This window comes from Talpa occidentalis, unplaced genomic scaffold (assembly GCF_014898055.3).
Source record: "Talpa occidentalis isolate TD23 unplaced genomic scaffold, MPIMG_talOcc4v2.1 talOcc4.4, whole genome shotgun sequence".
NCBI classification, from domain to species: Eukaryota; Metazoa; Chordata; class Mammalia; order Eulipotyphla; family Talpidae; genus Talpa; species Talpa occidentalis.
In genome coordinates this window covers 126646200-126784787 of record NW_023604295.1, presented here as the reverse complement: position 1 = coordinate 126784787, position 138588 = coordinate 126646200, and the positions used below count along the sequence as shown (strand labels likewise).

The window sequence follows — 138588 nt, the reverse complement described above, 5'->3', positions numbered from 1 at the left end:
CAAACCTTGTCTAGGCGCTCTGTGATAGTACTATCGTCTCCTACCACTAGATGGCAGACTCACACCAAGCAGTGCCTCTTGAGGCCTTTGCATAGATTTCAATGGCATCAACCCTTACCTTAACCAAACCAATTATATATTATGAGTTATAGCTTTATGAACAATTATACATAATTATAATGAATTATAATTATATTAAAACAATACAATTTATGTTAAAATTTGGTGGCTAATGATTAATAAAACCATATTCAGAAAATTTTAAAAATTAAGAGAAATTTTTTATCTGGCAAATCACTGTTTCCATTCTTTATAGGCTTTACTAAGGTTAATCTCTTGAGAAATAAAGTTGGGACTCTTTTTTAAAGTAATGTTTTTCCTACATCAACCCCATCCCTTGCCCCTAAATGGAGAGACTGTGAACCCAAAAAGAAGGAAGATATTTACTCCCCATGGACTGACAGGATCTTTAAAAGGTGACACAATGGTACAAGTTGATCTCAGATTATTAGAAGTGGCCATTGTGGGGCTGAGAGTTTAATGGTCAGCAGATAGTGACCAAAGGTAACAAATCCTGCAGTATGGTAGCAAGTGTCCAGTGGTGTCAGGGTCAGCAGTGGCATCCTGTGTGGACCATCCTTGGTGGCAGGATCTTAGCAATGCATCTACTCTACTCCAGCTCAAGCTAGATTCTACAGGCTTTCTGTTGATTCTGTGAGTGCCTTATATACTTACAAATACATTTTTTGATGTAAGTCAAGTAGTGTTGACTTGCATGTGCAACCAAGACCTTTGACTGGAATATAGCATACCATTTAATTCAGGATACCATTTCCTGAAGGGTTAGTTTCTGCTCATGGAAACAGAGGATTCTGCTGCTAGCCACTTGTGGTTATTTAAATAGAAAATAAAATAAAATAAAATAAAATAAAATAAAATAAAATCTTCTACTTCAATATTTGCAGTACACACATTTCAAAAGCCTGCAGTCACATTTAGCTAGTGGCTACTGTATTGGACAGTTAAGATCCAGAACAGGTCCTCTCTGGTGGTGCAGGGGTTAAGTCTCAGCACTGTTAAGCTACCACCAGCCACTGCGGCTTGAGCCAACCACTGCAGCATGAGTTTGATCCCTGGCCAGGGAGCTGACCCACATGGCACAACAAACCTCTTCTGTTTCGCCCGCTGCCTGCCTCAACAGTGTATTTCAGTAGATCTGCCTGTTCTGCTCCCCACTCCTCTCACCCTGCTCCCTGTACCTCTGGCCTGCACCCCAGTTCTTGTATGCCTAAATAAATAGAAACAAATCTTTTTTAAAAAAAGATCTAGAATGTTTTCATCATCATGGGAAGTTCTGTTGGAAAGAACTGACTAGATAGTTTATCTTGTTTGAATATTAATAAGGTAAGCTTTATATTTATAAATACAAGAAACAGAAAATCTCTAATTATATTTCTACTATTTTGAAGAAACAAATAATGAGAGGTAATTGGAAGTTGAAGACACTTTTAGGTTTATAGTATTAGGAGCTTTCTTCCTTTGAAGATGTGAGTCTAACAAGTAAGGAGCCAGTTGGATAGAGGGATAAGAAGTAATACTATAGATTCTACAACCTGAGACTTGTGTACAAATGATCATTTTCAAAGGCTGTGCAGGGAGAAACTTACCAGAATATTATACTCAAATTCCTTTAATCTTGGATTTAGCGTTTCAACCAGCAGTGCTGGAAGATGTAGCCTTATTGCTGAATAACTCCAACCTTAAAGCACAGATCTGTCTTTTTTACTCCAGTGGTCATCAGGATTCTTCCTGTTCTGTTGATTGAGCGGATAATCATTGGGACATGCAAAGAGTAATTGCTTATATTCAGTTCTGTCTCTGTCAAGCTGTAGGCAAGATTAGTCATGCTGGATTTTCTGTATGGCAGGTGTGGGAGGAATTGTCATGCCCAGTGGTCTGTACATAAACTCACATTGGTTCTGGTTCAAAAAATTCTGTTATATATAAAAAAATTAATATACATTTAATGTTTAATGTTAAATAAAATTCATTATAGAATATTAATGAATATTAACTCTAAAAATATTTCCAAATGTCAAAAATTTTAAATATAACTTGGAGATCAAGTTCAAATTGCAATATCTAATTGCAGAAGGAAAAAAATCTAACCAATGTTTTCTCAGACCTTCAAAAAGATCAGGGAAAACGAATAATGAATATTTAATGATGATAAACAAAAAGCCCCATTGGCTTCAGATTTGAAAAATTTTGATCATTAGGGATTCTTCCATCAGCTAGAATCTGTCCAGTGTAAATTATGTCTTAAGCCTTAGAGTCTTTGAGTCTATAACTATTTTCAAATGATACTTGGAAACTCCAAATTGTAAATTTCCTTGGATTATTCACTGGTTGATAAAACCTTTCTCCATTTGCTCATATTTCAGTCTCTTTGGTAATGGGTCATGCAATGAAATGCTAGGGTGGCAGTGGAATATCAATAACCTTTATATCTGGAATATGAGACAATGTGGGCTTTTGTTTTCAAATGCTCAATATAGTGGTTGAGGGTTCAGAACCCAAATGATTAGAGGTTTTGGATTTTTGCTTATTATTACCCAAATAATAGGTCTGGTCAATACATTCCCATTCTTTTAAGCTTTCTCTTGAGTTCATTAAAATATTAAAGACAAATTTCCAAAAAGTAGGAAAGACTTGACAACTTGCATAGTCACCTTGTGCATTGTGGAAAATGTGCTAATTTATTTCATATGCTAATTTCATTATAATGTAGAAAGTAAGCAGTTTTGGACTATTTTTAATGGATATAAAAGGTAACTTGGACTTTATTTATACAGAATGTGATAATGAACCTTTTCCAGGGGTAAAGGTTACATATAGATATGTATAATTGCTCCTTAATTAGCAGCATTTTGACACAGGAATACACATATTTGGAGGCAAATTTCAGTGACTGCAACTAACATTAAAAAGTCAACATTCCAGTATCCTATTAAATACAGTAAACACTGTGATAACTTATACTGCCTCCAACACTGAAGGCTTGATGTTCAGGATCCTCTTGCATTTCCTTCATAACTTCCAGTTTCCACTTGACTATAGTCAGCTGGGGAAGAATAGATTTCTGACTGCCACAGCTCTCGTTAACCATAACTTCTGTGAAAATATCACTTGAAAGTAAGGTGCATGAAAGTATAAGCACTATAAAAGTGGAATGATTGTTTCTGCTTCAGAGGAGTTTACACATACCCATTTCATTTGGAAGATAACTTAGGTCATATCTTAAGTTTTCTTTGCAGATTTAACTCTACAATTATTCCTTTATGAGTATTAATTCTCACTCTTTGATTTTGTTTTGTTTTGGTCTGATACTTATACATGGAAAGTGTGACAGCTTTTGAAAAAAAATCACTTCCTTGTCCAAACTCTTTATGGTATAGATAAGAAAGCAGGAATACAGCAAGGTTAGGTGACTTCCCCAAGGTCATACTGCTATTGGGTAACTTGGTCCTTCCAGCTCTCAGCCTGCTGTTCTTGGCTCTATTGTGAGCACAGAAGTCAGCTAAGGCCTTTTCTTTTCTCTTATGTTTTATTTTAGACTCCAAGCATGACTTTAAGACCCTATTTAAGACCCTAAGCCCAAGAACTTAGAAGTTCATGGTAGGAAAAAAAAAGTAAAATGTCTTTTTAAACTATAAGAATATTAAATATATAAAGAATATTAAATATACTTGGGATAGTACAATATACTCAGGTAAAAGATCTAACTTAGAAAAAGCAGAAGAATCACTTAGGGGCTCAGAGGATGTTGACATTTTGGCCAAAACCATTTATTATGTGAAAAATATATATATATATAAATGCCCACTGAGTCCTTATTTAGAAGGTCACTATTATCTTTAATTATATCTTTTAAGATAAAAAATCATAACAGAATAGACACTACAGAATAATACATTACAAAAATTTTGGAAATAGCCATGTAACAGAAAATTTGGAATAGAGACAGACAAAAACCTCCCATGACTTCAGCAACTAGCACAACCATTGTTGTTATTTTAGAATGTCCCCATATGGTCTCTTTTTTGTGTATTTTTTAAATATGCTATTTTGGGTTCTTGCATCAATATCTCAGCACAAATGTTTTTCACATTACTATCAGGTCAGAATAATTTTTTTAAAGATTTCATTTATTTCATGCATACAAGAACTGGGTTGTAGACCAGAGGTATGGAGGGTGAGAGAATTCACCAAAGACAGCGTGGGGAGCAGAACAGGCAGATCCACTGGAATACGCTGCTGAGAGAAGCAGTGGGAGAGACAGGAGAGGTCTGTTGTGCCATGTGGGTTAGCTCCTTGGCCAGGGATAGAACTTGTGCTGCAGTGACTGCCGATAGCTTCATAGTGCTGAGATTTAACCCCTTGGACCACCAGTGAGGCCCACAGGTCAGAATAATTTTGAACATTTGTACAATATTCTATTGAACCGATCCTCTATTGTTAGTATTTAGGAGCATTTTCTAATATTTTACTGCTGTAACATAACATAAATAGCATAGTTCACATAGCATTTCCTTATTTTGTTTTCTTTGTCTAGAGTCCCAGTGGTAAAATTAAATCAAAGAGTCAAAGTTTGAAAAGATTATGAGTTGTAGTGTTTTATTATGTCCACAATTTGATTCTCTATTCAAAAGTGGAGGCTAATTCTCCTCCCCTTGAGTGCAAACTGGACTTAGTGACTCACATGATGAATGGAGTAAAGCAGACTGATGGTGGTTGACCTCAAAAACTTGGTATCAAAGACAAGTTTGTGACTTGTGACTTCACAAGACTGTGACTTCCTCCTCTCAAATCACTTTCTTGGGGCAAAGTTAGCTGTCGTGTCATGTGTAGCCTTATGGAGAGGTAAGATAGCAATGGACAAAGGCATCCAGTCAACAGCCATGTGAATGAGACTTTTTTTTGGAAGGGGATACTCTTGTTCCAGTCAAGCACACAGTGTCTCAGCAGATGCCCAAGGCAAAAAAGAAATTTGTAAGTATTGTGTTTGTCTAATAGAAAGAAACTCAGTAAGATACATAGGAGAGCCACAAAGTTTTAAAGAGTATTACATACTTCATTAAAACACTGGCAGGTTGGACTGTGAGGGGCAGAGACAGTACCTAGTGAAAAGAAGCCTTTAAACTTCCAAACTTCAACAAGTGGTAAACCACTGAGGAAATCACACGGTGGCAAACGTGCTACTTTTCATGGAAAAGGAAGGTTGATTAAAGTGGCAGAACCAGGATTCAGGAACTTCCAAAATTTCAGCATGGTTTTCAGAATTGCTATGAATCACTGACTCCTTTATTCTTCCCAGCTTTCTCTTTTTGAAACAAGAATGTCTGTAGTGGTTATTACCTGATTCACCATTGCACGGTGTGTGTGTGTGTGTGTGCATGTGCCCACCCTCGTGCATGCAGGACAAGTACTTTGTCTCTAGTTCACTTATCTTTAGGTTGAGATGGACTGTACTGAAGGAGCTGTACTTAAGGCTATCCTCAAGGAACCTCAGCCACACCAGGAACTGATTTAGATGAGATTCTGAAGTTTGAGTTGATGAGTTAGAGTTTGTGGATTTTGTTTGGAGTACAGTACAGTACAGTACCTATGGGAAGAATGTAAATATTCTGTGGGTAGAGAATAGACTACATTGATTCTGTGTCCACAATTTTCTTATATTCCTCCCTTCAAAGAGGTAGACTACAATTTCCCTTCTTGTGAGTGTGGTTGGACTTAATGACTAATTTCTAATGAACATAATAAAATAGAGAGAGAAACCTTAGAAACTAGGTCACAAAAGACACTGTGCTTCTCTCCTCTATTCTGAGAGAAGGTAGCTGCCTTGCCATGAGCAGTCCTACTGAGTGGACCATGTGGTGAGGAACAGAGGCTTCCAACCAAAAGCCACATGAGTGTGCTTTCTTGGAAGGTGATTCTCCAGTTCCAGGTGTACCTTCATATGACCCTGTTGTCCTAGCTGACACATCTTGATTGTATCCTCATGAGAGGCCTGGAGCCAGAATCACCCAACATCCAAAATGGTGTGAAACAATAAGTGTTTTCTTTGGCAGCTACAGTTTGGAGGTAATTTGTTATATAGCAAGAAATAACTAATGCAGCCACAAAGGAACTATTGTTTTGTAGCATATGTCTTAATAAGTTAAAAGATGAAGCACTGAGTAAACATCCCAGCTCCAGATAATTATGTCAAATTATTTGCATTTAAGGTACATGGAAAAAGCCAGTGAGAGACAGAGAGAGAAGAGAGAGGGAGGGAGACAGGGAGAGAAAAGAAGGGAGAAAATAAGAGAGGGGAAAAGGAATGAAAAAGAAAAAGTGAGAGGGACAAGGGAAAGGTGACCAGTTTGTGGCTATGTCCCAATGTAATTGTGAATAGAATATTCTTTCACTATCAAAAGTGTTCTGATATAGATAATATGTTTGAATGATAAATTATATGACCCCAGATATAGGCCAATATCTTAGCTTCCCTTCTACTCAGTTTTCTAACTTAATATTCTATCTTTCCCCCATGTCTGGTTGATCACAGCATCTCTTCGATCTGCCAGTAAGTCTAAGTTTCTCACCAAGTCATAGCCTGATATTAACACCTCTTCCAGGAGTTAGAAGCCACCTCTGCTCTTATAGCACAGTAAGCAATTTATCATAGCAGTAAAGAGATTGGCTCAGGAAGTAGGCAGACCTGGAACTGAATCTTGGATGTTTGTGTGTATTATACATATATACATACATACATATGTTAGGAACTTTACTATGTGTATAGTATGTTAGCTACTATCGGTATTTACTATCATGGCAGGCAGAGTCACCTCAATAAGGTTGAAGCTCCTTAGTTGTTGCAACATGTATTGGACTAGGGAACTCTCAACTGTATGAGGAATTGTATTTATTATTTTTACTATTAGAAGGCAAAGTTAAAGAAATGTGTTACGTAAAGTAAAAGTTAAGCAAATGCTATGTTTGGTCCTCAGAAGTGATATACCTTCCTTTTGTAGTCATTCATTCATTCTTTCATTCATGTATTCACCCACTAATCCATTCATTCTGTCCATAAATATGTATTTAGCTACTAGATCCTAGGCACTATGCTAAACACAAAATTGAATCATACTTTTCAACCAGAATAAAACTTTATTCCCTTTTTTAAATTGCAGTAACATTGGTTTACATGACTGTTTTAAAAGTATAGGATCCCTTCCGTCAGATATTGTTACCAGACCCACACCCACTAACAAAACACCCATAGTCGATTATGCCCCATCACCACCTTGCACTCAACCCCTCCCCCTTTGACAGCCTCAGTTCTATAGTCAGCTTTCTGAGGTTAGTTTTTAGTTTGGCTTTAGCTGATCCTTTGTTTGTTTTCTCTATATTTCACATATAAGTGACACCATCGGTATTTTGTCTGTTTCCTTCCGACTTATTTTACTTAGCATAATCCCTTCTAGTTCCATCCATGTTGCCACAATGTCATGAGTGTATCTCTGATAGCTGAGTAGTATTCCATTGTGTATATATACCCCCCTCTTCCTGATCCACTCATCTATTTTTGGGCACCTAAGCTGTTTCAGTAGCTTGGCTATTGTAAATAGTGCTGTAATGAACATAGAGTGCAAGTTTCCCTTCAAATTAGTGTTTCTGTACTCTTCAGATAGATACCTAGGAGTGGAATTGGTGTATTCCCATTTCTTAAAAGAAAGTATTACATTAAAAAAAGGTGTTGTGTGGGAATATAACTAGCAATTTTGAGGATGTCCAGATTTTATTTTAAATTAGCTATGAGCAACAGAAGTAATTTTCTGCTATAAAAAGAAATGTATTTTAGCTTTTTACTTGATTTTTTTAGGAGTGGGAAATGCAAATTATGTGAATATATAATTAGGGATCCTTGAGATATCAGCAGAAGGAACTGACAGGAAGATAGATTTTTTTTTCTATTAGCCGTAGGCATTCTTTTCTGTTTTTAGGAAAAAGGAAAACTAGTAGACAGAAATAGTCCTAGGTACATGGAATATATATTTCACATATACTGCATAAAAATATTCAACAAAGATAGGTAGGTGTGTGAAAACCAGGATTAAAAATATGAAGATAGTAATGACAATTTAGAATAGGAAATACATATAGGCTGAGTTAAAATTATTTGACTATATTTACAATAGAAAAAATTTAAAAATATTTTCCCTATTTTTATTCTACTTTAATAATAATCAATATTCCACTAAAATAGTAACCATTTTATATTTTTAATAGCCCATTTTAATTACCTTTGTGTGAATCTTCATGGAAGTTTATGAACATGATTATAAATAAATAGATTCTAAATGAATAGGTTATTAACTTTTATTAAGTATTTACTTCAGGCAATTTCCCATTTAATTCTCACAACATTTAGCTAAAATTTAGCTGTTACCATTATTTCATCTTACACATGATAAAACTGAGGTGTAGATAGTGTAAAAATCTTGCTTAACTATGAAGATAGACACTAAGAGAGTCCGGATTTGAACTCAGGAATTTTGATTTTAGAGGCTGTCTTAACTATGCTGCTTGAATGGGCTAAATGCATTGCACCTGTTTATGCCTATTTTCAATTTGTCTTTTTTGAAATAGCTATGTCTGTTTGGATTCCACTTTTAGTCCTTGCCTATTTTCTCCATTCTACTCAAGGATGACGTAAATATGTAATTATGCAAGTCCACACACATCAGTTGAATGATACAATAACTCATTCATTCATTTGAAAGGTAGAAACCAAATTCATTTTTAAAGATACCATAGAAACCTAATTGAAAAATTTCATGAGTCACCTAGGTACCAGAATCTCAAGTAAGGAGAACCTCAGACAATTGCTTTTAGAAAAGTGCTAATCAACTTTCCATTCATCTTGCACGAAAAATGCCTCTTTAGCAAGACTTGTATGACAACAGTAATCGTTGAAGTGCGGATGTGAGAACCCTTTCAGTGGCTTCTAAAGAACTGTTCCTTATTCTTCTGTTTGAAAATGACAATATGATGAAGTAAGATGACTGGTATTATCCTGGATTTGGATAAACTGAAGACAAAGTTGACATCATTATTTGCTAGTCATAGAGTTTTTTTTTTTGTAACTGTCATTCATCATTTCCTCCTCTAATGTATCCCAAGACTAGGTTTTCTGTGACAGTCATATGTCATGGCCCTTAGCACTGCCCTAACAGTTGAGGGATTGACTGTGTATCCTGCAAACCCCCATTTTTACCTGATAGCTTTTGCCCATGTAAAATAAAAATGTTACAATATCTTACTATTATTTGTTTATAAATTTGCATTCTGTTGAAGGTATCAACTTAATTTTATACCTTTTAAAAAATTTAACCTAACTGAAATTTGGTTGATAGAGTCCTAAGTGATATTGATGAAAGTCAAGGAATCAATTCAGAGACATCAACCTCTCCTACAACTTAATGCTATGCTGTTGCCATGCACTTTGGGTGTCATGAGCAAAATATTTAACGTCTTAATATTCTCTTCCTTTTATCTAATACAAAAATCCATTTTTTCCTTTATAATTTTGAGAAAATCAATATCCACTTCCAAATAGCTTAAAAAATTACTCTGTTTCTACATCTCATCAAACCCACAGTCACCCCTGTACAATGACCCAAATTTTCATCTCCCAGGGAAAGGCTGGCTACATAATTTTTGGAACCTAATCAATAATGAAAATGTAGGGTTCTTTCTTTAAAAAGCAGGAAAGAATACTAAGGTTTAAAGTGTATTTTTTTTCTTTTTTCTCTCTCAACTTGTGGTGTTTTTTGCTACTTAATGTCATTTTAAATAAGTAAAAATGAAACATTTAAAATTATAGTGGCACAACCTTCACCATTCATCTTTATATTGTGCAATGCCAGTTTTAAGTGCAAATATCAGAGCACTTACATCCTATGTGGAATCACCAAAATTACTTACTATGCATTTGATGATAACAGCTTCCTAGAGTGCTTCTAGTTGGCCAGAAGATGCATACACAAGTCAGATTCAGGAGGTTGGAAAGAGGAAGGGAAGGTTCATCTAGCATGAAGCAAGTCCAGGGTATGCTCCTTTAGACTTGGAGATACTTGCAAGTTGAATATAGACCTTCACCGGTATCCTGGGACCCCACCCCATGATTCTGGAGGTCTGTTCTGTTGCATAGGTCTAGTGTCTGCCAGGTTCTCTATCATGCCAGCTGTTGGATGGATGTACCGTCCTTCAGATGGGAAAGCACCAGGGAAGTCCAGACAGATACCTCCCCTTTCTGCTGGCCTGGTAGGCCAACCCACAGTGACTGGGCCACCCAGCAGGGTATTGCAGTCTCTGGGTTAGCATGCTCTAAATACTTGGACTAGGAGCAGGAGGAAGGCTTGTCTCCACTGAACTGTGGCCTTTGGTTGGCTGCTAACTGATGTACCATGGCCCTGCTGTCCTAGGCAGGATGGTCGCCTCCAAATTCTGCCCCAGACTCTGTGGTGCATGACTACCCTCCTCTATTCCTACCCAAACCAGCACCTACTCCCCTGCCAAAGGGTTAGAGGGTAGAGGCAGTTACTGGGCAGAAGTAATGTTATTAAGATAACAATATTTTGTGATACAAATTATAAGAATTTCAAGATGGTGACTGCAAAGCATAAAACCTCATACGTGGGGGCCTCCCTGGTGGTGCAAGGGGTTAAGACACAACCTATGAAGCTATCTGCAGCCACTGTGGTGCAAGTTCGATCCTTGGCCAAGGAGCTACCTACATGGCACATCAGATCTCTCCTGGCTCGCCTGCTGCGCCCCTCAGCAGCGTTTTCAGTCAATCTCTCTGTTCTGCAACCCACTCTGTCTCTGGTGAATCCTCTTACCCTCCAAACCTCTGGCCTGTACCCCAGTTCTTGTATGCATAAATAAATAAATCTTAAAAAAAAAAAAACCTCAAACGTGGGACTGTCCTGTCACGAGGCTTTGGGCAACTGTGCTGGTCACATGGCCTGAAGCTAGCCTTGCCCAAGAACATTGTGGAAGAATTGAAAGAGGGGAGGTTTAAATAACATATTTATTTAAAAAGAAATAACTCGTTTTGTTGTTCTTTCTCATGATTCATATGTGAAAAAATTTAAATGCCTATTTTAAGAATATGAGAAACATCATACCTAAATATAAAAAATCCTACAGGAAATGTAATTTTCCACACTCAAACCATACTCTAGCCTCCTGGTTAATAAAAATGGTAATATTAGCTAAACATACCCTATGTGCCAGACCTTGTGCTAGGCACTGAATATGAAATTATGTGAATTATCTAATCCTCACAACATGGGACAGATACAATTTTTAGGCCCAATTTAGAAATAAGGAACCTGATATAGGGAAGTTAATTTGTCTGAGACGAGGAAACAAAAAGGAATAATCTATGATAATCAGAGTTTATCAATAATATAGAAGAATATCTTAGAAAGCTTTGAAAGCACACATATTACAGTTGGAGGTGAAACTGGAAAAAAATGGTATAATCACATCAGTGGAAGCTAAAAAATCATTTGAGATGAGTCAACACTCATTACTTTTTCCAGACTCTTCCAAATCCAGGAAGGATGCCTTCTTAACAAGATAAAATATTTGTATTAAATCAACAGCAAAATATGATGTTAATTTGAAACATTAGTGATAATGCTATTAAAACAGGAAATCAAGTGATATCTATTACTGTTAGTATTTTACATTGTTCTGGAATCTATGATAAATGCAATAATACAGGAAATAGAAATAAGTGCATTATGGGAATAGCAAAGACATTTACCATCATTTGCATATAATATGGCTATCTGCCAGAAAACTCAAAAGAATCAGTCAGTACTACTAAGAGTTCAGTTAAGTGACTGAATGCAATCAACTGCATTTCTGTGTAATTAATCAGAAAATCAAATGGGAATGTTTCCCATTCTTAAAAGCAACAGTAAGTATGTACGAGCTAAGAAAGACCTTATGAGAAATAGTATGACCAGACAATAAAAGCTGTAACTCTTGAGAATAAATAATTGGAATAATTGTCTTTGGATGGGAAGAAACTATTACAAAGGTCTTATGATGGCTAATTTTATGTGTCATCTTGACTGGGCTATGTAGTCCCAGATTTTTGACCAAACATTCTGGGTGTTTCTGTGAGAGTGTTTTGAATGAGATTAACCTTCAAATCAGTGGTCTGGATAAAGCAGATTGACCTCCCTAATGTGCGTGGGCCTTTCCTACCAGTGAAAGGCCTGAACAGAACAAAAGGAATGCTTAAGTAAGAGAGAACTCCACCCACTCCATTGCTTTGGAATTGAAACTGGCTATTCCTGGGTCTTGAACCTACTTGTCTTCAGACTGGAAACAAGTCATCAGCTCTCCTGGTTCTCAGAACTTCACACTCAGATAGAAACTTCACCATCAGCTCTCCTGGGTTTCCAATTTATTGACACAGTCTGTGAATCTTGGGACTTGTCAGATTCCATAATTTTGTGAGCCAATTCCATATAATAAATCTTTTTCTACACATACGTATATTCTATTGGCTCAGTTTCTGTGGAGAGCTTTGACTCACACAGGTGTGAGTTCTTTCCAAATTTATTTTAAAGTGGTCCCAATAAAAATCCCACTTGCAGGAATAAGATACAATAACTTGAGTTCATCCAAAAGAATAAACAAGAATAGTTAAGAAATTTTTTGAAAAGAGGAATCTAATGTGGATATTGAAGGAGACAGAATCTCACAAAATATAAAAAATCAAAGCTAAAATAAAACAATGTGGTTGCAAAGATAGCCAATCTAAAGGGAGAAAATAGTATCTTCAAGCAGATTCGAGTATGTAAAGATGCTTAAAATATAGTTTGTATTATATTAGGTGGCAAAAAGGAATAATTATTCTGTAAATATGCTGGGTAAACAGGTTAGATATTTATAGGGAAGTCTAGACATAAGTTCTCTTTTTTTCATTTTACAAAATTAATCGCAGGTGGATATTTTCAGTTAAATACAAAGAAAACATAAACCATACAAAGAATATTTATTAAATCAGGAGAGGAACTTCTAAATTTAAAAGCAATGGGAGAAATGAGGAATAAAGACATCACATCCAAATGCATGAAAATTAAAACCTTTGCTATACACACACACACACACAATATACACAGAATATTGCAGCTTACATGACAAATGGTCTATATATTTAATACATTAAGATATCAAATGAATAGATTTAAAAACTAAGGCCTCACTATGTGTGGCAAAGGATATGGAAAGTTACTCTATAAATGATAAAAAAATATCAATGATAAGCAAACAAAATGTCAAGGCAGGAATTTCTAGCTTCTGGTAGTGGTGGAGCAGCTTGACTGGACTACCTCTCCCACAGAAAAATATATGGTGCTGTGCCCCTGATAGCCAGAATACATGGCAGGAATCAAGGTGTGGAAGTGAGAATGGCTTCTCTCACTGTTACACACCTCATCCACCTCACAGAGTATTTGCTTTTTATTCTGGTATCTTTTGATCTCTACCAGTTTGAACAATTTAGTCCTCAAGGAGGGCATGGTTCCTCCAGGAGACTTAGCAGTGACTCCGTGGAATTAAGAAGGAGGAGACTGGTGTCTGGCATTTTGGACTATTTATCCCCATTCTTGTCCCATTCTGGGTTAGTATTTTTTCATTATTGCTTTATTTTAACTATGCTTCCGTGGGTGGAATATGCATTAATTGAATATACCACTGCACCTATAATGTAAGACTCTTACAACAGTATACTTTCATTGACCCCTTTCTATTCTTTATATTATCATCAAATATTTTAACAATAAACTCCACATTGCATTATTATGATTTTATCACTCTTGCCTTTTATACATTTAAGTGAAAAAAATTTAGGGAAGTCTAGACATAAGCTCTCTTTTTTTCATTTTACAAAATTATTCAATTGGTACATTAAAAATATACCAATTATAGCAAACTGCATGCTTTTGTATAGGTCAGTTTCTGGATGGTTTCATTGCCTGTCAACCTGCAGACCTTTTAGCTTTGCTTTTATATATATAGATACAGATTATAGATATAGATGTTTTTCACCGAGTTAACACTGGTTTACATTGTTGTTTGTATTTCAGAAGTGTAGGATCCCACCCCCACCCCCTCAGGTATTGCTATAGTGCACCCACCACAAAAGCACCCATAATCCACCACCATAGTCCATTGCTTTTTAGTTTTCTTATAGTGAAATTCTGTCCGTTGTATTCTCTGATAATCTTTACCTGAAAGGGTCTCAGTTCCACTGTTACTTTTAAAGACTATTTGCTAGATATATATTTCAGGCCGACATTTTTTTTCTTTCTGTACTTTAAAGATGTTATACCACTATCTTCTATTCTTCATTGTGATTGATGAGAAGTTTGCAATTATTCTTTTCACTAGTTTTGTGTTAATCTTTCTGACTGCTTTCAGGGTTAAAAAAAATTTTTTTTTTCACTTTTCAGCAATTTGAGTAAGATATAATCAGGTGTAGGTTTCTTTATTTAGGGTTTGTTGAATTTCTGAAGATTCTAGTTTGTATATTTTTTCAAATGTCAAATTTTTTTTGCCATTATCTCTTTAAATATTTTTACGCCTCTCCTTGCTACTTCCTGCCCTTCTCCTTCTAACTTCTGGATCTAGAGTTACACCATGGTTGGCTGCTTTATATGGTCACTGAGGCATTGCATTTTTTTTTTCTCAGTAACTTTTCACTTTGCTCTTCATGTTGGAGCTTATATTTTTCTGCCTTTAAATTTATTTGTTTTGATAGGTAGTTCTATACTGGCAGATCAACTTGATTCTACTGAGGATTAATTTTGGGTTTTATTAGGATGGATCTTGATTCATCCTTAATCTAGAGTAGACTTATTTTTAAGGTATGGCCTTAGTTTAATTCTTAGGTTGTTCAGTGATGCCTTTACTTTATGGCTTATTTTTTAAAGATTTATTTATTTATGCATATAAGAACTGGGGTACAGGCCAGAGATGCAGGGGGTCAGAGGACTCACCAAAGACAGAGTAGGTTGCAGAACAGGCAGATTGACTGAAATACACTGCTGAGGGGAGCAGCAGGTGAATCAGGAGAGGTCTGCTGCGCCATGTGGGTAGCTCCCTGGCTGGGGATTGAACTCGTGCTGCAGAGGCTATGGCTAGCCTCATCGTGCTGTACTTAACCCCTTGCACAACCAGGGAGGCCCACTTTCTGGCTTATTGAGTAATGATGTCTCCGAGCACTGTGTGGCCTCCCATCACTATTTTTTACTGTGCCTTTTGGTGTCTCACCATGCACTTGCAGCTTAGTGTTCAGTCAAAGACACAAGAGTATGCCTAAGCAGATTCCTGGTTCCCCTTGCTTGCAAAGTGCTCCCTTCTCTGGAACTCTGTCCCCACAAATTCCAGCAATCTGAGTTATCCTTAACTCTTGTCTCATTTCTTCCATTCCACGAAACTTTTGTTTTCTATTTGAGCTCTACTTTTCTCTGCTGCAGTTTAGAAAATGCTCCCAAATAGAAAGACAGAGTGACTGTAGAGATCACCATATGTTTCCTTTTTCTCAGGAAATCAAAGTGTGTTTGTTATACAATGTTGTAGTTGTTTATGATAGAAGAGTGAGTCTAATACCACCTACTCAGTCATAGCTTGCCCTCAGACTCTCTGTTGAGGTTCTGATTTCAGCAATTATGTTTTTTTATTTCTAGAAGTTTTATCTGATAAGCGTATCTGTTTAGTTCCTATAGTTCTAATAGTTTTCTTTTTTCTTGAAACTCATTTTTGTAATTTCATAGTTTATACATAGCTCTTTCACAGTTCTTACATAGCTCTTGTGTGTCCTGTATTCAGTTCCAACATCTGCTTCCTTTGGGGTCCAAATTTATTCTGTTGATTCATTCTCTATGAGAGTTTTGTGGAATGGTTTCTTCTGCTTCAGCCTCTCTGTATGTGTGTGTGTATGTGTGTGTGTGTGTGTGTGTGTGTGTGTGTATACACACTTGTCCCAGGACCTTTCTGAACCTCCTTAAAGGGTTTAACTCAGAGGAGGGAGGTCTCAAATTCAGGTTCTCCTCCTCATTGTTGTTTTCAAGGCTCAACATGTTCACCTACTACCTGTATGGAAATTTGGCCTCAGGTTAATCCTACTCCCAGAAAGCCTGCAGACTCCTTGTCATTCTAGTTCCAACTACTTGTATACCCTGTAGCTCTGGTCTGGGATATTCACCTATATTTTTTAATATTTCCAATCAGGCTCCAAGCTACCTAGACTTTAACCCTGACTACTTGGGGCTCAGTTTTGAGATTTTTACATTATTTTTACCTTTCTTTTTAATTTTTGATGAAGAAATCCCTGAAGAATAGAAATGTTCCAGTGTATGTTATATTTGGAGTTATAGCTACTTTAGAGAAGCTGTTAACCTCAAGTAACAGGGGGAAAAACATGTATTAATCTTAAAACCAGAAAAATAATAAAAAGGTAACAAATGTCTCTATCTGGATTACTAATGTACATCTTTATGGAGTAATTACTCACTATGAGAAATTGACATACTAATATCTGTTTAGCATTTTGTGTTGCATAATTTATTTCTCATGTACAAATAATGGCTAATGGATACTTTCCATAGTCTGAATCTTTGTAAATTTTGGAAAAACATATCTAAGTTGACAAATGAGGGCTGACATTTGGCTATGCTTTAATAGGCTAAACACCAAGCAAATCCTATTCCTTTATTTGTTCATTTTGCAATAAGTCTTGACATCACCTTCTCCTCTTTCTTAAATTTGCTTACTTAGGGCACAAAGCAGTTTTGATGTGCAATCTGATTTCAAAAGAATCTTTGAGACAGCTAATCTTCTGTACACTCACTGTAATTAAATATTACAGCACAAATGGTACATAAGATACTCACTTTCTTGAGAACCTCTTAGCACCAAAGTGCAATGACATAAAAAAGTATAGATTTTCAGAGTGGTTTTTTGTAGATTTTTCAGCTTGAACTTTTAACTCTTATAGCACCTACAGCTTGCACAGAGTAAAGCATTATATGTAATAGAGTGGAAATATCTTTATTAATTGTCTTCCATTCTGTCCTAAACTCTCATTTTACCTCAGTTTAAAATCTGCTAGTAGACTAATCCTCCTTACCTTCAAGCAGTTTGTTCCATCCATGAACATGTGCAATAGGAAATGCCATATTGAATTAGATTAATAACCAAGTACAGGTCTTTGTCTCTTGGGTACCAAAATATGTTTATAAGAGGGTTCACTGCTATCTTTAACTCTTTAAACCCAGTAACTGATAGCTACTAATATCCCTTTATCAATTAATCCCTTCGCCATCCTTACCTTCCAACCTTAAATCATGTGATAGTTCCATAAATACACTATAACCATTAATACTTTTATTTTTCTTGAAACCAGTTTTAAGAAGACATAACCAAACTCGGAATTTGGAGAATAAATCCATCGAACAGATGACCTTCATGATTTATTTCCACTTTTTCCAGACTGAGAGCCCAAGTTTTTAAAATGTGTTTCTTGAAAAAGCAAACAAACACACAGCAACAACAGCCAAACAATTCAATAACAGTTCACTATATATAAAAGTTTATGGTCTCCTTCATTATATGTACCTATGACTTCATCTCCAAAGATAACCATGGTTAAGTTCCTTATGGGCACTTGCAGAGAGATTCTAAGTGTGAAGGTTAAATATGATGTTTTCGACATACATCTTTTTCACTCCCCTTTGAAATTATACTAAAATGACAAAACATACTAAAATTATACTGAAATGACAGAAAAGCATGGTTTGCTTTCTCAGGAAAAGAAAACTAGAACAGAGTGTACAGGCACAAAATTTTTAAACCTCAGAAACAGATGGTGATTAACTTCTACACCAAGAGAACTTAAATGCCTGCAACAGAGACGCACTGGGAAAGGCAGATTTACCATTGCAGTTACTGAAAGGTTTAGAATTTGAAAGATCCAAATACCTCTGAAGGTTACATTGTAAATAGTATTGACTGAAATTCTGGTTAGGAAGCATTTCAAGCTCAGCCTCCCTACTACCCCTCCCCCAAATGACATGCTTTTACCAGCAGAAAACTCTTCAGAGGTCAAACTATAGGTATTCTATGTATAGGGGGAATAGCACAGTTGAAGATGGGAGCTAGCATATGGAAGAGAAAAGTATTAAAGATCTTCCTATACTCAGCTCTGAACAAAATAGCAGTGAAAGACCAGAGAGAAAAGATGGGTAAAAGAGAGAAAAGATGGGTAGTCAAGTCCCACCCTATGAAATAGTCCAGCCGGAGTTTTAGCAAAATGAGTGAAATTCATCAGTCAAGAGTTCATCATGCACACCGAGCTTCCTATTTGTCTTTAAATATGAACACACAACAAAAGATTACCAGATATTTGTCTGTTATGAGACATTGAAAACACAACTAAAACAAAAGGAATGAAGCAACAAAGGAAGAAAATCTGACATTCAATAATCAGTGCAAATAAAAGTTACTGAATATGCAAGGAGACAATAAAAACAAGAATAAGAGAAAACAAAAAGGGAAGTCCAGGGGGAAAAATCTTAAATACTATGGAACAAATAAAAAGCTCAAGAGAATGGACAGGTGATAAGAAGTTTCCCAAATTATTTAAAATAGTACAAAAAAGAATGATATAAGAAAGGGAGGGGAAAGTATAGACTGAATATAGGAGATTTAATAGCTGAATAATAGAAAATCCAGAAAAAACTAGACAAAGAAAACAAGAGGAGAGAAAGTTCTCAAAGAAATAATTACATTATTTTTTCAGAAATTAATGCTATAAAGTTTTATATTGAAAGGACCAATGTGTTATGTGTAGCACAACCAATAAGTAAAATACCTTTGCCAAGTTACATCAATACAACATTTTAGAACAGTAGGGACAAAAAGAAGATTCTATTAATTTACAGAGAAGAAAAAGCCCAGGTCAGGAATCGAAATAGCATCTGATTTTTCTTGAAAACAACCTTGAAAGCGGAAAGACAATGGGCCGATGCTTTCAAAGTTCTGAGGGGAGAGGTGTGGTATTCTAGATTTCCACCTCCAGGCAAATTTGTTACCCCAACTTGAGGGTAGAATCAAACATTTATTTATGATGCAGCCTTTCACAGGATATATGGAGGATTATGTTCCACTCTAAAATATGAAAGAAAAGAAAGATCTTAGCGCTGGAAAGTTAAAATACAACCTTCAACAGATGGAGAAGGGAGATCCCAGAATGACAGTTCTGCAGCAGAAGTAGAACACCATTTAAGACAGAATAGTAATTTGGAGATTTCCAAGAAACATTTCTAAAATTATCATAAAAAAAGTCCACACTACCTGATGTGTTAGAATGTATTAACAACATATGTTTAGTTCTGGAGATGAGTCTGGGGAGGATTTAATGACTGGCAAATGACAGGTATGCAAAAAATGAACCAAACCAAGGAGAAAATTAACTAAAGGGAGAGTAATAAAATGTATAAGAGAGGATATAAAAGAATGATGTGACAGCTGATTTAATGAAAATTATGCTCTAGCTAAACTGAAAAGATGGGGGAAGGGGAATTATTTCTCTGTGTTTTGGAGGGGGCATATGCAGAAAGCCAAATCTTCATCTCATACTGTAAGAAGATAATAGTCACTCTAAAAATTAAATCAATCATGAAATATTGATATAGGCATATTATCTTGAAAAATGAAGGTAGGTGCCAAAAGAAACTAAAAGACTTGAAAGTAATTGTTCCTGAACAACATAAATAAGGATAGATGTGATGGGCATACTGGTTTTTATTTTACTCCTGTAGAACTCTTTGACTTAATGTATTTTAAGTACAATCCGTAACATTATACAGTATTCTGTACCTTGCTTTGCTCCTATGAAAATATCTTGCAGATCATCTAATATGAGCATGATAATGGATTTTATTATTTTTTCATAGTGATATACTATTTCATTGTATAGATATCTGTGTTGACATGCAATCTTATATGTTTTTGGATATTAAAATCCTGGAAGTAAAACAGTAGGTCAAAACTTTGAGATATTTCTTTATTGTCCTTCAAAGGTATTGCACCCAAATTTATAGCCTCACAAACTTTTCACCATACATTTATCAATACTATACACTATAAAACATTTCTATTTTTTAATCTGACATGTGAAAAGATGTATTATCATTATTGATTTAACTTGCATTTATTTAAATGTTTTTCTAAAAACTTTATTCAATCCCAATTTTTGAAATTTATGCCCTTAAAATTTCTTTCCATTTCCTTATTTTTTTCTATTCTATTTCTCAAAAACATTTGTTCTTTTCATTTACAGTACCAGACAGCATTTATCTTTTCTAGAAAACTTTTACAATATGCTTTTTACTTCCTGTGAGCATTGTATATGTATATACATAGTCATAATTACAAGGTACATTACTCAGTTTTTAAGATGTGTGCCAAGAATGATAGTGATATAAAGAAAATTATAAAGATAAAATGAGGATTATAACTTCATGCTGATTTTCATCATAATATTTTACAGAATTTAAGATGTGATTGATTGCATGATGCATTATTTCATGAGACATTAAGTAAAAATGTCGCCAATTAAAAGATGAAAACAATGCTTTGAGGCTGCTTTAATGTTGGTTTAATCATTTTAAGCTATTTAAACAATCAGTTCTGTAATGTAAAATTGATATTCCATTAAGTCTCATTTAAAGTTTCTGAAAAGCTCTTCAATAACTATGACCACAGTTCTATAATGTATGAATTCCTATTAATTACTATGAGAGGTTTTATGGCTGTGACTTATTTACTTAAAGTATTGATGAAGTTAATTTTATTGGCATGTATTATATGGTTATAAGATACATGAAGGTTTAGTAACCAGCAAAGATTTCCACAGACTGGAGGTAACATTTTTCAAAGATGCTAGTCCACAGATACACATAAAAGTAAAGCACTAAGCTTCTTGATTCAAGAGTCAGTATATTTATTTTAAGATAATATAAGAATGTAAGACAGGTTGTTTTACAGTTATATTTTATAATAAGAACAATAAAGTTAATTTCTAATATGAAATGATTCTAATAAATACCATAGACCTTTTATCATGCAGACTTTCTGCATAGAGTATACTAAAATTTAATGTATAGCTTCATCTTTCCAAAGATTAGGTTGCAGAAGGAAATAGAGAATAATAGCATACATGTATTTAGTACATTGCTATTTTCAAAACATTTAATTAAAAGCAATTATGTAAACAAAAATCTAGTGAGATATTTTTACCTCCCATTTTATAGATGGTGAAGTTCAAGAGTGATAAAATGTAGGGGAATCGCTGTGATTTACTATTTTTTCCATTTTAATTGTATAGGATATTTTATTTATTCCCACTTAGTATAATGGCAGAATTATAAAGAACTTGAGTCAATTCAGTTTTTATCCACATTTGTATGACTGTTATAAAGAGCAGCTTTTCCATGTATGCAACATGATACAAAATATAGTCAAAGGCAAAGCAAATTCCATATTTTTAATTATTTTAGATAGCAAATTATAATATTGAGAACATTCAGTATGAGGTAAAATAGACTTGGTGCATGTTAGATGAGCGGGTAGGCATTTTCATTTAGTCAACCAATTGTATTTATCAGTGAAATAAATAACATCAGAAAAAGAATGTAAAAAGTCTAACAAATACATGGTCAATACTAATAATAACATTTTCTTGGAAATAACATTACTTTTATAAATAGGCTGATGCAAACTACCAATTTCACATTTAATAACTTAGAAAACAAAGTCAGTATTTCCTATTTTCATATGCAAAAGCAAGGCAATAGTTGGAGTGTGTGCAATTTACATTAAATATATATTAGAAAAGAAGATAAAGAACTTATCTTTAACATAAAATATAGAAATATATTAATTTAAATCCACTGATTTATTTTTATATAGTGTTTTTAATAACCTATACTTTTCTGATTGAACAGATTTCCATTAAGTACTATCAGTTTTCTCCATGTGAAAATCTAATTTTATTGTGTTTAGTAGTTTTTCCATTCTCTTTTAAGACTTTATTTTGAAATAACAAGTTATATTTAAATCATTCATTATTGCTAGCTGTTTGGCATCACTTTTGCATGTGGTCCTTTTGACAGAAACAAAATATTAACGTCTACCTAATATATACATCAGTCTTCTACACCATTTTATATTAGTATTTTATAGTATTCATTTTGACACAACAGACATGTACTAACAATATGCAATATGTTACAAAGCTAAAAGATTATTTTTACAAGTGTTACTGGCATATGCCATCTGCAATCAGGAGCAGCAGCATGTTAAGATGATGACAGTGACTACTACTGCAACTACCACTGTTTCTACCATCAATATATAACTTTTTTGATAAAGAAAAATCTACATTTAAAATTTCTTTATACATAAAAGAATACCAGACAATCTGTCGACTTTGGTAAGTGAACAAAAACTTTTAAAAAAATGTTTTATGATTCAAACAATATAAATTAAGTATTTTTAAAAGTGAAAGGTACAGTGTAAACCATAATGTTATAGTAGCTTAATTTCTACTTGTTTCTCAAAATTATCTCAATGTAATTATAAAATGGGCAAAGAATGAGGAGTTATTAACAATTCTAAGGGCCCTAAAACAAATAAATCTCAAGGATTTTCTGAAAATAAGTTCACAGTTTGAAACCAAAGAAAACCTGTTTTTAGCAAATCTACAGTCTAGGATTCACACATTATCTTGAAGTGAGGCAAACTGTTAACAAATAAAAAATATATTTAAAATACATTTTTACATAGTCATTGGAAGTATCTATATACTTCTGAAGGGAATGAAAAAGTGCAAAGTTCAGTAAATCAAGACAAAAGCTCTACTTGAAAACACGTAACATTTGTAGTTAGTAAAAAGATAAATTTTATGTACTACATTCAAGAATTCAGTTCAAGAAAAAGTCATGATTCATAGCATTTCACCTTTTCCTTCATTTCTACATGTTCAGATCTCAGAACTGCTTCAGATCTCTGAAATTTTTGCTTCTTGCATTCATCATGTAGATAATAATCATTTAAACTTTACCTTAGGAGTATCTAATTTAAAAAAATGTAAAAGTAATATTTATTTAGGATGAAATTCAGAGATACCATTAATCAAATATTATTATTATGTTAATATGAAAAGTATGGTACATAATCAAAATACCGAACAGAAAGTCTCAGAATCATTGATTTAATCATAAAACATTTGATTTGAAAGTTCAGTGTTTTGCTTAGTAACATTTCTAATCCTCAGTTTTATTAGTCTGAAATAAAAGTAGGCTTTTTAATCTATGTGTGTGTACTACTACACAGAATCAGTACTGTCAATGTGACACAAGTTGGGTACATTATTTATACGGACACAAAAATGGTGTGGTTTGATTGTTTTTATGTTTAGCTGAAGTTATTACAGGGCAGTATAAAGTTCCTTAAAATAGAAATTGAGAAGGCCTAACTTCTTTGTTAGCGTACTCACAATCACCACCTAAGATAAAAAGTAAATCTACTTGCCTATAAATATTTTAGACCAACATTTCCCAAAATGGACTCCATAAAAAGCCTCAAGGCTACTTTTCAAGATATTAAATACTGTCCTTTTTTTTTTTTAAAGAGACAGATAAACCAATAATGGCATATTAAGTTCTGATAAGTTCTAAGAGAAAAGGAGCCTATCTAGCCTTGTTTATTATATTCTCAAATTTATTTCACTAAACAGCATTTATTTTAAAGAATAATATGCACTGTAATCCTATGGAATCACTTTGGGGACCATGGCTATAAACAACTCTAAATGTTTTAACCTTGAGAAAAACAGCAAGAAATATATATATTTGCAGCTGTATAATTGAACAAAACTTTCATTGTAGAGACCTAGCAAATCATAACCCACAACTGACCACAAAATTTTATAGTTTATTTAAAAAAAAAAACCGTTATTTTGAGAATCAGCAACAAGTTTTAGATATTTCTTTGAATGGATCTCCTGAGTCCTCCCAAATTCTATTGTGATAGTGTAGGTGGCACAAGGGGTTAAGCACAGAACTGTGAAGCTATCTGCAGCCTCTGCAGCATGAGTTCAAACCCCGGTCTGCCAGGGAGATATCCACAAGGTGCAGCAGACCTCTCCTGTCTCGCCCACTGTTCCCCTCAGTAGTGTATTTTAGTGGGTCTGCCTTTTCTGCTCCCCACTCTGTCTCTGGTGAATCCTCTCACCCCCCCACCTCTGGCTTGTACCCTAGTTCTTGTATGCATAAATAAACCTTTAAAAAAATTGTTTTTAAAAAAAGCCTCTTTCCCCTGCTATCAAATGGAGTATCAATCTGTGAAGATTGAGATACTACATGTAGAATACCGCCTAAAAAATCTCTTAAAAAATATCTGCTATTATTGTATCAGATGTTTGGGAATCATGATAAAAATTACTAATATATTGGTAACAAATATTCTTTAGATGCTAATGATCCTAGATCATAAAAACCTATTTTAGATTCATTACATTTTATCTGCTCAGATACAAACCTGCAGGTTAAAGAGAAGTTTTTAATCAAGATACTCCAAGAGAATTCCAGTCAGATGAATATTTGTTCCATTTCATTTTCAGACCACAACTTAGTCGCAATTTGCTTTGTTATAAAGACAATTTGTAAACAGTATTTATTTTTAACTGAGGTACTATTGGGGGGCTCCCATCAGGTATTCCAACACCATACTGCATCCACCACCCACTCACTCATATTTCACCACCATAAACCATTGTGCTTCCTTCCCTCTCTGTTCTTACCCTTTTCCTGCCCCCCGTCACCCACCAGGGTGCTTCAGTTCTGTAGTCAGCTATCAAGAGTTAGTTTTTAAGCTTGTCTATAAAGACAAACTCTTAAAGGTTGAATTATGGGTACAAAATGAAATAACTGAAAGACTTATTCTTAAACTGAGTTAGTGACCTAAAATTAAATGTAAACTATAATAATTTTATTTCAGCTATTTCTCCTCATAATAGAAAAATAAATTATCACCCTTCCTTTATTGCTACTGAACAAATTTAAGTAGAGAAGCTAACATACTTATCTGCTATGAAGTTCCTTCTTCAGACAGGATTTGAAAGTGGGGTACTTCTGAACTGTTTTATAGCCCTATGAACAAGATTACAAAATGTGCAAACGTAAATAAAATGTTATGTGTACTTAAGTATACAACAGATCTATAAAGAAAAAATAAAAGAAAAAATAAAAACACATAACATCTAAGAGGGTGATACAGTGTTAGTGGTTTATAGCACAGTTTATGTTTGATCTTACTACTGTAAAATTTTTTAGGAAAGATAAATTATTGTTAATACATGCCTATTTATTTGTACCATTATTGCAAATATTAACAAAGAGCCACTAGGTGGCAGTTAAGTACACAGTATCTTCAGGAAGACAGCTTGGTTATAAGAAAAACTCATTAAAAATTTTTAAAAACACTATCTAAGATGAATCTTGATATTTGGTATATATATTTATCTGCTTTAAAATATATAATATTTAGTTTTCTTACCAAAAAGGTAAACTTGAATATTCTAATTTTAATGGAAATATGTATTTTTCCATTTGCGGCACATTCACAAAAATGTTAGATGTATAAACATTTATTGATTTATGTTATATTTCATTCTTTAAAACAAATTTCTAAGAAAAATATTAAATTTCTAAGGATTATTTTGCCGTATAAGATGCTATCAGACAAAAACATTTTTTCCCCTTATTTTTCACTTAAAAAGTACTGGCTGTGCAGTGACTTAAGATATTCAAGTTGCCTAGTGGAAATCTGTGACACATTAAATGATAAATAGTGGGGTTTTTTTTTTCTTATGCTAATAGTCTGAACAGCCAGTGTATAGACCGAATCAATCAAAAATATTTGGCAACCTTTCCCCCAAAAAACTGGGATGAAGACATCAACTAGTTGAATATGCAAATAAATTCTTGAATTTAAAACTGGTTTCTAAGAGAATTCATTATCTTTTATCACCTCAAACTATTTTTGAAAGCAGGTAGGGCTTCATATTTTTTCTTTTCAAGATCACATTTCATATTTATAGCCTTATATATGCTTCTGAAACTTAAATTTTTCTTTTCTTTTAGATTTTAAAAAGAATATAAATAGGCTTGAAATTTCTAGATTTACCCGGAATCCTCTATGGAGTCTGTCTTTCATAATTCCAATAAATTCTTTATAACTTAATTGATCATCTTTGTCAACGTCAAAAATCTTGAAGACTGTGTTCACTAAATGTGGTGAAAGTTTGAGACCAGTAGCTACATAGACGGCACGCTTAAATTCATCTAGATAAATGTTACAGAAAAGGAGTAGAATATTATTATTTTTACAAATATGTGTTAATTACTAGAAAGGTTATAAAAGTTTTTTTCTAAACAGCAGTCATGATTGTATGTAATACATGACTTTACATTAATCATGTTTTTTTTTTAGGAAAAAAAATTCTTATGATTTTAACTAAAAGGGCCAACAAGTAGCTCTATCTTTTGTTAATAATGCATTCACTTTAATGAGCAACTATTATCAGCAACAGACACATAACAAGTTATTAAGATGAATAAGAAACTTACAATTCAGATGGGGCATGAAATACCTGTCCAAATTACTTAACACTGAACTTTAAGGGGAAGCTGATGCAAATCTGATATATCTAATTAATTTGTGAAAGTCCTTAGAAACAATGTAGGATTATTTTCTGCTTTCATTTTTGAAAGAGGATGACTTACCTTGCCCTATAGAACGACTTGCAAAGTTATACATATTCAATGCTATTGCAAAGTCTTCTAGGTTGTTCAGGAACTGGAAAAATGACCTGAACTCATCAAATGTGATGCCCTATATTGGGAAAATAATTGAAAACATATTTAGTATTGCCAAATTTATAAGCATCTACACTTACTAGAAATAAAGTACCTTGAAAGTAAAAACTTCCAGGGCACATTCTCTTTCTCCAAAGAGAACATAATATTCGCTGGGTAGTGCTGCTACCATTAGCAATGATAGATGAACATATTTTTAAAACACTGTCACATCAGCACAAAATGTTTCAAAAGAATACCATAATAATAAATAATTGTCAAGTTACAATTTTGAAAACTCTGTATTTTAAGACTGATTTCTTATACCCTGAAAGTAAATATGTGAATAAAGAAAAAAAAATTTTCTCAGTGCATGTACTCTTTAAATATAACTTATCACTGGGTCATTAATATCTTTATAATGACTATACAAAATCTAAATGCTGAATAAACCAACAGTACTGTATTTTTATTATTTCTGCCATGACAGTGCTGCCAATACAGCAGCAGGAAGTACAATGTTTGGATACATGGAGCTTTGAGAAGCCAGACTATCATAGGGCTCAGTGTAGGACTCTGGAATATTGTTTACATAAATTGCACTTAAGATTAGTAATATTACTTCAATTAAAAAGGAAAGTTTTATAAAATAAGCACAATGTATCTCAGATAATACAAATGTGCACAAGAAGAATTTAATGTGTTTGCTTTTAGAAAAATTAACATAATTTAGGGAGATATAAACAGAAAAAAGAACAAAGGGCAATGAGTTTAGGCTTAACAAATTTTGAAGGGAAACTAACAAGGCGGCATTGAAAGGCTAAGGAAAGGACCAGAAGAGTCTACTTTCATATAAGCCAATTACTGATTAAGTGATGCATTATCAAAATGATATTTATAATCAAAATAATAACACCAATTTTTTGTACACATCACTTCTACTTCAATTACAACCCGTCTTTAATTGCAATGAGAATTATCAGTGGCTTTTTAATCTTTACAATTTTCTCTTCTTTCTTTATATCCATTTATGGCTACTCTATGCTTTCTGCTTTGTGACCTGCTCCTACCTGCTACCTTTTCCAGAGAGAGCTGTTTAAATCAATTAGGGAGACTGAGCCAGAGGGGTTTTCTTGATGAGTAGAGCTTGTTGCCAGGGAAACTGGTCACTGCTCTGGTTCTGGACTAGTTTATGCTGCAACCAGCTGTTACAGCAAACGTCTCTGTATTTCAGGGTGACAGGTTAATGCTGTTAAAAATGGAAAACAGGAGGATGGTCTATTTTTAAGAAAAGTGTAAACAAAAATGTCAATACCTTTAGTGAGCATAAAATTAAAAAGCCAATCAAAGAATGAGAGGATAAAATATTCAACAGCTGAACCTTTATATTTTTCAAAATAAGGTTCTCATGTTTAGAAAAGACAAGTCAAATTGAAAACTATGCAATACACTTTTTTGTGTAAACTTTGCATTTGGGAATATGGAACTGTGAATTGAAAACTGGGCATTCATTTTGATGGCGCTAATTTAAAGTAATCCATTCTTCACAGCAGTGAGTGACAAATACTCTGAGGGAGTGGCTGAGAGAAGAGACAAGGCGGTTGCTCCTCCTTCACCCTCACCTGCAGGATCACTTCTGTAATGAACCATTGGGACTTAAATGGAACATGCCTAATTGTTAGAAGTAAAGTGCAAGAGTAGAGTAGAAGTAGAGCATCTTATATTTAAATAAAATTAAACAATTATAGCTAAAAAAAATTAAAGCATCAAAAATACATGAGAATCCAGGAAAAAACCAAATATCTATCATCAAATGATTTTCAGCAAGGGTACCAAAACCATTTATTGGAGAAAGAACAACCTCTTTAACAAATGGAGCTAGGAAAACTGGATATCCATACTTAAAACAAATAGTTGGGCTCTTACTTTACTCTGTATTACAAAAATTAACCAATGGATCAAAGACCTAAGCTTAACAGCTAAAACAGTAAAACTCTAACAAAAAACCACAGAGACAAATCCTTCATGACCTTGAAAGTTTTTTTTTAAATATTGGCAATGGTGTTTTGAATGTGACACCAAAAGCATAAGCTATAAATGGAAAAAAAAAGTAGATAAATAGAGCTTTCTCAAAATTAAAATCTTGTGTACTAAAGGACACATCAAAGGAAAATGAAAAGACAATCCAAGGAATGAAAGTATTTACAAATCATGTACCTGACAGGAGGCTAGTACCCTATAGAATATATAAATATGCTTACAAATCAGTAACAAAAAGACAATCCAATTAAGACATGGACTAGGAATTTAAATAGTATTCTTCCAAAGAAGATATATTAAAGACAAACAAATACAGGCAAGATGCTCAACATTATTCACCAGGGAAATGCAAATCAAAACCACAATGACACCACTTCATATTCACTAGAAAATGAAAAAGGTAGAACATAACTAGTGTTGGTGAAGAAGTGAAATTATAAACGTTATACATTGTTAAATGTATTGTAAAATGATATAATTATATTTGAAAACTAGTTTGGCAGTTCCTCAAAATGTTAAACATTAAGTTTGCCAAGTGACCCAGCTACTTATTCTGAAGTATATACCAAATTCCCTGGATATTGAAAATATATGTTCACACAAAAAGTTGTACACAAATGTTCATAATAGCATTATTTGAAAAGCAAACGTTGCAACAAACTCAATGTCTACCAACTAATGAACAGATAAAGTATTATCCATAAAATGTAGTAGTATTCAGCAATAAAAAAGAATGAAGTACTGATATTTGCTATAATGTAGATGAACCTGAAAAATGTTAGGTTAAGTTTAAGAATTCAGACACAAAGGTCACAGTCTATAATTCCATTTATAAGAAATATCCACAATAGACAAATACATAGAGACAGAAAGCAGATTAGTGGTTGCCAGGAGTTGAGGGAGGGGACTGGAGAGTGACTTCTTAAAGGGTACAGGGTTTCTGTTTGGGAGGATGAAAAAGTTCTGGGACTAGACAGTAGTGATGGTTGCTATCATAATACTGTGAATGTACTTAATGCTACTGAATTTGACAAAGGCTTGAAAAGACCCAAGAAGACCTATCACCTCTGGCAGGTTTTGGACTCTGTGGAAGCAGGAGGTGAATTCAAAGGCAGAATTTCAGGTAGCCTGGCTTAGTCTTGAAAAAGTGCTCTAGCTCAGAGCCAAGGTACAAAGGCTGGGAGTGTATTATAGGTTTTTTCTTCTTGGCTTTGGGCATTAGGAAATCTGTCAATTCCCTAGTTAAACATTAAGTTAACTGAACAGTTTTTAGTGAATGTACATGACAAGGAATGTAGCTTTTTCTGTTTCTTCAGTGACTTTTCCAAGCTATTACAAATAGACAACTTCAGGGAGTAAAACTGATTTCCAGAGTTACCACATTATATTCAAAATGATTAGTTTTTAGCAAAAAATTACAATGCATATAGAGAATTAGGAAAATATGAGAATATCAATAAAGAGATGGAAATTGTTAAAAGGAAGCAAAATTAAAACACATTATACCTTTCAGCTCTTATAATAACTGAAATGAAGAATTTGCTTGAAAGGTTTAACAATATATTTGAACAGTCAGAAGAATCCAAGAACTTAAATGTAGGATAACTGAAATTATTCAGATGAGGTATAGAAAGAAAAAGAATAACGTAAAAAAGAGTCTTTGCTTGTCACCATCAAGCATACCAATATACACTAACAGGACTTGCCATGCTACATGCAAAAGAATGAAGCTTGACTACTATCTCACCCCATGCACAAAAACCATCTCAAAATGGATTAAAGAACTAGACGTAAGACCTGAAACCATAAAATATATAGAAGGAAATATAGGCGAAACACTACATGACATGCACCTCAAAGACATCTTTACAGACACATCACCCAAAGCAGTGGTAGTGAAAGCAAAGATAAACAGCTGGGATTACATCAAGTTAAAGAGCTTCTGCAGAGCAAAAGAAAAAATAACCAAAACAAAGAAAAACCCCACCAACCAGGAGAAAATTTTTGCATATAACACTAATGATAAAAGACTGATCACAAAAATCTACAAAGAGCTGATGAGACTCAAAAAAAAAAAAAAAAAAAAAAACAAAGAAAATAATCCAGTCAAAAAATGGGCAGAAGAGCTACAAAGAAACTTCTCCAAAGAGGAAATGCAAATAGTCAACTGGCAAATGAAAAAATGTTCAACATCACTGGTAATCAGGAAAATGCAAATCAAAACTACAATGAGATTCCATCTTACACCAGTGAGAATGGCACATATTAAAACTAGCAACAACAAATGTTGGCGAAGATGTGGAGAAAAAGGAACTCTCCTGCACTGCTGGTGGGAGTGCAAAATGGTCCAACCACTATGGAAAGCTGTGTGGAGATTTCTTGACCTCCTAAAGATATAGCTTCCATATGATCCAGCAACTCCACTCCTAGGTATTTACCCAAAATGACATAGAAACATTAGTTCAAAAGGGCACCTGCACCCCTGTGTTTATAGCAGCACTATTTACAATAGCTTAGCTATGGAAACAATCCAAATGCCCAAAAATAGATGACTGGATCAAGAAGATGTGGTATATATACACAATGGAATATTACTCAACAATCAAAAAAGATAAACTCAAGCAATTTGCAGCAACATGGATGGAGTTGGAAGGATCATGCTCAGTGAAATAAGCCAGAAAGAAAAAGAAAAATACCGGATGGTCTCACTCATAGCAGGAATTTAGAAAACCTAAATAAGGGACCAGGAAAAAGACTAATTGCAATAAAGTAAAAATCAAAATAAACAGGCAACTATAGACCAGAGACACACTACAGTGGGGGGCCGGAGGGGGGGGGAGGAGAAGGATTAGGGTCAGCAAAAGGGGGTGGGAATTGTATGGGGAATATAACCAAAATGGAAATGCATACATTATGCAAAAATGAAAAATGATGTAAGAATTATATAAAATAAAATAATTTTAAAAAAAGAAGTAATGGTTGGAAACCCCCCAAATTTGCTGAAAAACATGATTCTACATATTCAGGAAGTTCAAACCTACAAGTTAGATTAAACTCAAAGAGACCCACGCTATGATATACTATACTCAAATTGTTAAAAAAAAAAAAAAAGACCAAAAACAGCCAAAGATAATATTGAAAGCAGCAGGGAAGAAGTGACTTTTAGTGTAGAAGTGATCCTTAGTTAGATTAACAGCTGATTACTCATCAGAAACCATGGAGACCAGAAGTGAGTAGAATGATATATTTTTCAGGTGCTGAAAGAAAAATTTGGTCAGTCAAGAATTCTGTATGTGGTAAAACTATCCTCGACAAATAAAGAAATAAAGATATTTGCAGATAAACAAAAGCCAATGGAGTCCATTACTAATAGACCTGTCCTATAAGAGTTCAACATTTAAATTAGAATAAGTAGGAAAAATGAAGTTTCTATCAACTGAAACAGAGAAGATGGTGTGTGGAGGAAAGTATTTTTGAAGATCAGTTAAGTTTTGCCACAATTAGCCTAAAATGTCTACTGGATAGCCAAAAGGAAAGTCTGAGTAGGTAGCATGAAGTAAAAATCTACAATTCCAGGGAGAAGTTTAAGCTGGAGACTCAATTTGGAAGCCTATACACAGCTACTGAAATTAGTCCTAATTGCACCCCTGAATAGTAGGTTCACATATCCAACTACCTGCATAATCTCTTTATTTAGATATGTCACAGGGATCTCACATTTAATTTATCCAAACTGAAACTCGATATTCTCTCCTCACCCTAAGTGTGTAGCCTCACTTAGCTCAGTAAATGGCATGACTGTTTTTGCTTTACAATTCAGGTCAAGACCCTAGGAGTTCTTGATTCCTCTTTTTCCTTCAATTTGAAATATGATCCATCAACAGTTCTGCTTTTTAAATGATTCATATCTGACCATGTTGCCCCATTTTCACCCTGGTCCAAGCCATCCTCATCTCTTATAACAACACTAAGCTGCACTCCCCACAACAACATCCTAACTTGAATTTCTTTCAAAGCTGGGCCAAGTAAAGTCTATTCTGTAGATAGCAGCTAAGATGATCTTTTGAAACAGGAATCAGATCATATCTTGAACAAGTCAAGTTACATTTGAGTGTCACAGTAGACAGCAAATATTAACTAAATAAATACTTGTTTAATCAACAAACATCACGCCTATGCACTAAAGTAAGGTTGGCAAGTTTTCTTATAAAGGGCCAGAAAGCAAGTATTTGCATTTTTGCAGACTGTATGGTTTATGCAGCAACTCATCAGCTCTACCACTATGATGCAAAAGCAGCCACAGACAATAAATGTGACAATGAGTGTGGCTGTGTTCTAAATTTTACTTACAAAAATACTAGGGAAGTTTGCTTATCCCTGCTTTAAAGTTTAAATACAACAGAGGCTTGCCATTATTCTTAAGAGTCACAATTAGCATACAATCTAAACTCCTTATCTTGCCTACAGGATTTTATAAGACCTGAACCGGTTACTATCTCTCTTTCATCTCCTACTACTTTCCTGTTCACTTGTTTTACCCCTTTTATAATTTCTCAAATAAACTAAGCTTTTGCTATGGCAAGGCCCTTGGTATTTGCTCTTTCCTTGGCTTGGAATGTTCTTTATTGAGAGCTTTGCATAGACCATTCCTCATGGTGTTGCCTCTAAAACCACCTGCTCAGAAAAGCTTTCTGGACAGTTCATCTTCTTTTCCAGTTCCCATGACTCTTCATCCTTTTAATAGTTACCATTATCTGAAAATATATCATTTATTTATCCTTTGTCAACATGTTTATCGTGTCTATCCACTAAGGTCTGTTTCCATGGGAGAAGGATTTGCTCATCTCCTCACTTTATCCAGAGTTTCTAGAATAGGCCTTGAGGAGTAGATGCTTAATAAATGTCTGCTAGATAAATGTATGAAAATTAAAGTATTTTAGAAATGTAAACTTCTATTCAAATAGTAGTAGTTATTGTTTTGGAGAGAGGAGGATGAAAGGAAAGACATAGGAGGGTGTGGTAGGAATATCTTAGAGTCTTGGATTTGAGTATCCACGGAAAAAAGATCTAAGTCATTATGAGCTTAGTTTCCCTTTTTCTGTAAGAAAGATGTCAATATCTACAAGGTTGTACTGAGGATTAAGTAATGAGAAAAAATATCAGTGAGACTCAATGCTAGTTCACCTGCCAAAATTACCTTTTTCACTGTAATGACTCTTAGTAGTTAAGTTGCTTCTATCAATAACAAGTTTTCAGAAGGTGAATTTAACTTAGAACTTTTTATTTCTACATAATTTTTAATGTAAAATACAATATAAGAAATATTCATGTACTCCCATGCTGGAATTGAACTTTTTTGAGTTATGGATGCTTCCGTATGATAAAAGGAAAGAAAAGATTCTTTAAGGTTTTCTGGATAATACCCTGGTATCTGGGCAAAGTAGTCCAATTCTAATATTTATTTTTATGGCAGTATCTATGAATTGAAAAAATTCAGTTGAACATGTAAAGTGATAAAAGTCCCAAGATTAAGATTATGTAAACTAATGGCCAAATGCATCAATTCCTTTTTTTCTCATTCCCTAGGAGTCCTGGAGAATTGTTAGCACTGCCACAGTGTATCCACTTTAAACAAAGTCAGACTATTTGCAGGTTTTTCTTGGATGGGTTAATTTGATCCTTACACAAACACAAATAGAAGGCTATATATCCAAAACATCCCATGCTTGAAAGCGTACTTGTAACACCAGTTCTATTTGGTTGCAATGATGCATTCAAATACCACTAGATAATGCAACTGCTCCGAAATGCTGACAACACATTTGCTACTAAACAAATAGACAATCAGTTGTCTATGTTCTTAACCATTCATGTCATCCAAATTCTTTGAAAAACCTCACTTCAACTGCTGATAAGATCACTCACTTATCAATGTCTGTCCTCAAATGACCTTTTATTAAGGATATCACAGAAATGAGTAAAGTGTAACTAAAATGATGTCTATAAACCGTTTTATATGAAGTGATATCTTTGTAGTAAGCAAAGCATATAATTCCGATTTCTCTTTATAAATGATACCATAATTTGAATAAAACTGCCAATAACCTTAAGGGTCTTCAGTGCATCTAAGAAAAATATGTGTATCTACCTAGGATTTTAAATCACTCAATTAGAAAAAAATTAACCTGAACACTTAGGACACAGGAAAAAAAATGAAATATATCTGAAGTATCTATTAATTCACAAAGGAATAAAAGCACAAACAAAAGGTTGCTATATTTTATATACCTACATAATTACAGGGTAATAACATGTAACAAAGAAAGTATGGGAAAATAGATACCTTTTCTTCAGGTATACTGTAACGCACATTTTCCAAAAATACTGATGTATTTTCCACATTTGTATATCGTAAAAGAATATGAGCAAAATCTTCTTCACTGATAGTATTCATCCCATTAGAATAGGAGAGGAATTCTATTTCCAGAACTTCTGTTTGGAGGTTATCCATGAATCTATGACAAAAATATATAAAGAATGAATAAGGTAAATGAAGAGTGATGGTAACAGATGGGGGGGTTGTCTTCCTCATCTGTAAAATGTGGATAACAAAAATACCTTGCAGGGTAATGAGATTTAAAGGAGTTAAAGTGTGGTGCCTAGTGTTTACTATAGTAAACACTAAATAAATGTTTTATTACTACTAACTACTACTACTACTACTACTACTACTATGCCATTGAGACTAAGGAATTTTTTTTTTAAGATTTATTTATTTATTTATTTATTTTTGCAAGCACTGGGTACAGTCAGAAGCACGAGAGGGTGAGAGAATTCACCAGAGCCAGAGCGGGGAGCAGAGCAGGCAGAAGGACCGAAGTACACTGCTGAGGGGAGCAGCGGGCGGCAGGAGAGGTCTGCGCGCCATGCGGTACCCGCCTCTGGTGGCCGGGGAGCAGCCGGGGATCGAACCTGCGCTGCAGAGGCTGCGGGCAGCTTCGCAACCCAGCGCTCAACCGCTGCGCCACCGGGGAGGCCTGAGACTAAGGAATTCGTAGTATATTTTCTCTTGAAAATATAGGAAATAATCCAAATTATCTGTACATTTTTTATAATTCAGTAACCTCCTGTTACACTGATCAGTATAGTCACTGGTGTACTGTACTAATGGCAGCAAGTATTTGTTATCAAAGTAAATTCAGTTAGGATGAAAGCTGCACAAGGTATAAATACTAGATGATTCTAAAGACCTTTCTGACTTTAACATGTTAACATGTATTTTCAATACAAATGTAAAAATGAAGCTCACCTATAAAAATCTTCAAAGTTGAGCTCAGCTTTTCCTTTCTTTCCAAAAAAGTGTACAAGAAGTGTAGTATCTGTTACTAAACTTGTGATGTCATCAGCACGCTTAAACAAAGATCACAATTGAAAAATTAGCTACAACAAAACAGAATAGGGATACCCAAAGTCCCTCAACCTATAAACATCAAGAATATATTAACATGAGAATAAAAAGCCTAAGGCTGTATTTATAAATGACATTACAGCTCAAAGTTCAAAATCTGAAAATAGAAATATGAATTGATCCTTATCCCTCCCCAAATTTAAAGATACAATTATACTTAAGTTTTCAAGCTCAAATGATGCATATAGGGTATCTATATTCTAAATTATCTACAACAACCAAAATCCCTAGTCATAATATAAATATTTCAATATATTTAAGTAATTTGGTTTGGATTTTCCCAATCCAACTGAAAAATGTATTTTAAAAAAATATTCAAGGGGTAAATTCTTCAGCTGTATTGAATATATGGAGCTGAGGAAAGAAGGGCCTCAAGTTTCACAAAACATCTTCCTTTAACCGGGCCACTCTCCTGTTGTACTCATATGTATGACTTTAAAGGAAGGTATTTTGAAAGAAACTATAGTAACATTACCTTGGAATTTACATCACCTGTAATTTTTTCAAAGTCTTACATTATTTTTTGAATGGATAAGAAATTCCAGAGGATTTTTCTTTCCCCATTCAATTAGATAAACACCACTCCAAGTATATTCTTAAAAATTTAGTAACAGTTTTGTGAAGTTTAATAGCTTATAAAAATCTTTTCTTTTAATGTAGCTTTATAGGCTACCCTTTCTTTGCCCTCCCTCCCTTCCTGTCCTTTTCTATCTTCTTAATTTGGTCATTAACTCAGACCTATCATAAATGCAGGTACAAAAGTAATAAAATTCAAATTCTTAGCTCACTGATATTATCCTGAGAAATGTAAGAAAAATAAGAGGTTAAATAACTATCATCTTCTATATTTAAAAATGTTTTAAATGTCCATGTAAAAGTATACCTTTGAAATATATTACTTCTTGGCCAGAATTCTGATAGTACTCCGTGGAAAACAGCAAGCATATTCTTCTTTATAAAGGATCAATCTTCTTATATGTCCTCTGACATAAAGCCTCATCTCACACATCTTTTACCACTAAATTTTAGCAACCCTTTGATTTCTTGTAGTCCTTTTCCCAATTTCTCATGAAGATAGCTATTTTATTCTTTAAAACATTTGTGTGATCTTTAATTCCCTTCTCCCTAGACCAAATATTATTATTCTCCTCCAATGTCAAGTATTGATTATAGAGACTACATCTTCTGATTGGTTCTTTCCTCTCCAACATACTTTTTTCTTCTTAATTTTATTGCAGCAATGTTGATTTATAGCACTGTGATTCAGAGGTATAGGATCACCTCTTCAGATGTGTTGCCCCACCCACCACCAAGATGCCAGTAATCCTCCAACATAGTCCACTGGGACTCTTCCACACTTTCCTTTCCACCATTCCCTTCCCCCGTGGCCTTAATTCAACAGAAAGGTTTCTAGGGTTTGTTGTTGGTTTGATTTTGACTGACCCTGTTTTGTTTCTCTGTAACCACCTGACACTTGTCTTCCTCCTTCTGACTTATTTCACTTAGCATTATCCTCTCCAGTTCCGTCCATGTTGTCCCAGATGGCAAGAGGTCATCTTTTTTTTTTTTTTTAATCTCTGAGTAGTATTCCATTGTTTGTATATATACCACATCTTAATCCACACATTTGTCTTTGGGCACTTGGGTTGATTCCATAAGTTGATAATTATAAAGGGTGCTTGCAATGAACATAGAGGTACAAATATCCCTCCTAATTAGTGATTTTCCATTCTTTTTTGATTGTTTTTTAAAGATTTATTTTTATTTACAAATACAAGAACTAGGGTGTAGGCCAAAGATGTGGGGGCGGGGGTGGGGACGGTGAGAGGATTCACCAGAGACAGAATGGGGAGCAGAACAGGTGGATCTACTGAAATGCACTGCTGAGGGGAGCAGTGGGGGAGACAGGAGAGGTCTGATGCACCATGTGGGTCAGCTCCCTGGTGAACGCATGCTGCAGTGGCTAGCAGTAGCTTCATAGTGTTGAGACTTTAACCCCTGCACCACCAGGGATGTCCTGTTTTTGCATTCTTTGGGTAGACACCTATGAGTGGAACTGCTGGTGGTGGAAATGTAGACTGGTCCAGTCCCTATGGAAAACACTATGGAATTCTCTCAAAATGTTAAAAATAGATTCAACATTTCCTTTTTAAACCCACCAAGGTTTTCCTAAAGTGATCTCTGCTATTTTGATTACTCTACTTTTCTTAAGAACTCTAACATGTAGGGTTTCTAGGCTTTCAATTATCTAAAATTGTTGAAACTCTTCACTAACCAATAAAATGGGATTCAAAATAAAAAATCCTATCTATAACAATAATTTTGAGGATGAAGTTAGAATTTTCAGTGTAAATGAAGTATGCGAATACTCTTATGGGTAGTCATAAGATACTTTGGATAAAAGCATGAGACCTTAGGGAGTTGTATATTTCATGCTGATTATAGATATCAAGCCTAATCAGTTCATCTTATCCATGAACAGCTGAAATTACTAGGGGGAATATTTAAGAAGGCATGATTAAATGAAGCATAAGAGTGGAGGTGCTAGCCAGTCTAATATATATATATATATATATATATATATATATATATCACTTAGCAATACTTAATGAATGTTTATTACTTTTTCCAATTTAATATATATGAAGAGTTGAAAAAGGACTAGACAAGATAGAAAAGATGATAATTTTGAAGCTTAATGCAAAAAAAGAGAATTTTATATGGTACACTATTAGTTCTTTTTTGTTACTGAAATATACAGTATAGAGATCTGAAAAAAATGCCTAAACTGAGAGGTTACAAAGAACACCAAAAGTTAATGAACTCAGCTAACATAATTATGGAATGTTTTTCTCTAGTGCTGTGATGTCCTTTACCTCAAAACATAATAAACTGAAATGAGATGACCTTGTTTAATACAGGTTTTAAATAATGACCTCATTCAGCCAGTTTTTCTCATGGCCATTGAGCAGAACAGATCTTCATTTACAGACTTTCATCATCAAAATCTTATTAGACTTAGGTTGCACTTATCCAGATAATCCAGAACCCACAGAAGCATAAGTAACAGTTTGACATTAGAGAAAAAAATTAGAAAATGGAAATGGTGAAAACTCCCCACCCCACCATTCAATGAAGCAGGGTACTGTTGGTAGTCATTGAAAACTACACCAGTGCCCTCGGTATCCTAACAGGGTTATATAACTTAAACCACAGGAGAGCTGAGACAAAAATAGAGATTTTATCCCTTTGATTCTGTGCTCATTGTTAAAATAAAATGAATTCAGGTGTTTTCATAACAAAGCAAGAAAAAGCCACAAAAAAAAAGCCATGGGCCATTTATATGAAAGGCCATTATCTAACTTTGTTTTGATTAAAAATTACTTTAAATGATTTCATCAAAAGATACACACACATTAATAAATCTGCATGAATGAAAATGCTAAGCTATTAAAATAAGTAGTTTTAAGATAATTTTTAATAATTTCTATGATCACAATGTGATAATAACCTTATCAAGCTCTGTAAAAGAACCGGAGAAAATTTTCAAACTCTTGATTTGCTGATAAAGTTTTTAATATTGAAACTTCATAAGAATAAGGAAACTTTAAAGAAAATAAGAAACGATTTTAAATTTCATTTGTAAAACCCAAAACAAGTTTTTTAAGTCTGGTATTGACAGATTGTATCAACAGCAGCATGATAGGTTTATAGTATACTGTGAATTAATTATTTAATTAATTAATTTAAAGTAGTATCAGCTAAGGCATACTTGAATTTTAATTAAAACTTTTTTTGCTATAATTGAAAAAAACTATGGCTAGAAGAAATTCTGCAGTAAGAATATGAGAGGCTAATCTCAAACTTACAATGACTTACCTCAATGATAACATTTTAAATATATGAGACATATATATGTGTATACACACACATACAGAAATATATTCCCAAGCTTTCTTTCTGAACCAAATTGAATCCTGAAATACTGATACTATAAAAATCTCAATGTTACACTGGAATCAATAGTAATCTATAAGGACTTACAAGGAGTTGTAACTTAACTACAGTTCATTCTTAATTATCCTCTCTAATGTGAAAGGGCACTAACAGAGATAATCCCCAAATAATTATTTTACTTTGGAATACAATATAAGTTTTTTTCTTTCTTCTGTCCATCAGATTTACTTACATGATGTTTGGGTTAATTTATTCATTAATTTAGCAGCTTATGATTATAGTATGGATCAGTTACAGCCAATGGTGTGCTTATACTAGCTCTACAGAGAAAAAAAAAAGGGGGCTTGATTTATGAGGTTTGCCTATTTATTTGGTATTAATATTTCTATCATGCCACTTTCAAGGTACCAGTGGGATATTATAAATGCTAAATTGGGCAGAGATGTGCAGAATTAGTGCTTGAAAGCTAGTTGCAAGAAGCTCTAGCACATCTCTGGTACAGTGACAAATATCTTCAAAAGATCTTAAATATATCACATTTTCTTTGAGTGCATTTTAGAGCTGATTGGCCTTCTAATATTAAACCTTCCCAGATTTTTAATTAAATTCAACATCTCATTAGCAGATTTTGTCTAATTGCGAGAAATTCTGGCAGAGATAGGTAAGATTTAAGGTAGATTGGAGACTGAGAGGTCTGGTATAGGGAGAGAGACCAGTGACATGACTATTAATTTGAAATGAGGCTATAGCTGGTTTGTAGGAACTCGCAGGTCAGGGCTAGTGTCCCCAGTTGCTCTTTGGACACTGACTCTTACATATCTGCAAACATGTTTATAGAATTAAGCAATTCTAAAATATCTGTAAGTGGATCATCTATTGCTACTTATACCTAAAAGCAGTTCAAACTTAAAAGGTAATTTTAAAAGGTTAATTGCTAGTCATAACTACATCATATTTATATATTTTATTAGAGATAAGACAAAAGGCCTTATTTGTCTTGGGCTTTTAAAATTGCCAAGTGATAAATTAACACTTTCAAGTGTCTGTCATCTCTAGAGGTGTCAACTGATTAATGCTATATATAGAGACAAGAAAAGTCAGACCTGATTCCAGTTTAGGTCTCAAGATTTTTTTTATGTATAGTTTATTAAAGTCCGGAGGGGAAAAAATGAGACAGCAACTCTAAAGAGAAAAAGACAATGAAAAATGTGGCTCGGTATTTACTGAAAAGTTCCTTGTGGAAAGTGTGTAACCATCTCTGATAAAGTTCTTTAAAAACCTTAACTGGAAACATAAACATAAAGCACAAATCTATAAGATATAGCCCACCTTTAAAATGACAAATCCCTATTAACAGTGGCATAACAAGAATAGGGTGGTGGGAGCGTCTACTTGAGTACAGTAATAAGGTTTTTTATTTAAAAACAAGAATGACTAACAGTCTACTTTTATTTTCTCTGTTTTGGCAATCCTAAACAATGTAAAGACAATATTTCCCCCATTTCAAGATTGACTGCTCCTACCACACCTCCCTCATGTCCTGCCCTTGGTAAACCACTTATAATTAATATTAAAATATGGGGGTTCCCTGGTGGCACAGGGGTTAAAGATAGCGCTATCAAGCTATTGCCAGGCACTGCAGCACGAGCTTGATCCCCGATCCGAGCTTGATCCACGATCCCCGGCCCAGCAGGCCAAGGAGCAACCTACATGGTGCAGCTCACCTCTCCTCTTTCACCTGCTGTTCCCCTCAGCATTGTGTTTCAGTAGATCTGCCTGTTCTGCTCCCCAATGTCTCTGATGAATCCTCTCAACCCGCCCCCCGACCTCTAGCTGATTCCCCAGTTCTTGTATGCATAAATAAATCTTTAAAAGAATAATAAAAAATAAAAAAATTTCATATCTGCCATATCGCAACTCTAAAACATTAGTTATCTTTCACCAACCTAAAAATTCAGCACTTCATATAACATTGCAAATCATAAGGTTAAAAGATTCACTAAATTATATAATAGTGTTGTCAAATTTCCTAAAAGTGATCAAGTAAAAAAAAAATTCCTTTTAATTAAGTTGGGAGTTCATGTTTTCTACAAGTAAGTTGATTTAAAACAGACCTTGCAGATGACCTTGCAGGCCCTACCAGCACAGCTGACATATACAAGTGTACCATTAGGAATTGCTGCTTTACTGGAGAAAAGGGAAAATATAAAATATACTTTCATCACTGTAACTCTAAAACAAAATGAGGACTAGATTAACAAAATGGCAAATAGTACAAGGTCCTGGTTGAGGTTTAATTATACCTCTGCAAGGTCTGAAAAGAGTGCTTGGCTTGTATTACGTCTCAGTGTATCCCAATAGCTTCGGGAGACGAGTTCCTCAGCATCTGTTTTAAGTACCTGTAGAAGTTTTAAGAAGCACAACTGAAATCTAAAGAATAGTCACAAAGAATGATAATTTATACACTTTAAATCTCTGCTAGCCAACCTTGAAAAGAAAACACATTAGCTTACCTTTTTTGTTTTCTCCTGCACACAACAGTATTATATTACACTGCTGGTAAACCCAGGGTATTTTCAAAGGTGTAATGGTATATAACCACTATTTCTAAGTATAATGTGGCTTTGTCAAAAAGAATGACATTCTTCATACCCTCCCCCACGTTCTTGTATTGAAACATGCGTAACTTCTAAGAAAGTGCAAAATAAAAATTTTATTCACACCCTAAATGAAGTAAATTCATTTGGAGATCTGGGGTTATTTTGTAGCAGCCTATAAAAACCACGCTTAATTTAACAATGAATTATTGTTGGCTCGCATACATCATGTAAGTGAATCAAAGAATCAAAATGACTACATCCAAACTTCAGAGAAACAAAATTTACATTAATCCAAAACTTGTCAAAAAGAAACATGCCAGTTAAAGCTAAATCACTCAAAACTACTCAGGGATTTGGCAGGTGCATCTATTGTTATAGATAAGGTATTTTCTTCCTATTACAAGGAAAGAACACTAGCTTCTATCTCAATATTGAATAGTTTGAAGAAGGCAATATCAAGATTAAGAAGTGTAGTATAATTGTCTTATGAAAACACAGAACTGCAAGTTTAGCTTGGCTCTCTGTCAACAAAAATAATTAAATGCAGTTTTTGTCAGGATTTATCAGGGAAAGATTTCACAGGTTCTCAGGCTGGTGTTCCTTTGGTTATTGTGAGAAGAAAATGCTGCATGACATACACAGGAGTGAGTGAGTGGCTGATAATGAAATTGTTTTTGATCTTAATCTTTAAAAGTCCAGCGCCACCAATAAATTATTATGCATCTGTGAATTATTTAAAAGATCTAAGTTTTAATTCATTATTATTAACTACAAAACACTGCCCACTGTCTATATTTTAATAGTCTTAATAAAATGTTAGTAACAGTATTTAGCAGGAATCAATTATATACAGACATATTACTGAAAGTACAAATGTAGCAAATGGCAGAATTTGCTCTTCACCCCTCTAGTGATTAAATAAGCTTAGTTATTTAGTTAAATTTGGTAGCTATAAGCTAAATTTGTACAATTAGCTGAGTATAGAACACATTTCATTTTCTATTATATAGGTATGGTAGAACTTTGATAAATGGTAGGTACATTAAATTTTTGCAGATATTATCTAAATATTCTGAATACAGATATATTTTTTAATCATAACTTAAATGGTTAGTACATGATTAAGAAAGAGGGTTATTAAACTATCAAATTAGAAAATAAGGTTTACTACACTACATTATTATTAGAAATGTAACAGGTATGATTCACTTTATGAAACCATGTCTCTTTTTCCAAACACTGGTCACTGTCTTAATTAATTAAACATACACACACACACACACACACACACACACACACACAAATATGAGTAATGGCATTAAAAAATATAACACATTAAGGGATAAAATTAGTTTCACAGACTATATTGACATGGATCGCTATAGAAAAAATATTTTCTGAGCATAGAAAAAAATACCACACAAAAATAAATTGATTATCTGTGAGTGGCACGATTAGGATTTTTATTTTCTTCCTTTTGTTTTCTTGCATTTTAATAATGAATATTAATTTATCAGAATAAAATACAAGTTTTTAAGCTAAAAGATTTTATTTAGAAAATACAAAATACAATGCCACTTTTGGCATATGTAACAGCTTGATATGAATAGTTCTTTCCTGCAGAAAGCTTTCAATAAAAAGCAAATAAAAAAACAGAATATATGCATACAGAAAGACTGACAGGAGAAAATGCCCAAACATAACTCAGCATTATGAGATTATAAAATAAATACTATAATGCTTTGATACATAAATAGTGGGCCAATTTGCAAAGACTTCCTGAAGTCATCTTGGAGTTCTGTGTGAGTTTTTGGCCTTCTTACCAGAGTGTAAAATTAGGTATAAGCTTCGTTAAAAGAGATAAAGAAAACAAAGAAGTTCAGATGGATGAACACAGGCAAAATAATGTCCTGAATGCATTGTACCCTTTAAGATACGGTTTTTTGTTTGAGTTTGTTATTTGTAGAATTTCATGGAATCTCTCCTTCATAATAAAAGTCAAGAAGGCCATTGCCTTTCATGAAGAAACTTCTTCCTAAAGGTAGAATCCTAGGTTTATATTCAGTTCTATGAATTGTGCTCATATTAGATACTTTAACATTCCAATTGATCTATAATTCTGGAAACTAGCAGATAATTGTCAATTAACTCCTAATATTATGTAATGTATTTTATAATATATACATCAATGATATTTAATATAAATCTTAGACTGTCTGAATATTTTCCTAATTTTAAATATTCTTTTTTGCCTGCATTTTTTTAAAAGAATCATTCCTTTACGAGCAAATTTTTTTCTATCATAGGAAAAAAGTATTATCGGTTGGTTATCCAACTAAACTAAGGGAGTTGAAAATCATAATCCATATGTATAAAAAAAGATATCAAGTTACATTACTTTAAAATATCTAGTTTATATTCTTAAATGGATAAAAAAGATATCCAGCAAAATATATAACAAAATATGCATCACCACAATAATATATAAAATTATAAACTTTCATATTAAATGAGCATAAGTTAAATGAAATGTACCATTTAAATCTGCTTCTCAATATTATTCTCTTAATGTCTGAGTGACTACAATTTGTATATGTAACTTAAACCAGAGCCATACTAGTTCTTTCCTTTTAACAGTTATACTTTAAAATATATCTTTTACAAAACCATATGATCATGTACATGAAAATTATTACTAGTTTAAAGGAAAAACAAAAAAGTGCCATGGTTAGAACAATGACTCATGCAATGACATACTAAATTAGGAAATAAAGTCATAAACATCACTAACATTTAATAAGTTTCACAGGACATAAGGCATATGAGATTTTTGTCTTACACATTCTTACAATTTTTTAAAATGATTAACAGTAATCTTTTAAAATTTTAAAGAAAGTGGCAGACCTTATTTAATGGAAAATTGTAGTGAATTTTTTAGAAAAAAATTTAAATATTTTGTAAGGGAGCAAATCAGTCAATCAAAGAGTCCCATAGACTTGGCTTGTTCCCCAATCATTTTATGTCAGTACATTCTTTGTGACTTAGGCAAGATATTTTAGGTTTATTTTATGCTGAATCAGCCTCCAGTTCTATCTACAACAGAGTTTGTTTTTATATTTTGGAGTTTTGAATAACTATGCAATAAAAGAGGTAGCAGGTCCTTTTAGAATTGTGCACAATAACTGGAACCCTTTCAGCAGGATATACTGAGTCAGTCATCCTATACTCAAGGGCTTCTTACAGCTGGAATTTGTATAATTTGAAGGATTCTTCTAAGTGACTTAAGAATTCTTGGGCAAATTAAAAATGAACTGTATATATTCACACTCAAAATGTGCTGTGACATATCCTTAGTTGTTTAGTAGCTGGGCTAACCAACGAGCTCTGACTTTCTAGGAGAAAAGATGTCAGTATAAGGAGAATACATTTGGTAGATCATTTATAGGAACTTCCAATTTTTCAGGGCAAGAAGAGTCTGAAAATCATAATTCTCCTTGAGAAATAGCATGATGCATTGATATTTTAAACATATCAGAGTCAACTTACACCAGGTTTGGAAATAAGTTGGGAGAAGTACTGAAAACTAAGAATAGTCTATCCATTAATAACTTTATTAGAAATGAGAAAGGACTGTGTATCAGGTGGATAGGGCTCCCTAAAGTACCTGTTCTGCAGGAGCACAGCCTGAGAATATGTTCCATAATTTGTATTTAATTCTTCAAATACTGTTGGAAATATGTAAAATTGCAATTGTCCCAGCAGAGATTTCATTGTGATCATTCAACTCACCTTTCCCTTATTCTATAGCTAAATATATAGTATTGCTCTGTATATCTTAGTCTTCTCTTTAATCTAGGAAGGAAATACAAAATTTTGGCGTGGTTGCACCTATTATATTCAATAAATTCCTAAACATAATCAAAAGCAGACAGAGCTTTATATCATAAAATAACATCATCAAGTATAACAGGCAAGGGCTAGTGACATAAAGAACGTTTAAAGTATTGTACATACACTATTAGTAGGAGAATGGTATCCATAAAGTTGAAGACGCTGACATAGAGCACAAAGGGCCAAATGAAGTGTCACATTTCAGAATGAACCCAAGTATAGCAAAAGAAAAAAAGAAAAAAGATGACAAAATAATCAATTAGGAAGGGCAAATCATTATGCTACATTCTATATAGAGCACAAATACAATACAAGTAAGATAAATATTAAAGATGAGTAGCAAAGTTTTTAAAATCTCATACAATTAAACATTACATGAATTTGTGCTCATTGCAATCATCTTCATTAACTTTCTGACAGAACTACTGTTTTAAGTAAAACATATTCCCTTTTAAGAATGTGGTATTATTTAGACATGCTTCAGCAATTTTACATGGAATAGGGAAAAAAATTTAAATGTAGCAGTATGGCAGTGGAAATGGTAGTGGAATCTTGTTCTGCTTTTACTAGTGCTGTGATGTTAAACAAATTAATTTACCTCTCTAAGACAGTTTTTTCATCTGTAAAACAGGTATAATACTTACCTGAGAGATATATAAGGAGTCAACATTTATAATGGATGTAGCACAGAGCTCAGCATATAAGTATCCCAAGAATTGTTTCCTTCTGAAGCATGGTTTCATTTTTGGTATGTAGCTATTTCCAAATTTAGTTTTGATTTAACTTCTATTTTGATATGTAAATACTCAACTCAAGGTAGCTGTATTGTTCTACTCGTTAAAAGAGAACCATAAGCCTTACAATTAGCTAATTCTTTTGAGTGTTTATTATAGCCTACATGTCACTAGCGGCTACATGTTTTAGCTCACTTAACCACTATAACAATCACTTGTGATCACGACGCCTTGTAGCCCAATGTACAGATAGACAGGCTCCAAGAGATGAAGGACCTTGTTCAAGATCGCTGAGGTAAGGAAAGGCACAGCTACTACCCAAACTCTGAATATTTGGCTGCTGAGCCTGTGCTATTCAGGCTAATGTAATATCTCTAATGTAATATATTTTCACTGTAAGCTAAAGTTCAATTGCTTCAAAACTCAAAAATCTCATCAGTTCAGATTTGCCTTATTAATGTGACAACTGTGAATAGTAAATTACTACTAAAAATTGTTATTATTAAACATAGTAATGAACACTTGTAGAGAGCTCTATTGTCATAGTGTTCAGTGGTTATATATACTAAAGATTACTTCTGAACTATTTTAAGGAAAAGTTCTGAAAGCTAAAATACATAGATGAGATTTCAGGAGCGCTATTTAACCTATGTAATAAAAAATATCTCTAAGGTACTTGAGGAAATCAGAGACTTTAGCTAGCATTCCTTTACATATGAACAAGTCATATAAGTTACTTTTACCTGTACTTTAAAACAAATGTCCTTCTCCGTGTATTTTCTAGAGAATGCTTCACTGTTGTATATTCAAATAAAATAATTTAATGTATGCTGATGTAATTGAGATTTCATAATTCAAATAGACTTTTTTTCTAATTAATCTAAGTGAATGAGATTTTTATTACATTATATCACTATTAGATGTTTGCATTAAATCAATATTAAGTTTACTTTACCATGGCTGCAATGAAATTCAGAGCCAAATACTGTACTGACACTGTAGCACTTCCCAATATAGGTTGTCTGCTGTTATTTTTCCCATTTTTCTCTCCCTTTGTTACTTAAATTATGTATTTTAGTAAATGCTAATGTTTAGGATAATACTGCATTTTTAGTGGGAGATCCATAAGTCTTTCCTGGAAGTAGCAAAAATAAGCAAATAAAGCAGTTTTAATTTCTATCCATTGAAATACTACCTACTTTATCACTGTGATGTAACAAAAGATTCATTACATAATCCAATCTCCTAAATTATATTTTATTAGCAACATGTCTTTAATCAATTATAGCTAATCTACCAAAATCAAAATAATTGTTTATTCTTTCAATATAAAATATATTATCCATAGAAAATAAAATGGGTATGCAGCTCTTTAGTCTTGTCTGCTAACACTTTAAAAAAATTGGGAGCTAACTCATACAGGATTTGTTGGTTACAACTTGAAAACAATGAGGACAGAATTAAGGAACTCCTAATGTCCTTTGTAATACTTGACTAACATTAGTATTAGTTCTTTGAGTTTTTGAGAGTATCTTCCATAACTTTTCAATTAGTATATTGGGGGAGGCCAATAAATACTGATAATTACAGATAGCTTTTCAGATAATTATAATTACATAGTTGAATATGAAATACATTTCATAATCCAAATAATCTTTTATCTCAGTATTAATATAAACATAATCATAGTGGGATTTAATATGGCATGTCTTTAAAAAAATCCATATAACAATGAGAATAATAAAAAATGTTGCATCTCTCTTAATTATTTGAATTCCACATAGAACAATTAACCTACTGCAGGGTCACTAATCTGCAAATGCAACAATTATCATTTACATGTCAATGAAATTCACCATGTTCCTGCAATCTGAGGCAGACAGATGAAGAAATATGCTGTAATGGGTAAAAGTATAGGCTATGAGGTTGGCCAGACATGGGTTCAAATTTCGTCTTTGCCGTGTGATAGCTATGTAATATTTGACACTGTACTTAATGTTCCCAACTTTCAGTTTTCTCATCTGTAATTAAAGATAATAAGAGAACTGTTGGGTAGCTTAAATTGAAACATGCATACAAAGTACCTGGTATAGTAAGGTTTCAGTATGTTTTTTTAATTTAATTTTATTTTATATAATTTTTACATCATTTTTCATTTTTGCACAATGTATGCATTTTCATCTTGGTAATATTCCCCATACAATTCCCACCCTCAGTATGTTATTTTTATTATGTGAACCTGGGGATGTTGTCAGGTTAAAATTCTAGGGACAAGTAAAGAAGTAACTGGTAATAAGTGGAGAGAAATATTTAAGTATGCTTTCATAATAAGATAAAAATATTATTCATCTCAAGAGATTTTATAATGTATATTTCTCTGAATTCAGAAAAACATAATTTGTTTTTTCTTCAACATTCATATTGTTACAGTTATCACTAAACTCAATCTCATGTATAATTAAATCTTTGCAATTCACCTTTAAATTTTCACATGCATAATGATCTGTATTAATCTCTTACATGACAAACCCTTCAAATTTCATGGATAACAACAGTATGGGTGAAAATGATTTAATGAATATGATTATGAATACAGATGTTTAATATCAATATTTGACATAAATATTGATATAGATGCATATAAATACTGAAGCACTTTTTCTACATACGAACTTTAGGAAGTTTCAAGAAAGGGACAGTTCCAAAGTTAGAGACTTAAATTATTACTTCTCAACATGAATAAAATAATTCTTACCTAGAGAACCCACCTGAAATGACTGTAAATTATTCTTACCAGCATTGCACGTTTCTCTTCATCTCCTTTAGTTTCTCTTTTTTCATTTTTTTTCCTGAAGATCTCTTGAAGCTGACAAGGAAACCAATTAAGAATCAAACATCCAAAAAAGAATTTCTAAGTACCAATCTACTAACCAGTGCTAGCTATAGTCTAAAACAAAGGACAAGTTAGCTTTAACCACCAAGAACATTAAAACTAATGTATTGGTTTCAATATAGTAATGTAGTGATGCAGTAATGTATTTTCAGATACCATTTTTCTCCCCTGAAAAAAAGAAAATACATTCTTCAGTACTGGCAACCCATATTTAAGTCAAATGTACAAAATTATAGTTCACTTTATCTCACAAAGACATAGGATCAGTGTCACACACAAAAAAACAGATGAAATCTGCTGGGATAGCATTCAGGGACTCTAGTTTGTGTCACACACCTGTGTCACACACTAATTTTATGATGGTGGACAAGTCACACAACTGTCTCTGGGTTCCAGTTTGCTCATATATGAAATGAAGATGAACCAGGTGATTTCTAATGTCTTTCAAGTAACTGGGCGTAGTGGTGGGAGCATGGCTTCTACACATGCATTTCCTTGAACAATTACTCTATTTAAGCCTATTTTTTCATGTCAGGAACATGAAAGCAATTCCTTACTTTGTAGGAATATTTTTTTCTCTAAAGTTACTGGTGTGTAATAGGCAGCTCTTATAAAAACATCTGTGCGGAATAAATATTACAAGTAATTACCTAGCATACTACCTAGCACAAAATAACTTTTCAGTAAATGTAAGCTTTAAAATCCTTTTTACAAATGGAAGACTGATTCTACCTTATCTCAGTTTTCTGTGTAACTTGAACAGCTATCTTGGCATATTTCCTCCAAAGATATATACAAGAATTAAAAATAAAGTACAAATTGTATATGATTTCATTAACACATAAATTTATTTCCAGACTCTTTTTTAGGAAGAAGAGTTTTTTAGCAAAGGTTATTAATAGTCACTTTATAAGAAGGCAGGAAAATCACAGGTTTTAGAGCTCTACAAATAACTTACCAACTCCACCTACTGCTTTCAGGGACTTTATACTCTTTACAAACAACGAACAAAACTCACACATGAGGCAGCAGTACAGCCACTGCTAAGAATAGGACATCATTTTAAAGCAAGGGCAGCTTTCGTAAAAATGTATAGTGGAAGAGGGGGTAAGTGCAGTGTAAACATTTCTGTCTCCCACCTTGACAATGTTCCAAAAGATATCTATCAATATGTGAGCAGCTTCCAACGGGCTGAGTTCTAAAAGTCAACCTTCAAGTCAATGAGGTAGAATTTAGCAGTGTTGCCATAGAATGTTTTTGGAAATTAGATTACAAGCCCATTCTGAAAATTTTAAAATAGAGTTGTGTGCCATCATAACCAAACTATATTAAACTCCATCTGTCCACTTTAGGATGTTACAAACAGATCTGTATTAATGCAATGAAACTTAAAAACTCTCACCTACCCACCATTCTGAAAAGCACTATAATGAGGGGACCCTTCATGGTTCCAGATCCCACAGTTTGGCTCAGGGGCTATCCCCAGGCAAGGGCTCTGTGCATGTTAGATTAAAATTTTGGATAAAGCCCAGTAATTAGTGTTCTTGCTTCCATTTGAATGGCTACTAATTAGCTTTTGATGAGGATTTTAAACTCTTCTCTTTCCTATCACAGAAAAGAATGATTTCACATTTTCTTGTCAGTGTTCCAGCCTCTGAAGAGAATAATAGCTCTTTAAGAGATTTTCTGAGGGATTTTTAATGGCTGTTAACAAAGGAAAATTAGAAAACAAAATAGTTATTTATATGCCAAGTAGATTCAAGATACATGGGAAAAAAAGAAATAGAAATTCTGGTATAGGGGAGTGATGGTAAGATTAGCAAGCAGTTAACGATTTTTCCAGAGCAGCATCAATGCCAGACCAGTCAAATGAGAAAGAGACAAATATCAAAGAACAATCTTACTTGGATGAAGTAAGTAACAGCCCTTGGATGAAGACAGGAGAAAGGGATAGAAGAATGAGAACAAGACTGGAACATAACAGTCATGAGTGGAAGAGAAAAGGGAAAAGAAAAATAATTAGTTCTATAATGAGAAGGAAGAGATTTTTTTGGCAAAGAACTATGCTTGGGTAGCTGATGTGTTGGGGGCTGAGCATTAACTGGGCCTATTTTCCACCCAATAGAAAATATTTCACACATTTCAAATGTCCAGAAAATGTGTAAACAGCTATAAATCTTCTTTACACAATGACTACAACTTATATTTTTATAATGTAAAAATTGAAGTACACACAAGAATAAACATTATTAAATTATGGTGAAATCATAAATCTTTCACTTGTCAACAACAATATTCAAAATAATGCAAAACATAAAATATAACTAATATTCAATTATTGATAAAATACAGTATGTCATATACATACCACCAAAAACTCCTTTTTATCTACCATCTCATTGCCATCAGTGTCGAACATGTTGAAAGCTATTCTAAAGCCTGCATGTGGCTCTGCCAGAAAAAATAAAACAAGCATTTGTGAAACAGAAAAATGTATTTTAAAGTACAAAATTCATTTTAATTGTAGTTATTCATTCTCTATACAAAAAGTTTCTTTAACCAAGAAATTAAAAGTATCATGTTACTATGACTTAAATAGAATGAAAGCTAAATAGAAGTATAAATATTTCTGCTTCATATATTAGCACACTTAGTAGAACTAATAATGTACTTTTTAAGTATTTATGTAATGCCTGTTGCATAGCACTACAGAAAAATTTGACTACCTTCCTTTTAACAATAAATATTTTTCTTTCTTATCCAAAGTATGTCAGTTTGTTTACAAGGAAAGTATCAGCAGATCACATTCAAAGTATTTTTTATATGTCCAACTATTTAAAGGAGAAGAAAATATCAAATATGATACAATGGACCAGTTCAAAGTCTTGGGAAGTAATGGTGGAAATGACCTATAAAAATAAATATCAAGCATGAGAAATTACCTATTTGAGTTTAACTTTCTAGAGGTTTCTGAAACATAAATATAAACTATTTTGAATGATTAATTCCCAGTTCCCAGAAAATGCAAGGAGCCATTGCTTTTCTAAGAAAGACTTTCATATACTATGATCTGTTTAATTTTATAACCTAATAAAGAGGTTCAATCTCTAAAGAAAAACTCTAAATCGTAAAGAAAATTTGGACAGAAGAAAACCTGAATTTGTCTTTCAAAGAATAGCTTGCTTGGTGTGTATGTCTTTTTCAAAAAACTGTCCTTCTCTTTAGAGAAGACCGGCAAATGTTTAAAAAAGACCTCCCACATATAACACTTGGCACAGCCTATTGTAAAACCTTGACTCCTTGACTCTATGGAAAGAGAAGTACACAATGCTGCTTTCTTAACCAGTAACAGCTTTAATATGAGTTTATAGCTTGCATGTATTTTAGGAATCTAAACATACTTTCATTTTCATTTACTTGATCAAGAAATAAAAAGTTACACAATTCTTGACAACCAATTTTAAGCTTTAAAAAGATCTTGAAAAAACACAAAGATCAAGTGTTTATAAAATAGAAGATATTTAAAATGAGGAGAAAATAATAGGCTGGCAACATAGGTAGGTGATCTAGCTCATTTTTTCCTACCTTGCTTTTCACATTTTTCTTGGTTCTAATCTAAACAAGACCTATAATTTTTCAGACCCAACTAGAAGTTTCCAAAATGGGTCCTGTACTCCAAAGGAAGATTCACTGCATCCCAATGTCTTAATCTTTCTACAGTAAGTAGTAACCACTCTGTATTTTTTTCCCATTCCTTTAAACTACTTCTCACCCTAGCCAACAAGTACCTTTTCTAACCAGTTCTGTTTTATTCTTGCTTATCACTCTGACTGGTTTAGGTGCTTATAACTTGTAATTTGTATCCAAAGTTGACCTAGGTAACAAAATAACTTTTAAACATTTCTGTGACATCCCTTGACACCTACTTCTCTAATTTTCATACTAGCAATCATTAATGATTGGACTCAAATCATCATTATGGCTTTCCAGTCTTGAACTACTTCATAGAGTCCTATTAGAATAAAATATTTGCTGCTTTTCAGTGCATGTCCACCTATGTGTGTGTGTGTGTGTGCATACGTGTGCACGCGTGCACACACACGCGTGCACACACACATTTTAATATGCCTGTATGACTAAAACTATATAAATATTTAAAAAAATACTTGTTTCTACTGGCAGTTTCACTGACGTTCTTATTTCCACATATCCAACAAATCCCTACCACTAGAAATTCTACTAATGAAATTCTTCCATTCATCAATTAATTCAACAACTATTGTTTGAGAAACTATGTGTCAGACACTTAATACAAAAAAAAAAAAACTTTGCCATTATGACTTTGATTTCAAATGTAGAGAGACAGAAAAAAACATAAACTAATTAATATTTTCAATTATTATAAGTGGTATGAAGAAAAGAAAACATGGTAAAGGGATAAAAAAGGAGAGATAGGGGAAGAAGCTATATTAGGAAGAATGGTCAAGTAAGAATTCTCTAAGTCTTCACATCTCAAAGGAAACCTGAATGATGTTTATTATCATAAGGGTTTGAAGAAAAGTACTGATGAGTTTACAAATTCCTAAGGTGGGAATCCATGTAATAAAAAGGTCAGGTGGCTAGAGCACAGTGAACTATAACATATAAGTTCCACAATAAATTTTAACTGAGAACCTTAGTAAGCCCTGTATATATTTCATAAGAATTGGTATACCTGAGAAAAAAAGAGAATAACAAGCTGTTTTAAGATGTATGGTGGATATTCTGACTAGTTAAAAAAGACTCATTCTTCCACACTAGTCTTGCAGAAAATGTGATTTGAATGAACGTGGCAGGAAACTTACAAATCATTACAGGTCCTGACCTCGGTGCTCTCCTGTAGATTAAACCACAGGATTGATATATGATATTAAATTACAATGTCAGAGCATTTTATTACTATGCTATAAACCACAATAATATCTATGTTTCTTTGCTTTTGATAGTACTATGCATAGCATTTTCCGCTGGCCATTAGATATAGAATTTGCAAAACCGCATAGTTAGACTAATGTAAGAGACTCACTCTGTCTAAGATTTGTTTTCCAAGATTCTGATTAAAAAAGAAAACTGTATCCAGAAATAGGTGCAATGAATACACTTACTTGTTAAAATACATAAAAGGAAAAGATATTCTGTGTAAGAAATCACACCTAAAAAATAAGAAATAGTATTAGTTATGTTATATATAAAATATTTTATCATGTAAAATATTATTCTTATTATCCATAAGTAATAATAAAGAACTTACAGTTTTAAGGAAAATGCTAAGTATTATTTTAAATGATACTAAACTGTTATTATAAATCATAGCAAAATAAGCAACAAAATTTTTTTGCTTCACATGCCTCTATAGAAACCAATACAAAATTTCCATTAATGTTCTCAGTTATATTGGCAAAAAAATGCAAAATTATTTTTACTTATAGCTATAAATTTTAAACTTGTTAGTTTTCAAAGCATAAATCTAACATGAAATTAAAAGGCTAGAAATGATTAACACTGTTAAGTGCTTAATTACTTTTTAGTAATTCTTTTTTAAACATTCTTTTTTTTTTGTTATTTAAAGATTTTATTTATTTTCACCTAGAAGAGCTGGGGTGTAAGCCAAGGTGTGGTTGGTGATAGGATTCACCAGAGACAGAGTGGGGAGCAAAATGAGTGGATTTACTAAATACACTGCTAAGGAAAGCAGAGGGTGAGACAGGAGAGGTCAGCTGTGCCACATGTGGGTTCGTTCTTTGGCTGGAGATGGAACTCAGGCCATAATGGTGATAGCACTGAGCCTTAACCCCTAGGTCACCAGGGAGGCCCTTAGTAAAACTTGAATAAAACATTCAGACATTCTTGCTTAGAAATTTGATTTCTGTATGGCATTCAAAAAATAATGCTATAGTTATCACCCTCCTGCTTGTTATTTATTATTCTTGGTAAACTAATACTTTTATTAAATTTACTTTAAGAATTTTTAACTAAATGGCCTTACTCTTTCTGTGCACTGCAGCCTGAATTCTTGGTAATCTTAAAATTACCAACTTTAGAGGCATTTATTCAGAGAAAATAAAAATATACATTCTGTAACTAATATTCTTATTTTTGGATTCTAAAACCCAAAATTATAATTAATGGTTTGATTCAGTTTCCAAGTGGATCCTGAAAAATTAAAATCAAGAGTAAACCAATAACCCTTATTCATGTATAAAGTAGTCCTGATATTTGACAAAGGATATAAAAAAAAATCCTTAATCAGATTGTGACCTTTAAAACTCCACTTTACCTGATGTGCTCCCAGGCTACCCTCTTTGTCAGAGAACAAAGAGAGAAGGGTCACTGTCAGGCCGTTTGTCAGAAGATGTGCCGGCAGCTGGGAGGAGGCCTGAAAGCATTCCCTCCTGTGTTTATACTAGAGTGCCATGACCTATAGACAGTCAGTTCTGGGTGATCGCCATGAATGTTATGGGAGAAAGATTCTGGAATGGTGAATGTATATAAAGATACCATACCTATATTTCATAGGGATTCCTCAGAAATAAAAAACAAGCACAAATGTAGGAGTAAAAAAGGGAAATGAGGTCAGGAAATAGGCTCTCTGCCACCATAATTCCATCATGCTGACTGCTGTTCTGATTTGTTTGAATATGTAAGTTATGTTGGTTGGTATAAACAAGTCTATGTCTTTCGTTTGATGATTAACTCAAGATTTCTCTCAGTGAAGGATTAGTTAACACTGAAGAGCGCTGATCTTGATCACGACAGGCAATTGTCTGTAGGACTCAGTAAGCTTTGAGGTGGTGTAATCCACAGGGAAGAGAACAAAGTTAAAACACATGATATAGGGCCTCCCTGGTGGCGCAAGGGGTTAAGCATCACACTATGAAGCTATCTGCAGCCTCTGCAGCACAAGTTCGATCCCTGGCCAGCCAGAGAGCAACCTACATTACGTGGCAGACCTCTCCTGTCTCGCCCGCTGCTACCCTCAGCAGTGTATTTCAGTCAATCTGCCTGTTCTGTTCCCCGCTCTGTCCCTGGTGAATCCTCTCACCCCCGCATCTCTGGCCTATACCCCAGCTCTTGTATGCATAAATAAATAAATCTTAAAAAAAAAAAACACATGATATAACTTAATAAAAATGGTCAAGGAAAAGAGATAATACTACTGAATATGAACTGTAGATTCTTAATGCTTCCCAATCACAAAAATGGAAAAAAGGCTAATTCTGCAAATTATTTTAAAGATAAAAAATTAAATAAAAATAAATTTTAACTAGGTTTCTTTTGGAAATTCAATTTTAAAAATTCTAAGGAAAGTTCCTTAGAAGCATTACACCATTTAGATCCAATATGTTTCATTACATTTGGCTATTACAACTAAGTCAGTGCAATACATGTTTTTTCATAAATGTTGTACACCAATTAGTTTTTTGTAAATCTGCTCAACATTTTCTTGCTGGGCAATATTTTAAACAACTTAGATCCATTTTAAAATTAATTTTCAATAAGTCTAAATTTTTAGCTTTAAAATTCCTTTGCCACTTCATCTCTTTATCTATAAAGACCCTCTTTAACAATTTATTTCACCTAAGCTCATGGTTTTAAAACTTTTTGGAAACATAGATTCTCTTGAAAATCCAATTAGTATGATAGATCTTCAGTGATCTATGGTAATCATTAGCCACATGTAGCTATTTAAATTCAGATTAATTAAAATTAAATAAAATTACAAATTCAGCTCCTCAGTTATAGTAACCACATTTCAGGCACCTGATAGTCACATTTGACTAGTGGCTATCAAATGAAACCAAACCAAAATAGAAGATTTCCATCACTGCTAACAGTTCTATTGGGTAACACTTAAATAGATCATCTTTCTTAACAAAAATATGCAAATATGCATATAACATAAGGAAGATTATGACATGCTTAAAGCCAGGGCTTCCAGATTTAACCCTCCCCTTAATTAAAAACAATTTCCTTCTTCCGTGCATTCATCTTTCTCCAATTATATTTAATCCAACTGTATCTTCCCATGAGAGTATTTTTTTTTTTTACAATTTATTTATTTTTTATTTTTTTTTTTTAAGATTTTTTTTTTTTATTTATTTATTTATACAAGCACTGGGTACAGTCAGAAGCGCGGGAGGGTGAGAGAATTCACCAGAGCCAGAGCAGGGAGCAGAGCAGGCAGAAGGACCGAAGTACACTGCTGAGGGGAGCAGCGGGCGGCAGGAGAGGTCTGCGCGCCATGCGGGACCCTCCTCCGGTGGCCGGGGAGCAGCCGGGGATTGAACCGGCGCTGCAGAGGCTGCGGGCAGCTTCGCAACCCAGCGCTCAACCGCTGCGCTCAACCGCTGCGCCACCGGGGAGGCCCCCCATGAGAGTATTAAGGAAATAGTTTTTAAATTCACAGACTTACTTGATCCTCTGAGCTTTAAATTTTTCTTATCCTATCATCCACTCTAAGATTTCAATGGCAATCTTTTTTTTTTTTTTTCAAGATTTATTTATGTACATAAGAGTTTGTGTATGCCAGAGATTTCGGGGTGGAGGGGTGAGAAGATTCACCAAAGAATGGGGAGCAGTTCTACTGAAATACACTGCTGAGGGGGAGCAGTGGGTAAGACAGGAGAGGTCTGCTGTGCCAAGTGGATTAGCTCCCTGGCCGGTGATCAAACTTATGCTGCAGACTGCTGATAGCTTCATAGTTTTGAGACTTAATCATTCCTTGCACCACCAGGGAGGCCCTTCAATAGCGAACTTTAAGACAATTTCCAGGGAAAAAAAATTCTAAGAGCTTTTAAAGACATTTTGGCTGAGAAAGATTTAAAACCTAGTTATGAAAAGCCTACAATAAAAGATAAGGTGTATCCTCTGTGCAGAGTCCATAAAAACCAGGTGGAAGGAAACTGAATCAATTCTACCTAGAAAAAAAATACATGGATTATAACTACTCTTAAAAGTATTTGTCTTCATGGTAGAGTTTACCTTGTAATATATTTGAAGATATGAATATTATAGAAAAAGTAAAATAAAACCACCCTTAATCACATTACCCAGAAACAATCATTATTAATATTTTGGCGTATCTCTGTGTATATGCAGTCACACCTGTAACTGTAAAATTATTTTAAGCATGAGGAAAATATGTGTAAATGAGTAGTATACATAACTTAATATCAATACCATAACACATAAGTACTAAATTAACTTACCTCTCTCTTTAAGATTTCGAAATAGCTTTGATGAGCCCTTCCAAACAGGAGGTGTTTCTGAAAGCATATGACTTAATTCCTATGATAGAAGGTATCATAATATTGATTAATAGGTAAACTATTTAGTTATAAAATAGATGAAAATATTTAAACATCTGAAAAATTTTGTCTAGGTAAAAGACCTGAAACACCATTGTATTTATCCTGTTCTACTGCTGTGGTTCATTCATCCAACAAACCCAATATTTGCCCATAGTCTAGTCTTTTTTTATGCCACATAAAAAAAGTGATGAAGAAGAGAAACCAAGTCTGCCAAGACCTTGAACTTGGACTTCTAGTCTCTGAAACTGTGAGAAAATGAATTTCTACTGTTCATACCAACAGGGCAAATTAATGCACTCCATTAGCTTAGACCTGCATTAGGTGAGGTGAAGAGTAGTTGTGTTAGACTTATATGCTTTGCAGTTAATTTAAAGAGAATATCTCTAAAGTTTCATAAATAAACATGTTAATATAGGCTTTTGAAGGATTCTGTTTAACTGATTAAAGAAATTCCCCGGATTGTTAATATTGTTGGTTTTTTTTAATACTCAAGTCTCTAATACATACAAAAGTACAAAAGGAATATATATGTATATACACATATAATTTAAAATTATAAATTGTTAAGAAATAGACTACTACCAGAACTTTAGAAGCCTTTCTATGCTCTCACTGATATTTTCCTCCATCTTACCCAGAGGTAAATACTGCCTTTAATTTTATTATTTATCGTTGTTTAATTTTTCCACCTATAAGTGTATACTTTTAAAAAAAGATTTGTTTATTTATGCATATATATTGCATATAAATGCATATGCATTTATGCATATCTGTTTATTTATTAATTTAAGAATGGGGATGTAAGCCAGAGGTGCAGGGGGTGAGAGGATTCACCAGAGAGTTGAGAGCAGAACAGGCAGATCCACTGAAATACACTGCCAAGGGGAGCAGAGGTGAAGGCAGGAGAGCTCTGCTGTAACATGTGGGTTGCTCCTTGGCAGGAGATCGAAGTCGTGCTGCAGCAACTGGCAATAGCCCAACAGTGCTGTCTTTTACCCCTGTGTCACCAAGGAGGCCCTATAAGTGTATTCTTAAACAATATGGTTTCACTTCCCTAGTTTGGGACTTTATATAAATGGAATTATACTTTATATTTTTGTGAATTGCTTTTTTATTTTATGCTTCTGATTTTATCCAGTTAAAACATTGCTCTAATTCATTTGTTTTCACTGTTACATTATCCATTGTATGAACATATCACAATTTATTTATCATTTCTCATATACTGATACGGTATTATGGTGTTTTGGCTATCATGGGTAATCTGGAACATTTTTATAAACCACTCTTGCATATAAGTTAGGGTTTTCTCTAGGAATATACATTGGTGTGAAATTATTAGGTCATTTTCAAGATCAGCTTTACTAGGTACATGTGCACGCACTATTGTAGACTTTATACCCAGGGGTGCAATTGCTAGTTATTGCAATTGCTAGTTTAATTTTAGTAGATAATGCCAAACTGTTTTCCAAAATGGGTCTACCAATTTATATTGCACAGGAGAGTTCTCACGGAGCCACCTTTTCACCAATCCTTGGCATTGTTCACCTTTTTACTTTCTGACAATCTCTGACAATACGGAGGGTAAAAAAGTGGCACTTTGTTATGATTTAATTTTCAGGAAAAATATGTTATCTATTCCATAGTATACATGTACATATATGGGGTGCTTCCATATGTACACCAAGAGCTTTAACTTACATGTTTGGAAAGTGACTTCCATGTTTTAGCAACTGTAATAAACAAACAAAATAATTAGATAATACGTCACGTAATATAAATTCAAATTCAGTAACCCCTTACATCTACAACTCAAAACACTGAATTTTTATGTCTAAAAGACAAGGTCTTTTTTAACCTTGTATCTAAGATATTTTATTTATACTTTTGCTTCAAGTACAATAAACTATAACAAATAATATCAATAGAATAGGAAACACATTTTCTATAATCACTATTTTTTGGGATTTCTGGATTTATAAAAGTGTTAACTTACTTCAGATTAAACATCCTATGAGCTTAAAAACACAATAATGACATTTATTAAATACATTATATTATAAAATTATATTAGCATAGAGAAATCTTAATTTTGAGGTGTTACCCGTGACCCCAGCTGTATTAGTATCTCTGAATATAATTCATAGGTCAGGTCATTCTAGGGCAAGTGGCAGAGAGAAAAAGAGATGAAGGAGCAAGCAGGAAATGTGGCAGGGAAATCCTTGTCCTGTTTTCTATCCCCCCCATCAACTATACAGGAATCATCTCTGGAATGAAAGTGTTATTATTGCATAAAATAGCTGGGATCACTTTATTTTCTAATTCCTTTTACACCTCTGAAGAGCCCAAACAATATAAATCTTATAATACTGGAATAAATGTGCAGTCAATTTTATTGTTTCTTTTGCTGAAATTGAACTCTGGGAATAATAACACCTGCCCAAGAATTGTATGTGATTAATTCCTATAATACAGTTGTAGTAGAAACTGGTGAATCAATTATTTCAGTTACATTACAATAAGGACAACCAGTAATGTTTTCTACATTTTAATGTGTGGCTATTTCTGTATAATTAACATTATATAATTTAAAAAATATATCAATTTCAAAATGATACAACAGACATAATTGCTACATAGCTTTCATTTTTCAAGACAATATAAAAAAATCAATTGAAGATCAAAAAAGAATGTTTTAAAATTTAATAAAATGATTTTCACGGAGAGAGATTTCTTCTCTATATAACAACATCCTTCCTTTACCCAAGATAGTTTATGCAAATGTGTAGTCAAGTTATTAAAATCATAGGCTTAGTTCACACTTATTCAAATATGTTACCATACTATGCCCACCAAGTACTAATAACCCTCTACCACAGTCCACTGGATACCCTTACCTATACTGTAAAACATACAGTGTTTTAAACTAATGTTACCTCAATTAAAAAAAAATTATATATATGTAAAATAACAGATCTACAAAATAAAATTTAGCATTTAAACTTAACCATGATACTACACATATTCAGTTAGTAAAGCTATCCTCTTCATAATGAATAAATCAATGCAAATAAGATTTATTACTCTTTTGCTTTTGAAATATAGCAGTAAGAAAAGAAGAAAAATAAATGGTACAAAAGTACATGTACATGCTCTTATGCAATGCACAGAAGCTATTTATCAAAAGAGGAAGTTAGACACACTCTTGAGTTTTGTAGGGCTTATGAGATTTCCAGAGTAAATTAATCACAAAAGACATATTCATTCTGCCGGATATGTCACCTTGTACAATTTTATTAGCTTTTTTTTAATAAAGACTAAAGAGCCATTAAGATCGTTCTTCAAAGGATTTTCTGATTTTCTAAATTCCTTATTTTATATGAAGTTACTACATATATAAATATAACTTGGGTGAAGAGGAACTTCAATTCTATTCAAAATATTTTATTTAAGTTATAGGTTGATATCCATTATATTTTCAATACACACTTAATACTTTTTAAATACTTTTATGTTTATGTGAAGTTTTTTTTTTTTTTAAGATTTATTTTATTTTTTTATTTATTTATACAAGCACTGGGTACAGTCAGAAGCGCGGGAGGGTGAGAGAATTCACCAGAGCCAGAGCAGGGAGCAGAGCAGGCAGAAGGACCTAAGTATGCTGCTGAGGGGAGCAGCGGGTGGCAGGAGAGGTCTGCGAGCCATGTGGGACCCTCCTCCCGTGGCCGGGGAGCAGTCGGGGATCGAACCGGCACTGCAGAGGCTGCGGGCAGCTCTGCAACCCAGCACTCAACCGCTGCGCCACCCGGGAGGCCCTATATGTGAAGTTTTTAAACAATACATCTTTTAAAATTAAAATAGTTGAAGCTGTATGAAAATAATTGCCTATTTTTGTTCTAGAAGAGAAATTCACCTTATAATTTTTATTTAAGAGAGGAAAATAAAAATATTTTCTAGATTTCAGTTATAATCAATAATCAGAGGTTTATCTTGATTAACATGTTTGAACTATATTAAGTAAATGTTTATCTTATGCAGAAAATGTTTATCTTTTTTCCTATTGAATGCCATAAAATTATATCAAGGATTTTTAAAAATAATGGATATGAATTCAGATAACGATGTTGATGATGATGATGACAAAAGCTGCCAATATTTATTAAGTGCGTATTATATTTCAGGTACTATGTAAATACAATTGATATGATTATTTAATCTTTAAAGAACCATATGAAACTGTTACTATTTTTACATTTATAAATAAACAAAAAATTAAATAACTTAACCAAGTTCTCAAAACTAATAAATGAATGTCAAGATTTCATCATGCTTGTCTAACTTCAATATGCTACTTTGATATGTTTATGATTAAATATGTAGTGTATGAAATATTTCTAAGGCAAATATTTTCTTTTAAAAGTCTATACTTTCAAAAAAGTTTATATAAATATCGATCTTTAGTAATCATTGTAATTATATTTTTTTAATTGATGGTTAGAAGTTAGTTGATATTAATTTGTGGCTATTAAATATCCAGTGCGAATTTTTTATAATGGAACCCAATTATATTTCCCTAGTTATATTTGATACCTATCGAAAAAATCACAAGTCATTTCCTAGAAGCAAGAATCTAACAGTAAACTTCAAAGAGTGCATTATGAAGAAAAATTTCAAGAAAATAATGTATTTAAAAATTTCAAAACATGAATTTTTAAATCATTAAGTAGCTCAAAGATTAACTTCACAAATATAAATTTGACAAAATGAAAGAATTTTATATTAAAAATACCATTGATATTACCAAAAATATTAAGTTTTATCAAATCTACGCTAACTTAATAAAAATGAAAAATCCACATTGTATAAAATCAATTAAACAATAATATATGAAACATATATATAGTTACATATATGTAAGGACCTTTTCCATGTACAAAGTTTCTATACTCAGAAAACAAAGTATAATAAAAAGATCAAAAAAAATGTAGAAATAACCACTTCCAAGGCAGAATATGGGTATCAGGTACATGGTAAATACTCAATAAATCTTAATAAAGGGGCCTTAGTTTCTAGATGTTTCTATCACTATTACCTTACACACTCCTAAAATGAACTACTATGGAATACACCACTTACTCTCTTGATCCCTTGTGTCTGGCTTATGTAGTTCCCTCTTCTTTAGTTGCGATCCTCACAAACCCCTATCACACTCTTTTATGATGAAATCTCTTCAATTTCTATGCCAATTACTACTACCTTTCATTTTTCTTTTTTACGATCCAACATCTTGAAAAGGGCCTTTAAATTTACTGTTCATTTCTTCATCTACTCACTCTAGCAATCTGATCTTTGTCCTACAATGAAATGTGAATTTTTAAAAATCATCAATTACTATCATATTAGTAAATCTAGTAGATATTATTTTCCAACCTCATCTCCTTGACTTCTCAGTATCATTCCACTCAATTGACCATTTTGATCATTTCCCTTGACTTCTATTCCTCCATACTCTTTTGATTTTCCTCCTTCTAAGTGTATCATTTTGAGACTTTTCATTTCAAGTCTTTGTGCCTTCATCCTTTAAAATGTTAGACTTTCTCAAGGATTGGTCCTTGGTCACCTATATTCTCAGAGTATACTGCCTCTATAGGCAATCTGATCCATGCACGTTGCATTAATTGCCAAGCATGTAGAGATGAATCCTGAATACATGTCTCTATACATCCTCTACCCTGATATCCTATGGAAACAATCTAAAGCACCAAAAATTAATTCATTAAGAGCTAATCTGTGGAGTAGTCAAGTTACCAAATTGAAGATTTTTTTTAACTTTCACAAATATTTTTTCACTTCACATATTTTCCATTTCTTGTTGTTACTGTAGAGAATGCTTATGATCTAGTCTCTTACCAAATTTGAATTCTACAGATACAGTATTATCAACTACACTGGCCATATTATAGATTATATCTTGAGGATTTATTTTAAGGTTTGGTTTTGCCGTATCCCAGTCTCTGAAGAAAGAATGGCTGTAATTGTTCTAACTGAACTGAAGGCATTCATTTGACATTTTAAGCAGACTATCAGTAAAACAATTCATTTGGCACATAGATTTTCAATAAAAGGAAACCAATGATCAAGCGACAGATACAATGGCCTCTCTGGTATCTCCTCTTCTGCAAATCTAAGGAATCTTAAATACATTACATCCAAAATTGAGGTTGCGGTTTTCCCCTTCAAACCCGGTTCCTACAGCCATTCATCAAATTAAACAGCCAGAAATCCTCAGTACTCAGTTCTCCATCACTGCTATTACCACTATCATTAGAAGCTTTTGAAAACTAGACAAGAGTCTCTTCTCTGATTTGCTCATGCCCCCCACTGGTCCTCTCCAATCTAGCTCCACCCTGAAAGACCTTTTCAAAACACAATCTAATCATGGTATGCCCCTGTTAGAAACAAGAAAACAGGCCCAAAAGGGAGTTACTTTTGCAAAACCCCATGTAACCAAATCAACTTAGTTTCAGCTCTCCCAGAAATGAATCTTAAACTAATCAATCAGGAATCACCTGATCAATACTGGTTAGGTAATCTGACTAACAGACCCCTATCATCTAAAGGAAGGTAACTTTGCAATAACCAATCTACTCTTTTTTGCTCTATATAGCCTTGTTTTTTCTCTTTTACCTATAAAATCCTTCATTGTGCACAATTTCTGAGAACTCCTTTCTATTTGCTGGATTGGATGCTGCCAAATCATGAAATGTTAAATAAAGCCAGAAAAGTCTTAAAATTTACTCAGTTGAATTTTGTTTTTTAATACACCAAATTCTTCTGCATCTTAAACTGCCAGAATTTTTCATTCCCTTTAGCATAAACAAAAATGCTTAATAGAAGTTTACAGACACTGAATGATTTGGCCCTGCCCCACATACCCAGTCAATCTCACTTTATCCTTTATTCCTCCCTGCTCTTCACACTACAGCCACCAGCTCTTCTTTTCTCTCTCAAATGTACCATATTTGTCATGGACCCATAGCTTATGCCATTTCTTCTGAAATTACCTCCTTCCAACTTCCCATTTGCCTAGTTAACTTTTATTCGTGATTCATATTTCATGTCAATATTTATTTCCTTGTGGAAGGCTTCCCTGTACTCCCTGGCTAGGTCACTTTTCAAAAGTAAACTTTACAACGCCAAGTGGCTTTCTTTCATGGCACTTATCACATAACAGTCTGCTATATTTTTGTATGTTTCATTGATCAGTGTTGGTTTCTTCTGCCATGCTCTAAGCATCACAAGGGACAAGGGTATTTATTTTTTTGCTCCCCTTACCACTGTATCTCCAGAGCCACGTGTAGTACCTGGCACTCAACAGGTGTCATTGAGTTCATGTCATTTAATATGCTATGAGATGAAATGGAAAGTGTGCATAAAGCACCTCTGTATCCCAAGTACTATAGTTGTCTTGAAAAAAAGCACTGTGTAATTATTTGAGCTGTAAAGTGAATTTTTTCCTTTTTTCAGGAACACAATTTTTACTTGTCTAAGACAAATTATGGTTATTTAGAGCGAGCTATTTCACAGACATTTTCTTACAGATGAACAAACTCAGCTTGTTGCTTAAGGGAAACTGTTGACATGTTTATTGCCAATGATAGCATTAATCTTTCCAACAAAAATTAGAATTTTGGACTACTTGTATATGTCACCATGAGTTTGACGGCTTTCCAATACATAAAACTTTTCTGATAAGTTTATGAAAATATTAATGAATGTCATTTTTTAAAATAATGAAATAAGGAAACATTTGGAAAATTGCACAACTCAGAAAACCAATAATCTTCAGTTGATGAAACAAGATTATATAAAAGCAAAAGATGCAGTGCATATTGTTACAGGTCATTGATTTTTTTTTTTAAAGATTTATTTATTTATTTATGCAAGCACTGGGTATAGTCAGAAGTGCGGGAGGGTGAGAGAATTCACCAGAGCCAGAGTGGGGAACAGAACAGGCAGACTGACGAAATACACTGCTGAGGGGAGCAGCAGGCACAGCAGGAGAGGTCTGTCGCGCCATGTGGGACCCTTGCTGGCAGCCTGGGATTGAACCGGCGCTGCAGAGGCTGCGGGCAGCTTCGCAGCCCAGCGCTCAACCGCTGCGCCACCAGGGGAGGCCCTCAGGTCATTGATTTTTAATGTAACAAAAGACAAAAAGTTTCAGGTTTACACTGCACCAAAATTTTAAGAAACTATCACTAACCAAATGTTGATAATAGCATTAAAGAAGAACATCTACAATTATCTGAAAATGCTATTAAAATACTACTCCCTTTTCAAAGGCTTGTAATCATGAGGCAAATTTTCTTTGCATATGTACTTCATGAGAAACAATGTATTGCAACAGACTGAATACAAGAACAAATATAAAAATCCAGCTGTCTTCTCTTAAGTTAGACATTAAAGAAATGTTTCAAGAATGTACATAATGCCAAAAAGTTTGAGAACCACTGTTTCATCACCTAGAAAGGTGAGAAACAATTAGTTTGTATCTGCACTACAGGAACCAGGACAAAAACAGCAAAGATACAGGCAGAATCTTTGCCCCAGTCCAACCTCAAAGGCTATGACTTCACTTACACTCTTCAGGCTAGACCTAAGACCTAAATAGGTAAAACACACACTCATTATGAAGACTATCAAGTGTCTTTAAGACCGATATTCTGTAAAGAGGATACCAGTAGGAGTATACAGGAAATAAAAGTCTGGTAACACTGTATAATATAATGTCTTCTGAAACACCAAATTACTTGGTTAGTTCTGAGAAACTTAATACTGCTCCACACTTTCATAAACTTGAGATAACAAAAAATCTTATAAAATTAGGTAAATTTTAAAATATACTTACATTTGGGCTCATCTGTTGTAACAGCCAAAATAAAATCATACGGAGTCATGAATAACTGCCCTTCACATTCTATAGAAGCAAACAAACGAAAGCGCCTTTCCCGAGATGTAGCATAAAGGTCCAAGTCTTCAATGTCTGTTCTGCCAATAGCAGCCTAAAGTTAAGAAAGCAAATATATTTGGACTATGTGAAATGCCATTTCCTTTTATTAACTAAAATGTCAGACAAATGATTAAACTTTTTCAACTATTCTGAAGACTAAACTTTTCAAAACCTTAGCAGGTAGTCAAATAAAAATGAGAATGATTCACTCCCCACTTTTATTTTTTTTTAAATTTTTTACATCATTGTTCATTTTTAAACAGTATTTGCTTCCCCCACTCAGAACTCCCCACTTTTAATGGTGTGTAAGAGAGAGAAAATAGTCCCTACATTTAAGAAACAGTCATTCTATATGGAAGGACAAAATATTAGTCAAAGAGATAAAAGACACAAACATGGAAAAAGGAAATGAGTCAAGTTAAAGAGAAGAAAAGCACCATAGGTTGAGGTTAATAAGAAGGCTTCCGGAGGGCCTCCCCGGTGGCGCAGCAGTTGAGCACTGGGTTGCGAAGCTGCCTGCAGCCTCTGCAGCGCCGGTTCGATCCCCAGCTGCTCCCCGGGCCACTGGAGGAGGGTCCCACATGGCGCGCAGACCTCTCCTGCCACCCGCTGCTCCCCTCAGCAGTGTACTTCGGTCCTTCTGCCTGCTCTGCTCCCCGTTCTGGCTCTGGTGAATTCTCTCACCCTCCTGCGCTTCTGACTGTACCCAGTGCTTGTATAAATAAATAAATCTTTAAAAAAAAAAAAAGGCTTCAGGAAGAAGAAAATAGGATTTTTTTTAATATTTTATGATGGAAAAGATATGAGCATTCTAGATTTACTCAGCATATTTTAAGGATGGCAATAATATTCCCAGAGCAGAGGACCGCATTCATGGAAAAGGGTAGTGACTTTAGGAGATTCTTGAGTGAAACAATGATACAAAGAAAATGGGTACCTTAGAAAGAAATTAATCTGGTATAAGAGACAGGCAGGTTCAACAGATTATTAATAACAATTACTCAGGCAATCCATAGGTGTAGGGAAATCGTTTTGGCTTTGCTATGGGTGAGAAGAGAGAGACTGAAAAACTCAATGTCAATGCTGGGGATTAATCTCAGTGAATACACCTCCAGGGTCAGTCTATGGTCCTAGATCTCTTTCTACACATACATGCCAAGGGTTCCCTCTTCCTCCGAGGGCAGGGAAACCAGTCTTATCTGTGATCACAGTTTACTTTTCTGCTTTCTTCTTGGTAGGCCTTTTCCGTGAACCCAATCAATCAGGACTCATCACCAGTAAACTTCCTGGAGGAACATTGTGTGGAGCTCCTGCTGATTTTACTCACAATTATACACCATGGCTCAAGTCTAACAATCTGAATCACAATTTTTTGCCTTGGATGTCTATACATGCTATTATCTAATATGGACTTGACCCATAACTTCTACCCATACCTAGTAGTGCCACCGCTACTATGAGACGCCTTGTTTTTTCCTCCAACTTCCTTAAGCATAGTCTGTATTTGTCCCAGAAAGCCAAACCTGCTCTACCACTGAAAACTGGGAATTTGATCCACCTTCTATGAGCTAATGCTGACAACTCCTACTCTTTAACCTCAGCTAACAATCAATTAACAAAGCCTGTTGTTCTTCCTCTAATTTCTCACATCCACCCACTGCCATTACCTTTGTTCAAACACTCTCTACTTCCCTTAAACTTCACAATAATAGCCTAACTGTGATTTCTGCCTCCAATACATCCTATACCGAGTGAAAGTAAGAGCAAACATGTAGAACTACATAGAACAATTTTTTTAAAAGATTTATTTATGCATACAAGAACTGGGGTACAGGCCAGAGGTGTGGAGGTGAGAGGAGTCACCAGAGACAAGAGTGGGGAACGGAACAGGCAGATTGACCGAAATACACTGCTGAGGGGAGCAGTGGGCAAGTCAGGAGAGGTCTGCTGCGCCATGTGGGTAGCTCCCTGGCCAGGGATCAAACTCATGCTGCAGTGGCTGCGGATAGCTTCGTAGGTTGCATCTTAACCCCTTGTGCCACCAGGGAGGCCCTAGGACAGTTTTTATTCTCTAACTTCCTGAGTATCAGAAGAAATCTGACCAAGTAAAGTTAAAGGTTTTCATTAAAACTCCACTGTATGAATTCTTGTTTACTTATTGCTTTAGCAATAAGTAGTATCCATCATGTTGGATAATAGCATTAAATGAATATTTAACATCAGTTAATGAGTTGAACAGATATTTTAAGTGTGCCTATTTTATACAAATGAATTAATTATAAAATAGTCAACTGTTAGATTATTTACTTTATCTAAAACTGTTTGAGGGACAAATATGAATAAATAAACTTGTTTTAATCATGTTCTGCCTTACATATGCCTAACCCCCTTCAAACTTTCAGCAGTCCACATGCTTCTTTCTTTGTAGTTTATGAACAAACTATTTTCTTAATGAATGAATTGATGACTCAGATGAAGAAGTTAATATTTTTTTAACTGTAATAGAGTTCTAACTAAAACTTGACAGTGTTTAGGAAGATGACACAGAGCAATGGTCCATGAAGTTCAATTGAGGATACCTGACTGACCTACTAGATTAAGGAAAGAGGCAGTTTTAGGCCAGTAGGCTATCACTACGTTGGAAGTACTCAGACCTTTAGAAGTCTAAGCTTGTTTTTAAACTTTCCAAAGTTTTAAAAAAAAAAAATCTAAACCTACAGACCTTTAAAAGATATATACAAAACTATTTAATTTCAAAAACATTTCAGGGGCCTCCCTGGTGGCGCAAGGGATTAAGCACCACACTATGAAGCAGTCCTCAGCCTCTGCAGCACAAATTCGATCCCCAGCAGGCCAGGGAGCAACCCACATGGTGAGGCAGACCTCTCGTCTCACCTGCTGCTCCCCTCAGCAGTGTATTTCAGCCAGTCAGCCTGTTCTGTTCCCCGCTCTTTCTCTGGTGAATCCTCTCACCCGCCGCATCTCTGGCCTGTTTCCCAGCTCTTGTATGCATAAATAAATAAATCTTAAAAAAAAAAAAATTTCAGCATTTTAAACATACAAAAAAAATAGAACACTGAGGTTCTTAAATTTTCATTAATGCACTGGTTCTTCACTTTGCTGACAATGAAGAGTTTTAGTTTGTTAAAAAATACGTTTAAAATTATTGCACAGGGGCCTCCCTGGTGGCGCAGCGGTTGAGTGCTGGGTTGCAAAGCTGCCCGCAGCCTCTGCAGTGCCGGTTCGATCCCTGGTCACCAGGTGAGGGTCCCACATGGCTCGCAGACCTCTCCTGCCGCCCGCTGCTCCCCTCAGCAGTGTACTTCCTCACTCTGCCTGTTCTACTCTCCGCTCTGGCTCTGGTGAATTCTCTCACCCTCCCGCACTTCTGACTGTACCCAGTGCTTCTATGAATAAATAAATAAATCTTTAAAAAAGAAAATTAAAAAAAAATTATTGCACAGTTTAACTAAAGCATCCAAACCCTTCTCATGCTAGCTGTTTCCGTTTCCAATCTAAGAATGGCAGGTCACTTATACAAAAATAAAACAACCTGAAGCTAAATGGATGACCACTGCTATGTCCACAAAGCCAGCCTCACAGAGTATGTCCTGAGCCTTCCAAAAGGTGCTTCCCCACAACATCAATGCCAAGCAGGGGGCATCAAGAGTTTCTCTTGGTTGTTTACATCTTTGTATAAACTATGGATATATGTATAGTCAATAACTCAGGATTTCTAAAACTTCTGAAATTTTAACTATTATGAGCATTCACAAATAAGAACCAATAAATAAAGGTAGAAATGATAATCAAACCAGTTTACTAATCCTCTTGGCAGTCCTGTTTGCCTAGAAATGACAATGATCTTGTATCATGTTAATGTTCTGAGCCTTTTAAAAAACAAATAGAGCCATTTCCCTCGAGCACGTTGGCATGAATCTGTGGGTATAATCCTTATATTACAAGAAGTACATCTGTATTCACTGGCTGATCTACTTTATTTAATACCTTCTTTTGTTATCTAAATCCAATATATCTTTAAAAAGTTAATTTCTAAAGCCTAAAATTAACCTAAACATCTTTCATTAATATCTTCTGTTTCAGTAAGTGATAAATTTTACATCACAAATTGCCAATATAGTAAAAATCTCATCAATAAGTAATAAGTAGTATTGTACCTAAGGAAAGTAAGAAAGCTAACTTTTATGTCAAAAAAGCTGAATTAAAGCCATTTAGTTATTAAAATATTAATTGCTAAAATGAAAATCTTTCTATTCTATCCAATATTATGTACTTATTAAATAAGCCTTTCAAAAGTATACTGGTCAAGTAAAACCAGACCATTTGTGATGCACAGGGAAGAGACTGACAGGAATTACAAAAGTCATGTCATTTCAGGAAAATTCTTAATTTCTATATGTTGACAGTCAAACTCAAAACATTTTGGAAGTTGATGAAGTGATGGATTTTAATTGCTACAAAATATTACAGAGAAAACCCTTCAGCTTATAATGGATATAAAGAGAAATAGCCTCTCCAAGAAGAATGAGGGCAGTAGAAACACAAATGGAATTGAAGACAGGCTAACTTAACTTCTAAGCACTTAATCTCTCCACAGTAGACACAATATGAAATTTAACATAAAGTTTTCATGTTCCAGCTTTCCTGGAGATGTGTCTTCTAAATGGCTTATTTATTATATGGTGAAATCCTTTTTCTGCATGCACTTCTGTCTTTAGATTTTGTTGATATCAACACACCTAGTGAGGAAGTTCTTAAATTCAGGAAGACTAAAACATACTTTTTTAGAGAGTCGGCATATCAAATCATGAAGTAGAGCTTATCAATTATTGATTTTTAAAATTTTCTCTAGTTTAAAATTTTAGAGGTTGAATATATTATATGTATATATATATGTATCTTGAATTCATATTTTCCCTGTTTTTTATAGGAACCACAGTCTTTGTTGTGAGAACTCTGGTACTGAAATATCCCTGACTTCCTTTTCCTACATCTGAGGTTGAAGATACTTAAATATTATTTGTGATATTAACTTCATACCAATCCTGTCCCAAGTTAGAGGTAACTAAAGACTTTCAGGCCAGAGGTTTGGGTGATGTATATGCTGTTCTGGGACCAGGAACCAGGCTCCTGATTTGCTTTGTATCATCAGAACTCATCCCTTATTACTCAATTTTAGGACTTGAATTCCTCCCTCTCCACGGGCACCTAAGACCTTTTCCTGATACTTCTGCAGTTTCCCTGAAACTACAGTGCATGTTTACCTCCCAACCCCAGTGCTTAGTGTTTGGTTGCTAAGACGCTTTCATGCCTCTGTGTATACCGCGTCTGCTACAGAGATCTGCTAGTTAAAAATACACTGACTGGATGTTTGCTGCTAGAACTTTATGAAGTCTGCTAAGCTAATACTAACCAAAATCTAGTCCAAACCTGTTGACAGAAACAAAAATGAGTGTAATATCACTCAGTGTTGAGATAAGCTCTGGAAACTCTAATGGGCTTTGAGGTGTGGCCAGCTCAAGTACTATTTTAAATTAACTTGGGTTTCCTGCTTAGCTATTCATTTCTCTGCAAGTGAGTCCTGGTACCTTTGCAGTTATTGTCATGGAGATGAATCTTTGCTCTGTATCAAAGGCTTTACCGACTCCAGAAAGGAGGCCATGTCCTCTCTACCATGTAAGATACTGCTCCAAGCTAATCCTAATTAATCATCCTTCAAAATAACTAAAGTACAGCATGTGTAATTCTGACAAATAGTATCTGTTAAATATAATACAATTATGATCTCTTGGCTTTATGTGGGCATAGTGCATCTATATATATTAAAATTTTTATAATATTTTTCACAAAATAGGAAAATACAAACATAAAATAAGGTATTACAGCAATGTTTTTTATTACAGCAATGTTTTAGAAGTGATCGATTTTGCTAATTTTTTCATATCAAAAAGATCTTACAAATTGCTTTTGAAAATTACCCCAGCACTAATGTCAGTTAGTACAAAAAAGAGCTTGCTGGGCTTCCCTGATGGTGCAAGGGGTTAAGCACTGCATTATGAAGCAATCCTCAGCCTCTGCAGCACTAGTTCAACCCCCGGCCGGCCAGGGAGCAACCCACATGGCACAGCAGACCTCTCCTGACTCTCCCGCTGCTCCCCTCAGCAGTGTATTTCAGTCAATCTGCTGTTCTGTTCCCCACTCTGTTTCTGGTGAATCCTCTCCCCCCCACCCCCGGCATAGCTGGCCTGTACCCCAGCTCTTGTGTTCATAAATAAATAAATCTTTAAAGAAAAAAAAAGAGGTTACTTATATGTATAGGCCACAAGGCAGAAAAATGCAATCATGGAAATCTAGAACTTGAAGAGAATTTAAATTTGTCTTTGTAATTTATTCCTTCTAGGAAATTATAATTTATACCATCTAAGAAATTATTTTATGGGAATTGCTTAATGCTTTTCAAATTTGCTAAAAATGTTTTGGGAATCTTCTTTCTAGGTCAAGAAAAACGCCATCTTCTGTTTTGCCAAGAAATTGTGAGCTGCATTTTAGTTCTTTAATCCTGATCTTCCTACTTAAAAATGGGAGGATTTATATGGAAATTAAAATTTCAAACATACCTTTAAAATAACATACATAATTTACTCATAAAAACAAGGAAAGATCATTTTCAGTAACTGTGGATCATCTAAGTCATGTTGACAAAAATAACTGGCTTAAGGAGTGGCAGAAATTATAAAAGTTACATTTATTAATTACCTCACCTTTCCAACAGAAATAAAAATATTGTCAACGCAATTATCTTCTCTGGAATTTCCAAATGCAGAGCTTTGCAACTAGCACTTAGATGTTACTTCTTAGGGTAGTAAAACTAGGGCCTTCAGGCAACAGAGCACATCATTATCCTTCCTATGAATAACAGAAAGCAAAGGTTCACTGCCAAGGCACAGTCTCACGTTACTTCAGGTCAGCAATTCGAAAATTTACTCTGTGGTAAGGTCTGGTTTTCCCAGGGAGGCAAGATTAAATGCCAGATAAAGGATTCACTACTTGACAATTAGAGAAACTGATGCCTACAAGCTGATAATACCCTAAAGAGGTAACTTGAAACAATTTTATCAATTACCTAAACACTGTAAAATGCATTACCTTTTAGCAGCTGAGAAGCAGAGGCATGAAAATGAGGAGTGGAAGTAGGAAAAACAAAAACCATTGGTAATAAACCAATGAGATTACCCACCCTTATTAGTTTCTTTACAAAAAATTTTGTTATATATTTAATCAATACGATACTAATTAAAAAAAGAATGATTAAAAACTTTATGATTTCACGTAGGAAGTTGAGCATTGGTATTAGACTCTATCTGATGTAGATATCTGTACCAATACTTTTTTCTTAACAAAAAAACCCTCATTTTATTTATTAAAAATTTTTTTGTAATCCCAATTATATGAAAACAAGCAAGTATAAATAAACATCAAATATGAACTATCATTTTTAAAGAACATTAAAGAGTATATATTTCTGCATTTAGATGTTTATTTTATGTTTTCTGGGCAAGAATCTTAAGAGATGAAATTCTATTCAAGTAGCTAAAAAGATGTTCGTGGAAGTGTTAGACTTGGCTTTCTCTTATGGCTTCAGGCTTATTTAAAAGCTTCTAAGAAGATAAAAGGAGTAACATTTTCTTTGCTTGTTGGGTGGTCGAAAGGTTAAACATCAAATTCCCAGTGTGGGAAAATCCCAAAATACTCCATGTGAAATGTTTTGAGGCTCAGTAAAAGTGTCTGTGTAGAAATACACACAGCTGACACCAACCAATGGTATCTCCCTGATTGAGATCAAATAGAAAAACAAAAAGTAGTTGACAACTTATGATTTTAAAATCTCCACTTGTATTCTTAAAATAGCCTATATTATAGGATTCTTTACAAGTTCACAAATGACTTAAATACATATCCTCTTGTTTTTAAACAGGAAGGTGATATAAATAAAAGCATCTCTAAGGAGGCAATAATATGTGTAGTGGTTTAACGTGCAGGTCTAGTCTCTTCTGGCCTATGCAAGGGCTTTGATTCAGGAATAAATACCTCCTAGTCCTGCCTATCTACTTTTTTCTATTCTACTTACTTCTCTTTAGCATAACACACAAGTTGACATTTCCCCCATTTCAGAAAACTTCCTGTCCCACTTTTCATTTTAGCTATCCTTTCCCTCCTCCCCACTATTTCTTTCTTTCTTCAGTAGCAAGATATGAAAGTGGCTATGAAACTCACTGTAATTGTTAAACATTAACTGTTTTAAAAATTATAGCATAAGGGCCTCCCTGGTGGTACAAGGGTTTGAGACGCAACCTGTGAAGCTATCCATAGCCACTGCAGCACGAGTTCCATCCTCAGCCAGGGTGCAGCCCACAGGGCGCAGCAGACCTCTCCTGACTCACCCGCTGCTCCCCTCAGCAGTGCATTTCAGTCAATCTGCCTGTTCTGTTCCCCACTCTGTCTCTGGTGAATCCTCTCACCCCCCCACCAACACCACTGGCCTATGCCCCAGTTCTTGTATGCATAAATAAATAAATCTTAAAAAAATTATAGCATAATATTTAAAAATTAATAATCATTTAGTACTAACAATAGTTGACCTCAGAAAATGCAGGGTAGGGAAGGCAATAAAGGAAAACATCTTCAATGATCTGTCATTTTTGGAATGGGAAATTTTCTGACACTGATTTACCCCCCAAATTTCAGAAGTATATATTAAAAACTTTTGTCATATTTCTATGTAATCAACAGAAGAACAGGACTAGGCTATATAACTTTTAAACCACTAGAGGGAGAGAAATGATAAGAAAATAAATGACTAATCTAATGTCAAGTTATAAAGAGAAACAAAACACACAAAATACAGTAAAACTGGACACAAACATGTCCACATTCACAATAAATATAATTGGGTTAAATTCCCTCATTAAGGAAAAAAAAGCTACTCTAATATTGTGTTTTACAAAAGGTCATAAACCTTACTAAATAAAAAATAAAATGAATAATAAAAAAGTCATATAAAATATTCCTTACAAGGGTCAAACAGAATGTTTAAAAAATACATGGAGGGCCTCCCCGATGGTGCAGCGGTTGAGCGCTGGGTTGCGAAGCTGCCCGCGGCCTCTGCGGCGCCGGTTCGATCCCCGGCTGCTCCCCGGCCACCGGAGGAGGGTCCCACACGGCGCACAGACCTCTCCTGCCGCCCGCTGCTCCCCTCAGCAGTGTACTTCAGTCCTTCTGCCTGCTCTGCTCCCCGCTCTGGCTCTGGTGAATTCTCTCACCCTCCCGCGCTTCTGACTGTACCCAGTGCATGTATAAACAAAACAAACAGATAAAATAAATAAATTAAAAAAAAAATGCCTCTATAAAAAAATAAATAAATAAATAAAAAATACATGGAATTAGGGCTAAAAGCATAAAAAGGGACAAAGACAAAGTCACCAAGAAGATAATACACATTAATATTTGAAAATTTTCAAAATAAGTGTATATTATTTAGGGATGCTCCTATGATTGTGATAAAATTATAAAAACTTTCATGGGGCTGATACATTTAGAGCAACAGTTACTGCTTTGGGAAAGAGAGAAAAATCGTAATAGGAGAAAGTATATGCATTGACAGTTTATTGTTTCAGCTGGCAATAAAAAGCTACCTATACATTATATTATCTATTACTTATTTTTTTTTTAAGATTTTATTTTATTTATTTTACATGCACTGAGTACAGTCAGAAGCATGGAAGGGTGAAAGAATTCACCAGAGGCAGAGCGGAGAGCAGAGCAGGAAGACTGGAAGACTGACGAAGTATACTGCTGAGGGGAGCAGCGGGCAGCAGGAGAGGCCTGAGCGCTATGTGGGACCCTCACCTGGTGGCCGGGGATCGAACCAGCACTGCAGAAGCTGCGGACAGCCTCGCAACCCAGCGCTCAACCGCTGCGCCACCTGGGAGGCCCTCTCTATTACCTTTTTGAATGTTGGAAATATTTTATTTCCAAAAAAGAAATCACTCAGTTCTTATTCCCTACCTAATTGGAAAAATGCTAAAATTATAAACTAATAGAACAAAGATCACTCTACACAACTTAAGGTTAAACAATATGAAACAATTCTTGGGCTAAAAAAAGATAAAAATAGATTATAAGCTTTTTGAAGCTGAAAGATCTTAGGGAGTTACAAGTAGCAAGCTGTGAAATTTGGTCAAAGCCATTACTAACACAGAAAAATTCACATTTTAAATATATTTACTAAAAACCAGTAAGAATTTAAAATAAATGTACTATTTATTCAACTCAAGAAGGCTAAAATAAGAATTAGATAAATTTCAGGCCTCCCCCGTAGCGCAGCAGGTGGAGCGCTGTGCTATGAGGCTGTCTGCAGCCTTTGCGGCGTGGGTTCGATTCCCAGTCGGCCAGGGAAAAACCAACATGGCGTGGCTGGCCTCTCCTGCCTCACCCGCTGCTTCCCTCAACAGTGTCTTTGGTCTGCCTGCCTGTTCTGCTCCCTGCTCTCTCTGGTGAGCTCTCTCGCCCTCCTCTACCTCTTACCTATACCCAAATTCTTGTATAAATAAATAAATCTTTAAAAAAAAAGAATTAGATAAATTTGGAGAAAATGGAAGGGAATAGTCAGTAAAGACAAAATCAGAAATAAAACAAAACAGAAGACTAATGTAATAAAAAGTTAGATGTGATTAACAAAAAGGACTGAAAATGAAATAAACAACACTTAAACATAAATTATGGTATATCCATAATTTGGAAGAGTGTCCAAGTATAAGAAAGAGAAACCTGTAATTGATGTACTAATATTCAATATATTATCAGTTTAAAGGCAAGAACAATAGTTGCAATATGGTCATATTTGTGTTAAAAAGGAAATGAGATATGTGTTTCAGTTTACAGGTGTGTATATATATTTTTAACAGGCCTAAGATGAGAGAAAACACTTATGACCTATAAAGTAGGAAAAGGATTTCTATTTTTGCATATCCTGTGAATTAATAAAGAAACGGAAATCACCAAAAGATAATTAATAAATCCTAGAAACTATAAAAAGGCAAAAATTCTTCACCTCACTAGTAATCAGAGAAATGGAAATTATCACAGTTCTAATAAATCATTTTTCACTCTCAAGTAAATACAATTGAATTCGTTAATATTAAGAGAAGGGGGACACTGATATCCGATCACTCATTGCTGGTAGAAGTATATCTTGGTTATAACTACTTTACAAAACAATTTGTTAATTTCTATTAAAATTTAACAGCTATGTACCCAGCAATTTAACATTTGCATCTACAGAGAACCCTGGATATTCACTATGGCAATGTGTTCAATAGTTGGAAAAAAGAAAGAATAAAAATTCCTATCAGATGAATAATGGCTAATTAAATTATGGCACATGAATAGAGTAGTCTGTGGCTTTTTAAAAAATATGGTAGCGCTAAATAAAGATGGTACTATAGTGAGATTTAAAAGACACTTTTTTTGGTGAACAAAAGCAAACAGAAGAATGTGTTAAAAAAAGACAGAGACAAAAAAAAAAATGCCATGCTTTAAGAAACCTAAGAAACACACATATGGACATACGTATAGACAGAAAAAGTTGTGGAATTGTGCATAATTTTTTAAAAAATAATAAATATCAGTCCAATTTACAAAAACTGTTACCTTAGTCTAGAGAGGCCTTCATCAGGGTCGCACAGACAGCAAATGAGTCTGGGACCAGAACTCAGGTGTTAAGACACCCAATCCAGACATCGGCAACATTGCACAACTTAGAACGCTGGGATGAAAGTGCATGAGTTTTGCAATCCTTCAGTTCAAATGCCAGCTTCCCCACTTGCTAGTTAGGCAGCGTTGGGAGGAAAAATCTCTGACTTTAGCATTTCAACTCTAAAATAAACAAATACAAACTCCACAAATTACAGATTAAATGAAAACTAATGGGAAAATGTCCTTCTCCCTTGCCCAACAGAATCAATGTATTAAGAATACCCACTGTATTAATCATCAGGGACGAAAGACAGCCTGTGGCAGCTCAGCTCCATGCATAAAACCTTAAGTATCAATTACCACCATGTCACTATAAATCGGAAATCCTGTAAATAAATATGACCATGGTGATAAAATGATTGTAGCTGCCTGGCATTTTTTTATGGCTCCCATCTGCTTCATGGTCTACTATTTTTCTCTCAATCTTCCTGGCTCAGTACCAACCATCTAGATTATATAATATGCAATATCCTAATTATATCTTGAGAGTAATGACAAAATTTCTAGCTATGCATTGAACCACTATGCCTGACTACACAATAACTCCAAGATAGTTTTTCTATATAGAATGCAACTGCAAGAAGTGAACACAACACACCATTAATAGTCTGGACTATTTCTCCTTAAATGAGTTGCCTTTTACTTCCCCAAATGTATTAGTTAGCTGGGGCTGCCATAACAAAATATGAAGGCTGGGTGGCCTGAGTAACAAATTTATTTTCTAACAGTTCTGGAACCTTGATGTCCTGAAAATCAAGGGGTCAGCACTGCTGGTTTCTAGCCAGAGCTCTCTTTCTGGGTTGATTGTCACCTCGTTTCTACGTCCTCACATGGCTTTTCCTCATGTTGTGGACACAGAAAGAGTGACTGAGCTCTGTGGTATCTTTTCTCAAAAGGACATTAAGACTGTCGGATTAGGACATCATCATTATGACCTCATTTACCTTAATTACTTCCTTAGTGGCCCCATTCCCAAATGCAACTGCATTGGGGTTATGGTTTCAACATATGAATTTGGGGGTGAGCGAGACACATTTAATCCGTAACACTGATCATAAAACGACTCACTGCCCTTTTTTATCACCACCTATAGACCTTAAAAATGTCCTCACAGTTCATTCTCTTCAAGTGGACATTTTGCTCACTGAAAGAGCTTCAATATCAGGAGATTTTACTGTGTACACTCTTCTGGATCACTTATAAACAAACAAAGAACATTACGATAAGTTCTAAAATCCTTGGCCCTCCAGTATCCTAGTGGGGGGATTTCCTGCTTGCTAGTCACAACTTGAGGTCCTCTGTTCACCAAATAGCCTTGGCTTCCCTGCAACCCAGTTGGGGTTGGGGGGGGATTCTCCTTCATGCCAGTTCTGGCCCATGGTTCACTTTCTCCCAACACTGGCCCAGTGGTACCCCAGCAGGTGGTTTCTGGGTTGCCAGTCCCAGTGTGTTTCCCTGTCTGCCAGTCTGTGGGAAAGCTCTGGCTGGGAACACTGAGGCCTGAATCCCAATCTAGAGAGGCTGTTCCCCTTCCAAGTTTGTTCCTTCCTTGGGCACTCTCCCTCAGTTCTAGTGTATTCTTTTGATTTCCGCTCCCTTGTTACTAGTCAATCCTCTATAAATAGTTAATAATTTTTTATAGTAAACCTTATCTATTTGGATTATTGTGTGGTTTCGGTCTTCTGATTGTCCCCTGACACAGAATCCATTTTTCCAGGAAGAGTATTATATTTCCCATATCTCTTGCATTTAGATGTAGCCATATGACTCAGCTTAGAAAACAGAATGTGAATGGAAGTAATGCATGCCATCTCCAGACCTGGCCCATCAAGTCTTCTCGAATGTGCCTTCCCTCGGTTCTCCACTTAGGACTAACTGGGATGCTGACACTGAGTAACCTTAGAAACCACTTTTTGAAGAGAGTAGAGTCACGATATGTCTGGGTCTCTAAATGACCACATAGAAAAGATCCATAAGGAGAAAGCCACTTGGAGAAGACTTGCTGTTCACCTGCATATCCACCTAGAGTAATGCCATAAACAACAAGGAAGCTTTTATTGGATTAATCCATGAAAATTTGAAGGTGTAGTTGTTATTACAAACTGGCTTACCTTGACCAGCAAATTCATATTGAAAATATGATTCTGTGAATTAAGCTGATGAGACTTGGATCTAATCTATGAGTCATTCTGACCTGATTATGAAGCAGATTAGGTAAAATTCACTTTGAATTGTTGCAAGCAATTTGAATAATCTACTTTATCTGTTCCAGAAAAAAGGGATAAGCGAAGTATCTCAGTCAAAATTTAACAGTATCAATTGAATATATACCATTCTTATTAGAAAGCAGAGAAGGTGGAATTATTTTAAATTCTTTTACATAGTTTCCATATTCTAAATGATGGAATTTAGTATTAAAATGGTTAAAAGACACTTTAGTAAATGGGGGAATAAGCAGAAAACATGAATTCTACTTCGCCATTTTGGAAAATAACTTTAATGAGCAAACACTTGTACTGTGATTGTCAACTAAATGGTACAATACTAAAGTTCCATATTTTACATAATTTATATAATCTACTAACTTATCAGAGAATAAGGTGCAAAGGGTTCTTTCAAGAGGAAGGTGAAGAAAAATATAACTAGAAAATCCTGTTTAGTACACAAATGACTATTTTTTTAACGCTAGACAAATAATGCTATAAACAGAGCTTGTTTGATTTTTTAAAACACATTTTTCTCTATCTCAAGAGTGTTTACACTACAAAAAATATAGTTAATCAAATTGTCAGTGTTTAGTACAATCACAGGAGATCAGTGATATTCTCCAGTTTAAACTTGCCTGTCAAGTTTAAACAAAAAGAACAAAATAAGTAGTATATTATCAGTTTGGTACATTTCCTATGTAAGTTAAATATTACATCAAGGATTTAAAAGTACTAATCAGATCATATTACTAAGGTTTATACAACTCATAAAGGATAACATAAACAACTTAAGAATTAGAACAGAAAAGGTTGTGACCATGTAAAAATATTCATTGAAATGCTACATTTCATGAGCCAGTTAAAAATTCATTTTATCATTTAAAAATTCAGATGCAACCTTGCAAATACAAAAATGAGCAAATTAAAAGATATCATGGTTTCTTAGTTTTTTTTAAGTTGCTATTTCAATCGTCCACTCTCCCTCACATCTCTATCAGCCTTACTCCACAAATTTCTATTATCTCACTCTTAGAAGATGACCTCGCCTCTTAGTTCATTGAGAAAAATAGACACCATCAGGCAAAATCTCCTCCAACAACTTGCTGCTAAACATGTATACCCTTTCTACCTCATCCCTTTCTTCTTTTACACCGGAAATGACATCCCTCCTAAGATTAAATTATTCCTTTATACTCTTTCCCTTCCCTCCTTGGGTCTATGGCAAGTCAATTATCTTTGCTTTGGGTTTAGTGTTCTCTCGGCATTTAAATATATTTAAGAGTCTTTCATCTTAAAAAAAAAAAAAATCAATTCTATGTCCCTTAAGCTATTGCCCTCTCCTCCCCTTCATGGCCAAATTCAAGAAAGGGTTGCCAACACTTACTTCATCTTGTCCACCTCACCTTTTCTTTATGTTTGCTCTCCACTTACCCAACTATAATCTGATATTCAACTCCAAGATTTACCCAAGGTCACCCATGACCTTTATTGATCCCCCTCCTCAATCTCTCTCCAATCCAGCACATTTCACTGCCATTTCTCCAGCAAAGACATACCCATTTCGTGTCTAAAGAATATTATGGTTAAAAAATGCATGACATGTACCTTTTTTTAAGTAAAGAATACAGATAATCACCCCCTAACATTCTCATCTAAGAATTGCAGCCCATTAGATTATATCATATTCATAACTAAAATCTATCAATGCCTATTACCCCTTAGATAAAATTCAAATTATTTGATAAATCTTTGAAGACCCTATTCTTTTTTTTTTTTTTAAATTTACTTACTTATTTATACAAACACTGGGTACAGTCAGAAGCTCAGGAGGGTGAGGGAATTCACCAGAGCCAGAGCAGGGAACAGAACAGGCAGACTGACGAAATACACTGATGAGGGGAGCAGCGGGTGGCAGGAGAGGTCTGCGCGCCATGTGGGACCCTCGCGGTGGCCGGGGATCAAACCGGCGCTGCAGAGGCTGCGGGCAGCTTCGCAACCCAGGGCTCAACCGCTGCGCCACCAGGGGAGGCCCTGAAGACCCTATTCTACCTGCCTTCTGATTACCTTCTAGTCTAACACCTTTGCCTCAAGTTCTATACTTATATCCACACTGACCTGTGCACAAAATACTGTGCTTATTCTCACAACTGTTTTTCCTTCCACATAATATATATGTCTTTGCCCCTTGCCTTCCTCCTTATCTCATAATTCCTACAATTCTTTCAAGTTCCAAAGGGGATGTTACTTATTCCAGGAAGCCATATTTAAGGCCCTAAGTCTGGATTATATTTCCTTCCTGAGTAAACCCATGGTTTGCTCTAGTCTGCCTGTCACATCACTGTACCAAATTGTATTCCTATCACATCACTATCAAGGAGCTGTGTTCACACTAGATTGTAAACTACAGAAGGACATAAATTTTATTTTGTCTGTCCTTAAATCCCTAGTACCTACTACATGTCAGCAATAAAGTATTATTATTCCTTGAATAAGGTATCTGAATGAACAAATGGATCAATGGATACATGAATGGGGAAATTCACTGTTTATTGTTCCAAATGGGACATAAGGAAATCTTGAGTTTATGGTGATGAACCTGAAAGAAACTGCTTGACATGGAAAACTTTAAAAATATTAATCATTTATTTCACTCATGTGGAAAATAGAGAAACAAAACTAAGAACCGATAAAATTAAATGAAACCAAGGCCTAGAAATATGACAGCAGAACTGAGGCTACTAGAGAGGGAAGTGGGGGTAGAAGTAAAGGGGTAAGGGACCACAGTAGTACATGGTAAAGGGAGATGGGTGTGGTCACAGTGGGTGGGGTAAGGTGATGTACATTTGAGCCATATACAGTGCTTAAAATCAATGTTATTGCAATAAAAAAATTAACTTTTTTAATTGAAAAATATAATTAATAAACCTCTTTACTACGGAACATCCAGACCAATGAAACACAAATAATAAAGGCAATAAAAAAAATTAGTCATTTGGAAAGAACCATGTACTCTACCATAAATGATTCTTCCCAATGCTTCTTGAGGGCTAGAAGGATAAAACTCTTTTCTGTATTATTAAGGACATTAACATAATGTGTATCATTTAAAAGAGAAAGAAGTGGAGGGGGGTTGGGTTAAAAAAGCCATTTGTTGATAGAACTATTGAATTTGATAGCAATTAAGCAATTTCTAAAAAATTGGCAAGGCAGATGGTCAACAGCTTAGATATATATCTTAACATATACAGTTATCTCAAACTAAAAAAAAACATTAAAGCATTCATACTAAAAGACTAAGAACTCCAAAGAGAATGGAACTGTTGTCTTCTCATATGCTTAGAGAGAGGAAAATGAAAGTGTGTGCTCCCTGAATCTGCTATCCGATGAGTTACTAAATTCACACCTACTACTAATACTATGACTCATTAATCCTCACAGATAATACAATGAGGTAATACATCCATTATTTTACCTTGCATTAAGATGTTCAAATGATCTTCTAATCTCTAAAGTCAAATGCAATGTACATGGATGACATGATTTTGCAAAGGCAAGATTTCTAAAGAACTACAGTAATAAAAATACTGTAATTTATCTAGGATTTAGAATTTATTTATTTGATCATTAAATAAGAACTTACTAAAACCATATAGGGTACAAGGCTTTATGTGCTATAAAAAGGGTAATGAATGAAACACGCAGAAATTTAGTGACGTCTTTAATCTTTAGGTAGAAAACAGCACCCATTTCTCAAAAATTATTCAAGATAAATTATACATTCAATCAATACAAGGGCAGCTACATCTTATTATTCATAAATAGTCCAGCCATATGAAAGTCAATTAGGAAGTCACATTAAACAATACTATTTACTTGCATTCCAAATCAAAATAAAATTTTAATGTTCGTTTGTTTTTGAGGAAGAGATTTTATAGACCAGAAACAAATAATCTGTTACACACTTTCATTCAAGCCAATTGCTATGCATTATTGACAATTTCAAAGTCTGAAAAGAGAATTACAGATGAGAATTCTTTTTACTTTAATTCAAGGTTATGAGTTTCATAACCTGACCCCCACAATGTAAAGTTGAATTAAAAAAAAAATCCAGAAGATATTGTAACTATCTTTCATTGCAACTAGACAAGAGATGCATACATTTCCACAAGTCCTGGTTTGAATCAGAAAAAGAAATATTTTTTACAAATTTTATTCTGTAACTTACATAGGGAAAAAAGTCTACACTCATGGATTGTTATGTGTGTTTCTATAACATGGTAAGGCCATTAGAAGGGGTGCAGGTAGAATCTGATGAACTTATTTGTCACAGGCTGATTTAGGAAGCCAAAAAGGGCATCCTTAGTTTAGCTGGGATTCCAACACAACAACAATATTATTTTACATAGAATTAACCTATTAACCTTCAATTTCACACATGTGATTTTATTAAAAAATCAGGATTTTTCTATATGTACACATCTGACAAGTTCTTCAATATTCTGGGAAAGAATATGCATAACCTCATGTATCAATAATGTACCTTAAAAAAGAGGATGAAAAGTATATAATTTTCAATAAAAACACATGATTATTAGCAACTATAAAAACAGATACAAATAATGTTCTAACCGGAGTAAAACTAAATTAAGCTACTTGAAGCCTCTTAGGATAAACAAATCATAAAACAGGTCATGTGTTCTGTATAACAAGTCAAATACTAGGTTAAAAGTGTAGTAAGTAACCCAGTAGATTTTTTTAATTCTGGATCTGAAATAAAAAGGCAATTCTAGAACAAAATATTTTTCACTAATAAAAATGCTTTAAGGCTAAAACTGTAAGGTTCTAAATAGAATCTTATCAACATCTCTTTACAGTATTAATAAAGTTCAAAGCCATGTTTACAGAAAAATGTTGGCAAGCCAAACTTATGCAATTAAAATAAATGCAATGTCACATGATTTGATGTCCCAAAGCCTGGAATTGTGACCTTGACTGAAGTCATCCCAATTCTAAAGCTATAAATAACTACTTTTGCTGAACAAAACATTAAACTATTAGTTCCCACAGAATGTGGTTGTACCTATTCAATGTGTATGTCCCATTCAAACACTTAACCTGGGCTTATTCATTCAACAAATATTTATTTCTGTCTATCAGGGCTAGGCCCCATGGCAGGCAAAGAAGTACAAATGAGATTAAGACCAACACAGTACCTCTCCTTAAAGGACTAAGCCAAGGACTAAACCAATTAACATATAATTGCAAAAAAGTCATCGTCTGGTTGGGCCTCCCTGGTGGGGCAAGGGGTTAAGAAGCAACCTATGACGCTATCCACAGCCACCACAGCACGAGTTCAATCCCCAGCCAGGGAGCTATCCACATTGCACAGCATACCTCTCTCGACTCCTGACTCGCCCACTGGTCCCCTCAGCAGTGTATTTCAGTCATCTGCCTGTTCTGTTCCCGGCTCTGTCTCTGGTGAATTCTCTCACCCTCCCGCTCCTCTGGCCTGTGCCCCAGTTCTTATATAAATAAATAAATCTTTTTAAAAAAAAAAAGTCATCATCTGGCACAGAGAATAGCCAGCAGTATTTCTCTTTTTTAAAGATTTATTTATTTATTTGTACAAGCACTGGGTATAGTCAGAAGCTCAGGAGGGTGAGAGAATTCACCAGAGCCAGAGCGGGGAGCAGAGCAGCAGAAGGACCGAAGTACACTGCTGAGGGGAGCAGTGGGCGGCAGGAGAGGTCTGTGCGCCTTGTGGGACCCTCGCCCGGCGGCTGGGTATCAAACCAGCGCTGCAGAGGCTGCGGGCAGCTTCGCAACCCAGCACTCAACTGCTGCGCCACCGGGGAGGCCCAGTCAGCAGTATTTTAACAAATCTAGTCAGGGAAGGTTTTCAGGAGGAAGTTTGGGGAATGTATTTAAAACAAAAATCTTCAAGGTTATGGTAACAGAACTATTTCTGTAGGCTATTGCTGTTCACTCCTATCAGTCAAATCATTCTTATAACACAAACAGGTTAATTTATACGCTGATGTTGATGTTCAGCATAAGATGCTGCTTAAAGGGGCTTTATAAACCAATGGTTTTCAGTTGTAGTCTCAAACATCAAAACATTGCTACCATTTTGGGAAAATCAAATAGACAAAGTAAATGAAGTGGCAACGTAAGTTTAAGGTATTTCTGAAAAATTACAGACTGACTCCCATCAGTTTCTTTTAGCCTCTTTCTCCCCTAACCACATTAAAATCACAATAAAGGATTCTTTTTTAATGTAGGCATTAAGAACTAAGAAAGAGAAAAGACTAAAACATTCCAGAAAATCTAACTAATTTTTATAAAATTGAAGCAGTGGAGGATTGATAATTGACTTTGGGGAGCAGAGGCACTACCTGGATACTATGGAAGCAGAAATCAGTGACAAATAAGCTGAATTGCTGTACAGACCCCAGAAAGGATAAGGCCTTGGTAATGCAAGGAGCTTCAGAAGCAGAGTAAGTGGTGGGGCTGAAAACAGAGAACAGTTAACGATATGTAAGTGCATTACTGGATACTCCACCAACACATATCCAGGTTATTGCCCCTCCTACCTCTCCTACTCCTTGAAGAAGTTCAATGACACCAGAGAAAGAGAACTATAAAATACTGACCTCAGGATGCCACTCTAATGAAAAACCAATGAAATGTCATGCTCATGTACAAAGAGCTTCTGAGAGACTTTAAACATAAATAAACAACTACCACAGATATGTGAGAAAAATCTCCAAGATCAAACAGGAATAATAAAAACCTAGAAGAGAATTAAAAAGCAAAACAAAATTACAGTTAATATCCTTACAGTAAAAAGAAAAATTAGCAGTGATAAGACCAAGAGTGCTACAACACATGAACATCAGCAAGCACAAATCAGTACTTTAAATAAAAAAATTAGCATAGTTGAAATAAAACATTCAATAAGAAGGTTAGAAGACAAAGTCAAGGACATCTCCCATAAAAACAAACAAAACAAGGGCGTCCCTGGTGGCACAAGGGATTAAGATGTAGCACGAAAGCTACCTGCAGCCACTGAAGCCAGGCCAGGGAGTTACCCACATGGCGCAGCAGACCTCTCCTGTCTCGCCCACGGCTCCCCTCAGCTGTGTATTTCAGTCAATCCGCCTGTTCTGCTCCCCACTGTTTCTGGTGAATCCCCTCACACCCACACCTCTGACCTGTACCCCAGTTCTTGTATGCATAAAAAAATAAACCTTAAAAAAATGATTAAAAAGTTGGAATATAAGGGCCTCCCCGGTGGCGCAGCGGTTGAGCGCTGGGTTGCGAAGCTGCCTGCAGCCTCTGCAGCGCTGGTTCGATCCCCGGCTGCTCCCTGGCCACCAGAGGAGGGTCCCACATGGCGCGCAGACCTCTCCTGACGCCTGCTGCTCCCCTCAGCAGTGTACTTGGGTCCTTCTGCCTGCTCTGCTCCCCGCTCTGGCTCTGGTGAATTCTCTCACCCTCCTGCACTTCTGACTATACCCAGTGCTTGTATAAATAAATAAATAAATCTTAAAAAAAAAAAAAAAAAGTTGGAATATAAGAAAGAGTAGAACTGGAATTAGATTAGGCTCTGTCAAAGGGTATAACTTCAGATGAATAGTTTCCAGAAAAAGAGAACAGAACAAATAAATTGTCAAAAAAAAATACAAGTATACAGAACTTTTAAACATGACTTTTCATATTGAAAGAGTGCTCAAATAGGTACCTAACACAGTAAATGAAAGGAAAAAAATGCTTATACCAAAGCTCATTATAGTGAAACTTTCGATAGCCAGGGAGAAATAAATGATGTATATTAGGGGTATCAAAAGTCTACAAGGAAGAGTTAATTTCATTTGGCAGATGAAACAGGCATTGACAAGTAATGCTGCAACTAGAAAGTAGTGGATCCAGAGTTCTAGCTTTGAGTGTGTTTTTTGCAAAAACTGCAAGATACTGTCCTTTAACTTCAAAAGTAAAATTAATTTTTAAAAAGAAAATAATACTATTTAAATGTTTCCTATCTTCCTATTCTGTTCCCAATTCAACTATAGATGATGATAAGTTCTGACTTGGTTATTTTCCTTCCTAAGTCACAAAAGAGGGTATGTCTATGTGTGTGGGGGACGGGGGATGAAAACTGTATTCATTAGCTACTAGCTAAGTATTTTTGTACTTCTTGCTATGTATTTGTATTTGCTGCTAGAAGGTCCATAAAATAGATTTCCTAACCTCAATGCATCAATAATCTCCACCAAAAGAACTGATGCACTTACATCAGCCCACCGTTGTGCATTTGGACAAAGGATACATTTCATTTAAGCTCTAAATTGTCCTCTAAGTCCTTCATATTCTTCTAGTGTAGGAAGGAAACTTTCTGTAGACGATTTTCCCAGTCATTTTACATTACTACTTATTAAATATACCTTGACAAAAACATCAAAACTTTTCCTTTACACTCACCTTTACCTTTATCAACTACACAATGCTATTTGAACACTTTCATCTGGGGCTCCTCTGTAGCAGCTAGCTTCAGTCAGTTTCCTACCATTGCTGTCCTGCCCATTTTCTCACTATTTTCCTTAAGAGGTCCTGGCTTTACTGGGGGGCAAGCAAAGGGACCACATTGGGAAATATCCTCTTTTTGAATAGACATCTTCAATCCTTCTGACCTATGATAAGGAAGATACACAGTTTTGGTATTTCCTCTCTTGGGACAAATAGAGCAGTGGCTTTTGCGACCTCAGACCCTGCTTCAAAATTCACTCTCCATAGGGCCTCCCCCGTGGCACAGCGGGTTGAGCACAGCGATGTGAAGCTGTCCGCAACCTCTGCAGTGCGGGTTCAATTCCTGGCCGGTCAAGGAGATTCCCAGATGGTGCGGCAGACCTCTCCTGTCTCACCCGCTGCTCCCCTCAGCACTGTGTTTCAGTCCGTCTGCCTGCTCTGCTCCCCACTCTGTCTCTGGAAAATACTCACCCTCCCGCACCTCTGGCCTGTACCCCAACTATTGCATAAATAAAAAGTAAACCTTAGGAAAAAAAAAATCACTCTACTTCGCACTGTCCCATTAGGATCACTGGCTGGTGCCCTGGCTGGCCTGGGATTTCCCTCCTCTCACTTTCGTAGCCTCCCACCTGCTGCCTGTCATGCCCTGGTCTTCCTAAGCTGGTTCTAGTGTTGCTATTTCTTTTGTTCTCCTTGTCCTGTTTATCTTGCCTTGCTTTGGGGTTTTGATCAGACAGTAGCTGCAGCAACCTCAACACCCTGCTGTGTCAATGACAGCATCGTCCAGCTCTTCCCAACACTTGGGCCAAAGAACCAAGCGGCCTAGAAGGTCTGGGTCTGGCGCACGCGAGGTTCCCACGCGCGGCCGCAGCGATCACCCCGGTCAGCCCCCCAGTGTCCGGCGTCGCGGTGACCCGCAGCCTCGGGGCGCTCAGCCCGGCTGTCCCAGCTCCCCCGCCCTCCCCGCGCGCAGGTGGTACCCCGGGAGGCCCTACCCTCGGGCGTCACCTGCGGGCGGCCCCGGCGCGCGCACGCGCTCTGCACCTACCGTCTCCTTGGCAGCCGCCACCGGGATGGGCAGCAGCCCCCGGCCGCGGGTCGGGTCGTCGGGCTCCGCAGCCGCGCTCTCGGGGCGCCCCGGGGACGCCTCGGCCCGGGGGTCCCCGTACAGCTGGTAGCACAGGAGGCCGACCAGACCCCCGCCCGCCGCAGCCGCGATGCTCAGCTCGCCCCAGCGCCGCCGGCGCCTCCACGCCGCGTCGGCCACGGCCCCCTCCTCCTCGTCCCTGCCGGAGAAGGGCCGGCCCGGGGCGCCCTGCGCCATCCCCACGGGCCGCCCCCGCGGCCCCGAGAAGGGCGGGTGCGGGGAGATCGGGGCGGGCAGCCGAGGCGGCGGCCACACAAGCCTCCGCAGCGCAGCCATAGCGGGAGCTGCCGGCACCGGAGCAGGAGGGGGTGCGGAGGGGTGGATTCGGGGGGTGGGGAGCGAAACCTCGCGAGAAGTCGCCGGGGGAGCTGCGCCGCCGGCCGAGCGCCTCCAGTTTACGCGCGCAGCCTGGGTACCCTCTGCACCGCCCTGCGCTGCGGGATCGGGGTCCCCCTGCGCTGCGGGGATCGGGGGCATCTGGAGAAGGGGGCCGGTACCCGCTGCCCGTCTACCCCACAGTCGCCGCCCAGCCCGCCACCCCCAGTAACAGCGCCTGCACCCGGTGCACCCCAATGCTGGGGAACCCGACACCTCCTGCTGCAATGAGACAGTGGGGCGCAGACCAGTTCTTGGGTGCAGAGGTGGCCGGGAACCCATCGCCTGCTGGTTCCTTCGCCTAACAGTATCCTGACATTCTGACACGCTGATAATTTGCAATTCTATCTTCAAGTGTGCAACGAATGTGAGGTGTAAATACTTGGTTGAAGTCAGTTAATAATTTGCAATTATATCTTCAAGTGTGCAACAAATGTGAGGTGGAAAAAGTTGGTTGAAGTCAGTTAATAATTTGCGCAATTATATCTTCAAGTGTGCAACAAATGTGAGGTGGAAAAAGTTGGTTGAAGTCAGTTAATAATTTGCGCAATTATATCTTCAAGTGTGCAACAAATGTGAGGTGGGAAAAAGTTGGTTGAAGTCATAAAGATGGCAAATTTGGTCGAAGGATGTTTTGTCTCCAAAAGGAAACCTGAACTTTTGCTGAAGGAAGGCTAATGCTGCTTTTTCATAGCAATGACTTTTTATTTTTTTTAACATTTTCATTCCCGCAGTCACTTCATAAACAAATTAGAGCTGTCTTGAAAGTTATACTTCCTATGGGGGCGGGAAAACCCTTGGTATAAATATAAAATAAAGAAGTGTGTTGTGTCATCTTCATTTTTATTGCTGTTTGCTAGATTCTGTTTTGTGGGAGAGTATATACATGACATTCTTATCAACCCCAATTTTAATAACTGAGTTATGCTAACTTTGATCTCTATACTCTGGAATGCTGCCAGGAAGCCCTGAAATGTTCTGGGTCTAGAAGTATAGACAAGTAAGTCCCGTTATCTTAGTGTAATATAATGATCATTATGCAAGGATGACATGAGTAGCAAAATAAAGAATATAATCCTTCTAAAACTGTCAGTAACTACTAGAGTTGAACATATGTGCACCCCATAACCCATCAGTTTTACAATATTTCTAGGTGAAATACGGAACAGAAATGAGTATGTGCACCAGAATACATAGAGAGGAATATTTGTTAACTGGTCAAAAACGAGGAAGTATTCATACGTTCATCAACAATGATCTGTATTCTTTAATAAATGTGGCATAGTGACATATTCGAATCTCATATAGCAATGAAAACTACTGAACTGCAATTACATGTGATCTTTTGGATGAGTTACTTTTTCACAGACAAAAAGTCCAAAGAAGACAAAAAAGAACCAACTTTATTACTCTATTTATAATGTTCAAAAACAACTGTGTGTGTGTGTGTGTGTGTGTGTGTGTGTGTGTATTCAGGTGAAGGGTAGTGACTAGAAGGGGAGAGAGGGTAAAGTGGTTCTGGAATTCTGCCCATGTTCTCCTTTTTGTTCTAGGTGCTAATTATACAAGTGTGTTCACTCTGAAAATCCATAGAGATGCCCTCTTACAACCTATATATCCTGTTAATGTATGTTAGAATTCAATAAAAATGTTATATGAAACGAGGAATAGATTTTATTCCTAATGTTCTTGTATAAACCAGTTATTTACTAGAGGACTTGCTTAGTCATGAACTGTACAACTTGGAAGGGATGTATAGAACTTGTAAAGAGTTAAGATAAGAATAAAAAGTTGAAGAGTTGGAAATTAATGGAAAAGCTAGGTAAACTTGACATACCCTAAAAAGATTTAACCAAGGAGTATTTAATAAACATTTTAGGACCTGAAGACCCTTAAGAAGATGCTCATTAGCCATTTTCCTTAATTACTAAGAAAAGGCCAAAAGGAACTTGGTATTTTAAGCTATGACACAAGGTTTTATCTTTTTTGACTTGTAGAACGTTCTCCAGTTAGACATCAATAGGTATCTGGTGGTAAAGTCTAGTGCAACCAGTGTATACCCTTGTCTCTGGCTCTTTCCCCAGACTGTCAGGTGTTGGATGGGAAATCGCTTTAAGGGCAGATAACCAAACAGAAGGGCAACCTTCAGAACAGATGGAATGCTCAGCACAAAGAAGGAACCATTAGAGAAATCAAGCATAGCATAAGGTAAATCTGTGTACATACACACAGAAGCTTAGTGGGATGGCAAGCCAGATTCATTTCTTGCCAACTCCAGTTGATCAGTACTGGTTATCCAAAACACTGTGCGGAGCAAAATTTTCAGACCAGATCCAGCATTCACAGGAAAAAGTATCTTAGAGGAGGAGAAACCCATCCGATTAGGCTGAACTCAGGAACACCATGGTTTATTTGCAACTATCCAAGCTGTACAAATAACAACAGAAGCAAAAAGATTTTAAAAGATTTAAATGTTTCTGTAATATGCATATGAATATTTTGTATTCACTCCACAAAGATATTGGAGACTGAAAAGAATTTAAAGACAGCATAGCTGGGAAAATTTCAACCTTTTAAAGTTGGGGGTGTGGGGAGAGGAGGTAAGGAGTCTTTTGTGGAAACTGTCAAAGGAAATCTTACATAGAAGCTGCTGCCCCAATACAAAGTAAATAGTGTGTGCCTCTTGTAAGAAATAGGAAGGGATTCAGACTCTGTCCACTTGAAGCCTTTTAAACTTCTGAAGCATCTCTATAGAAGCTCAGGGCTTAAAAACCATGAAAGTGTGTGCACCCTTAATTTTTCCTGATGAGGAAACTGAGAAGTTGTCAGGTTAAAAAATTTCCTTTGGGTCACACAACCAGTCTTGATATTCCCCCCTACATCTAAGTAGTTCTTATACTGGAATCAGAAACAGAGAATTTTGAAAAGTTTTTCTTAAGCTGCATTAACTTGCAAGGAACAGAATAGAAATTGCATTAATTCAAATAAAGGATTTATCTGCAAGATAAAATCTTGTGGAATCCAAGGGAAAGCAGCACGATGAGGTCTGAGAAAGTGTAGTTACCAGCTCAGCAAAAGGGAGGGCCTATGTAGTAAGGACATTTATTTTAACATAATGCTGTGAACATGACTTGGTTATTAATTCATCCATTTCTGTGAATCTTAGATCAGATTCTAAAGAGAAAGCATTAGCTTGGTCTGGGCAATGTAAGTTTATGAACTGTTAGTTTTCCACTCACAGGCTTATAAGCTGGGAGGAAAGGGGAGAAGTTTCTGGGAAATAAAGAACTGCTTTTCTTAGAAAGTGCTGTGGGCAGGTACCAGTGCTGTACTAGTAAATATTTAACAGCCATTTCTGGCATAGGTGAGGAAAGTCCTGATTTCTAGAATTTGTAGATTTCCTCAGTATAAATACATCTAGCATGACTCATGTAAAGCTACCAACATATTACTGATTGCAGAGTTGTAAAGAGACACATGGTAGGACATTAAAAAAATTTCCACTATGCAAATAAGAATAGTAAAATAATTGGGAAGTGATGATTTTTTGTTGTTATTATCTTTGCTTTTAATATAATTTATCTAATCACAAGCTTATATAGTTATTAATATTGTCCCTATGTAATAACTAGCTCACTAATTTCATGCAAATTTAACAATCAGCTCTACTAAGCTATTGCAAGTAGTTTCTAGCACATTGCCATCAGGTTCATAAGATCACCATACCCATACGGGAGTTTGGAGTTTTGAAATGAGAAGGAAACAGGATACAAAGGTCATAAGATTAAAAAAAAAATGAAAATTAAAAAAAAAAGGAGTTTACCATTCTTTCACATATGCAAATTAATTAATGTGCTATAATACATGAATATAAGGAAGGATAAAAATCATATCGTTGGTTGCAGAGAAAACATTTGACAAGATTCAACATCCATTTATGAGAAAAGCTCTCAATTAAATGGATATAAAAAGAATGGACCTCAACATAACAAAGGCCATATATGTCAAACTGAAAGCTTTCCCCCTATGATCAGGAATAAGTCAAGAATGTCTACTCTTTACCGCTATTATTCAACATAATATTGAATATCCTAATCAGAGCAATTAAGCAAGAAGAAGAAAAAAATATCCAAATTGGAAAGAAAAAGGTAAAACTATCACAATTTGCAGATGGCATGATAATTTACATAGAAAATTCTAAAGAATGCTCTAAAAAATTAAATAGAAATGACAAATGACTACCAAAAAGTGGTAGGCGGGGCCTCCCTCGTCACACAAGAGGTTAAGATGCAGCACTATGAAGCTACCCAGAGCCACAGCACCTCCAAGTCGATCCCTGCCCAGGGAGCTGACCCACATGGTGCAGCAGACCTCTCCTGACTCTCCAGCTGCTCCCTTCAGCAATGTATTTCAGTCAATCCACCTCTTCTGTTCCCCACTCTGTCTCTGGTGAATCCTCTACCCACCTCTGGCCTGTACCCCAGTTCTTGTGTGCATAAATAAATAAATCTTTTAGTAAAAAAAAAGTGCTAAGCTTTGAAATCAATACTAAAAGTCAATTGCGTGCCTCCTTGGTGCCGCAGGCACCAAGTTGAGCGGAGTGCTGTGAATTTGTCCACAGCCTCTGCAGTGCCACCGGGGCAGAGCGACGCACATGGCGCAGCAGACCTCTCCTGTCTTGCCTGCTGCTCCCCTCAGCAGTGCATTTCAGTCAAACTGTCTGTTCTGTTCCCTACTCTGTCTCTGGTGAATCGTCTCATACCCCACAACTCTGGCCCATACCCCAGTTCTTGTATACATATATAAATAAATCTTTAAAAATTAATTAAAAAATGGATTAAAATCTTTAATATAAGTCCAGAAACTATAAAATATGGGGAGGAAATCATAGGTGATAAACACTTCAACATCAGCCTTAGGGATATCTTTGTGAAGGAGTCTCCAATGGAAAGGCAAATAAAAGCAAATGTAAACAAATGACATTATGTCAAACTGAAAATATTCTACACAGTGAAAGAAATCATCATCAAAACAAAAAGGCAACTTATTGAAAGGCAGAAGTCATCAATAATAATATATCTCACAAAATAATAAATAGCCAAAATATACGAAGAAATCATAAAACACAACAAAAACAAAAAACAAACAACCCAATTAAAAAATGGCAGAGGATCTAAATAGACACTTCTCCAAAAAAGACATACAGAGGGCCAACAGACATATTAAAAGAAGTTCATCATCACTTATTATTAGTGAAATGCAAATCAAAGCCACAGTGAGATATCACCTCACACCTGTGAGAATGGTTATTATCAAAAAGACAAGAAACAACAAGTGTTGGCAAGGATGTGAAGAAAAGGGAATCCTCATAGGTGGGAATGCAAACTGGTGCGGCCACTATGGAAAACAGTATGGAAGTTCCTGAAAAAATAAGAATAGAAATATCTTATGATCCAATTATTCTACTCCGGTTATTTCTGAAGAATATAAAAAACTTAATTTAAAGATATATATGCACCCCTATGTTCACTACAGTATTATTTTCAAGACCCGAGATTTGGAAATAACCTAATGCCCACAGAGGGATGAAAAGATAAAGAAGAATAACACACACAATGGAATAATAGTCAGCTATAGAAAAAGATGAAATCTTCCATTTGCAACAACATGGATGGACCTTTAGGGAAATATGCTAAGTGAAATAAGACAGAGATAAGCAACATATTTTATTCATACATGGAAGATAAAGAAATAAAACAAACAAACAAAACAAAAACAAGCTCTTAGACTATAGGGAAAAATTGGTGGTTCCCAAAAAGGAAGTGAAAAAGAGGCAGGTAAATCAGATAAAAGGGGACAATTGGGGCCTCCCCTGGTGGCGCAGAGGTTGAGCGCTGGGTTGTGAGGCTGCCCGCAGTTCGGGTCCCACAAAAAAAGGGGGGGGGCAATTGTATGGTGGAGGATGGAAATGAGACTCTGAGTGGCAATCATCAAGTAGTAAATACTGGTGGTGCATTAGACTGTGCTACACCTGGAACCTATACCATGTTATAAGCCAAAGTTTATATCAATAAAAATTAAAGTAAAACATCTCTAGAAAATTTTTTTTTGAAATACAAATGAATGTCTTGTAATAGCATCAAATAACAATGGAAGTCATAAAAATGTTTTTAATAAAGGTTTTTTGAAGAATGAAAGAAGAAAAGAATTTGCCTTGGTCACAAATGGCAAAATGAACTACCCTTCCTTTAGTCAAAAGGAGAGTTTAGGGCCTCCCCTGGTGGCACAGGAGGTTGAGCGCAGCGCTATGAAGCTGCCCGCAGCCTCTGCAGCACCGGTTCGATCCCTGCTGGCCAGCAAGGGTCCCACATAGCACGGCAGACCTCTCCTGTCATGCCCGCTGCTCCCCTCAGCAGTGTATTTCATCAGTCTGCCTGTTCTGCTCCCCGCTCTGTCTCTGGTGAATCCTCTCACCCTCCTGCGAATCTGACCTGTACCCCGGTTCTTGTATAAATAAATAAATAAATCTAAAAAAAAAAAAAAAAGGAGAGTTTATGGGCCTTCCTGGTGGTGCAAGAAGTTAAGTCTCGGCATTATCAGGCTTTCAGTAGCTGCTGCAGCATGAGTTTAATCCCTGCCTGGGATCTAACCCACATGACACAGCAGACCTCTCCTGTCTCACCTGCTGCTCCCCTCAGCAGTGTATTTCAGTTATTCTGCCTGTTCTGCTCCCCACTTTGTCTCTAGTGAATCCTCTCATGGCCTGCACCCCTGTTCTTGTATGGACAAATAAATAAAAATTTAAAAAGGGAGTGTTTACAATCTCTCCTTTTACCCGGGAGTCGTTAACTAGTTTCAATCAATCATTATTTTTCAATCAATCAATAATCACAGATATTATGATAGAATTACTATGACTCTTTTCAACTAATATTTGTTGTTTCAGTAACTTGGGGTTAAAAAGCTGTTTCAGGTCTTGATGGATGGATACAACTGACTACCCAAACCAGGTGAAGATTCCTCTTGAGTCTGCAGTGACCCAGTTAAAAAAATGGACATTTATTAGCTGATACCCAGTCGGGACCAGCTCTCATTTGATATTGCCAGTAATTAGGTCTTGCTTTATATGAAAGTTAATTTCTAGGTTTGATTAAAATGTATTACTTCAAATTTACAATATAATGTTTCTAAACAATATTAAAATTTATTACACTTAAAATTTATATTTTGCCCACATGAAAGTAGTCATTCTTAAGTCAAATTAATAATCAAGTGATTAAGTCAGTGTGCAATCTTTTACTGTTAAAATAAATCAGATTGCCTCACATATCAGAGATTGATCCAAAAACAAAAAAGCCTGGAAATAAGATGTTTTTAAATTCCTTGCTAACTGAAGCATATCAAAACTCTTGCACTTTGAAAATGATGGCAATATATTTTCAGGATTGCCTCAGTTCTGGTCAGGAACCTATAAACCACAGACCACCACATCAAGGGAAATGAAGTGAACCATTTACTGGATGATAAGACTTTATAGAAAACCACTAAATGTGCTAGTCTTAACATTGTCATGCAGGTGCATAGACCTCCTTTAACAAATTATTTCAGAATAAGGAGGTCTGTCTTTCCATCCTTCCATGTTATACAAGGAAACTATGTTTGATTAGGATTTTATTGTGTGTAGTATTTGTTTCAAGGCATATGCTTTGATCAAAATCTATGTAATGGAGGCCTGTGTTCCATGATATCTAGAATTAGTCATTGAACCCTTAGCTATGGCTAAACATAATAATTACACTGACTTACTTATTAAACACCAATGTGTCTGTAAAGAGTTTGCCCCTAAAGTGAATTTTAAATAAAGAACATCAAACAGTGATGAAACCAATATATGAAGTGCAAGATTATTATCCAAACCAGGTGCTTTCTCAAACTGAAAATAAGCAAATGAAGAAGAAAGTAGAGCTGAAGTTGAACTAATAAGAGTAATTCATCATTTTGTTTTGACTTTTATTTATTTATTTTTTTTAATAGAGGCATGTTTTATTTATTTATTTGTTTGTTTGTTTGTTTATACATGCACTGGGTACAGTCAGAAGCGCGGGAGGGTGAGAGAATTCACCAGAGCCAGAGCGGGGAGCAGAGCAGGGAGAAGGACCGAAGTACACTGCTAAGGGGTGCAGCGGGCGGCAGGAGAGGTCTGCACGCCATGTGGGACCCTCCTCCAGTGGCCGGGGAGCAGCCGGGGATCGAACCGGCACCGCAGAGGTCGCCGGCAGCTTCACAACCCAGCGCTCAACTGCTGCGCCACCGGGGAGGCCCTTGTTTTGACTTTTAAAAGAGGAACAAATGAGAAATGAATTTCAGAACATGGTATGAATGTTCCCTTTTTCTTAGTTCAGTCTGTAGATTTAAATTAATTTTCTTTTACTTGTTCTCTGACAATTATGAAGAACTGGCCTTTTAGACTTTTAGATATCTTACTTAATGAAGCCACAAGGCAGGTAGAGATGTGGAACTAGAACTTTGACAGGAAGTTTTTAAAGGTGGTGATTAACTACTATATAACCTATTGAAATTTAGTGGAATTTTGAATGACTTTGGTGATATTAGTAAACAATACTTTGGGGTTTTTTTTAAGATTTATTTATTTATGCATACAAGAGCTGGGGTACAGGCCAGAGATATGGGGTAAGAGGATTCCCCAGAGACAGAGTGGGGAACAGAACAGGTGGATCTACTAAAATACACTGCTGAGGGGAGCAGTGGGTGAGCCAGGAGAGGTCTGCTGCACCGGTAAATAATACTTTGAAAGACAGTTTACTCATGCTACAAATGGATTATGTTAGAACGAAGAATTATAAAGCATTTATATAATAATAGGAACTTGCAGATACATTACAGAAATACTATGCTATGTTTAATAAACTTCAGAAGTTGAGACTCATGTATATATAAAAATATATTTGCATATTTATTTTGATAAAATATCAGAATGTAAGTCTCATCACCGAAGCTTTCTTATCTTCTTTAAAGCTCTAACTTTAAGGAAAGAATTGAAGTCATCTGAGGAGAAATGCTTGCATTCTATTTTCCAATTAGATTTTACCTTGAAAATTGGATAAAGACTCATACAGTGTTAGGTTGAACGGGGCTGTAGAGATAACCTATCTTAGCCCTGTGTTTTAGAGAGAAGGAAACTGAAAATGGATCACTCCTTACCTAGAGAAATTTCCTGATGTGACTTCTATCTGCTTCCCCTCTTTTCTCTGCACCCTGTAACACTTTGTTCCAGTATAACTCCTTTGAAAATGCTTCCCTTCTTCCAAGGCTGGTGTAGTCTACCCTGCTACCTGCTTTCAGCAAAGTTCCTTGAACTTCCTTATCATGGCACCAACACTGTAATTAATGTTCTTCTTTAGTTGTTTGCATTGACTTATAGTTTGTGTCCGCCAGACTAAGTGTCAGAAAGATAGAGATTATGTGCCTGTAATGAAGCAAGAACTTATGAACTTTTGAGTGAAATACAAAAGTTTGTTTTTATAAAATTACTAAGATTTCATGCAAATTTAGCATGAAGAGTTTTTTCTTCAAGATGTTAAAGGCATGGTTAGACTATTGTTCAAAATTCAAAAACTCAAGTCAATAAACTATTAGGCTGAAATAATTGCCCTGAAAAATACATTTCAATTGTAATAGTTCATTAGAAATGTAGTCTATAATACTGATAGCTTTGAGGAAATAATCGTGGGTCTGAGTTTACTGGAATCAATCAAAAAAGTCTGATGTCTGAACCTTTCATGACTTAATGAAAAAAAGTGCACATAAAGGTTATTTGCTATTGCAATCATATCTTTTTATTGTAGATTTCTGGTACATGTGGTTTAATGGGTGATGCAATTCTCAAAGGAAAACGGCTCTGAATCCAGTTCCTTGACATTTCATTTACTGGACTCAGCATCTTGTCCTTGAACTCATTTTACAGTTTCACTGCCAGCTAGAAAGTAGCCTTGTTCGCAGGAACAGCTCGAGACAAACAGTTTCAGTGTCAACAGTTTCACGATGTCCTGACAGCTGCTCAGTATCTGCTTAGCTGCGTCTTATTCCTTATCAAGATTATTGACATTTTCACAATTTTTCTGTGATTTTTACCTTTCGCCAATGACCTCTAATCAGAATGGTGCATTTTCATTTTTGGAAATGAGACTTACATGAGGAATTTATTCAGAGTATGACTAAGCTCGAGAAGTGAAACTTGGCAGAGTTCATGCTTGTCTATCATGGTCCCTCCTGGCCTTAACAAGGGTCTGACAGTGAACGTGCTCACACCGTCCCCTAGTGGCTGCCCCCATGAGACGCCAGGGGCATTCTGCCTCTGTGGCAAGCACAGTCCTTCCTCTCAGCACATGGCTTGTTGCCCAGGAGTTAATACTAGTTAAGATGAAGGACATTTTGCCTTGTAGGCATGTGTTTCTAACAGTCAAATTAAAATTTGCATCTTTAAATATACGTTCTATGTTGTAGGACCCTTCTAAGGAGAAACAAAAATAAATTTAAAAATCATAGCAAGTACTTCAGGTTTCTGAAGAAGTCTTTACATATATATCATCATCCAACAGATATTTATCAACTATTAAAAATATGCCAGGCTGTTGCACATGTCTGATATATATTAATGAACAAAATAGATAAAGATCTCTGTGTCAAGGAGCTTATAATACAGTATTAGGACTGTCCCAATGAATGTGTATCTCCTTAGGATGACATGCAAACAAACTACTTATAGGCATGACGTATTTCAATAATCCTACTGTTATGAACAGTGCTCTTAAGATGGGGTAATGTAATTGATGTTTGTCTTATCTACTTCAACCTGCCTTCAGGGTAAGTTGGAGGCCACCATAATATGTCACTTACGCAGCTGTGCTAGCCTTAATCATACCTTGCCATACAGTTCCACGACTTGGTTCCCATATGCTAATGTTTCTCACCCTACAGTGACCATTATAGAGGACTATTTACATCTTTCTAAATAGTGTGCTGAAATGTAAGAAGAACCCTTCTAAGATAGATGTACTCCTGTGTTCATTATAACAATATTTACAGGGCCTCCCCTGGTGGCGCAGGCGGTTGAGCAGCACGCTGTGAAGCTGTTCCATCTAGCCTGCCAGCGAGGGTCCCACATGGCAAAACAGACTTCTCCTGTCTCATCCGCTGATCCCCTCAGCAGTATATTTCATCAGTCTGCCTGTTCTGTTCCCCGCTCTGTCTCTGGTGAATCCTCTCACCCTCCCACACATCTGGTCTGTACCCCGGTTCTTGTATAAATAAATAAATCTAAAAAAAACCCCAATAGTTACAATAATTAAGTTATGGAAACAATCTAAGTGCCCAATAACAGATAAGTAGATAAATAAGATGTGGTATTTCTACACAATGGAACACAACAATAAAAAAGATGAAATCTTGCCATTTTCATAAACATGGATGGAACTAAAGGGTATTATATTGATAGGAGTCAGAAGGAGAAAGACATATATTGGATGATTTCACTAGTATGTGGACTATAAGGAGACAAAACAAAGGAGGAGACAAAACTAAGCCAAAACAAACCCTAAAATTCTGACTGTAGAAGCGAGGCTACCAGAGCGGAAAGAGTTGGTGGGCAGCAAAGTGGGGAGAGGATCCAACGGACTAGTGAGGATGATTATGGATGCTTTGGTGGTGGATGTGGTATGGCTATATATATGTTATTTTATTTTATTTTTTAAGATTTATTTATTTATACATACAAGACTGGGTAGAGGCCATAAGTACAGGGGGTGAGAGGATTCACCAGAAACAGAGTGGGAATCAAAACAGGCAGACTGACTGCTGAGGGGAGCAGCGGGTGTGGCAGGAGAGGTCTGCTGCGCCATGTGGGCAGCTCCCTGGCCCAGGATCGAACTTGTGTTGCAGAGGCTGTGGATAGCTTCACAGTATAATGCTTAACCCCTTGCACCACCAGGGAGGTCCTATATATGTAATTTTAAATGCATATTAGGGGGCTCCCTGGTGGTGCAGTGGGTTGAGTGCAGCGCTGTGAAGCTGTTTGCAGATTTTGCAGCACGAGTCTGATTCCCCGCTGGCCAGGGAGATACCCACACGACGCGGCAGACCTCTCCTGTCTCGCCAGCTGCTCCTCTCAGCAGTGTTTTCGGTCCATCTGCCTCTTCTGCTCAGCGCTCTATCTCTGGTGAATTCTCTCACCCTCCCATGCCTCTGGCCTGTACCACAGTTCTTGTATAAATAAAAATAAATCTTTAAAAAAAATAAAAATAAATGCATATTAGTAAGTGAAAGAAGCTGATCTGAAAAGGCTATACATGATTCTAAATACATGACATTCTGTAAAAGACAAAACTATGAAGATAATAGATTTTTGATTCCAGGAGTTGGAAGGGGGGAGGGTGAATACATGGAGCACAGAGGATTTTTAGGGCAATGAGAATACTCTGCATGATACTAGGAATGATGACTACATATTGTTATACATTTGTACGAAACCATAAAATATACAATACCGAAAGTAAACCCAAATGTAAACTATGGAAGTTGGGTGATAATGATGTGTCATTGTAGGTTTATCAGTTGTGACAAATGTACCACTCTGGTATGTCCTTGTGGAGCAGGGACATACATGAAGTCTCTGTTCCTTCCTTTTATTTGCTGTGAATCTAAAACTGCTCTAAAAATAGTCTTATAAAAGAAAAAAACCACTCCATTTCTAGAATTAGACATTTTCCATAGTCATTTTAGTGGGGAGATTGAATTGAGAAACTAGAATCCAACCACCAGGTGTGCTCGATTTTCCCTGGTTTGCTTTTGTGGCCTTCTAGTGGACAAAGCTAAGATATACACACAGACACATGCACACTTGCCATGTGTTAATACTGAAACTCAAAATATGATTCAATGACACAGGATTGATTATAGTATCCCCTGTTTGCTTATTTGTAACTCCATGCTGTAATGGTGAAACACCTAACTCTCATTTGATGCTAACTTATTTACTCATTTGCTTCAACTTACAATACTCTATTCTAACCCCTACCACTGAGCAAAACAATCTGTCATTGAAATTCAATTTTTTTATTTAGATCTTGATTATCTAGTCCAAGAACTGTAGTTGAAAATTACTTAGGATTTAAAAAATATATTGCTATCTCTTATGTGTGGGTATGTTATTCACTTGAATTTAGTTAGGTTCATTTGTTCCTGACATTATTCCATCTCCAAGTGTACTTTATTCCCTCTTATTTATTTTACTTTACTTAAAAATGAAAACATTAACATTTCCCCAAAAGTCAAGACTCTAAAAAGTTGTTCTCAAAGAAATGTCAACAACCCCACTCTCTTCTACTCCATACACATCCATCCCAAGTTATCAGTTAACTTGGTAACCAATGTCATTATCCACTCTGAGTTTATTTTTATATAAAAAAGGATATATCTGTAAAAGTTTCTTATTTTCTGCCATCTTACCAGAAAGTCAGCATTCTCTATGTAAAATGTGCTAATAATGCTTTGTTCTTTTCACTTAGTAATATATTCTGGAAATACTCCATACTTGTTTATAGAAATCTTTCTTATTTTTTTTCCCATTGTGTAATGCTCCATTGATGAATGTATCATAATCCATTCAATCAGTTCAAGATAAAGGGAAATTATATAGTTTCCAATATTATGTAATTACACATAATGAAGAAAGTTGGGCAAATGTACTTTTGCTTTATTGGTAGTATAAGTCAGGACTTTTATTTAAATCAGTTCTTTTTCTTAAGTTAAACACATGTGGAAGTATCAAAGTATCAATTAATCAAAAGGTATTAATTTCTTTTTCATATGTAAAAGTAAAGATTCATAACAACATGCCTGCTAAAAGCTATATAAGAATTGTATGGTCTGGAAAACTGTAGCTACATTTTGTGGAAGTAGAAATTGTACCATGTATTTGTATAACAGCAAGGCAAGTGTGGTCTCTAGGAAGTATAGGTAAAGTTGATTAGATTGCAGTGTATACTTAAAAGTTGAATAATGCACTCTTGTAAAACACTCTTCAAAATTATTTAACTTCCCATGATATCATCACAGCATGTACAAAAAAAATCTTTAGTGTTATCTTTTCCTGTCACATGACTAGTGCAAACAAAAGAAATCCTTATCTTTTTGTTTCTATTCTCACCCTTTATAAAATTGCATTAAGCACCATTTAAAACTTACATATTAAAGGTTTGGTTTGGGGGGAAAAGTTTTATTTTGCATTTAATGTAAATTATATTTGCTAAATTATAAAGCAAAAAAATTTCCCAACAACTGAAGGTGTCTGGCATCTTCTATGCATAGAAATCTTATAGTTTTAAAATCACATCCCCATGTGTTCACATTTCTGTCTCAGCAACTCTGGGCACAATCAAATAAGCATGAATTACATTGTACAAAAAAGGAAATAGACATTTAGAGAATCCAGGACTTTTTTTTCCTTTATAAAGTGGGATGTGCTTATCTTATAGGGTTATTATGCATATCAAGTAACTTGAAAATGTTCAAGCTGTACAGAGAAGAGGTGATTTTAATACAGTTAAACACTTGGGACTTTGGTCTAAAATTTTTGTAACATTTCTCTCTGTGCAACACAAGAGATTTAAACAGTCTAAGAGCTACAGATCACACAGCAGGACAAATTGTTCATATAGGGGAAATATTTTATAGACTGAACTTACACTTCTAGGAGCAGGTGACAATGCTATATATCCATTGTGGAATAATTAACAGCATTACACGTTGTATAGAACTTAGACCTTGAAACAAACCTCATTAAAAGGTACTTGATCTTAGTTTTAAACCTTTAAGTATCCCTTCTTTAAGTGATCAATGTATGTACTGGCTACTTTAGTTATCCTGCTATAAGATTCACAAAACTTTGATCTAACTTTCTTTGATTTAACACTGCAATTAAGAAGATTTGGTTCAAAGTAAAAGCTCATTGGTTGATGTTTTACACTGATGTGATAATGTTTACACAGATGTGCTTTGAAATCTTGATTATGGCGGATTTGGGGGTCCTACCACAAGACAGACTGCTGTTATTTGAAAGGTAAGGTAATATGACATTTACCTTATACAACACTTAAAGCAGACCTAGCTATATACATTTCAAAAGTGATTTATCTGTTTATTTTTTAGTCAGTGTTTTTGTTTTATTTCATCTCTATCAACAGTAAGTCATTTGCTTTAAGGACTCTTTTTTTTTAAAAGATTGTATTTATTTATTTTTGTGTAGAAGAACTGGAGTGTAGGCCAGAGGAGCAGGGGTTGGAGAGGTAAAGAGGATTCACCAGAGACAGAGTGCAGAGCGGAGCAGGCAGATCTTCTGAAATACACTGCTAAGGGGGGCAGTGGGCGAGACAGAGGAGAGGTCTGCTGCTCCATATGTGAGCCCCTGGCCAGGGATAGAACTCAGACCAACATGGTGGCCATCATGGTGGTAGCACTGAGGCTTAACCTGTAGGCCACCAGGGAGGCCCACTTTAAGGACTCTTTTATAACTCAGTTGCCCAAAGTTCAGTATGTAGTGATGTAGTAATGAAAAGGTGTAACTTTACCTACTTAAAAGCACCTGCCATCAATTGGCAAAAAAACAAACAAAAACCCTTTGGAGTAAATAAAATGAAGCAGTCACATCAATTTGAATCCCCAGGTTTAGAATTTTGTTGACTAGAACATGAAACAAATTTGAAAAACTAATCTCCAGTGGTTCCCTAAAACCTTTTGCTCAGGGGAAGTATAAATCTACTAAGTGATTCTCAACGATTCTGCCACTGAAAATTTTTAACAGAAATATATTGAATTAAACTATGGTACAAAACCAAAAATTTGAGCTTTAAACAAGCATAGAGCACTTCAGAGGCTTTTTATTTTACAAATATGCACAGGTGCTCTAAATTTTTAAAAACTGTACATCTCAAAACATGAAGAATCACCATCATTTTCTATTAAGTGCTTTTATTATTAAAATGTGAACCCCAAGCATCTAGTTATAAAGAAAACGCAAGATAGAAGGAAGCGCTTTTAGATTGAATCAGGGCCCAAGAAGTCACTTATCATTTATGACATTATTATAGATACACATTTTCTATTCATGGCAAGGAGAATGAAAACCATCTCCTTTCAGCCTATTTGGATTTACCTGTAATCCCTAGATTCATGATTATATTGTTATTATATTGTGCCGATTAAAAGTCCATGACCTTAGCACACAATTTAAAACTTCCACATAGGTATAAGACAATCTTGGTTCTATCATGTACTATCTGAGCAAAGATAAACATTAAAGAGAACCTGGGGAGGGGGGTATGTGTGTTCCTCACCTAACCTTGATTATGTAAAGAAAATCCCCCATCTAAATGATAAAAGAAAAGAGTAGTGCTCATGCATTTTATTAGTGTTTTAAAATTAGTGAGTTAAACTGTCAAAGCTTTGATTTTCCTTTCATGTGTGTCTGGGCAGGTCTAAGCCTCAGGTAACGCCCTTTTTCCTTCTCTCTCTCTCTTACCTTTCTTTGCACCTGTCCACTGCAGGCTCCCAGCAGCTCTCAAGGAGTCCAATTCTCCTCTGCTCTCCTTTTCCTCCTCCTACCCATCCCCTCCTCCCCCTTCCTACCTCCCTCCCCCTTCCCCTTCTATATACCTGCCAAGCTGGGCTCCTTTTAGCAGCGATCTATCACTGCAAAGGAGCTCACATCAAAGGCGCTTGCACAGCAGCAGCCGAACAGCATCACGGTTGTTCCAAAGACAACCCTAAAGAGGGGCCTTGACTGCGCCTCCCCGAAGTTGCTGGCTCTCTTTGGCCAAGTGTGGGAATGATTTTTGCGCCTGCATGGATAGAGAACCGTCAAGGGCCCCTTTTGGTCACTTCCGAAGAGCAAAAACGTGTTGAGAGGAGGCCGGTTTAAGATTTCAAACAGAACCTCCCCAGCTCGCTTGAAAGGACTTGATTAGCATATGTCAAGAGGACCCGCATATATACCCGGTGTGTATGTACACAGGACTCTGATCTGATCAGTTTGCGGAGTTGGAGCCCCAGCCCCCAGCCCCAGCTCTAGCCCCAGTATTGGCAGCCGCAGCTATAGATGTTTCTGCAAAGCCAGCAGCCGGCTCCCACCTACCCAAGGAGAGAAGATCGCTCCAAGACAGTGAAAGCTTCCCTGCTATCTCAGTGCAAAGCCCATTCAGCGACCTCCCAGGAGTAACCGGGCCTTAACTTTTTGCGCTTGTTTGGCTAAAATTTTTCTCCATTCACCTTCCCATCTCTGCTCCACTTTTTACCCGGGAGGGAGAGTCTTTTGTTTTCGGATCGTGCGCCTCTCCCGCAGGCCCTTCCATGGCTCCCTTAGCCGAAGTCGGGGGCTTCCTGGGCGGCCTGGAGGGCCTGGGCCATCAGGTGGGCTCGCACTTCTTGCTGCCTCCTGCCGGGGAGCGCCCGCCTCTGCTGGGGGAGCGCCGGGGCGCGGCGGAGCGGGGCGCCCGCGGCGGGCCAGGGGCTGCGGAGCTGGCGCACCTGCACGGCATCCTGCGCCGCCGGCAGCTCTACTGCCGCACTGGCTTCCACCTGCAGATCCTGCCCGACGGCAGCGTGCAGGGCACCCGGCAGGACCACAGCCTCTTCGGTACGTACTGGCACCCCGGGACCCCCACCCCCCCCCACGCTGGACTCTTCTCGTCCGCCCAGTGCACCTCCCTCCTTGCCTGCAGAGAGCGCCCGGGCTTCGCTGGGCAGGGAGCCCCCCAGGACCCTTCCGGCGCGAGGCTGGAGCTGTGGGGCTGACCAGTGCTGGGAGTGGGAGGACTTTTCCAGCCTCCTTGCTGCCGCAGTCTCCAGCAGGCCTGCTGCTTCAGCTCCTGGGGGCGGGAGAAAAAGAGGGGGGGGTGCCCCGCACACACCTTCTGGCCCTGCCCTTCCTGCTGCCTGGGATACCAAGACATGAACTCAGAATCACATTTTCTTCACACTCTTTACTCGAAGGCAATTTGTGTGTGCTTGATTTCTATCTTATTTTTCTCCTACTTCGTCTTACATTTTCCTCATCCACTTAACAAAAATTAATAACAGGAACCTTGCGCTTCCTTTAACATGCCCCGCAGCTGTGCAGTTGAGGATCCTTTTCATGGCTGCTGTGCTGAGGGTCGCTCTTGCATGGGATGGGGGCATTTGTGTGTCTACCTGCAGAAGTGTAAAGTTCACCTGATGAAATAACTTTCTGTGGGCGCCGTCACTGCTGTCAGTGTCACTGGGCTGCATTTCTCTGAGCTCCTTGACTTCTATTTGGATGAAAAGGCCAGGGGGCGTGGGAGGTGGGGGCTGCCTAGCTACTGGTAGCCTGCCCAGTCCTTCAGCCAAGATCCTCTTTAGAAATTGTGAAACCCGAAAGCAAAGATCTTGATATTGACCGTAGGTAAGAGGAAATAGGGAAGCGAAAGAAGATATGGGTGGGAACAACTAGGAACGTGTTTCCGAATACCTCCAGCACTGCCTGGGAGGAGAAGGAGTTAATAGAATGAAACAAGCAAATTGTTGTTCGGGGGAGGTTGTTAAGACACTGCTCTAAGAAATCATGAGGTCTTTACTGTTAGTTCCTCCCTAACTGGACTGCAAGTGCTCTCACCAGGCTGAGTCTTGTCTCTATAACGATGGGGTTAAATTAGGTGATGGCTGTAAGATGCTTTCTAGTTCTAATATCACAGACTCTTCCTCCCTTTCCCACCCCCGCCCCATCCTCTTCACGATTAGAGAACTTTGCATTTTATTACAGTCAATTCACAGCACTTGCTGGGGACTTTGCTCATCTGACCTGGACATCACTGAAGAGATCCATTGTATTAAAAGTTATCATTTATTTAATAGCAACATGATAGGGCTCAACAAGAGTTGGTTTTCTTTTTTAGTTAGCACTATGGAATTCCTTGAGTACCTTGTCTCTAAATGGCCCTCTTTTATCTTGTCTTCAACTGCTTGTTCTCATACTCTCATTCTTTTTTTTTTTTTTTTTTTTACTTGTAGTGCTCATTAAAACTTTGGAGAAATGTAAATCTCAGTGTAAGGGGCATTTGTAACTCTAGATGTAGACATGAGCATGTGTTGGTCATTTGGTAGCACTTAAAGGCTTAGAAAATTAACTTTTAAAACCCATATGTTTGCAACTTCCACTGATCTCTTCCAAATTCCCACTGACCAAGAGTCGAGAGTGTCATGACCTAGTGGCCAACCTTGAGGTCACTTTTGGAAAGTGGTTGCTAAATTGAGAAGGCTGAGAATCTCATTCTAAAGAACTTTGCTGACACCAGGTGGCTCAGTTCTCTAGCCTTTAAGAATTACTGTGCTCCACTCATTACAGAAAAATCCCCTAGCTACCAGAAACTTGTAGAAATGGACATAAATGTGATGAAGCAGAGAGAAGTTAGACTCAGGTAACACCCAGATTTCCCCGGTGTCATACATGGCATATTGACATGAAAATTTTACTTTTAAAACACTTGTAAGTCAATTGTAATCTCCCCAATGACAAGGTACTTTTGTCCACTTTGTATATCTTTATAAGTTTGACCTTCTAGGAAGAAGATTAGTAAATATTTGTAGACTTGATAACATTCATTCAGGTGGTATTTAAGTACACTGTTTAAGAAATAAATATTGTATATTAGAATTACTATCTCAGTAGCACTTTTTTGGGTTAAAATTTTGTATTATTATTTAGTAATTGCTTATGACTTGGACTGATATTGAATTGGTTTAAGTCACCCTGTGGTGGGAAGCCATATATCAGGCAAAATATTTACTGTTACACAAAGGGAAGATAACCCAGATTAGTCAGGTAGCCTAGAGGAGTGAACAGCCTCCAGAAAACATTACAGTGCATCCTAGTGGCCTTAGATAGCCAGACATTATTGTTAACTACAGGAGCATTTAGGTGACAAGAAAGTTTATGTTCAACTGTGTATGCAGCTCTGTCTTCTTTTCCTTGTGCTTTAATTATTAATTATGAAATTATTTTGCTGTATTTCTATTAAACTCATTTCTGAGACATCAAAGTAAGAATTTTGAAAGAGATTAAGATTGGGTTTTGAGATGTTGAAGTAACGCTCTTGATAATTTATACTAATTTAGCCATGATTAAATTTAAAAAATTCAGAGTAGGGTGTTTGAAAATTTCAAAACCACATCAATAGAATATAAACAAAAAGGTCCCATGAGGTTAAAATAATTTCCTATCTGAGTTATAGATTTTTTTTTCCTGCACAGTAGTACAGTAAGAAGACTTTACCTAATACGTAAACATGGAATCATTACTTAAAAAAAAAGTTTAGCCTGAGATCAAACATATTCCTTTAAAGGCTTTTCCTTTATTCTCCCCTATTCTCCATAGATTTGTCTGATGTGGTTGCATTGTGGGTTGACTCACCTGTTTATTATGATTTTGAAAAAGGCTGGCTTTGAAAATGATACCAGAAAGACAAAGTACCTCCAAGTCTTTTTATGGGACACTGGGCATTAGAAAATCTATCTAAAATCTGTGATTACCTCTTAAGGAAAGTTTTTCATGTCTACTCTTTGTTAAGGAATTAGCTTAGTTGCCACCTCATATTATAAATAAGAAAGACTTGTCAAATCTCATTTAAGAATCAAATGATTACAAATTACTATGCGGTATACTATTTCCTCGAGGAGAAAAAGGATCAGAATTAAAAAGTGTGGCTAAAATCTTTAAGAGGAACACAAAAAAATATGACCCTTTTCCCATCAGCCCCCATGAACCATTGCGAAATTATTTATGGCTGGTTATAAATGAGGTTTTGGATGTTGGTTAAGAAAGTTGAAAGTTTGAGTTAGTCTAAGAATATATACAATTTCTTGCCTTTCTACAACTATGTATTTTTTGCATAGCTACTAGCAGTATCTTCAGATGAGAATTAAAGTATAAGTGATTCACCATTTAGTTTTGAAAGAAAAATAAATAACCCTTTATAACATGTTATATAATTAGCTTATATACAAGTGACACATATTCTATTATAGTTGAAAGCTGGTTTTATTATGTAACCTGTCTATACCTTCTTTAAAAGACAAGAGCATCTTAATGTAAGTCAGATACTTAAAAAGTATTAAGTTACATGTCAGCCATGGTACACTTTTCATTTGAATTTAACATTCATACTACTTCAAGTAATTATACATTAGTCAGTACATCCTGGATGAAATTCCGTAAATATGTCTATTCTACCAGTCACCTCTATTTTTGTTTTTAACAGGAATCACTCACTAATGAGCTTAGTAGTAAGTTTATTCATTTACTTTTTACTTCTGATCTCTATATTTGTCATGCTAATGGTTCTCTTATGGAGTCTGGGTCTTCCTGCTAATTCTTATTTTCTCTCTGCCTTAGACTCTATTAGGGACTCCTTCAAGTCACTTATGGATTATTTAGTAGCATATTGTTGCTATGAGATCCTTGATAGCTCCGGTCTTCCATGTGAACTCCCAGTAGCTTGAAAGAGCTTGTTTGAGCACTTAAGAATTTGTGTTTAGAGCTTAAGAATATGTTTCTGCTGATGAGTAAATTAGACTCTGGACAGAACAGAAGACTCCATCTGAGCAAGTACTGAGATTGAGTAGTGACCGTGGAAACATCACGTGTCTAAACAAGAACTTCTACAATAAACCAAAATGGCATAAGAGTAAGAGTCAGGCTAAATGGTACACACTGACATTGATTGTAAGGCTTAAGAGGGGGGTGCATGGATGACGGTGGACCAAAGCGGTTCTATTGACCAAGGCAGTTCTAAGCACAGAAAACACGTCCATACTTTATCAGAAGAGTCTATGTGAAGAACAAGACAAAGATATTAGTCTAAAAGTTAATGTGCACAGAGAAGAAAGAGTAATGCAAAGGGATGCATTAATTTTTAAAGAATTTTTATTAGTATAGTAAGTGGAAAGTTTTTGATACTCGTTTACCTATTGATAAATGAAAATAATTCTAGGAAGTTATTGATACCATAATCTATTTGCATGTAACTTTTTGGTATCTGGCTATCACATGTAGTAATTTATAAAGCCATTTTGCTTCTTTGAACTATAAAATTTATTTTTAAGAATCATGTCACAGGAAACAGCATACTATTATCCATAAAGTTTTGAACCTACTCTGTTGTCCTAAAGAAAGTGTCCTGAAGCATAAACATTGGATTAAGACACAGAAGATATGAACTCAAGTATCAGTTCTATTAATTACAAAGGTTATGCCCTTAGGCAAGTCAGTAAAACTGTTTGAACCTCAGTTTCTTTACATGTAAAGTGAGGTTAATAATATCTTCCATACCTATTTTAGGGGATTGTTTTTGAAGACCAGATAGAAAATATAAGTAGAAGCCCCTTTTATAAACTATAAAATACTGATATATCCATATAACACTCACTGGCTGCTGCTAGAAAAAGTGACTTGAATTGTAGTAAGAAGTAAAACAAAGCAATTAATAGACATGGTTATAATTAACTAATGAAATTATGGAAAACTAAGAACACCTATATTACATACTAATTTATGATAATAATAGCTTCCACTTGTTGACTGCCTAAATGCATTAGTCCTTACCTTGCTTCTGCATATGAGGAAATTGAAGTTCAAAGAAGACAAATGACTTGCTTAGTCAGACTAGCTCCTAAATTAGTGAAATAGATTCAAGCTTAGGTCAATCAAAACTTTAAAACTTTGCATCCTTAACAGTATACCATGATGAAGATTTTTTTAATTTGTGAAATGGGAGAATTGTCATAATGAGACAATTTTTTAGCACTTTCAGTTTACAAGGGAAATCCACAAAAGTCATTATACTTCTCAGTATTTGTTACACTACTGCTACTGCTTGGGAGATTTTGATTAGTTATATGATCATTAATAATCATTAATTACTTCTTTGTTTATAAATTCAGGTATCCTGGAATTCATCAGTGTGGCGGTGGGTCTGGTCAGTATTAGAGGTGTGGACAGTGGTCTTTACCTTGGAATGAACGACAAAGGAGAACTCTATGGATCAGTATGTATTTTTTAAAAGTATTGTAATTTTTGAAATAATGGATATCCATTTTGTCTATCAGTAACACGTCAGAAGTATATAAAACATCCTTCTGTACAAATTAAATAACTGTATTCCGCTTAATTTCTCCAAGTCTGAACAATAGTACAGTAACTCAGTTTCACTGTTTAAACTCCAAACCTCTATTCTCTTTAACTCATTATTTCTTTATACCCATTATCCTGGCCTTTCTTCTTACCTCCTTATTTTTGATCACTCTCTTCAGAAACAAAAAAAAGTGAGAAAAGTTTTTTTCTTGCCATGTTAGATTCCTTTTATTTTTACATTTATTTTTAAAGATTTCTTCATTTATTTATACAAGCACTGGATACAGTCAGAAGCGCGGGAGGGTGAAGGGATTCACCAGAGACAGAGTGGGGACCAGAACAGCGAGACTGACGAAATACACTGCTGAGGGGAGCAGCGGGCGTGGCAAGAGAGGTCTGTAGCGCCATGTGGGACACTCGCCGGCGGCCGGGGATTGAACCGGCGCTGCAGAGGCTGCGGGCAGCCTTGCAGCCCAGTGCTCAACCGCTGCACCACCAGGGGAGGCCCTCATTTTTACATTTACTTAATGTAAATTTTTCTCTACCCATTATCATCTTCCATAACCAAGCATATATCACTTGCTTGCTGACCTTCTCCATAGGAAATGAGTGACTAAAAACTTAGGATACTGTATATAACAGCAGAAAATGGCAACTACAATAGTTCCTCCATGTCTGTGGTCTTGATGATTACAGTAGCTGTAATCATCCAAATTCCTTTGGGCAATTTATCTTGCCACTGAGGATAAGTGCATGTTTGTGGGTCTACTGTAAATGTTTCAAACATGGGGCTTAGAGTAAACTTTTTAGGTTAATATTTTATCATTATGAGCTTTATTTCTTTATAACAAAGCAACAACAATGCAAGAATTAGAGTAACAGGATAATATAAAACTCAATCCACAGTACAATAGAGAATTTTCATTCATTGGTAATATTTTAATTTTTTGAGCTACTAATGAAAAATCATTATCATTTTTAAAAACTATTATTTTTTAATGTTGAGTTACAAAACTGTGTGTGGTTTAGGAGTATAGGCTCACACTTCTTCCGATGTATGTTACTGAACCACACTCACCACCAAAGAACCCATAATCCTCCACCATTATGGCTTACCACTCCTCTTCCTCCCTCTCTGATAGCCTGGGTCCTACAGTTAAATTTCTAGGTTTTTTTTTTTTTTTTTGTTTGTTTGTCTAATTTTGCCTGTTCCTTTTTTTTTTTTTTTTTTTCCTTTCTATTCTTCATATGTGTGAAACCGTCTGGTATTTGCCTTTTTGCTTTGAACTTATTTTGCTTGGTGCTAATATAAATTTAAGAAACTGGTATGGTGTTAATGTGTACCACTCTTTCATTCATCCTCTCATATGAAATCCCTTCTTAAAGTCAAAGTCTCTGTAACTATTTCCAAAAAGAATTTACTTTTATATCTTGTGACTTTTCTTCCTAAAAATCTCAACTGAGATCACATGATGCAGTTGGGACCTCAATATACACTGAGAAAAGTTAGTTGTAATATTTCAGTAAGTAATATAATATCTGCCCATTGAGGCTTTTTAGCCAGAACTGAAGAAAGAAATAATACATTGTATAGTAATCATAAGAGAATTGCAATTTAAAGATAAAAGCATGCTCTTGCTCTTCCTTCTTCATGTATGAGCTGGATTAAAAAAAGTAACTGTAGTCAATCCTTTAGGAAAATATGAACTCCTTTTTGAAAAGCCAAGAAATCTCTGGGCTTTTATTACATTTACGTAATAGTAACATCTGATAAAAATTAATTATGGGGAATATATCATCAAACAATTAATAAATTCATAAAGGGAAGATATACGATTTGGAATAATGAACTTGACTTAGGAATTTAGATTTTATCAAAATCTTGAAATGTTTCAAACTGATAATAGAGACTTGGATGTAGAACTTTGGTGTCTGATAATAAAGCAAGTTAAACTAGGGGACTGTTTGTTGGTGATGTGATAAGAGGGTGATAATTTGGAGGATGGGAAAGTTCAGAATATTTATGAAGTATTTGAAAGTAAAATTGAGAATTGACATTTAACTTAATGTCTTTGAACTAAGTTGCTGGATGGAGTCAACTGCAAGAAATAGTTCCAGATAACAAAAGAACTAAGTTAAAGTAAAACAAAAGCAATTTAATCTTTCTCCTTGCTTGATAAAGGCAAAAAAATAAAAATAAAGATTTGAGACTTTTCTAAGAATATTCTTTCAAAAAAAATTTTTTTAATGGCTGTTATCGGTTCTCTCTTTTTTAGGAGAAACTGACTTCTGAATGCATCTTTAGGGAACAATTTGAGGAAAACTGGTATAATACTTATTCATCCAACATATATAAACATGGAGACACTGGCCGAAGATATTTTGTGGCACTTAACAAAGATGGAACTCCAAGAGATGGTGCCAGGTCTAAAAGACATCAAAAATTTACACATTTCCTGCCTAGACCAGTGGACCCAGAAAGAGTTCCTGAATTATACAAGGACATACTGATGTACAGTTGAAGTGTGGTAGTCTCTTCCCTGAAGAATCAAATCACAACCCTTTTTCCTTCTCACTGTTTTCATCACAAAATATCAGTAGTAACCAAGGAAGATATCAGGATGTTACAGAGCCCATTTTCCACGGGGAGACTGAATTGGGAAAGAACATTGAGAAAAAACAAACAAAATTTGACCTGAAATAGATCAAGATCTTTCTTTAAAGTGGATTAAGTTCCCTTAAGTATATTGACTCAGACTTAACAGTAGACTGAAGATACAAATCTCTTAAATTGTGGATAAATGGGAACCCCACCTAGTTTGCTGCTGGTGCATCACCTCTGGATTATGTTTACTTTACAGATGACACTAAAAATAGATACTTCATGTTGAAGAAATGGATGGACATAGTTGGCCAAGATTATTGCTACATGAATTCTGAGGACCTCGTAGGATTTTGCAGGTTATGCATTATATGTAAAAAACCTGGGTGATATGTGGACTATAAAACATGCCACACCAAGATGGAACTTTTTTTTAAAAGGATGGACCTATTTATACATTTTCAATTTGCAAATATTTATTATATATATTTATTTATTAAAGAGTTTATTTTTTACTGGTAAATGAAGATAATACAAAGATAAAAAAATTCTTTTTTTGTGCCATTACTTTGCTGTGGTGTCTTGGATTGTAAAGAAGACATCATTATTGCAACACATTAAACATAGAATAAGATCTTGAATTTCTTTTTAAAAATAAAGGATAGCATAGATTATATTTTGCAGTCAATTGCCTTTTAAATGTAACATTGATTCTTTTGGCTTAGAAAACATGCTTTATCAATTTGTATTCAAGTCAACACGTTTTTCAAAAGGAAATTAAACTTTCAATTTTATGTTTCGATTCAATTACTTTTCAGGTGAAAGTTATCTACTTATATAACATTTTAAAAATAACAAGATGCTATGTCCTCTAGAGAAAAATAATAGTATTTAAAGCACTTTTAATGTTGAAAATTATCATACTAAAAAGACAACTTTTGCTTACTTATTTTCTTTTTTTTTTTTTTTTTTTAAATATTAAATTTTATTTTTATATTCCCCCATACAATTGCAAACGCCCCATTCTGACCCCAATCCTTCCCCTCCCGCCCCCCACCCCCAAAAAGTGTCTCTGGTTCATAGTTTTTTGTTGATTTTGATTTTCACTTTCTTATATTCATTTTCCTGGTCCCTTATTTAAGTTTTCTAGATTCCTGCTATGAGTGAGACCATCCGGTATTTTTCTTTTTCTTTCTGGCTTATTTCGCTGAGCATGATCCCTTCCAGTGCCATCCATGTTGCTGCAAATTGCATGTGTTTATCTTTTTTGAATGCTGAGTAATATTCCATGGTATATATGTACCACATCTTCTTGATCCAGTCATCTATTTTTGGGCATTTGGGTTGTTTCCAAAGCTTAGCTATTGTAAACAGTGCTGCTATAAACATAGGAGTGCAGGTGCTCTTTGGAATTGATGTTTCTGTGTCCTTTGGGTAAATACCTAGGAGTGGAATTGCTGGATCATATGGAAGCTCTATGTTTAGTAGGTCCAGAAATCTCCACACAGCTCTCCATAATGGTTGGACCAGTTTGCACTCCCACCAACAGTGCAGAAGAGTTCCTTTTTCTCCACATCCTCGCCAACATTTGTTGTTGCTAGTTTTTTTAATATGTGCCATTCTCACTGGTGTGAGATGGTATCTCATGGTAGTTTTGATTTGCATTTCCCTGATTACAAGTGATGTTGAACATTTTTTCATATGTCTGTTGGCCATTTGCATTTCCTCTTCAGAGAAGTTTCTTTTTAGCTCTTCTGCCCATTTTTTGACTGGATTATTTTCTTTGTTGTTGCTGAGTCTCATCAGCTCTTTGCAGATTTTTGTGATCAGTCCTTTATCATTAGTGTTGGGTGCAAAAATGTTCTCCCAGTTGGTGGGGTTTCTCTTTGTTTTTGTTATTGTCTCTTTTGCTGTGCAGAAGCTCTTTAATTTGATGTAGTCCCAGCTGTTTATCTTTCTCTTCACTATCACTGCTTTGGGTGATGTGTCTGTAAAGATGTCTTTGATGTGCAAATCCCGTAGTGTTTCGCCTATATTTCCTTCTATGTATTTTATGGTTTCAGGTCTTATGTCTAGTTCTTTAATCCATTTTGAGTTGATTTTTGTGTATGGTGTGAGGTAGTGGTCAAGCTTCATTCTTTTGCATGTAGCGACCCAGTTTTCCCAGCACCATCTATTGAACAAACTTTCTTTGCTCCAATGCATAGTCTTTGCTCCTTTGTCAAAGATTAGTTGACCATAAATCTGTGGGTTTATTTCTGGATTTTCTATTCGATTCCATTGGTCTGTATGTCTGTTCTTGTTCCAATACCATGCAGTTTTGATGATTATGGCTTTGTAGTAGAGTTTGAAGTCTGGGAGTGTGATGCCTCCATTTCCTTCTTTCTTACTTATTTTCTTGATTCAGTGTGGCAAAACCATTTCTTTTATCCATCCTGATCATAGAAAAAATAAGTCTTTGTTGGCACCACCATTAATAATGGTAACAAAATCTATCTGAACCTGGTATCTTTTTCATTGTCCTTTATTCACTCATCTAGCCAAAAATATTCACTAAATTCACTAAACTAAGTTCCTATACAGAAAACACTTTTAGATATTAGAGAAAATGTGGTGATTAAAACAGAGGGAGACCTGAATCAGGGACCTTAATGTCTAGTAGGGGAAATAAATGATAAGTAAAATGACAAATACCACAATTGTGACTTGTGGAAACAAGGTTCAGACAGGAAAAAAAAAGAGAGAGAGAGAGAGAGAGAGAGCGCAAACTCAGATGAGCCAGAGAAGGCTTCTTTAAGGAGGTGATCTTTCCCATGGTCCCTAGTGGACATAGGCTAAAGGAACTAGCCTGGCTGAGGTGAACGAGAGAGCTTTGCAGGGGGAGGAAACAGTGAGCCTGGAGTCTCTAAGGTGAGACAGAGCTTTGTGCCTGGAGTTTTATGAGCAATCGAGAGAGTGGCACAGATGAGTTTTGAAAGCTATACAGATACAAATCCTACAGGTTCTTAAAGGCCTTTGGCTTTATTTGCTCCTGCCAAGTACTTGTCAGTGTCCCCACTCTAGAAATAGTAATCGTTATTGGGGATGTGGTAATGATAATCGCAGCAGCTTCCTCCAGATTCCAAGCTGAAAGGCATAGCATCACACTGATTGCTAGGTCCCAGCCCCAGAGTTTCTGTGGGTAGGTCCTGGATGGGGTCTGAAAAATTGCATTTTTACACCCATTTGGAGATAAGATTAATGCAGTTCCTATAGTTATCACAGTTTGTAAACCACTGTTCTAGAGTGGGATTCTCAAACTTTATATATACAATCACCTGGGAGATCTTATAAAAAGATTGATCTGTTAAATGATAGATCATAATATTTCAGGTGATGCTGCTAGACTGTGAACGACACTCTTAATGCCTAGACTGACTGTAGTTCCAGATAGCATTACAGCAACAGTCAATTATTATTATTAATTCATCCTCCCACTACTTAGATAAATTAATGTTGATGTGTGAGGTAAGGTAGAGAGTTCAACATATCAGATAATGAAACTATCTGGGAATGTGTGTTTGTGTGGGGAGTTGTGTGTGTACTTGAAAGGGTAAGAGACAAGAAAGACATGTTTTATCTCAAAAATCTCTTGATTTATGAAATAATAAAGGTGGTATATCAGTAATATTTAATGTTTAGAATAAAATATTTCCCACTTTACTTTTATGTGTAATTAAAGTTAAAAAAGCTTATTTTTGGTTCTACGTATGATATCTGTAATTAAAGTACGTGTCCCAAACAAGCATTATGCAAATATTGCGAGTCTTGAAAATGATGCAGGTTTCTAAACTTATAACTATGGAGAAAGTCTTACAAAATTTAAAGAGATCGTATACTGAACAAAGATGGTTGTAGGGTAAGGTAAAAGGTATCAGGCTTTTCCGCCCTCCCGCCATCAGGATAGATGACGGAACCCTGCGGTCCTGAGTGCATGCCTGATGGCGGGTACCTGGAGTAGGGTGTGGGCATGCGTAGGTGGGTACACCTGAGCTGAGAGACTGATTTATAAGGGTGGTGCAGCAGAGTGCGGTGTGGTGGTAGTGCGGTGTTGAGGGTGGAGGAGTGGAGTGTACCGAGTACAGCGAAGAGCATGTGGCTGCTAGAACCGTTCATAAACCTGCCCAGAATGGGTTGGCTGCTTTACACCTGGTCTGCTGGATATTAGAAAACCTGCACAGTGTCCATTCCTGCCCTTACAATTGGCGTAAGTCGGCAAGATGATCCATGCAGACGGGTATTGGAGCCCTCCGAAGACCTGGAGGGACTAAGGAGTTGTAAGAGACTGTGTGTGCCTGTGACAACGCTGGAGGCATCATGTTGCCACAGGAGATGGACAAGGTCCACGAGCTACAGGACGAGACCTGGCCTGAAGGAGATGCCCGAGAAAGAAGCAGCAGAAGCCGAGAGAGAAGCAAGAGAAGCAGAAGCGGAGAGAAGGCCGGAGAGCCCAGATAGAGTGAAGACTTGCTGGGGGCTGGGAGGCCTGTCAGCCTCCCGGCCCCCCAGCACCCCTGCCTGCTGTGTACCGGGTAAATCCCAATAAAAAGACCTGTGGTTGAGTGCTGGGTTGCGAAGCTGCCCGCAGCCTCTGCGGCGCCGGTTCAATCCCCGGCTGCTCCCCGGCCACAGGAGGAGGGTCCCACATGGCGCGCAGACCTCTCCTGCCTCCCACTGCTCCCCTCAGCAGTGCATTTCGTCAGTCTGCCTCCTCTGTTCCTCACTCTGGCTCTGGTGAATTCTCTCACCCTCCTGCGCTTCTGACTGTACCCAGTGCTTGTATAAATAAATAAATAAATAAACAAATCTTTAAAAAAAAAAAAAAAAGACCTGCAAAAAGCCACTGAGGACTCTGACTCCTCCTTTACCCGGTCTGCTGGATGAGATAACCTGCTCAGTGGTCAGTCCTGCCCTTAAAATGGTACACGATACTACTGTACCCAATCAAAATTTGCTTAAAATATGACAGGATTATAGGTCAAAGTTTTTTTTTACTTCTGATAGCTACTTGTGGTGATATGAAATATGACTGAAACAATGACTATAAAAAAAAAAAAACAGGAAGTGCCACTTCTTCTATCTGTGTTTTGGCATCTCTTCCCATATGGAAAAAAATTGCATCGGCTGAATTTATCCTTTAGTTATCCCCTACTGTGTGAAAGTTCTGTGACTCCACTTTACTTTTATGAAAGACCTACGTTAGTACTGTTTTTGCTAATTGAAAGAAACCCAGACATGCTTTTCACTTTTACGACAAAAGACGAAAAGCAGAACTGGAGTTGAGCGGCTTCTTTGCGGCAGCCAGATCCCCAGCAGCGAGAGTGGCCCGGCAAGCTCCTTCCAGAACTACATTATGTGGCTTGCGTATGTATCCTAACATTCCTGCTTTTACTACAAGCAAATGTTAATTTAGGTTTTATGAGTTATTTGGTATGATTTAGTAGGTTATTTTTTGGATCTGAGAACATAAAATTTTTTTGCATATGAATTGATAATAATGACTTCTTTACTTCACACCATTTTAGCTTATAAAAGCCTTCCTAGGAATGAAATGCTCTACTTTCTGATAGCCAGGGAAACCTGAGGTGCTAATTAAGGTATTTTGGTGAGTACTACAATGTTGGCGGGTGTGATTAATGCATAGAGGTTTTTTTTACCTAATGTTACAATTGCTCAACTGTTTCCTACAAAGATTTTGTATGGCATGCAATTCTTTAGAACAAACATAGATAATTTTTATGAAACCTACAACTAATACTATTCTAATGTTCCCAAGCTGAGTCTACTAATTAAAATGTACTCAGGATAGGACACAGGGGTAGTGCTGTGGAATTTAAAAGGTTGTGGATAGATACTATTTAAGTTAATTGTTTAAACAGTTCACTTGTGGTTCAACAGAGCAATTCTGTAAGGTCACACCTGAACATCTAAGTTCTTTCATAGCTATATTTCTTTTATATGCTTGTGAATGTGTAAATAATAACATAATGGAACTGAAAGTTTTAATCTAGTCTTATGTATACCTAGAACCAATTTGTTTTCTAGTCTGGACTTAATGAGATATGCAACATCATTGTAGGGTAAATAAGAAAGTATCAGGCTTTTCTGCCCTCCCTCCATTAGGATTGATGATGGATCCTTGGGGTCCTGAACGCATGCCTGATGGCGGGCACCTGGAGTAGGGTGTGGACATAGGAAGATGGGATTCACCTGGGCTAAGACTGGGGCTATAAGGATGACATCACGGGGATGCAAGCAGACAAGCAGAACCACGAGAGAGGAGAGCAGAGAAGCAGAAAGAACCTTGAGATCAGCAGAGAGAACGCGAGAGCTCAGGAAGAGTGAAGGCTTGCTGGGGGCTGGGAGGCCTGCCAGCCCCCCAGCACCCCTGCCTGCCGTGTTCCTGGTTGTAAAACAACCAACCCATTCCGGGCAGGTTTATGAACGGTTCTAGCAGCCACATGCTCTTTGCCGTTGTTTGTAGTCGCCGCTCTCCTCCGTACACTCCACTCCTCCACCCTCGACACCGCACTACCACCACCCCGCACTCTGGGGCACCATCCTTATAAATCAGTCTCTCAGCTCAGGTGCACCCACCTACGCATGCCCACACCCTACTCCAGGTGCCCGCCATCAGGCATGCACTCAGAACCGCAGGGTTCCGTCATCCATCCTAATGGCGGGAGGGCAGAAAGGCCTGATACCTTTTTTCCTTACCCTACACTGGTAAATCCTAATAAAAGCCTGCAAAAGCCACCGAGGACTCCAGGACTCACACCTCCTTCACCAGGTCTGCTCGGGCCATAGAAAACCTGCACTGTGCCCATTCCTGCCACTACATCATTTATTTTAAAACTCTTTTAAGCATGTTAGAGAAAGTTTCATTGCTGTGATTATTTTCTACCCAACGTAGCTAATTTTGAGGGCACAAAAAAGACAAACTATGGGCACAAATTTTGAACAGTCTGACTGATTACAGCAAACATATGTTGACTGATTAATTTTTTTTAACTGAGGTTTTGCAAGGGCATTAAGCCCTATAGGAAATATGTGAGTGACTCCTTTTTTTTTCATTTTTTAAAATTTTATATATTTTTTGCATCATTTTTCATTTTTGCACAATGTATGCATTTTCATCTTGGTTATAGTCCCCATACAATTCCCACCCCCCCTTCTTTTGATCCTACCCCCTTCTCGTCTCCCCACCCCCATAGTGTCTCTGGTTTATAGTTGCTTGTTGATTTTGATTTTCACTTTATTATAGTCTTTTTTTCCTGGTCCCTTATTTAGGTTTTCTAAATTCCTGCTATGAGTGAAAACATCCAGTATTTTTCCTTTTCTTTCTGGCTTATTTCACTGAGCATGATCACTTCCAGCTCCATCCATGTTGCTGCAAATTGCATGAGTTTGTCTTTTTTGATTCTGAGTAATATTCCATTGTGTATATGTACCACATCTTCTTGATCCAGTCATCTATTTTTGGGCATTTGTGTTGTTTCCATAGCTTAGCTATTGTAAATAGTGCTGCTATAAACATAGGAGTGCAGGTGCCCTTTTGAATTAATGTTTCTGTGTCCTTTGGGTAAATACCTAGGAGTGGAATTGCTGGATCATATGGAAGCTCCATCTTTAGCAGGTTGAGGAATCTCCACACAGCTTTCCATAGTGGTTGGACCAGTTTGCACTCCCACCAGCAGTGCAGAAGAGTTCCTTTTTCTCCACATCCTCTCCAACAGTGGTGGCGCAGTGGTTGAGCAGCTGGGTTGCAAGCCTTGCAACCCAGGTTTGATTCGCTCCGGGCCACCGTAGGAGGGTCCCGCATGGTGCGCAGACCTCTCCTGCCGCCCGCTGCTCTCCTCAGCAGTGTACTTCAGTCCTTCTGCCTGTTCTGCTCCCTGCTCTGGCTCTGGTGAATTCTCTCGCCCTCCCACGCTTCTGACTGTACCCAGTGCTTGTATAAATAAATAAATCTTTAAAAAAAAATAAAAATTAAAAATAAAACTGCTGATCTCTCTTTAAAAAAAAAAAAAAAAAGAGGTTGGCTGTAGTATTTCCAGAGTTCCCATATCTCTTGAGTGTGAGGGACTTTCCCACAGGGAATAACATTTCCCCCAGACATGTTAATATAATTTTGTTCCAGCTTAGCCAACACCCTACATGCCAAAATATTTTAAATACTTGGATAGTAGCAAAGAAATCTCAGTATTACCTCCTGACCAATCAGATCTAATAACATTCTAAGTCTATCCTGTTTCATAGTCTTCATATTCCTCCTCCAAAGTTCTCAAAAAACTGATGGAGTGTTCTAGTTACTACACAGGTGCATTGCCTTGGATTTTTAACAATACTGAGTGTTCTACCCAATAATTAGAAGTATTTAATTTTCATTGTGCTGTTGGAAGTGTTCTTTTGTTCTTTTAATTTATATTGGTATACTAATTATCCAGAGACTATATTAGAACACATTTAAATCAACTTTCTTTAGCATCGATTTGCTTTTCTAGTTGCTAAAATAGAACATATTGAGTTCTTTACTGGGTGTTTTCCCACTTGACCCAGTCATTGCCCATAGACACTGTTCAATCCAGGAATAAAGATAATTAATACTTTGAGATCAAGGCTCTGATACCAAAATATCAGACCACTCTGGCATGAGAATTTGATATGTATCAAATGGTCTGTGATAAATGTTAAATGTTAACATATGTGCATACATATGTATATATATCACAACATATGTGGTTAATGTTTCTATGTATGCTGAAAATAGCCTCGTTTCTCATTGGAAACAGCATCCTCACATATCACATTTAGGCCCCCAAATTTCAGTTGTTTGGGAAAGTTTTGTGAAGTTATACCCTAGTCTTGCATAGTATTATCCATCAATGCTGTAGAAGGATTAGAAAAATATACTAGAAAAGAAAAAGATAGCCAAGGAACTCTAGGTTTTAAAAGATTTTGGGATTTTAAATCTAAGTCTTCCTGGCTCTGTTTGGCAAAATATCCAATGTTTCTTGATTCCTCAGTCACAAAAACACTGCATATGATTTGGTTTCTATCTGGTTCATATATATCTTGCTATTTATTTGGTCAGAGGGAGTTTGAATAATTATTTTAAGATTTTTGACATAAATTAACTTCTGTCCTTGTTTCATCAAGCTTTCCCTAACTGGTTAAAATATAAGAAGATATAATTTTAGAACCAATGGTTTAATTTTATTTTTTAAACCAACCCCCACCTCCCATATTGAACCATGTACTACTCTGTGTCCCATTTCAGTAAATAAGTCATTTCTACTTCTATTCAGAGTGTTCTAAAAAAAGATGCATCTAGAACTTATCATTTATATTGTACCAGGTCCCTTATGATGGTTGATGCAACTGAGTATGTCTCATTTTCTTGAATTTTTGTTGGTCAACTTTATCTACCTCATCTCATTTGCCAATGGGGCATGAGTTAAGGGGGGTTGGCAGGCTGGGTGGTACTTTGAAGGGGGCAATTATAGAGAAGATAAATGTAATCCTGAGGAGGAGTTTATGCTGAGACTTGTGTGGCTACTACATCTTATAGTATTTTAAAATACTGGTGCCAGAGCTATCAGTGAAAAGTGCAGAGGTAAAGGACAGTGTTTCTTAGAGAAGCAGTGTACCTTGAAAATCAGTAAGGAGGCCCTGGCCTCCAGCTGTACAGCACAGTTCTTTGAAGGCTTGCTAGTTCTTTGGAGAATGACATTACTCTATACTGGTTACACGTTTTCCATTTAGCAATGGATATGTCATTTGCCTGTATTTCCTGGAAAGTATTTTGGTATCAGTATTTTGGCAAAGGATTTGATATTCTCTCTCCAAGTTTCTCTGTTTTAACTGTGGCCAAGTGGCTGGCAACAGATTTTCATCATGAATCTATCATTTAGCATACTTGACAACTCTGTCATCTTCTTAGGGACATGTTGACCATGTCAAGGTACCACTGGAGTCCACAGGAGAACTGAAGAATCATACCTTGGTTGTATGGGCTGAGAGGTTAGAAAGTCATTTATGTAAACTTTAAGGAAGCTGCTATTCAGGAGGCCTGGTAATCTAATGATGAGACTGGGCAGAAAACCCAGATGTGTCAATATCCATAAATGACACTTCATTTCTTTGCATCCTGTTTAGAGATGTGAGCTTCAAAAAATTTGTTTTGTTCAGTGCATAATTTATGTCTTCCAAATAACAGTAATTCCAGAAAAGTTATTGTAGGGTAAGTAATTGTCAGGCTTTTCTGCCCTCCTGCCTTAGCATTATGATGGATCCCTGCGGTCTTGAATGGCAGACACCTGGAGTGGGGTGTGGGCATATGTAGGTGGGTATACCTGGGCTCAGACTGGTTTTTTAAGGGCAGTCATGAGGATGCCAGCAGAACGCCAGAAGAAAAAGCAAGAGAAGAGAACGAGAGAGAGAAATAGAAGAGAGAGCGAGGCCACAGAGAACACTGGAGAGCCCAGAAAGAGTGAAGATTCTTCAGGGTCTGGGAGGCTTGCCGGCCTCCTGGCTCCCTGGCATCCCTGCATGCCGTGTACCTGGTAAAATTCCAAATAAAGCCTACAGAAGCCACCGAGGGCTCCAGGACTCCTCCTTCACCTGTCTTCTTGGGTCGCAGAGATCCTGTTCTGTGCCTTCCTGCCTCTACAGTTATTCTTTGGTCAAGAGCCCTTTTTGCTTTTATATTATTATATCATTTTCAGTCATCGAACTAAAGGAAGACAGATTCAAATAAAATCATTTCCAGCTGCTACTCAATGTGCCTTCTATTAAATGAATATATTTTTTTATTTGAATTAGGTCAAGACACCAGTTTAAATTATAGATTATAACAGTGATTATAACAGTGCTAGAGAAGTTATCCCTTTTGGAGGACAATAATGGCATATTTATGACCAAATGAAGACAAACTATATTAGTGGCCAAAATGAACAGAGATCTAAAATAACTCATTTGGGGTCTCCCTGGTGGCACAGGCGGTTAAGCGCTTCACTGTGAAGCTATCCACAGCCTCTGCAGTGCAGGTTCCATCCCGGCCGGCCAGTGAGAATCCCACATGGCGCCACAGACCTCTCCTGTCATGCCCACTGCTCCCCTCAGCAGTGTGTTTCAGTCAGTCTGCCTGTTCTGTTCCCTGCTCTGTCTCTGGTGAATCCTCTCACCCTCCTGCGCATCTGGCCTGTACCCCGGTTCTCCGGTTCTTGTATAAATAAATAAATCTTTAAAAATAAATAAAATAACTCATGTGTTACATTAGTGACCACAAATTACCAAAAGGTTGATTTAATGTCCAGCTCTATTTCGGACTAGTTAAACCAGTGAAAGAGGTAAACGGCATGGGGGGGCTATTCCCAGTATCCTCACCACTGCATAATTTGTTAAATTCTACTGCACCTTTCTACTGTTTCATAGTTGCAATTTTGCCTATAAAGGATTATTCTAGAGGTTCTCCTTTGGCATACCCAACTGTTGGGATCCTACTCTTTAACCTTTTGAAAGCTCATTTCATCCCTAGAATTGCAATAAATCTCTTGCAATTACATACCCAGGTAAAGGACATACCATTCCAGGAAAATATCTCTGGTCTTCTGCCTGGAGCAATTGTCACAACCTAGCAACCTCAGCTACCTTCTCCTTCATATCTGTTAACAGTCAACATAATTTCTCTCTTTATATTAAAGTTTCCCAAAATTAATGTTATCTTTGCTTTGTATCTAAAAGCCTCTGAAACTCTTGAATGTTATCCTTTGCTCAAAACAGGTCACAGGGTTTAAAGTCTCTCCAGCAAATCTAATGTTTTAATGGACCTGCATGTTAAGGACTTTGGGGCAATTTGTGCTTTCCTTTGAGAGATTGGGCTTGATCTCTAGAGTTTAGGGCCAGGCTTCTTAAATTAAGAGAGATCAGAAGAAATCAAAGGAAATGCTTTGGAAGTTGTCCTTTGTTTTTCATGTGCTGGGAGTTTATCCTTAAGATTTACGAAGTCCTTGTCTTAGTGTTCCCTCTCTTGGCTCAGCTCCCAGTGATTTTGAAGTGGCTTGTTGCTCTCTCTGTGGAGGTTTTGCCAAGGTTGTTGCCATGACTACCGTGCCTGCAAGTTTAGCTGATTCTTGTGTCCTATTGATCTCTGAATCTAGTTACTTGCCAGTGCTCCTCTTATGAACTGGGGGATGTTATCCCCAAACTAATGACCCTTTGTCTTAGTTCACAAGGAAATTGTTATGCAGACCCCAGGCCCAATCAAATTCAAATCTTTTCATTAACCAATTCTCCAGAAATTTCCCATAAAATTCACACTGCCATTAAAAGCTTTTTGGAGGTGGAAATATAACCCTTTGGAAGAGGCTGAAGATGCCAATTTCTTTGATTTCAGCATGAAGATAATCATCTGGGTTGTTGGGTTCACTTTTCCTGTTGGTCATGACAGTAGCTATTTGAATTTCTCCCTTTCTAACCTTCTAACCTTTCTAACCTTCTTAATCCCATGTTTAGCGATTTTGCATGGCCAAGTTTGTTCCACTCTTCTTGCAAATCAGCTCATCTTTGTTTCCATGCTTTCCTCTTTTATGGAAACAAAGGATTAATTGCAATGGAATGGCCACTTCCCTCCCCTCCCCGACATATTATATTTGTTCTGTCTCTCCTTTTTTAATTGTGTCCAAATGCACATAACCTAACATTTGCCTTTTAAAAACATTTAAAAGGTACAGTTCTATAGCATTAGGTACCTTGTTGTACAGCCATCACCATCATGCATCTCCAGACTTTTTCATCTTCCCCAACTGATGTTCTGTGCACATCAAACACTAACTCTCCACTGCCCCTCTCTCCTCTCAGTCTTCATTTCTGAGATTTCAATGACCCTGGGAACCTCATGTGATTGGAATCATACAACATTTGTTCTTTTGTGACTGGTTTATTTCACTTAGCATTAATGTCTTCAAGGTTCACCCAAGTTGTAGCATGATTTTTAGCATGTAGTAAGATTTTAAAGACTGAATAACTTCATTCTATGTGCATTGATGGACTTTTGGGCTATTTACACATTTTAACTATTGTGCAATGCTGCTCTTTTGTACATGAATGTACAGATATTTGTTCGAGGTCCTTCTTTTATCTTTTTGGGGCATATTTCTTTAAAACTTTAGCAATGCTCTTAAAAAACATTATTAAAGTATAATCTATATTGAGGTATAAAATAATTCAAAGATTTTATGAGTTTTGACAAATACATACACTTGTGTAGCTACCATTAGATTAATGATACAGGATATATTCATCAGTTCAGAGTGGCTTTCCTTGTTCATTTTCAGTCATTTCCTCTTCCATCCTCAACTTGTGGCTACCACTGACCTACTTACTGTCACTAGATAGAGAGTAGGTTTTGCTTCCTAGAAATTAGTATGATGTAGGATGAATGCTTTTGAGATTCATCCATATTGTTTTACCTTACTCTCTGTTTCTAAGTAGTATTCTACTGTAAGGATATAATTCAGTTTGTTTCTCTAATCAACTGGAAATGGACATTTGTACTTTCCAGGGTTATTCTGAATTTCTGAATACAACTGCTATGAACATACTTTTAATTCTCTTGGATAAATATCTAGGAGTCATATTGCTGAGTTGTATTTCTAATAAACTGCCAGCTAGTTTTCCAAGTGGTTATACCTTATTACATTGCAAAGAATATCATATTAAAGTTCCAGTCGCTCAACGTTCTCATGAACTATTTGTATGAAGAGTGTTTTAGTTTTAGAAACTTTAGTGATGTAGTGACATCTCATATAGTTTTAATTTGCATATCATATGTACTTTTATTTACTTTAATTCTCTATTGACTACTGATATTGAGCATATTTTCATGAGCTTATTCACCATCTGTATATTTTCTTCAGAAAAGCACCATTTCAGATGTTTTGCCAATAGTTATTGGGTTTATTATCTTATTGCGGAGGCGTAAGAGTTCTTTGCATATTCTAAGTTTAAATCTTTTTTGTATAAATATTTTGCAAACATTTTCTCCCAGCTTGTGCATTATTTTTTCTTTCATTAATACAGTCTTCTTTTGATGAGCAAAAATTACAAATTGTGATGAAGTCTAATTTATGGATTTTAAAATTCATGATATTTGTTTTGTATCTAAGAATTTTTTTTTCCAAATTCAAAGTCACTAAGGATTTATCATATGCTTTCTTCTTGAAGTTTTACAGTTTTAATCCTTATATTTAGAACTACAATCCATTTTGATATTTTTATTGCCTGAGTAATTATTAGCTTTAAAAATACATACAATGTATTTTCTATATATATCAGCTAACGATACATGAGAATTTATTTACTTGCCACTTCAAAATCATAGGACTACAAGCACAAGCCCAAGAGTAATTTTAAGACAGAAACTTATAAATGCATTGTATGGATTCATGAAAAATGTTCTGATATATTAATATGCTCTGGGGACATTCATTGCTCACTTTCTGCCCTAGAACTCTTAGCAAATATAATCCAGGTTGGTTCTCTTAGACTCTGAGATGGAATTTAAAGAATAGGGTGTGATGCAGGAGATACCTGACTTGACCATTTAGAACCGTCAAGCTAAAATGGTCCTAAGTTACTGGGATGAATAGATCATAAGGTTTTATCCACACTTGAATCAGTTGCTGGATGAGAACTACCATAGACAGTGGGGCTGGCTGTAGCTCAGGCAATTCCTGAAGGGGCTGACAAAAACATGGGCAGTAGGGTTGGTAAACCCTTCCTTGGAGACACAGTGAGTAGTGTATCTTCATGTTCAGTCTACCTGTTATTCCTCTGATCCACATTTTCATGAACATTTGGAGTGTATTCCTTAAAGGCTTCCATCAGGCTTCAGTTCTAAGGAACACTTAGAAAAAAAGGGTGGTGGGACAATGTTCTTACCTATTGCTGAACCTGGCCCCCCAGGTTACAACTGATGCTCATTGTCTCCCTACAGAATTGTTCAATCTAAATTCCTCTTACCATCATCTGACCCTGTACTGCTAAACTTGGTTGTTTTATGCCTCTTTGATGGTGAAAGCTCTTGGTTTGGCATTAGCTTTTAGGATAAAGATCTTCACACATAATACCCATTCCTATTTACCCATATGTACTTCTTTCTGCCAGATCACTTTGTCTCTGATCTTTTTTTTCCTTCTAAGATTTTGATCAATTAGCCAGAATATTTGCCACTACCCATGAATCCTTCTTTATATGTTCTCATCTCAGGTCAATTCTTTTAGTATATAAAGTGGAGGACCAGGCACACTGTCCTAAAATCTGCTAATAGGGAGGATTTTCTCTGAGTGAGTTCCTATAGTGGCTTGCATCCACTTACTGAGTTAATTCATCTGTGATCTTGGCATATCATCCACCATCATCTAGTCCTCAGAGAATTCCCTTCTTGGTTGGGGGTGAGCTGAAGAAAAGATGTTGGTAGATGTTGGTAGATGACAGAAATCTGGGATATCTGAGTTGGAGGACCAGAGAAAATTCAGCTCATGATGAGAAATTCTAGCCATATGGTCATTTGGTGTTCCATAGTCAGGACTTTAATTTGTACCATGGCTAAATATCATTCCAAGAGTTGAATTTCAAAAGGCATACATTCTCCATTGCAAATCATGTGACTGCTCCAGTACCCCCAGGGGCTTGCTGCTATGATTTTCCTACTGGGGCATCCCATAATTCCACAGGGTCATTCCCCCCTACCGTGATCAGTGATGATTACTAATACAAGAGAATGTTGGCACAAGTAGAAGGGTATGACTTGCACTGACTATAGACTGTTCTGGAATGTATTGTTTATTTAGAGGCATCTTTGATTTGATTTGCATTTTAACACCAATTCCAAGGACTGCAAAGAAAGATCTGAACAAATGCTTTCACAATGCAATGGTTCTAGCTGAGCTGTCAGGGGAGATAACCCTTCTTGGGGAGGTTATTCCTGAGGATGCTTTCTGTTGTTTTTGCCAGATTTGAAGTGATTATATTTATAATGAATATACTCATTGTGTTTGTGTGTGTGTGTAAGGATTATAGAAAGAGTAAGGAGTAGTAGAAATTCCCCCAATTTAGATGTTTGTTCAAGCTATCAAGTCATAATGGGTCATTCTTTTGCATTTCTACTTAAAGAGGCAAGACTGAACTCAGGTATTCCAGTACACCAGTTCAACACACTACACATTAATAAATATACAGTGAAAATATGGGTATGGTGAAATAATTTCCTTTCCTTGTGAGAACAGGAAAATATTTCTATTTAGTTTAAGAGAAAAATCACAATTTTTAGAACTTGAAGACATCTCAGCTATCACTCAGTTAAATCTCTTCATTTTATAAATGAGGAAAATCTTTTATCTTATTGACTTTTTCAATAAGGCCATGAAACATTTTGTTATTTCTAAGTTAGTAAATGTATCCATATGCTTTTATAAGCTGCTTTTATGATTTTGGCCAGCAATGATGAAATTAGTATGTTTTGATCTTTGTGCAAGTTGTTCAGAAAGAACTTAAAAGAAGTATTTAGGAAAATCCAAGTGCTGAAACATTTAAGATATGCTTTGTGGTCTCAGTTTTGTGTGATTGTCAGCCAGGAAGTTTTTTGATTAAGGTGGCTTGCCAATTCTCTGCCACATACTTTATTTATTACACTAATGGGGATTTCCTATTTGAAATGTTAAAGACAAAATGTTATTAATATTATTTCACTTAAAATAATTGACATATATCAATTGATACATTCTAATAAATTAAAATCAAGGGTAAGACTGAAATACATAAAGACATACAGGCATTTTATTGATATACACTTACTGAAATAAACTAGATTTTGTTATATTAGAGATTTGTCATTTTCATTATTGGTAGGGAAACTTGAAGCAGGATGTTACTGAATTTATATTTTCATTTTTGGATATAATGTTTTGTAAGAATGAAATGGCTGTTAGCAAGAACTAAGTTTTGTTGGGTTACAATGACAATTAGAATCCCATAGTTATGTGCACAAATTTTAGAATTTCATGATTTCCCTAAGAATATAAAGAAAGGTAGGTTCTAAGCATCTAGTAAAGGAGATAAATGCAGGCAAATTAACAAACACTCTAGGGCCTCCCCGGTGGCGCAGCGGTTGAGCGCTGGGTTGCGAAGCTGCCCGCGGCCTCTGCGGCGCCGGTTCGATCCCCGGCTGCTCCCCGGCCACCGGAGGAGGGTCCCACATGGCGCGCAGACCTCTCCTGCCGCCCGCTGCTCCCCTCAGCAGTGTACTTCGGTCCTTCTGCCTGCTCTGCTCCCCGCTCTGGCTCTGGTGAGTTCTCTCACCCTCCCGTGCTTCTGACTGTGCCCAGTGCATGTATAAACAAAAACAAACAAACAAATAAATAATAAATAAATAAAAACATGCCTCTATAAAAAAAAAAAAAGTTTGAAAAAAAAAAAAAAAACACTCTAAATTATGCCTAATTTTAATTGGACAGCAAGAACATAGAAACAAGTTATACATTTGTAATTTGTTTGTAAAATTAAAATAAATTTTAAATGGACAGACTGTGTTAAGTTCTATGAAGGAAAGGAACCAGGTGCTATAAGAAAGACCAGAGAAACATCTTCTTTAATTGAGACAATCACTAAAATACTTTCTGAAGGACAAATCAGTGACAAAGAATATGTGCAGTTTGTTGTGGGAGGCAGGAGATGTATGGATAGTAATCTAGTTCCAGGGAACAGAATAAAAAGGACTTGCACTTGGGAAAGAGAGTGCTATGCTCAAGAAGCTAATTGAAGGCCAGGAGATGGCCAGAGTGCTGTTAAAGTGAGGAGAAGCATAACATGAGATGAGAATGAAGAATTTGGCATCATGGACCACATTATGCAGAGCTTTATGGGCCATACTGAGTTCATTGCATCTTATTTTAGTGAAGTGAAAGGTTATAAGAGGATTTTAAGAGGAGAATGACACCATTTCATCTACATTTAGAAGACCACATTGACTACAATGTAAACATTGGATTGGATTGGGATAAGAGTGGAAGAAGATAGATATTGTTATAAGATAATTGCATTAGTCCAGGTAAGATTTGGAATTGCTTGGACTAGAATGTTGGCAGTAAAAATGGAGAGGTTTAATTCAGGGTGTTTCGAGGGTAGAACTGGTAGATTTTAGTAATCCCAGTTTTTTAATGGCATCTAGGTGGCCAAATTCCTTTAGGAGTGAACTGATAATGTCCAAATCAGTCATACTAGCCTCATTCACCTTGCCTGGTGGCTGGCTTAGCCATGAGCATTTTACAATTTCTGGCCAATATCTTTCTCCCAGTCTTAACTAAGAATAACACTAACATTCTAAAAATAAATATAATCAATTTGGGAGTGTTATTTTTAACACTCTAGTACTGATCATATTAAGTATGGGGATAAGAGAGTCATCTGTCAAAATGACTGTAAAAGCTGGGCAGCTTTTTGGCTTGGGAAAATGGAAGGGAGACTAGTGATAGTGTCATTTATTGAAATAATGTAAGTCTGGCAAAGAAACAATTTTGGGAGAAATTGAAATATCAGTTCAGGAAATGTTAATTTTGCGATACAAGTGAGATTATCAAGTGACTATGTCAAGTAAGCAATTGATAATATAGTTCTGGAAATGTGGTCTAGATGTATTATTTGGAATTTATTATAGAGAGAAAAAAAAATGAAAGCTCCAAGTCACATCAGATCAAGTAGAAGAGGAAAGGTTGCCTAACAGGAAGGTAAAAGATGCTAGATAAGAAAATCAGCAAAGTTTCAAACTATATAGATCCAGAAAAGAATTTTTCTAGAAGCAGGAAGCAATCAACTAATGTTGTGTGTTAATGAAAGTTCAGAAGAAAAGAAAAAAGACGAGAGCTAAAAAATGTTGCTTAAATTTGTGACTATGGGAGTGAGTGCTCATTTCAGGAGAAGACTTCAAGAAGAGAGGCAAATTGGAGTGTAGTGATGACTGAAAGGGAGATAAGGAAATGGAGAAAAGATATAGCGACAACTGTGGAAGACCCCCCTGGTTGGCTGTCCAACAGCTATTTCCTCAATTTTAGTGGAATCCCAGTTTTTTAATGGCATGTAGGTGGCCAAATTCCTTTAGTAGTGAACTGATAGTGTCCAAATCAGTCATACTAGCCTCATTCACCTTGTCTGATGGTTGGCTTAGCCATGAGCATTTTACAATTTCTGGCCAATATCTTCCTCCCAGTCTTAACTAAGAATAACATTAATGTTCTAAAATATATATATCATCAATTTGGGGACGCTATTTTTATTTTTATTTTTTAAAAAGATTTATTAATTCATTTACACAAGAACAGGGGTACAGGCCAGATGCACGGGAGGGTGAGAGTGTTAGGGGGTCGATTCACCAGAGACAGAGTGAGGAACAGAACAGGCAGACTGATGAAATACACTGCTGAGGGGAGCAGCAGGCACAACAGGAGAGGTCTGCAGCGCCATGTGGGACCCTGGCTGGGATCGAACCAGCGCTGCAGAAGCTACGGGCAGCTTCACAGCACTGCGCTCAACCGCCTGCACCACCAGAGGAGGCCCAGTGTTATTTTTAACACTCTAGTACTGAT

General features: G+C 36.0%; 2 protein-coding genes across 4 annotated transcripts; one reads left to right on the top strand and one right to left on the bottom strand.

The window, feature by feature from the left end:
* Positions 1–21218: 21218 nt before the first annotated feature.
* MICU3 (mitochondrial calcium uptake family member 3) lies at positions 21219–92993 on the bottom strand. Of its 3 annotated transcripts, XM_037526297.2 has the most exons (16): positions 92619–92993; positions 68901–69054; positions 61694–61725; positions 59891–59969; positions 55787–55834; positions 53011–53093; positions 50544–50615; positions 47139–47177; positions 42828–42923; positions 36409–36509; positions 35443–35614; positions 26988–27096; positions 26389–26546; positions 25284–25352; positions 24742–24845; positions 21219–23274 (listed from the first exon to the last, which is right to left on the bottom strand). In XM_037526297.2, exons 1-14 carry the CDS (start codon positions 92991–92993, stop codon positions 25284–25286), a joined length of 1587 nt encoding a protein of 528 aa, XP_037382194.1. In that variant the 3' UTR covers positions 21219–23274; positions 24742–24845. The 3 variants fall into 3 exon arrangements, with proteins under 3 accessions (XP_037382194.1, XP_037382193.1, XP_054556992.1); XM_037526296.2 differs by lacking the exon at positions 24742–24845; XM_054701017.1 differs by lacking the exons at positions 21219–23274; positions 24742–24845 and having other exon boundaries at positions 24852–25352.
* Positions 92994–110432: 17439 nt separating this feature from the next.
* On the top strand, positions 110433–119347 carry FGF20 (fibroblast growth factor 20). Its single transcript, XM_037524715.2, has 3 exons — positions 110433–110799; positions 116118–116221; positions 118584–119347. The coding sequence occupies exons 1-3, from the start codon at positions 110514–110516 to the stop codon at positions 118827–118829; spliced, it is 636 nt and encodes a 211-aa protein (XP_037380612.1). The 5' UTR covers positions 110433–110513; the 3' UTR covers positions 118830–119347.
* Positions 119348–138588: the final 19241 nt, after the last annotated feature.

What these genes read in the sequence shown, in the direction of transcription:
- FGF20 (XM_037524715.2), top strand. Translation starts at nt 110,514, where the DNA reads ATGGCTCCCTTAGCCGAAGTCGGGGGCTTCCTGGGCGGCCTGGAGGGC. An exon ending in GCAGGACCACAGCCTCTTCG is followed by an intron (nt 110,800 to 116,117) that starts GTACGTACTGGC and finishes TTATAAATTCAG; the next exon opens with GTATCCTGGAATTCATCAGT. An exon ending in AAGGAGAACTCTATGGATCA is followed by an intron (nt 116,222 to 118,583) that starts GTATGTATTTTT and finishes TCTCTTTTTTAG; the next exon opens with GAGAAACTGACTTCTGAATG.
- MICU3 (XM_037526297.2), bottom strand. Translation starts at nt 92,993, where the DNA reads ATGGCTGCGCTGCGGAGGCTTGTGTGGCCGCCGCCTCGGCTGCCCGCC. An exon ending in TACAACAGATGAGCCCAAAT is followed by an intron (nt 61,726 to 68,900) that starts GTAAGTATATTT and finishes TGTTTATTACAG; the next exon opens with TTGCTAAAACATGGAAGTCA. An exon ending in GACTCCATAGAGGATTCCGG is followed by an intron (nt 25,353 to 26,388) that starts GTAAATCTAGAA and finishes TCTTGTTCATAG; the next exon opens with GGCTATAAAACAGTTCAGAA.